This window comes from Manihot esculenta, chromosome 5, assembly GCF_001659605.2.
Source record: "Manihot esculenta cultivar AM560-2 chromosome 5, M.esculenta_v8, whole genome shotgun sequence".
Taxonomy (NCBI): Eukaryota; Viridiplantae; Streptophyta; class Magnoliopsida; order Malpighiales; family Euphorbiaceae; genus Manihot; species Manihot esculenta.
In genome coordinates, this window is record NC_035165.2 from 5,510,324 (window position 1) to 5,647,650 (window position 137,327).

The following is a 137,327-nucleotide window of genomic DNA, read 5'->3' on the forward strand; positions in this document are numbered from 1 at the left end:
TTGTGGTCCCTCTGTATTTTGATATTTTCGCTTTTTTCTCCTTTTTAAATCTAATTCTTTCTTTTCCTTTCCCATAAAAGATATCTGCGTCAATTGACCATCGATGAAAAATAAGTTGTTGTCCCTATTAATAACTCCAAAAATATTCTGACCATCACTTATGATTTCTGTATGGTGGGGATGTTTCTCACATACAATTCAATCAATTTTTAAAATATGCAGACTTTTTTAACAAATTTATGATATCTTTTAGATGGGTATTTATCATGAAATTATAGACAAAAAGATATATGTTTCAGTTTTTTAATAATGTTGATTCTCCTTTCTCTCAACAGGATTATGATACTACAGATTTTCATTCCTCTCAACAGAATGCCTCTAACCACACCCTGCGAATGTTAATTTGACAAGTAACAGTGAAGCAGCTCATCCTGTCAAAGGTTGGGATAGCCGAAATCAATGATCGTCCTGTGTTGGAACTGCCAATAATTCAGCAATCCTCAGACAGTTAATGCATTTAAGGATTTGGTTACTAGTTACTAGTTACAAGCCGGACATTTTATTTTTGATAGAAACAAAAGTTTTAGCTCTCCATCACTGTTGCTCTTTGCGACGGAATTTTTGCCTTTTAATGATTGCATTCTTATGGACTGTTTGCAAGTAATTCAGTCTCTTCAGTTTCCATATTTAGATATTTCTAAACTGGATTTGATTTTGAATGATTGTAAATATTTAGAACTGATATTTCCAAACTGGGTTCGTCGTCATGCCATTTTAACTGCTTGTACTTTGGTTAGAGAATCTATTAGGTACGATCGTCTCTCTGTTTGGTCTCTCTTTATTTTATAAAATTTTATTAATACAATCAGTAGTTTTGATTTCAAAAAAAATATTAATCTATCACTTTTTTCTAAACTATACTAATATTTAGAGTAAATTTTAAAAAATAAATAATATATAGTTAAATATTTAATTATCTAGTCTGATTTAGTTAAATGGTTAAAAAATATATAATCCATTTAAAATTATAAATTTAATTTTTATTTCTCCATCTCTTAAAAAAATATTAATAAAATAAATAATTATCAAAATATTTCTATATTTTTAGTTTTATTGTAATTTTACTCTAAACGTTTAAATTATTATCAATTTTATCTTAAAATTTATTGACGTGATATATTGATACAGTGTGACAATTCTATTAATTTTTAAATAATGGTAAGTTACAATTAAAATAATTTTAAAATAATAAATTTAATTGTAAAAGAAATATTTGATCTAATTGCAACAAAATAAAAAATATAAACTTTTTCATCATTAACTTTTTTTATTAATTTTTTAAAATTAATATTAACATAATTCAGTATAAAAAACATTAACTTTATTCTAATATATATATATAATATTTTATTCACACTCACAGATATCGCACTTACAAACATAATCTGATAGTAAGGACATTAGAGTAAATATGAGAGTTTTTATATTCTACTTCTCCAATTTCCGAACTCCATTTCAAAAACAAAAAATTCATAGACATCAATGCAGCATGTTAGTGAGAAAATATGAATTTGAAGTAAATGTTTATTTGATATATTTTTCAAATTTGAATGTATTATTTAGCTATTTTTAGAAAATGAATGATTTAAATGTGTTTTAATAGCATATTTTATATATATTTCTTAATTTTAAAAATTTTATTTGATTTATTTTAATACTCAGAAAGTTTGTTTTAATCTAAAAAATTTAAAAACTTATATAACTATTAGCCTATAGTTTAAGAGTTAAAATAGATATTTGCTGATTTATAATTAATATTATAATAAAAGAAATAGAAACTCAATTGATTTAAATATTTTGTTTAATTTAAATTACTTCTGACTGATATTAGGATTTTTATTCACATATTTTACAGATTTTGTTAGACTTTTGTTAAGTTTGTAGATTTCTTTCAATCAAATTGTCCTTTGTGGATTTTCAGAAATTCCTTTAATTCGTATTAATTTCAAAACTATTCAATTAAAAGTTATTATATTTTATAAAATTAAATTATTTAACTATTTTATTAAATTAAAAAAATGGTATATATATATTTTATAATGAAAAATGCCAAACCAACCCTTATTTTTCACATGAAATTATTTGGCTTTCATTTTTTGTTTTCTCAAATATATAGATGAAAGATAATTTAAAATTTTCATTATAAAGTAAGTAAACTTAACATTAAATTATTAGTCATCGTGCATAATATCAATTATGCGCGATTAACAGTAGTTATTTATTAATTTTAAAGACATCGAAAATCGATTTTTTCGATCACTCTTTAAAAAAAAAGATTATATATCAGTGTATTAATATTATTAGATCAAGGAAGATACATTAAATTTTAAAATTCAGATTTTTATAATTATTGTATAGGCATTTAATAATTGATTGAATGCTTGAAATTGCAATACATGTATGATTAAGTATATTTGGTGGCCCCACTGAATATAATCATGCGGTCAGGGTGGAGCCATTAAAATTCCATTAATCCAATCGTATTCATGCACCATCAAAACTTTCTTTAGTGGGAGATTGCAAGTAATTAAGAATAACAGTTAATATCTTAGTATTTTGTTTATTGATAAAATCATTCATACGTAACTAAAATAAAAATTAAGCCTTTCTTTGCGGGAAATAATTTATATTTAATAAAATAATTTATTTTTTATTATTTAAGTTTTAATAAAAATTTAAATGTAAAAAATGATTTTTTATTAAAAAAGAGAATTATTTTTTATAAAATAATTTTTTTACTAAAAAATATTTTTTATTGATAAAATTTTTAAATACTTTTAAATATTAGAAAATATGAAAAATATTTTTTATAAAACAACTAAAAGTAAAATCGAAATAAAGGCCAACATCAAATTAAGAGACCCTTCAATTCGTGATCCATACTTGAAAGAAGCACTTCTACTGTGGATAGGAAAGAGGTTTAGAGGATGAGGATATACTTTTAGCAAATGGCAGAATATGCTCACAAGTTATTCTCTATTCCATCATAGATTCTTCAGCGTTCAGATTGGCATCTTTTTTATATTCTCGTAGTTAAAATCCATTAACCATGCCACTTAAAACTCCACTCTACAACTGCCAAGGTCCATTCACAAGTTAATCTCTGAAAGCTTTTTCACCACTTGTCCCGTTTTTATCGACCTATTTAGGGGGGAAAAACCACTCTTTACAACCGTCTGGAAGGAAGATTGAGAATTTGAAAAAACTCGTTCCAACACCACCATTTTTTTTCTTCAAAAAAGATCATATTAGAAAAGCTTAAAGATGCTCGTATTTTATCCCAGGACCAGAATCCAATGATAGATTCAAACCTATAGTAATGAATTTCACAATCAACTATCGTTAAAAAAAAAAAAAATCAACGTTAGTATTTAAGTTTTCCACCAATTTATTAACCATGTCCTCACAAAATGACAATAAGCTTCATACACGGACAAAAATGTGCAGATACAGGAAGCAATCCAATTGCTTCAAGTCTAAACCACCATTCACAATTCAGCATGGCATTCCAAAAGTAGCACATGGGATGTAAATTCATGGGATCGATAACCCAGTCCAAACTATATTACGAAGACATGTTAAATTCCAAGCAGCGGCCCCATTTAAGATAACAAATCTTTGGCAACATAAGCAAAGGAAACACTGCATGGAGTTCTTGTGTCAGCATATGTTTATTACTTGTATAATTTTCTTGTACCACAAATAATCAACCACCATTCTGCTGTATATGGCATACAAATGCGTGCAGATCTTAGAACAACACTGTGATATAGTACAGAATTTCACCGTAACTTTATCTTGGTGCTCCTTCAAACTGATCTCGCAACATCTCATATTTCCTAAGCTCTGCCATGGAGAGGGAAGGAGACAGCTCAGCCAAGACCTAAGACAGGAGGTAGCGTCCAGCTGAGTTTACAATGTATTTAGAATTGACGAATCAAAATTTTATTATTATTGTTATTATTATATGCAGATTAATTTTATCAAGAGAATCTGTGTGGGTTTGCGATTAGTTAATTAAAATTTTATAGAATATTTTTATAGAATATTTTTATAAGACAATCTCCAAGTCATGGATCACTCTTTAGTCTGTAGTGTCAAACCCTCTTATACAGATTAGGTAAGATAATATTTTCATCAAATATTATTAACTTCTACCCTTGCCTACCTTTACAAAGTCATCATATTCAACGACCACCGAATCAGGTTGATGGACCTGGGAAGAAGAATCTGATTCTGAACTCAAAACCTGCAGAAAGATAATGATGAAGCATTAAACTGCAAGCAAAACTTCAGAGCACACAAGAACGAGTATAAGAATCACAAGGTGTCTAGTTAAATGAGAGATGGGGAAAAAAGATTATAACTATGATAAATATCAAGAAGATAAAGCACTTTAAATATCACGCAATTAAACTGAATGTGAACTATACTTCCATGAGCACTGATATAATAACTGGCCCACCTTGCGCTTTGCAGCATGAAACCAGGCATCTGCACATAAAGCATACATGTCTGCACCAGTGAAGTTTGGAGGGCATTTCTTTGCTATCGAGTAAAGAGAGATATCTTGGTGCAATGTGAACTTACGAGTAAGCGCCTTAAGGACCCTAGGAAGTAAAGGCACATGTGAGATTGAGAATTAAGAACATGGAATTGATAACAAATACATATAAATTGTAAGGAATGCTAACCGCTCCCTGTAAGATGCATCAGAGTTAACTCCAACATATAGCAGCTTATCAAATCGGCCTGGCCGAAGAAGTGCTGGATCAATTAGATCTGGTCTGTTGCTTGCTCCTATGATAAAGAGGTCCTAAAGAACCATAAAGAAACAGGAGGCATTTTTTTTTCTTTTTTAAATAGAAGCAACATTAAATAAAAATACGATATGGTAAAAGAGACAATTAGTAATTTACTTGTGTGGAATCATTTAGGCCATCAATCTCTGCGAGCATCTACTGAGGAACAAATTTGTCACATTAAGTAACCAAGTAATTAATAGGAAAAATCTTCATAAATGAAAGCAAAAATATCTTCACCTGAGAAACTACTCTATCCATTACACCACCAGAATCTCCTGAGGCACCACGAGCTGGTGCAAGAGAATCAAGTTCGTCAAAGAATATTACACAGGGGCGTGCTGACCTTGCCTGAAAAGAACATATATTTTGAAAATTTGTGAGTAAAAGCAAAAACTATAAGTTCTGAAAAGAAACGTCATGCACACATTAAAAGGGCATAAGTTTGAAGGAAAAAAGGATCTTTACCTTCTGGAAAATGTCACGGACATTTTTCTCCGACTCTCCTATGTACATGTTGATCAATTCAGGCCCTTTTACACTTAGAAAATTTAAGGAACATTCTGTTGCTACAGCTTTTGCCAGTAAAGTCTGATAAGTTCAAAATTAAGAAGTTATAAAGCAACTTCTTTCCTTTCTCATTAACCAGAGAGATGGTGAATTGAGAAATCTTGTAAAAATTTGCAGCAATAGGACTCACCTTTCCTGTCCCCGGAGGACCATACAGCAGAACACCAGAGCGCTTACGCAAGCCAGATGAAAATAAATCCTTATGCAGGAGAGGTAACTGCAGATGTGGAAGACGTGTAACTCAATTAGACAAGTAAGGGAACATGCTAATAGTTGGTCATCAAGCTCTCAACATTCTCCAGTATATTTGATATATTACATAACATATGAGCATTCGCCAATTAAAGAAAACCAAGAGGTGAAAAACAAATATAATGCAACCATTTTGAATTCCCCCTTTCCCTTTAACTACAACGAAGATTAGGCCACTCCCCTAGTTCCATCTATATTCCTTCATTATGGCAATTCTGAACTCCTATTCTTTAAGATTATAATCATACATTCTCTAGAAGATAAAATTATTTCTCTTGTCAAAGCTGGCATGTAACAGAATATGCAATTATGGATAGAATTTCTACTTCCCCGAGGATTGAAAAAAGTGATGGTTGCCTTAAAGATGGAGGTGGCTATTCCTCATTTTGTACACTAACCATAAACGCAATATGAGTGAGGCAATACAGGTAAAGAACAGGCCTACCTGAACAGTATCCAAAATTGATTTCTTCACCTCCTCTAGTCCACCAACATCTTCCCACTTCACATTAGGAACCTATGATGAAGAAATTCAGAGCAAAGAAAATAAGATACAAGAAAACATTCCAAAGAAAATACCAAGTTGAACGATACATCATAACTACAATTTAGAACTTCTGCCAAAAGAAAGATAAAATTCTATCATGCAAGATGCAACCAAATGGTTGACATCGACAATTATGTAACATTATGGTTTGGAAATTGAAATTACCATTTGTGAGATAACTAACCTTTGGAGTACCTAGTGCTGATGCATTCCTCTTCTTAGAGCGTTCCAAGGCTCTCGGCAAATATTCTTTCCCCATAACATTAGGAATATCATTGCATGTTTCATCGTCCTGCACTACTTTGACTCCAAGAGAACTACCCATTTCCTCGAGCTTAGCTTCATCAACTTGAGTATTGCACTTTGAGATTAAATTCGCACCAGCATCAGCAGCTAAAGCACGCAAATCGCGTGGCATGAAACCAGATGTCTGTCCCACTATGTCCTTCACTGCATCCTCCAACCCACTCTGCAAGAAGCAACTATCTGAATGCATCTAAGTCAACGATCATGATTGAAAAAAATATGATCAGCATGAAATGTAATTACCCAAGGGAAATGCTACATTGATACCCATGAGTCCTTAATGATCTCAATCAATAAAATTAAACATGATTAAGCTCATAAAGAAGTTCTGTTCAGTTACTGATAGGTTCCAGAAAATCAACCAATTACAGCCCATGTCAATCTTCTGGTCAACTAAACACAAGCACGACCATTGAGTAAAACTTAGATCATCATGAAATTGAATTACTTAAAAGAGATGTTACGTTGATAGACTGATACCCATTACACAAATCCTCAATGGCCTCAATTAATAAAATTAAAAACAATTTCAGCTCACAATGTGGTCCTATTCACTTACTGATAAGTTGTAGAAAAATCAACCAATTAAAGTCCATGACAAACTTCTGGTAACTAAATAGCCATGCCACCCAAAAGCATACCAAAAAAGAATACTTTTGAATAATATCATCACAATCCAAAAATTGTTTTTTGGATTCACAATGCCTGATTGCCTCATATGCAGAAGAAAATAAAATTCAACAAATGATTCTCGAAAGTAGAGGGGATAGTAGAGGCTCTTGGAAAAAATAATTAGAGGTCAGTTGTCACAAATGAATAAAGAGAAAAAAAGAACAAGTTTTATTCCCACTGTTGGAGATAATAATTTAGCATGAGGTAAAACAATTATTCACCAAAAACATGGATAGACCAAAGATAATTTACTCTTTGGACATACACTTGAGAGGAGCTCTGAACCACTTTGCAGTAACTGAGACAACATTTCAACCCTCTGTTCCTCAGTGGGAGGACCCATGCTTATTTCATGGCTGAAGCAACGCCTTACAGTTGGAGGTAGACCCTCAGAACTCTCAGCAGTTGCGACTAACAGTAACTGATGCCTACTTATTTTTCCAGCATCCTTGACTGGCTGCATCAGCAAGGTACAAGAGTAAGCATCCCTGACAAATCCTAACACAGTACAAGTTCTATTATCCGAGTACATAGCAAATAATAATAGTTTTTTCCTTCTGTGAGATGAAATTGCATTAACATCTTAAAGTTTTAAAACCATGAAGGTCCTTAGAAGTACTTCAGTCATGAGAGACTGCAAGACACTCTGAATCCCTCAGTTATTGGTCTTCTAAGTCAATTCAGTTCCTAAAAATGTACATTTTCATTTATTTCATGATTGTGCTCTGACTTGCTATGAATCTTTATAATTTTGCACTGGAAGGTCCCCAACCATTTCTGGAGGGTACCAAGGAAGCTGAAAATTTTGTTATTTAGTTTATGACCAGTCTTGATGAAAAGAAACCAAAAGTTACATATCTTACAGGATCACCATTTAATTTTCCATTGGAGTACTTGTCACCATCTTCAACATCTGGTTCAGTGAATTCCCTAATAACTGATGCAACTTCTGAGGTAAGACCAACTTGATCATTTGATGAACCATCTTGTGAGTTCAAATTTCGGAAGACATCAAAATGACGCAGAAGAAGAATTGTAGGTGAATATCTGTCACCAGATCATGACATGAGGAACAATAGCAATGCAACATAAACATGGAACATTCACTAAGATGAGAAAAAAATGACAGCAAATGATATAACCTCTTCCTTTCTTCATTCTTTAATAGAGGATATTAAATAAAATTCTGAGAGTTCAAAATATGCAACATGTATGTGATATTATAACGATTTATTACTGGCATCAAAAAGCAAGATTAAAGAATGACATAGCTCACAAGTCCTAAAACAACTTGCATGTGCCATGCCCAATGATCAACTGCTTCACCTTTGAGCAGTGTTGAAAGCCTGAGCTAATGCAACAGATGTATTTCTGTCAGAGGATGACATAAGATTATGACAGCTGAATTCCACAACATGAAGGCCCAAGCGACGAGAAATGTGTCTAACTACAGTTCTCTTTCCACAGCCTGCAAGTCATAGACAAATAACCTATCTTTAGTAATTAATATGCCAATAGCAAAGTCGTGCTCTGGTAATAACCAAAAATTTCATTAGGAGGGATCACTTTAAGGCATAAATTTACTTTGTGGTGATAATAAAGAATCAGAAAGCAAGAGGCACACCTGCTGGACCATATAGTAGCACAGAAATTCTGAATTTTGAAGAAAGCGCCGATGGGCACAATGGTGGTGAAAGAATGGAGGCCAAAGTTTTTACTGTGTCCCCCTGGAAAGGGGGAAAACCTTTGGTTTCACCAATCAGCAGATCTGGGGGAAGAGCAGAAGGAACAGTCCCTCCAAGAACTAGGGCTGTTTGAGTGTGGTTTACTCGAAGAATGATTTCATCAGATGGCTCCATAGCAACTACCTGAGGATATCAATTGCCTTTGAATGAAAGCCTGGCATATTATCACAACCACTTGGCCTTTGGTGCCACCAAGGAAAAGTACAGGGAAATTTACCTTGAAGTAGATAACGTTATCACTTCTATTTTGTGACCTTTGGCTGCAAGGAATGCAAATAACCGAATTGCAATTCCAATTTATGCAGATGTTGAAAATATCACCTCTTGCTAGGTATCTATCAGCTTTAAAATAGTTGTGTAATGCCAAATCAATCAATTCTTGGCGTTCTTCAGCTTCAACTGATGAACTTCCTTTCAAAGATTCCAGTGTACCACATTCTGGTATCTTGATAAAAGAAACTCTTAAGTGTGAGGCGTACCTTGGCAGTTGAGCCAAGGGTTCCAATCCTAAAGTGATTAAAGAACCATCACCAACTTCTGTAGTAGTCTCATTGTCCATTTTAGCATAAAAAAGAGATGCTAAGGTCTCATTCCCTTGGTGAACAAGTGATTTCAAACAAGATACATGCAAGTCAAGGTTAAACGCTAATAGAGGAGAGAGATATGCAATATCCTGGTCTAATAATGGAATGTCGTCTGAAGGCAGTCTAAATGAAGGAAAAACGATCATTGTGTTCGGAGGATGGGAAACTGGTCCTTTATCACCAGATGCATGTCCATGAGTTCTTGGGGGATCTAGAATTACAACCTGGGCAATCCTGTGTGCATTTGTTTCAATATTCTTGATAAGCACCTAGTTTTGAATAGAGAACGCAAATTTAATCAGCCGTTGGCTTTCGCAAGAAAATGGATAACATGGTTCACATATATATATCACATCACAAAATCTAGTCCACAACAGTTCAATTGAGGGCGTTGTGTATGATATTAAACAATTTTGTAATCAGCAAATTACAATAATTTATATGAATTTGGAAAGCAACAGTCTATTGCATGATAATGACAGCAAGAAACTGTGTTTCCTCTTCTTTATATAATCCAATCAGAAAGTTTGGGGATAAAATAACAAATCCAGAATAGAACTAACAATGAATCCTCCACAGGCACGCACACACACACACACACACACAAGTTTAATTTCCAAACGTTCATAGTGTTTTCTGTTCATATACGCCACAGTTCTCAGCATAGAAGAGTCGAATGAAATTTTCATTTTCTTAGGTCCAACTGCAGAGAAGTTTCAGCATCAAAAACTTTCTTCAGTCTTATTTTCCTACCAACCAAATAGCTTCCCTCAAGTAAGTACCTACTGGCCCTCGCAATTTAATCAGTGAAAGCTTACCAGCGAACCAGAAGTTACAGCTAATCGCTTGAGAACAGCAGTGGAGAGCCCAACCAAAGCAGAGTCGTCAAGAGAAGTTAGTTTAGAATCTGAAACGCTGGACTTGGAGAACCGGAGAATTCCCGCTCGTAACTGTAAACTCGGCGAGACATCATCTCCAGCGACTTGGTCCCCTTCGCAAAGAGTGGACAAGCTGAGTACAGAATCAACAAGTAATTTGGTTGAAGAGAGAACCAGAGGTTTTCTCCTTCTCTGGACCATTGATGCACACAATAAACCGCAGTCCGAAACCCTAATTCTCCCCGACAGACATGTATGCTAATAAAAATACTCGGGCGAAGAAAGAAAGCAGGAGCCTAGGCTTCTGCTATTGCAGTAATACAGTTGGATAGAGCTGAGTTTGAGCGCTAATCGATGAAAATTTCTTTATGTTCGCATTGGTCCTCGCAATGTTGACGCCAAAATTAACCATTTTAACGTAAGCGTAGTGCTTCGTCTGGGCTGGGCCTCGGTCTCCCATTCTTCTCTGAAAAAACATAACTGGGAGAGGACTAGTACACGAGGAAAATACATTTATAAAAAAATTAAATGAGCTTATAATAATAAAAATCAAACTTACAAGGAAAATACATTTTAAAAAATTCGATAAGGTCTAAAAAAATTCCAAAATGAAATTATTAAAAAAAAATAAAACTAATTAAATAGTAAAAATTTATAGATTTTTTGAGATTCATGATAAAAAAAATTGATAATAAACGTAAAAGAATAAATAGGAAAATATTAATAGAGTAACGTAAAAAGTGATAATAAAATAAATGTAGATGTCTAGTTATATAATATGATGGTTTTATATTATTGAGATTATTAGAGAAAAAAAAAAGAATAGGAGAGATTGAATTAATGAAAGGAATTTATTAAAATGTAGATAATCCACTATAAAGGAGTTTTTTTTTTATTAACTGGATAGATCAATAAAACACCAGTAACAATTACAGTAAGAATTGAAATATGCAACAAGGATTTAAGAGTATACTTCGTTTCCTCTCTCTACCATTCATGTAACAAGAATAATAATCTTATAGGAACCAATTGTATAACCATTTATTAATTGATGCCTCTTTCTATATTGGGTAAAATTGTAAACTTATCATTTCAGTAGTAGCTGGCAAAAGAGATTTTACTTGTCAATTATAAATAAGGAATCGATTTAATGGCATGAAATCCCACATCGGGAAACCAATCCATCGATTATCCGTACATATGAGGAGCTCAGCAGATGGCTGATAGCTGGGCTTTGTAACGCAAGCCTGTGACCCGAAGTGGGGGCATTAAAGGTGGGTCCGAATTTATTTGATAGCCTGCGGGTGGGTGTGGGTGAGTCGGTGGTGGGGCCTTGCTGGCTTGCCATTCCATGTCAGGGAATCGCATGGTCGCAGAGTGCTGGCCCAACAAATGTTGTAGCGGCTAGTACAAAGCCATCCTCTCTATATAAGAGGCCTGCCGATGTTAAGAATATTGGGGGCGTAGCTGGCTTATCAGAGCAGTAGGTGTGCGGCTCTTTCATCGAGTGGACTAAACGAGCCAGCACTCACTCCTTCCGCCATGAAGGCCCAAACAAAGACTTCCATCTTTTTGCCGCTTGATTATCTATTTTTTTGGCAGTTTCCCCTGAAGAGTGTTGCTACGTTGACGAGTATAATATTCACATTATTCAAGGGGTGTGCAAGTTTTGTTAGCAATTCATAGCATGATAGGCATCAGAAGAACATCAAAGGAAACCAGCTAATGAAGTTGAAGGTACCCATCGATTTATGTTTAAGTCCGAAACAAAGCATATGAGCAATTTTTATTTCAGTGCTCATTATCCTAAAGCAAAATCAATTCAATTGCAATCTTTAACTTTATAAAGGAAGTAACCACGGATACAAATGAAGCATTACAGAATTAAAAGCCAGTAATGCACAAGTACAGAACTATACTGAACAATTGGTGCCCTTACAAACACTGGCATTTGCAGTGATAAAAATGAACTGTGGTTGGCAGCAACAACAGGCCAAGAATTGTTTGATCTCATCAATTTCTCTGTATTAAGAATATGCTTCCTCCGGATTCACTTTCCCTTCATAAATACTCAGCAATTCAGGTACTTCTTCCTCAAATTTGGTCACAAATCTCTCTAGAAAGCACTTCTCTACTGGAAGCAGCACACTAGCTAGGCTCAAATCATCCTTTATCAATCTCTTGGACATCAAAACTCGAATAACCCTACACCTAGGGATAATTCTCTTCTCCAAACTGAAAAACAATACCACTGGTAACTGAGCAATGACCTTTGAGGGCCAACCCATGTTGTTGACGAAAAAATCCATTCCCTTCATAATTTTCTTCTCTGATAGCATCATACAATGCGGGTGCTTCCTAAATGCTGCAAGAATATCATCTTTAGACCATCCCCATCTCTTGTAAACCTCAAAACAACGTTTCCATATTGACTTGTTTCCCTTCCCGGACATGGCATGTACAGCCAACACAAATGTTGATTTATTTGGATCAAAACCCATTTCCTTAACTTCCTTCACAATTTTACCAAACTCCTCGTGCCTCTGCATTACAGCTTCAGGGAAATGTGTTAGCAACAACGAGATACAAGAATGTGGCACGCAGAGTCCTCTTAGAAGCTCAATATTTGGTAGAAGATTTTTCGAATGATCCTCTAGAAATATCCAAGTAGTGCGCTTCAAAGCAGAAACGATCCTTTCATTGGACAACAAAATGCTTTTGAGGAAGTTATAAGAGGGTATAATTTGGTTCTCCAAGCTTCTAGTCAAAAGAGTAGGGTCTGAAGAGAGTGTTCTCGCAAGGTCAGATCTTGAAACCCCTATAGAATAAAAGAAGTCAAGTTTGGGAAGAAGGGTATTCTCAGGATGGGCTAAAAGGAGAAAAGGGCGTTTCTTGACGAGGTTTGAGATCTGGGTTTTCGAGAATTCGTGGTTTCGCAAAAGGGCTAGAACCGAATCCGGTTTCTCCGGAGATTGTAAATGTAACTTCTGGGAGACAGAGATTGCAGCTTCTGGGGACAAGCCACATGAGTGTACAAGATAGTCGATTGTGAAGGAAGCTTGGTTCGTTGAAGTTGTGGAGACGATTACATTGGGAAGGGGCTCACTTTGAAGAGAGACAAATGGGGTCTTTAGCCCCCGCGAGGACCTGATTGAGAAGGGGTTTCTGGAAATAAAAAGGAAGGGCACTGGTCGATAGCCTGATCTTAGGACATGGAAATTTCGGAGATTTTGGATAACCTCCATGGTCGATAGTATATCAGCGAATGAAGATGATAAGCTCGCTTGTTATTGTGACCGATGAAAGCCTTAGCAGTCGGCAGGGTTGAGGGTCTGGGTTTTTGAACATTGGGTTTTGACTTGGGAGCCCAATAGACAGGGTGGCATTTGAGTAAGCCGTAGAAAAAAAAAAGAGGACAAACAAAAGAAAAAAGAAGAAAGGAGAGAAAAAGGGAGGGAGATTTCGATAGGGGGTTTCATTTTTTTCTTCTGTATTTTGTAGCCTTTGTTTCTGTTGATGATCTCGCTAATTTATAATATTTTTATTTTCTCTGCCTTGGGGTAGAAGGAGAGGTTGTTTAATTTATGTTTTTTGTGCCCGATTGCCCTCATCGGTGATGGATGATTTTATTATTTTCTGTTTTTGTTTTTTCACATTATTACGCAATGAGAGTTTTTTTTTTCATTGAATATATATTTGTTCTCGAGAATTTTATGTGACTGAAAGTTTATTTATTTAAAAAAAAAAAAAACGTAAATCTTTAAGATAAATTTACACATACTTAATTCTATTTGCCTTGAACACTGAAAGGAGCTTGAAGGGTGGGCAGATAAGTGTAGGCATGAGTTGTTATTTTCCAAATTTTATTCTATTAAAAGATATCTTATTAAACCTATTTTAACAATGACAAAAATTTGAACCGTACTTAATTTTAACATTTATTAAATGCTTTATAAAGTTACCTTTATTTCCATACAATATATTTGTAGATTACATGAAAATAAAAATAACTTCATACTAAATTATTCATATATTTAATAAATTTTTTAAAAAAACATATTAACAAACTAATGAATAATCTCTAAACATTGTATTAAAAAAAAAACTCTAAACATGATAATTTTCTTTTTATAATTTCCCAACATATATTTATATACTGTAATATTTTCGGCTCCGACATGCAATTCTTCAACTGGGTATGCCATCTGCACCTTACATATAGAAATCCCGAGCTAACTTGACTACAAACATATGAATGATCACTCACCAGTCCCATCCCCTAGTCCCTATATTATTATTTCCAACTCCAGAGAATGTCCATAAACATCTGGCTAAAAATTCCATCGATGCTCTGTACCAAAGGGTGGTTCATACAGCGGCAGGTTTCTTGGAAAGCAGAGCTTCAAGATATTTAGGGTCCGTGACTGGGGGACTACAGGTGAAGTTTTGACAGACCAGAGCCACCACCTTATCTGGAACGTAATTATTCTTTGCCATCAGTGCTATGTTGCTATTATTGTCTTCCCATATTTCCATTTCTTCATTTTTAGTGGGATCTATATGAATTACCTGCAATACATTGCATCACAGAAAGATATCAACCTCTGTAAAATTAACAAGGCAAAGGAGATGCGAAGTTGAGATTCAGGCTTTATGGGATTGACGTTGAAATCTGTATTACTTACTGTTCTGTTTGGATCATATAATGCATGAGCAGCAGCCAACATATTATCGAACTCTGAGGATTCCCTGTGTCCAACTAAGACAACTTGCTTACGGGAAGGCACAGAGATCAAGTCTGCTGCACAACACATCAAAGGAACTGCCATAGCCATGTCTTTTAGTCTCGTCTCGAAAACCGCCTGTATCACAGTAGAACAAAGGGTTGTGCAATCTCATAAATGCAATACTCAGAGGGCTGCATTCAGGGAGGTAACATTTACCAGAAGATGCTCTGCAGTCTGCCTGTAATAATCAGATCTACTACCAGCCACCATGGACGCCAATCTTATAAGATTAATGGCAGAAACAGAGTTTCCTGAGGGCTCTGCTCCATCATGATCCTCCTTTACTCGCAGGAGAACTGAAGGGTCTTCCCCTGGGGTATTAAAATAGCCCCCACCTTCTCTATCAAGAAATACTTCATCCTGGAAGTATGTTACCAAGAAAATATGTAATTATACACCCCTCGAATGCTATTTAACATGGAGAAAATGATAGCAGGTAGTTTTTACCTGTGTATTCTGTAATTCAGTTGCCCACACTAGCCAGTGGATTCCACCACCAAACTCATAAAGATCCAGCAGCCCAGAAATGAGAAAAGCATAATCATCCAAGAACCCAGGCGCTTTAGATGGACCATTCCTAAAGCTGTGCTGTAGCCTGCGTGTTTGTTCATTATAAAGATGTCTTCTGATAAATGTTGCTGCCTTGTCTGCAACTTCTAAGTACTCCTTGGGCTGGCATTTTGTAGAATGCAACAATAACATAAGTCAACTACGCAACATATCATCCAAAGATCTTGAAGTTCAGTTCAAATTTCACATATACAAATGGGCCTAAATGCTAGAGAATTAGCCCAGAAAAAGGCCTCAGGCTCCTAATGCCTGTAGTGTAAAAAGAGTGTAATCAACAACAAAGAATAAATTCTGCCGTGCAACAAAATGGCCTCACAAGAGGGTGATTACATGCACAGAACTTGTAGAGACAGGAGCTTGTTTAAACAAGCCTTGGGACAATGAATTCTTTACAAACTCTAAACTCTGTCCACACTAGGTTTGTGCCAACCACCATATGAAATATAATTTTCCAATTGATTTCGGTTAACGAGGAAGTAAAACTAATTCGTTCATCAATAGGTTCTCATTTTACATCTTAAACCTAGAAATAGGAAGAAAATGTTTGAATGAATCAGCAGACCAAGAGCCAGATGCCACAGCCATAGATTAAATACGCATGATCAAATCATGAGCATGATGGTACACCTTATAGGTTAAACAAACCAGATAAAGATGGTTAAAATCTTACATCACAGCCAACAATAGGAAAGTGGAATTTTGTCCCATCAGTTTCTCCCTTGAGAACCTTAGAAGCTCTTGCGAAAGATGAAATTGCCAGTCCATTCCATGACACAATTACCTGGCAAACAACTGGTCTATTAAATGCATCATACATGACGAAAAAAAGTTGAATACATCAAAGATCTCTAAACAAATAATAATTAAAAAAAAACCTTGTCATCCAAATGTGGCCTAGGTCGTTTTGATCTCACATTGAAAAGCTTTTGCTTACATTCACCCAAAATATCAAGATATTTCATAGTAGGCAATCCAAGTTTTGACGCCAATGCTGAGACATCATTTAATTCAATAAGCACATTTGTCCCCTTGAATTCATTATGAGGATCACTCATCCCAGAAAGGTCACAATTTCCCAGCTGCTTTATGTAATAATGATCCTTAAAAAGAGTTGCACGCTCTCCAAGGATGTCATCAATCTGAGAGAAACCAAGTAGAAAAATCACAATTAGCAGAAGTAAACCGAAGCTGTAGAGCGCAAGATCATCCCTCAAAATGTTCTTCCAAAAAAAAAATTTCAGAAGATTAAGGGTTAGTGGAAAATAAAGAATAGCTTAGGCATCCAATAAATTTGCAGAAAAATCCCAAAGAGAATTATTCAAACTGGGAAGTTGAAAACCTTAATCACTGGCCCAGAAAACATCAAGTTTCCTTGCTCTCGGCTTAGAAAAATACACTTCTTCCGATTTTCACCAGACAATTGATAATTACTACTATTAATCATATCAGACTGAAATAATGATAAAGTATCTGCCTAACCATCACTGACAATAAAATTCCAAGCTTTTCCGAGAACATAGAAAAGGTTAAGGCCTGAGTATTCCATGATATATTTAGACTGAGAGCGAATTACCTCACTTTGATCTTTACACAGGATGATGTAGTTATAACAGTATGTAACATGCATGCAATGAAAGAGAGGTCAGATTGAAATGATGTACTATTTTCTTAACAAAAGAGTTGTACATTTGCAACTTGGATAATAAAGGCTGCATATCACTAACCAGATGCACTCCTAAATGTTGGGTCCTAAATAGGAGTCTATTTGAGAGGCATATAATTTGACATTTGAAACATGAGCAAAACAACCAGTCAAAAAGAAATTGAGGTTGTCTCCAAAGAAAGTAAACCTCTTTACTGGTCCATATATAAAAGGCTCCTTCCTTTTTCTTTTTAGCACCTTCATGCTCAGCACTATCAGCATCCTCTGCTGAAAAGATTTCACCTTCTGGTCCTATCATGTCTCTCCTCAAATAATCAAGAATATCCCGAGATACAAGTGAATAGAAGACATCATTGGTAATGGAGAAAGCATCCAAGTAGACATTAGCAAGTTGCCCTTGGTCATACAGCATTTTCTCAAAATGAGGAACTGCAAAAAACGGGTGAAAAGTTCATCACATTAAGCATTGCAGAAGTGGGGAAAAAATTACAACACAAAGCCAATCATCTACATCATCCTATCCCTCTTCTTTCTTTAGAAATGCACAAGGGATTTTTGAGGAAATCATATCTTTCTAAGAATATACTGACCATGCCATCGTTCATCCACACTGTATCTGTGAAAGCCACCTCCAACATGATCATGAATGCCTCCCTTTGCCATGCATTGCAAGGTAAAGAGAACCATCTTCTGACCTTCCTTTGCTACATCCAGTTTTCCAGCATCCTCCATTTTCTTTGAGTGGTAAAGCATTAGTTGGATCTCAACTGGTCTGGGAAACTTTGGAGCAGATCCAAACCCGCCATACCTGGAATCATAACTTTGAGAAAGCTGCAAGAGAAATGAAGTAGAAAACTTGAGAGGCGGCAGCCAAATGTTATCATTTCTACAGATATTTAAAATGAAAAAAATTACCACTGTTACACACAAATCCTCCACACTAAAATAATTTATTAAAATAAAAATTACAAGTAAAGCAAAAAAAAAAAGATAGAAGCCTGTGAATCACAAATTTAACAATTGGCAGGAACGTGAATCTTGAGCACCAAGATAATGATGAATCAATCAAGATTTGATCCAGACTACAATATCAGTACCAGCTCAAAATTGCAATCAGCCAATCAGGTCACTTTCCAAAGTATAACAAATATTTCAAGCTTTCCTACAATGATAATAGAAAGGAAGACCACAATACACAGGGGGAGAGGGGGAGGGGGGGCAGCGGAATTCATTCCTTCTGTTTTCCAATCATATGACTAAGAAGTTCATACATAAGTATCAATTGCTTCAACATAGCACCAACTCTATAGCAATGAGATCATACTTGCTCAGCACACAATTGCAGAGCATTTTGTGAAAGCCCATCTGGCAATTTGTTTGTACTTGCACTTGCTGACAATGCTTCAGACAGCTGCTCAATGGCAAAGGCTCCACTCTTAATAAGCATCTCTCTCTTGTTGTCCCAAGCATCCTTCACCTTTCTGAAACAACAATATGCACCAGATTTTACCAAACAGAGCCCAAAGCAAGCAAGTAACAATCTTCAACAACTAATAGGAAATATAATTTAATTTAACGATGCTTTTCATTTAAATAAAAAAATTACATGTTTGAGCTTGGTCATTGAACACCCAGAACAGAAACCATGGAAAGAAGAAAGATGAGAAGCAAAATGCTATCACCTTAGTATAGTCTTAAATCCTGGTCTTCCATAATTATCATCTGGGGGGAAGTAAGTTCCACCCATCAAAGGTTTCAAATCAGGTGAAAGGAAGACGCTAAGTGGCCACCCTCCACCACCATATAATGCTTGTACAAATGTCATATAAACCTACAAAGGTGATACACCTGCTCAGCATAATTTGAGAGAAAAGGGCAGGGGGGGGGGGGGACTGCAAATAATATTGCAGAATATTGAATCACAAGTAAACTCAAAGTAATGCAGTTTATTTCACTTATTTTACATAAGGTATATAAGAAATATTTATAATAAGATTAAGATCTCTTAAATCAAACCTAATTAGGATCCCAAAGATTTGAATCCTCCTAATTAGGAACTCTATGTTGGTCAACATATTTTCTCCGCCTCCAATCACTTTGGCACTGCCCCTGAGCATCTGAAAGATAAAGAGTGTTCTAAAAGGAACCATCGTCCACTAATATAACCAGTAAAAATATTATGCATGTAGAGGTCGAGGTATATGTCAAAGCAGACTAACATTGCCACTCCCCTGAGAATCTGGATAGATTCAGGACAGCACCAGTTGGTATGAGTGATAAGGGGTGGAGAAAATGGCATAACATAAGGAAAACTGGAACTTAGTGGCTATAGGGAGACCACACCAAGGAATTTTGGGGATGCTGTGAGACCCAACATCAGCTTTACCCTTTAACAAATATTTCTCAATACGTCAGCACAAGCATTCACATAAATTGCCACCTGTAATAGTGCTTCAATTGATATTTTGTGTTGCTAAAATCATTTTCATGGCATTTCTTTTTTCATGAACGTTGTAAAATTTGAACAACACTTCAATGATCACTAGTAAAATTAGCCCAAGTAATAAGAAAGTAAATAACTCGCCAACTTTCAAGTACCATACTGTCATCATATCATTCTTGCACTCATTTAAATGCATACCATAATATTGAATCTTCTTATATACGCAAGCATATAAGACAATGATCCAACAATTTACAACACATAATCTATTAATAAACACCATAAGTAGGCAACTAACTTGTAATTGATTTCTCAAAAAAAAAAAAAAAGTTCATGAATTGTTCTATAGATGGCAAAAGTTATGCAGGCTTACCTTGTCAACATCTGGTCTTTCTTCGCGATCGACCTGCAGCAATGGCCTGTTAGATTGGTTTGCAGATAATCATTGCATTTCTTACCAGTCAGCTGTTAAGCTCCAAACTTAAATTAATATAATCAATCAAATTTGAACTGACCTTGATGCTAACAAACCAATCATTCAACAATTTTGCGACTCCTTCATCCTCAAAAGATTCCACCTCCATAACATGACACCTTATTCAAAGTTATGACACCATTACTATATATCCATTTTTATCATTCAAATTCCTAATTGGAGTCCAATCAATTTCCAAAAAATTGGGGGGGAGGAAGAACTCACCAATGGCAAGTGCTGTATCCAACTTCAAAGAGAAAGCACCAAAGAATCAATAAACAAATAACCAATAAAAATGATTCACATTAGCAATCAATTTCGCAAATTATTATAACACAAGAAACAATGGCTAAACAAGAGAGAAATATGAAATACTCGATAAAAAGATGGGCACGTCTCTTCTGCGCGCTTCAGCGAAAGCTTCTTCACCCCAGGGATACCAATCAACCTTCAACTCATTAAATTAACAAAAATTCAAACTAAAAATCTGAGAGGGAGACAGTATAAAAAGAAATTTCATTACCGGGTTATGGGCATGTTGAAGGAGATAAGGGCTGTGCTCAGCAGCAAGACGATTGGTGAACTTGTGAGACGTGGACGTGGTCTCCGCAGGACGTTCAGCCATGGCGACAACCTGGTGCGTGTGAAAACGAGCTACAGCAGAGCGAGGGGAAACGACGAAGAAAGGTAAAGGCCGACAAAATGAGACCAAAAGGGTACTTCGACAGGGGCAGTCTTTCGATATGAACGAGGAGAACTTAGCAGTGGTGGTAGCCGAACGGCGGAGAATAGTTCGGAGCATAGAAGAGTGTGGATGAAAATGGGGATGAGAAGAAGCGAGTTTGGTAGTAATAAAGAGAGTACGGTTCGGTCGAGAAGAGAAGCAAGATGTTCGAAACTTCGCCATATGTGAAAAGCCTGATGATGAGTCATACCTGACATGTGGAAGTTTTGGGAACGTTCACCGCTTGACGAGTGGCCTAACATTTGTCTTTTTCCCTTACCAGATAAAGTTGTTAATATATACTGTTTTCACAGAAAATATTTTCACAAATATACATGAAATTACAAAATTTTATTAAAATTTTTGGGCAGATCTGTTTTTTTTTCTTTTTGTAATATGGCAATTGTGCGTGCGAATCTTTTCTGCGGGAGCACCTTCAGCAAAACGAGGAGAACGTAAATGCACTATAAAGCAAGAAATGAAACGAGTGGATTTTAAAGCCAAATATGATTTTAGAAAAAACATCACATGAATTTTTTTTTTCTGCTTCGGTTGGTTTGTTTTGGTTATTTTTTGAGCAGCAGATTTATTTGATCTTTTGAATTTTTGTTTGATTAGATTGGATATACCTTATAGTTTTCTTTTATGTCCTCGTGTAAATTTTTGTTTGAATTTTTGAATTTCTTTTATGTCCTTTTGTAAATTTTTGTTTGATTAGATCTTTTCATAAGGTGCAGTAAGGACTACAACAAAAACAAATCAAGCTTATTAGTGGCCAACAAGGACAGCTAGAGGCAGACCTCGAATAGCATTTTGGCCTTAAGAGGTGCAGCAATCATTTGGTGTTAGGTCGGCAATACGAACCTCGAGAGGTCTTTCAGAATGCTGCAAAGTCGCACCCTCCCGTCGCCAAGCAAGGGAGACGCTAGAGAAAAATGCATTTGTTGATGTAAGCTTAAAAGCTTGAAAAGGTAAAAACATATGATTTTTTTTTTCTTTTTTAATTTATTGTGGTTCGATCTCCTCAACCATCTTGCTTAGCAACTGTAGTGTTTGCAAAGCAAGCGAGAGATCATCAAAATTTTTATAATAATGATTAAATTTTTAATTTTGTAATTATAGCTGATATTTTTAATTTATATAAATAAATGCTTTATATTATTACCTATTATAACCTAGTATATATATATGCAGTTACTCTCTTCTTTAAAATTAAGAAATATGGGTGGGGTTTTCAGACTTTTTCTTCCAAGGGAAAAAAGTTATTAATTCTTATTTGGATTTGAAAGCTAAAAAGTTTTTTTTTTAAAGGCATCGTTTTGAATATTGTGAAAAAAAAACATTTGAAAAAGTTATATTATTGCTTTTATAATTAAACTATTAATTTAATTTTAAATATTTTTACTGCTTTTTAATTTAATCTATTTTTAAACAAATATTTTTATGAACTGCTGTTTAGTAATACATACCTTTTATTAATTTTAATTTAATAATATTGGAGCTAACCAGGATCTTGTTAATTATTATTTATGGAAAAACTTTTTAAAATTCGGTTTGTGGTTCACACAAGACGCAAATAAATAAGTAATATTTAATTTTTATATTAGCTCCATCACTTATCTTTATAGGATCAGATAAGCATTGTCTTACATATCGTCAAAGGTTAGCTGATGGGACAAATGGGCTGTGCATTGGAAAAACACAGAATTTTTTTTTTTCTTTTCATTTTTGTCTTTAGCTATATTCTCAATTTCAGTTGCGGATGAAGCATTATTATGCAAATAAAATAGCACGTTTAAATTGCGAAAATCATGATTTATTACAGATCATATTATTGATTAAATGAAATAAATTGAGATTTTACATTGGCTTGTATAATTTATGGATTTTTGTTTCTCTCTAATTATTATATTTATTTTTTTATAATGCATCCCAAGAATCAAATAATACAAAGAAAAAAAAAAGACTTCCAATTACTCTTAACCATGAATATACAATAGTCCATAAAATGAAAAGCAACGAAATTTGTGTTCATTCAGACGTCAAAATCCCACTTCTAAATCATTACTTAACACTGTATGATTTAAGACCGCAAAGCCATTTTAGTGGAAACAATGAAATATACTGCAAAAATTCAACCATCCAAAACAAGAAAAAAGAAAAACCTATTGACTAAACTAACCCTATGCCTTCCACTGAAGCCTCCAAAAATTCAATGGCTACTTTGGTAGTTACAAGAAGCAGCGGTGTCGGTTACCCGTTCGATCCCAAACCGTAATTTAAAACATTTTCCGCGAAAATTACCATTTCCGGTGCTGTGCCTGTATGTATATGGCGGGTACGGAAACAAACACGTACAGATACAGCAGCAAAAATAAAGAAAATAAAAATAAAAATAAAATATCCAAAAGAGCGGAAGAAAAGAAAAAAGCCAAAGGAGAGAAAAATTGGCTGACCGTACACTTAGAGACAGAGAGATAGAGAGAGAGGGGTTGGAGAGAGAAAGCGTAAACTCCATTACTGTTTGAAGCATCTCCAGAATCAAATCTCTTCCTCCCTTAGTTTAGTGTATTGTCTTCACTCGATCCTTCCTTTGCCGATCCTTCTAGAACATTCCTCTAACAGTTTCTGTACAACTTCCTTGTTAGTTTCCTGTAGAGTGTACAGAATCCTCTTCCACCCCAAAATAGATACGCCGTTTTGATGGAGCTGTACGGCCGGAACCAAGCAAGGAATGGGTTGCAATCGGGTCAACAACCCGAATGGAGCCCCGTGGGAGGCGAAACCGGGCTAGAAGGTCTGTTTCTTTTGCTTTTTTGGTGTAAATTCATTCGCATTTTATCTTCTTATTGGGGTGAGTGTGTGAAGCTCTTTTTTTCAGTGTTTCTAGGGTTTTGGAAATGTCAAGTGGGGATTAGGTTTTTGTGTTGATTTTATGGTTTCGTTGAGTGTAGAATCGATGTGGCGATTGAGCTTAGCTAGCAGTGAATCTTATCCGGAGCGGCCTGGCTTGCCCGACTGTGTGTATTATATGCGAACAGGATTTTGTGGATATGGTGGCAAGTGCCGCTATAATCACCCTCGTAATCGTGCTGCGGTAACCCCATAACCACTCGTATTTTTAACTGTAATAGCATCAATAACTGATGTGCTTTTCATGTGGGTATTTGATTTCGCATATAATTTTCTATTCAATGTGCAATCATTAGTTATTGTACTATAAGAGAATGGAGAATGCGTTTATAAAGCGCGATTAATGTTTTAATTTTCTAGAGTTAGGTGTACATCTATGTTAGGAAGTTTTTCTTGTTCATATCAATCAAGTTCTTTCTTTCAGTTCATGAGGCTGAGCAGAATGTTTGGAAGTTCATGGTTTGGATTGTTTTGGTTTTCGGGAACTACAACTTTGCCCACACTAGGACATTTAGTTCGTGAAGTGAGTGTTTGTCTTATTTAACTAAGTCCTGCAAAAACTACGGTTCAGATCTTTAGTTATTGTGTTCTCATTAGCCTTATTCAGCCACTAAAACAAACAAATGTTTACCCATAACTTCTTTTATTTTCAAATGTTACTTAGGTTGAGGCAGCTGTAAGAGCTACTGGGGAGTACCCTGAACGTGTGGGGGAACCCCCTTGTCAGGTATATTATTGAATTGGGTGCATATGCACTCTAAACTATAGACTTTTATTACTTTCAATCTCTGAGAACAATTTTTGCAGTTGTATTAATTCTTACCATTCTGTGTAGTTTTATTTGAAGACTGGAACCTGTAAATTTGGAGCATCTTGCAAGTTCCATCATCCGAGGCATGGAGGTGGATCCTTGAGCCATGTTCCACTAAATACACATGGATACCCATTACGGCCGGTTTGAATTATCTTCTTTATTTTGCTTCCTCAACATGTAGACACACACTATATCTATTCATATTTGTTTTTTTTTTAAACTGTCTAAGGGAATTGTAAGACCTTTCCTTTTTCTCTTTAAAGGGTGAGAAAGAATGCTCCTACTATTTGAAAACGGGGCAGTGCAAATTTGGCGTAACTTGTAAATTCCATCATCCTCAACCAGCTGGCACATCGATGCCAGAATCTGCACCCCAGTTTTATCAGCCGGTGCAGTCACCTTCTATCACTATACCTGACCAATATGGGGGAGCATCCACTGGCTTGAGGGTGAGGCCTCAACTGTTAGCCGGTTCATATGTGCAAGGAGCTTATGGTCCTGTGCTTTTTTCCCCTGGAGTGGTCCCTATTCCTGGTTGGAGTCCTTACTCGGTAATTGTGTAGCCTTATTTGTTTGAGTTGTTGCAACAAACTTACATGCATTTCTTATGCTGCATGGGTTGTGTGGCGCAGGCACCTGTAAGTCCTGTTCTATCTCCTGGGGCACAGCCTGCAGTTGGGACAACTTCTCTGTATGGTGTAACACAATTATCTTCTTCAGCACCTGCACTTGCTGGACCTTACCCCTCGCCCTCTTCTGCTGTTGGCCTTTCAAGTGGTTCAAAGGAACAATCTTTTCCTGAGAGACCTGGCGAACCTGAGTGCCAGTACTACTTGAGGACTGGAGACTGTAAATTTGGATCATCTTGTAGATTTCATCACCCCCGAGATCGGGTTGCACCAAGAACAAATTGTGTTCTCAGCCCACTTGGACTTCCTTTACGTCCAGTACGTGAATTCATGCATTTTCTTCGTTAATATAGCTTATATCTCAAATTACCAATCCAAAGAGGACCCGATGCAAAAGTCAAATAACATGGTTCAAACCAAACAAAACCTCAAATTCTCATCCCTAGGGGGAAGCAGTGGGACCCTCTTCCTTGCATTACAAAAGGCTCTCAATATTTACTTTCTTTTCTGATGTTTGTAGGAGAATGGCAGTTTTCTAATGATGCCTGTAAGAGGGGATATCTGAAATAGTGCACAGAGAACTTCCCTTTGCTTCTTTTTAGTTCCCTGTTTACGTATTTGTGTAGTTTTTTCTCCTATACTACATGCATCGTTATTTGATTTTAATCCTTGTAATTCATATTGAATAAAAAAAGGATCAAAGGACATGAATATGTGACACTTGTTTTCAGAATTCCTCGTAAAGGAACTTAGAAGTTATTGTCATTACAAGTTATTTTATAATGTAGTAGGAATTATTAAGATAGTGTATGAATGGATCTGTGGAAAACTGATTTTGCTGTGGATGTGGAAGTTAGTTTGTGTGAATTGGGGAGGGGTGACCGCTGTTGACTGTTATGTTTTTTCCAAGTCAGCACATCTGTGCTTGCCGGTGCACTTATGACTCTTTTGTCAATTTTTCTATTTGAGTAACTTGTGCATCATCCTAAGTTATTCCTAGGTGATTTGTGGTATTATTATGCTGTGTTGATGCATGTTACTATGTTAAACTATTGTTAAAAATGATGCATGTTATTGTAAACAGGGAGTGCAACCTTGTACCTTCTATTTGCGAAATGGGAACTGCAAATTTGGGGCCACATGCAAATTTGATCATCCAATGGGAGCAATGAGATATAGTCCATCAACATCATCTCTTATTGATATGCCTGTTACTCCATATCCTGTTGGGTCTTTGCTTGCTACTTTGGGCCCTTCATCTTCTTCTTCTGATTTGCGACCTGAACTGATTGGAGTGACAAAAAAAGATCCTTATTTGAGCAGAATTCCTTCTTCTGGAAACACATCAAGCAGTTCAGTTGGGTTGATTTTCTCCCAGACTGGGTCTGTACCGCTTTCTGAGCTGCAACATTCAAGTCAGAGTTCTGTTTCTTTACCCAGTGGCAGAAGTACAAGACGAGGTGGTGACATTCATCGTTCAAGTTGATGTAAAACTCTGAAATCATCATTCACTCTCCAGTGCATATGATTCATGAGTCTCCATATGGTTTTCTGTTTACAGAGCTCAGTAAATTATAGGTTGTCCAGAAGTTTCATTACTCCATGTAAAGGTCTATCATCCAATCTGGTTTAAGCTCAATATTAGGATAGATCAAATCATTTCATCTATCTATAGTCATTGATATTATCTCAAATAAGCTTCAGTAGCAATCACTGTATGAACATCTCTGCAAGGCTTCAAAATAATTTCATTGTATCAGGCCTGCCTACACCCTTTTCTTGAACTGGGCCTTCTATATACTTTGATTCTGATCATTTTTGTAATGGAAAGAATTAGTCGACACCCTCACTTTTTTTTCAGGCCCCCACCATCTCTCTTTCTCCCTGAAAACTTGGGAGAAACTTCCAGTTTTGTAATTTCCCAGCATACTATTTGATTTCAGAGGTTTTGGAGGGTTTTCAGTTTGCCCCCTTCTTGAGGATTTCACAGAGATGGTTTTGAAGACTGCAAGTAGGTATGTGATTGAAGCAATATTTTGATACCAAGTTGTTGTCAACTGTGAATCTCTTCATGTTTAGTGGAAGGACAGAGATGTGTTTTGAATGTAAAATATCTTTAATTTTCTGCAGTATTTCACTTTATCTGAGACATTGTTGAAACTCGAGAATTGCCTTCTTTATTATGTCAAGATTGCTATGGAGTTTAAAGTTATGTACTCAGTTGACTTGGCTAATTGTTTCTGTAGCAGTCATGTATATGCTGTCTGGGACTGCTTTAATAGAACTTGTGGCCAAAAATTTGTAACTCGGGTGAAATATTTACTCAGGTAGTGTTAAGTCATTCATAACATTCATCCGAAACTTCGGCGTGACTGGCAAAGATGGTCTTGCACTACTCACACTCCTTACCAATGCCTTTGCTCATAAAACTTGACAAAATGGATTGCAGAGGTTGAGTGCTAGAATGAATGTTCGTAAAATATCTGCCAATGGACCTTTAGATAATTTGAACACATTCAGAACCAGCTATTGGTGGACAAGTGATGAGATAAAAGAGCATAATATAAATAAGTGAATTGTAGAATTAAATTGCCTAGTAATTTTAATGCTTAAGCAGGTGAATTTTTTTTCGTACAAATCCATATTAAAAATCAGTAAAAGGTAATTTATATTAGGCTAAAAAAACAAATTCATTCAATTACCGTCGCGCTCACAGGGTCTGAATCTGATAAAAGGGCCTGGCTTGGGATTGGACTATGGGTCTACTCGAACAGAGGCATAGGTCCACATGTAGCCTTCATTCTATAAATTCACCTCTTCTTGGCAACTATATATAAATCCTCTTCTCCCATTTTTCTTTCCTGAGAGGAAGGGAAAAAATAAATAAATTAAATAAATAAAGATAATGCATATGATTAGTGATTAAGGAACAATTTAGGTCTAATTATGCTGTTTTATAGGACAATAATTATCCTAATTTAACACCCCACCATTACTTATATTTTTCTTAAAAGATTATTTTTATCATTTTAGTGTTTTTATAATTAAAATATATGAATGTTTTTTAAAAAAAATTAACTAATATATTTAAAAAATATCCTTCTTAATCGTATTTTCAACGGAGAAGCAAATATACACATAAATTTTTTCTTTTTCAAATTAAAGATTAAAATGCTACTTTAAAAAATATTTTAATTATTGATTTAGAGTTACAAAGTTTTAAATTTAATTTTAATATATTTTAAAGGATTAACAATAACTTTAGCAACAATGCAATACATAAAAATAGGTGGGCTCACATATTCTCTGTACACCATAATTGTAAGTCTGTAACCACAGCCTTTTCTCACTTGCACTAATCATTCAAAACCCCCTTTCTCCTTCATATCTAAATCCCCTTTTATATTTCATGCTTGACTAATAAGGAATTAATTACAAAATAAATAAGCTTTTTATTTGATGGTCCAAGGATTTTCAACACCCTCTCCATGATTAATATAATTTTTAATATAAGCCATATATATATTCTATTAGCTTATGCTATGGTGACATAAGCTACTCAATTAATTTTCCATATACCTAATGCCACCTTTCTCATAATCAAATTCTTCAAGTGACCATTTGCTTTTCAAAACCTATCTCAGATGGCAAGATACGTATTTCAAACTTGATAAATGTTAGATTCGAGTCTAAACTTTCCATTTATTTTATTTATCGATAAAATAAATTGTTTTTTAAAATGTTATAATAACTTTTGTTTATAAATACTTTAATTTTTATGGGGTAATTTATTTTAGTTAGCTAAATAGAAATCTATCCAAGCCCAAGTGAAAACTATTTGGATAGGTGAAAAATACAGTATTCAAGCTTATGATTCATGCAAAAATAAAGTGGAACTATAAAGAAACAGCAACTTCAAGAAATAGTATGAACATCTTGTCACAAAAACAAAATGGCATGGCCAGAAAACATGGGAATTTGTTGTTTGGTCTCAATTAATTAGACAAACTTAATCCCAAATTTTAGGTGATAGTCTGCTGTTGGGTTCAACGAAAAGTGCAATTTTCAATAAAATCTTCTCATTAATTGGCTTTACTCACTATTAAGTTTTAATGCAAAATCATAGGATACTGTTATACTAAGACAAGGTGGAGTAGTTTGAAGTGTACTCTGCTCTCAGTTGCTGTAATGACAGGTGCAATCAACAATAATTAGTGTATTATATTATAAGGAAAAGTTTAAGGAAAAAGCAAAGGATCAAGTTATATCAACCACTGGATTAGGCAACTTAGGTGGGTATACGTGTATCCAGCCGCAGCAGAAAAGATAAGAACATTGATGGGATCATCATTACCACCTGATCGTGTAATCTTAAGCTATGATTAAACCAACAGTCATTTTCCAATAGCAAGCCTGCTAATTATGGCTCCTACATCATGCTTGGGTGAAGTAACATATAATTCAGCATTATCTCTCTCTCTTTTATTTTATAGAATGTCAACTAATATAAATACATTAATTAGGGCTGCTTTATTACAAAAGCTTGTAGCTTTATTACAAAAGTCCTATAGAAAAGCAGATTGAGTAGAGGTAGAGCCGTAGAGGTACAGGTAATCCAACTCATATCATAGTTTAAATATGCTTTACACATTATAAAGAAATAAATTAAGCAAATCTTTATGTGAGTAGCTTTCACTGGCCATGATTATATCTCTCAAAAGCATTACAGCCCTTCACGAATCTTGCTTTGCAAGTGCAAATTTTCTCAAAACAAAACCGTGTTAAAATGGCAAACTGTGTTAATCTCTCACCACCTTTCACCGAAAAGTGCAAGCTCACCCCACATACTCCCTTGACTTTAGATTAAGATACAATTATAAACACTCATTAAAGTGTATTTCAAAGTCATTACCCCTTCTTAATCTTGCATGGGTTCATGTGACTTTCACCTCACTCTTCTTCCTGCTTTCTTATTTCACCATAGAGAGAGAGAGACATGTGTCCTAAAACAACACTTTGTCAGCAGCCGAATGATAAAACTTGTTTTGGGTTGTAGCTGACAAAAGAGATGGTTTGTTAGAAAGAGTTTAGATTCTTTGATTGGGAGACACTTGGTAGTGGGGTTGGTGGTGGTGCAGAACTTTCAGAGAGAGATTCATCTGAGGCTGAAACTTCGGTTTTCTTTTTTCCTTTTGGAAGAAATGGGTGTTGTCACTGTTGCTGAATTGAAGACAAGCATATCAGGGAAGAGATCATTTCGTCCAAGTTCCAGTATAAGGCATGCTACTGAATGGTAATCTTCTCCTTGATTCTTGTCTAACAGCTAGCATTCACCATTTTGGTTTTACATTCATTGCATATCTACTTGCTTCAAGAATTATCATGCAGTCATGAAATTCTCCACTTATCATATCCTTTAATGGGTATGCTTTTTGTTCCTTTGTTTATCTCGAAGGTGTAAACTTTTTTTTGTTAGATTCATGGGCACTAAGAATGGAAAACCATTTCTATTACCTGATATGTAACTTGAATTGTGACTATTTGAGCGTTCATCCTTTGGTCTCTTAGTGAGTTTTAGCTGTGCAAAATAGAGTATTGTTTGCTTAATCCCATTAATTAGCGACTCAATTTCTTTCTTCTCCCCACCCTTTTTTTTCTTGCAAAATTTTGATTTTATTTTCACATGGATTAGAATTTTTGCTGCAAACATCAAAAGATATATATTTCCTTTTTTAAAATAAAATTCCTTTCACTTTATGAAGAAGTGCAGGATAATGAATTTCTCAGACCAAATAGACTGGAAACTGAATCATATTATCGTTTATTTGGCAGATTTTATATTTGATTACTCAGAAGAAGAATCATGTAGAAATCAGGCAGTTTTTACTTTTCATGTGTGGAAAAAAAATTTTTATTTTATAGGACGAATTTAATAGGGTTCCTTCAAATCCCCAACAGCCGGCCATGTTTGTAGGTCCAACATATTTTATGGGCGTCAGGTTCTGCAATCTTTAGTCATACCTGCTCTTAACTAATGCACAGAGTATGACCTTGTCATATGCATTCTTATCTTGAAATATGAACCAACATTGCGTACTGCTATAAATATTTTTACTATTTCTAGGCCCTCATTTTTGTACTAAAAAGTTTGGGGTACAGTTCATTTAAGCGTAGCATGACAAACAATCACACATACCCAATTCACTGTCCACTTGTGTCAACAATCTTTCATTTGATCCACCAGTAGATAATTGTGGTCGTGTGCACGTAATCAGTTCTGATCTAATAAATCTCAAGGGACCTGCACATCTACATAGCTCAGTGAAATTTTCAAGCTGTCACTCCTATAAAGATAACTAGTTCTAAGATAGTGGCAATAAATTATTACCTTATATGCTTTGACTAAAATGCTAAATTAATAGCAACGTTTAAAATATGTGACATTGAATATAAAATAACAATTTATTTATTTTTTAATAAGGGATAAAAATGCAATTAAAATTATACTGACTACTATATGTATATAGTAGTGTGTGTAAATCTCGGTGCAATTCTTTTTCATAGTTGGGAGCATGCTACACTGATTGGCCATTCATTGTGTAATAATTGAGTCTTGTCATTTTTCTCATCTGGGCCATCTGTGTCTGATTCAGAGAACCAAGAAGGATCACATTGTCCATAAACTTCATGTGGTCTATTTGTGGCTTATGGTAGAATCACTTGCATAGTCTTTTTAAGTTATTTGTGTGGTCTGTGGATGGGTAGGAGGAAGTACTCTGAGTGTGTCTGAAAATCAATGGTTTCAAAAATGGGAGTTCATGTCTACAGTACAACTTCTTATGTGGTCTCTAAATTTTTGGCACTTTCAAACATGTATGCATCATTTATTTCCTTTTTAGTTTGGATTTTTCTTGTCCCTTTGCACTTCCACTACAATCATTCTACCATGTTGCAGGCCGATTTCTGACGTTTCTAGTGATCTCACGGTCGAAATTGGAGCATCAAGCTTTGCACTTCACAAGGTAACGAAAATCAAGTTCATGTTTCTGTGGGATATGCTTTTAGTTTTGATATACTGTGTTGAAAATAATTATTAGAAACTTTAATTATTTTTGCAGTTTCCTCTTGTGTCTCGAAGTGGAAGAATTCGAAAACTGTTGTTGGAAGCAAAAGATTCTAAGGTTTCACGCATCAATATACCTGCTGTTCCTGGTGGAGCAGAAGCCTTTGAGCTTGCTGCAAAGTTCTGCTACGGTGTAAATGTTGAGATTACACTATCAAATGTGGCTATGCTATTGTGTGCCGCCCATTTCCTGGAAATGACAGAAGATTTTGCAGAGAAAAACCTGGAAGCTCGAGCTGAAGCTTATTTAAAGGAGATGGTGCTCCCAAACATATCGAGTTCGATATCTGTTCTTCATCGCTGTGAAGTTCTCTTGCCTATATCAGAAGAGATCAACCTAGTTAGCAGGCTTATCAATGCAATTGCAAACAATGCATGCAAAGAGCAGCTCACCTCTGGCTTGCTAAAACTTGACCACAACTTCCCACCAAAACAAGCAAATATCGAACCTGAAACACCCTCAGAATGGTGGGGCAAAGCACTCACAGTGCTCAATCTTGATTTCTTCCAACGAGTTCTTTCTGCAGTAAAATCAAAGGGTCTGAAACAGGATATGATTAGCAAGATCTTGATAAATTATGCCCATAATTCTCTTCAAGGCCTCATTGTGAGAGACCCTCATTTGGTTAAAGGAAGTCTCCTGGATTTGGAGTTGCAGAAGAAACAAAGGGTCATTGTTGAAACAATAGTTAGCTTACTACCGACCCAATCAAGGAAAAGTCCAGTCCCAATGGCCTTTCTTTCAAGTTTGTTGAAAACTGCAATAGCCGCATCAGCAACTACTTCTTGCAGATCCGATTTGGAGAGGAGGATTGGTCTTCAACTGGATCAGGCAATTCTTGAAGATATCCTAATTCCAGCAAATTCACATGGAAACAGCCACAGCACCATGTATGATACAGATTCAATCTTAAGGATCTTCTCCATGTTTCTCAACTTAGATGAGGACGATGACGAAGACAATCACCTGCAGGGTGAAAGTGAGATGGGTTATGATTTTGACAGTCCTGGGTCTCCTAAACAGAGCTCAATTCTTAAGGTATCAAAGTTACTGGACAACTATCTTGCAGAAGTTACACTAGACTCAAACTTGATGCCATCAAAATTCATAGCGCTAGCAGAAGTTCTTCCAGATCATGCTCGTATAGTCAGTGATGGATTGTACAGAGCTGTGGATATCTTCCTAAAAGTTAGCAACTTCACATCTTTTCATCGCTTCCAGCAATTCCAATTACAGAAATAATTAACTAAAACATTCTGGTTTGCTTTGTTCATCTACTGACAGGTTCATCCAAACATTAAAGATTCCGAAAGGTACAGACTCTGCAAGACAATAGACTGTCAGAAACTATCTCAGGAAGCTTGTAGCCACGCAGCGCAGAATGAAAGATTACCTGTACAAATGGCAGTCCAGGTGCTATATTTCGAGCAGATAAGGCTGAGGAATGCAATGAATGGCGGGCACAACCAGTTTTTCTTCGGAGCACTAAACGGTCAATTCCCTCAACGGTCGAGCAGCGGAGCAGGAAGTGGAGCTCTCTCTCCGAGAGACAACTATGCATCAGTAAGAAGAGAGAACCGAGAGTTGAAGCTTGAAGTTGCAAGAATGAGGATGAGACTGACAGATCTTGAAAAGGATCATGTGTCAATGAAACAAGAGCTTGTAAGGACTCATCCTGCTAATAAGCTGTTCAAATCATTCACCAGAAAATTAAGCAAGCTGAATTCGATATTCAGAATAAACGGTCTAAAGCCAATAGGGGGCAAAGCCAATTCAGAAGCAAGATTCTTGTTTCAGAAAAGAAGGCGTCATTCTGTTTCCTGACTGTAGATAAATATGCATGTACTATGAAGTGACTAAAACAAGATTGTATAGTAAGAAGTGTAGTGTGATTTTATCTAATGCCTAATGTTTAATGACGGAGATTGCTCATTGACCTTAATCATTTTTTCTTTTTGTCCTCTTTGAAGCCCGTCTTCAAGGCTGACATTGACAAAGACTCAATTATGCTTGTCCAATATTCTTGACTAATTAAGTTTTGTGAATCTAATACATATGCATATTTTGGCTTTGTGATTTTTATTTTGAGGTGTACTCAATTTAAATAAATATTTCTCAATTTTAAAATATTATGTAAATATATAACAAGTTGAAATTACATACCTAAACTGAATTTATATAAATTTATAGGGTGTGTATAATTTCATAGACCCATTATAATTTTATATTAGGACCCTGTGAACTTCTGGGACTGACTTTCCTACATAGGGATAAAATCATGGACTCTCAACAACGACTCCATGGCCCAATGGATAAGGCGCTGGTCTACGGAACCAGAGATTCTGGGTTCGATCCCCAGTGGAGTCGTCTTAACTTTTGGAACAAATTTATAATAAAACGACACCGTTTAGAATGCCGATGCGCCATAATTACGCGCTATTCAAGGGGGTAACGGTGATGCGTCGCCTGAGGTCCTGAGGAACGTCCCTTCATTGTCATCGTGAGTCTGAATAGCGACGGCGTATCTGGCAGAGGATAAAGAGATAGAGATGCGTGTATCTTTTTCTGGGCTAGGAAATGCTTTACCGTTTTCAAGAATCTTTAGGTAAAAAGTTTTACATTACATCTCTTATCCTTCTGGTTTATGCCCATTAGGATTTTCTTTTTGTTTTTCGCATGATGAGAAGATTTCATTGAGAATATTTGTGATCTTAGAATTAGAAGTTTGAGGATCACCTTCAGTTGCTTATAGGGCTCAGTTTTGGAGAGAATTCTTTTATATGCGGATTTATCAGTTATTTTACATCCCTTTGATTTTTTTTGAGATTATTTAAGTTCGAAACTCTGGCTCAGCAGGGGATTTAACCTAAGTAGCTCTAGTTTCTTGTTAACTTGTAATTGAATTCAGGTGCACTAGTAGCGGATTAGTTTTATAGTATCTTCTGATCATGCTGTGTTAAATGGCTATGAATTGTTTTCGCAGCTTCCATTTTGTTTAGTGCCTTCGTGAACTTGGAGGTGACAAAACCTCCAAAACCCTACTTTTTCAACCATTTGTGGGGGATTTGATAACTTACTTTCCATTACTTTACCTTATCTTAAAAAAATCTCCTACTTCTCCCAAACTGAGTGAAGAAGTTTTGGCTGTTTTATTTCCACAACCATCAAGTTATTGAGTTATGCTTTTGGGGTTTATCTTGTTCGTATAACTTTCATTTCTACAAGGTCCTTATTCTCACTTTTCAAGAAGTCTCTAATCAGTTTCTTTTTCATATTGAATAGGCAGCTTGAGCAAGAGATGGAAACTGTGATTAAGGTACTGCAGCCTGGACCATTGGGAATAGTGGAACACAAGTTCTCCTCGGAGGAGCTAAAGGAGGCTAATGCTACTGTTCATAAGGCAGTTGAGAATTGGCGAAGAAATGCAAATCTAGAGCACAGAAATGACATTCTAAAAGATTTTATTGAAAGTGAGTAAGTACTTGCTGCATTGATTCTCATGGATGGCAGGATGATTGACATTTTTATAGATTTCAGAAGCTCTTCTTGTTATGGTGTCAAAACACTGTCTCTCAAATGTCTAAAGAAAGAACTGATTTTTTTTTTTACTTTCTATTTTTGGTATGTATTTTCTGATATGATCATTTTTTTCTTATGAATGGAGATAAGCCACATTTTTTCCATGCCTATTGAAAGATGATACAATTTTTGCTGATCCCATATCCTGTGAGGCGTGCTGGTGGCTTTATATCCAATTCCAGTACCAGAATACAAGGCCTTGTTGTCAATTATGAGGACGTTTAAGCAATGTTAATCTGCTATTTTGTTTGTCTGTAAAATGATGATGGGGTTATGGGTTACTGCTTGCTCTAAAAAAGTTTTGTTTGTGGGTATTTCTGATTACAGTACCCCCTGTAATAAGTGCCACCTATGATGGACAAAATCTATTTGAGGTATAATGCTGTTGAGTGCTGAGGATTCCTGAACAAGTGTTTTGTGTGTTTGTCTGGAAGACTTTGGCAGACTCTTTTAGATAGGGGCATAGATATATCCTAGTTTTTGTTTAAGTTGGAGCAATTGCTACGGATAAAATGCAAGCTCAAGGCTTGTGTTCAGGTTTAGTGGGCTGCCAAATGATCTTGTGAGTCCGAACCCCCTAAGTAATTGATGGGTCTTTCCTCGCAATCCAAGCTTAAATAGGATATGTATGTGTATGTGTGTGTGTGCACTTAGAGAGAGAGAGTGAGTTTATATACACAGAGAGAGTTAGTTTTACTCAAACTGAGAGACATTTATAACCAGGCTCTCCGCATACACTTGCGGGTGCAGCTTAAGCGTAACTTCCTGGACGGGTTCCATAGTCCATGATGTTACCATCATATTTTTGTTTCCTACTTTTGTTAAACTTCCAGTTTCTTCTTCTAGTGATTCCAACTTTCTGAAGGCTTCCTGCTTTCTTTATCTTTATGCAAGACCTTCCTAGGCGTGCAAGCACCTTGGATGACATGCTATGACCAATCTTGGTACAATTCCAGTAGATTTCGTATTATCATTTCTTTTACATTTTTCTTTGTTTATATAATTCTTCAATTGTCCATGGATTCGTAACCAAAATTTGTCATAGCTTTAGTATAAAACTTAATTCCGCACTAAACAGAGCAGATTTCCATCTTCAAACATAAAGTTAGTTTGTTCATTAATGTCAACAATCATAAAATAAGTTTTGTATTTTTTTTTTAAAAAAGCCGAACTCTTTAATGGATTTGCAATTCAACTGTATATTTTAGCATGAATGATTGATTAATTGATTGGCGAAGAAGATTGAACTTGATTGATGTTTCGCTTCTAAATTCTTATGCTTTCCTGATACAATGCAGATGGATATGGAACTTGCATTATGGGTAGTTAATCCTTCTATTGGGGCATAGCAGAGCAAATTCTCCAAGTACTATAATTCATAGAATATGAATAGAAATGAATGTGACCTCACGTTGGTTAGAACTCTTAACTCCCTTGCTTTTCCCGCTACTCCAAACTCATAAATTATTCTCCAAATCTGTAATTAAGATTGACAATGATCTGATAGAGAAGGTTAAATTAAGACCGCAGAATTCCTTGAATTGATTCAACTACCTTGGTGAATGATAAGCTATATTCTCTTTTACTTCATCACGTAGTTCACAGTTTTGATGTAAGCATTCAAGGGAATCAGTGAGCAACACTTCTTTCATAGTTTTGTCAATTAATGTCGTTTCTATGCGCAAATTATATTTCCAGGCTTTATTTATTTATATATTTATTTTTCTTTTCTATTTCACGAGAATCTGGAGGAGTGAATTTTTGCTTTAGCTCAGACTCGGTTGATGAATTTGTCTTGAATTAACCTTGGTGCCTCATTATCAATTCTAAATTTCGAAATCTACTATTTGAGAGCTTTCAGTGCGTGAGACCTTTATAATTTGTAGTTGATTATTGTAAGACTGAAATTTCTCTAAAGGAACCTTCCGATAGTCTCCCTCCCATGTAGTTACCTCCTCTAAGCAGTTAAGCATTTTCTTTGGAGCCTTGTTATTCTCCAAATTTATATTTTTCTTTTCTAGATATGGCAAAGAAGTCCTGCCTAATGATAAACATATGTTATTTCGTGGTGGGACACGAAGAATGCTCATTTCCTGCATGTCCTGTGAAGGGATATTTTTGGGAGGTTAGATTAGACAACTATTACTACTTACTAGACGTGAAGACAGTGATCTCAGAAGGAAATATCAGAAAGGAAATTAGAAGTTGCAGTTGGAATGTTATGGAGTTGAAGAATTGCGAGTTCTTGATTTTGTATGTCCAGTGGAGCAGGTATAGTATAAATCATTGGGCTGCGGAGATTGTTCAAAATTTTCTCCTGTTCTAAAATGGAAAATCCTCTATTTCTTGTAGCTCTTTGATTTGATTTGGGTGAACCCTCCCTGCAATGGTGGATCACCCTATCCTCTGGGCCAAATGCACAATATTACTCTCTTTCTCTCTGCCCCACCCACACCCACACTACCGCACAACCCACGCTGTCACAATAAGAAATTGTAGGCAATAAGTAGTGTATCTTATTGGAGACATCATAGCTGGAAGTTCAAGTACAAGCTCTGTAACTGAGTTGACGGGAAAGAGTGTGATTCTGCCTGGCCCAAAAAGGCCCTAGAAAAAAAATGTGAAATAGATTTCGAGCTGGATCAAGTATCAAAAGCCACTCCTACATATTATTATTAGCAAGAGACTAAATCCATATAGGGGATCAGGTGGTTCTGGACGTGCAGGCATACCACCTGCCATTTACCTCCAATCAATTTTTGACCTACGAACACAGCAGGTACACTTCTTTGATTTTGCTGCCCATTTGGGATACGTCTACCTCGTAAACTGTTGGGCTTCAAATCCACATAAGCGACTCAATGGAGTGGCTCACGCAACAAGAACTCTTGCTTAAAATCACAACCGGCTTTTCCTTAACCAACTATGGAGGTTATTTAAGCAGGCCATTTAGTTAAGTGGACGATGAAGGTTGGCGAATATAGAAGATGGAGGACGAAAGAATAAACTGTTGCAGAGTAACAGACGTGTCATCGCTGATCAGATTCCACTCATTCATGATTACTTGATGAAGACTTTGTCAATTCGAAATTTTTGAGATATCGGGTTGTAGAGTAACTTGTATAAATTGTGTCGATCACCAGAAAATAACACATATATTACATGATGTTAAGCCTCCTTTCAAGTTAGTATACCTGTTTTTTTGAGGACATACTCCAGAAAGCGAATTTACTTTTATTTGCTAGAATTAATTTTTTCCCAAGTTAATGTTCTGCGTGTTGTTCAACAGCAGAGAAATCTTTGTTTCGATCTATTTTTGAGCATCCACCGAGGTGGGGGAAAGAATATGGTTTATCCAATTGGGTATTATTTTTCTTCCCCATAGCAAGATTCGTTAAAGCTCATCAAGAAAACCTAAAGCTCAAAGAAATGAAAGAAATAAAGCCTTTTAAAAGGCAATCTGGCCTCAATAGCAGGCAAGATCAAGCAAATCCATTACCGTAAAAGAGATGAGCAGACAAGAGATGCCTTGAACCCCACCGTATACATTTATCTATTTCTGGACACTGCTCAAGCTGCAAAAAAATATATTGCTTCTTATAAATTATTATATTATAAGTACCATTATCACAATCTCAGTTCATTAGTCTTGACAGAAAGCAGACATTTTGTATTTGAGGGCAGGCATCCAATGGTGGGTGAGTGAGTGGCTGATGTGAATTGCCCAAAAGGGCAAGATCAAGACTAGGATCTTCATTAAACCCATTTTAGGAGGCTGTCTTTACTTCTGATTTTAAGCCCATCAAACAACCTTTTCAGTCAAAACCATGTGTTTGAAAGTATGTAATTATGACATTTACTTTCAAAGTTAAAAAAGTTGGTGGCGGTGATTTTAACAATTATTTCCAGAAGAATGGAATGGTAGCCATCCTTTTTTAAACGCCAAAAGACAATTTGGTTAATTGATTATTGTTTTAATCAGTACGTCCATCAACTAGCTTCAACCATATTTTGCTTTGGCTGAAAACCACACAGTATCCGTTGTAGCCACCCTACAAAGGCAGACCAAAGATATCTAGTTGATCGAGTTTGTTTAAAGTGATGTTATTCAACCCATGTCCTCGGAACAAATCAGAAAACAAAGAGGTTCTAAAAAAAATAAAAGAAAAGAAAGAAAAGCAGTCACATGCATGCACCAACGGTGGCCGCACGAAGGAATTTTAAGGGCCCAAATGGGAATTAAATTTTTTTTTTTCCATAGAATTTTTCAAATGAAAGTTTTTTTTAAGAGAATTTTATTTCATTAAATTCAAATTGTACAAATAAACCATGAAAATTGTGATCCATCTTCTAAAAACTAAGGTGAGAAATTGACCATCATGATACTACTCAGATAATATCGCATTTATCTTATTAAAATAGAATTAAAATTTTAAATGTCAACTTATCAACATAAAACTTATCTCTTAAGTTTTGTATTTGCCTGTATAATTGTATTTTAATCAATACAAATAAAAGAGAATACATGTCTATAAACGTTTTTATGGTATCAAAGCCTTTAGAGTTTCAATAGGTTAAATTTTGAGATTTTTTTTCTGTTTCTCTTTCTTTCCATTCTGCCATTTCTTTTCGTTTTCTATTCAGAATGTCAACCACCTTTACTTTTTATGTGTCTGATACTCAAAACTCATCCAATAGAGTCTTCCATCCTTCCTTTAGTGTCTCCAACATTTATAACTATGTTAGCGAAACTTTGTCATTCACTAATTTTTTGCTTTAGTGTTCTCTCATTGTCCCTATTCTTCAAGGCTATGATGTTTATAGCCATGTTGATGGTTCCATAGATCCTCCAGTTGAGACTATAACCACAATCCGAGGAGCATCTGTTCCAAATTCTGATTTTCTTGTTTGGAAACAAGTTGATTCTCTTGTTTTGTCATGGATCCAGCCACTGTCAATTCTGATTTTCTTCGTAGTCTTATCAAACTAAATGTCTCTCTTACTGCTAAATAAGCTTAGAAAGCCATAAAAATTCTTTTCAAAGATCAAGCTCATGCTAAAGTTCTCCAACTCAAAACTGAATTTTATAGTATCACAAAAGATACCATTTCCGTTGATGAGTATCTTCAAAAACTCAAAACTATCTATGACTCTCTTTGTATCATTGATCATGAGATTAGATGATCTTGTTATGCAAATTCTAGAGGGTCTACCATCTGAGTATGAGAATGTCATTATAAACTTGAGTAGCCACAAATCCCTCCCTTCCTTTGTCGAAACTCGTACTGCCCTTTATTTACAAGAATTTCGATTGCAAAATTGTTCAAAACAGCAATCTTCTTTGTTTAATCCTAACTTTGGTTCTTGAACTGCCTTTGTTGCTTCTGAACGTCCTAATACTGGTTCCTATCATGGTCGAGTGGGTTGTGGCCAAAACAATGGTCAACACCGAAATTCCACTCCTGAGTATTATTTTCATAATAATAACTCTTCCCATCGAGGTCGTGGTCGGCGTGGACGTGGTGGTGGTGGTTATTACTAATCTCGGTAACAATACAATTCTTCATTTAATCCTAAACTTCTTGGTCCACGACCACCCATTACTTTTGCTTATCAATCTCAGCAATCCATTCAATGTCAAATCTACTTTGATTTTACTCACTCTGTTCATGAGTATCCTCTATTTTTGCATAAAAAAACATCACCCACACTAGATGCTTTCAATAGATCTTTTGCTGCACTACATCTTCAAGAACCAGGACCATCGTTTTGGCTTCCAGACACTGAAGCCTTTTCTCATATGACTAATAATCCAGGTATTCTTTCAGAAAAGTGATCCCTAATATGGTTCTAATTATGTTATGTTTGATAATGGATTGTCTCTTCCCATTTCTCATATAGGTCAGTCTAGTTTGCTTCTTTCAAATAAACGGCTTTTGTTGCGTAATGTTCTTGTTGTTCCGTCTTTAACAAATAATCTTGTTTCTGTAAAAAAATTTACTTGTGACAATTCCTGTTCTATTGAATTTGATCCTTATGATTTTTATGTGAAGGACCTTCAGACGCAGAAACCACTTCTCAGTTGCAGTAGTCCAGGAGACCTTTATGAGTTTCCTTTTGCGTTTTTATCCTCTCCATTTCGTTCTAGAAATCTTCAAGCCACTCATAGATCGCCTCTGCTATGGCATCGTCGTTTCGGTCATTCAAATTCCACTATTCTTTCACAAGTTTTTCATTCGAGTCCTGTTTCTGTTAATTTCAATAAATTTCCTTGTATTGCTTGTCCTTTAGGCAAGCATTCTCGTTTATCTTTTTCGTCTAGTCATGTACGAGCTACTACTCCTTTTAATTTAATACATTCTGATATTTGGACTTCATCTGCCACTTCCTTTAGTGGCTTCAAATACTATGTGATTTTTATGGATGACTATTCTCGCTTTGTGTGGTTGTTTCCACTTATACAAAAGAGTGAGATTTTTTTTTTTATAGTTTTGAGAGATTTTATAATTTTGTTACTGATGATCTGAGATCCAGAAAAAATAGGGTTTTACAGGGGTTTTGTGAACTTAGAAAAAGCTTAGTCCGAAAGAAGAATGACCCTAATGATCTGAGATCCAGAAAAAATAAGGTTTTACAAGGGTTTTGTGAACTTAGAAAAAGTGTAGTCCGAAAGAAGAGTGACCCTCCCCTTTTATTCTTTTTCTTCCTCTGCCAGTGGCGTGTAATGGCCTTGTTTCTATTAGGCCACTTGTCTCTGCCATGCTGATACGGTCGTACGAGAATATCAGATATCTACTGCAAGCGTAACGGCCATTTAATTCTCTCCTGGTAAGCGTGCGGACGAACCCACCTGGGGGACAGGCTGGACGGGCTGGCCACCTTCCTTCCTCCGGGCTGAGCAGGAAGAGGAGTTCGAGACTGAGCCTAAAGGAGATCTAGTCGTTGGGCTGAGAAGGCTGGGCCGGTTCACGCGGGAGGTTTAAAGGCCTTCAGGTAATGGGCTGTTGCCATGGGCCCGGCCCTAAACCGGGATGGAGAAATCCAGCGGTCATCAGTTACCAAATGGTGGTGGTGATGATGATTAGTATACAAGTAAAGATTTTCAGAATTTTGCTTTCAAGAAAAGTATTAAGTTATAGTACTCTTGTCCCTATATTCTGCAACAAAATGGAGCTGCTGAAAGATTGCACCGTACCCTTATTAATATGGTTCGCACTTTGTTGGTTCAGTCAAAGTTGCCTTATGAGTTTTGGATTAAGGCCATTCATACTTCTGTGCGTATCTATAATATTTTGCCCACTCCAACATTATCTTCAATTTGTCCTTATGAAATGTTGACAAAATAGCCTCCTTCATACTCTTACCTCTATGTTTTTTGTTGTTTCTGTTTTCTAAATTTATTTGTTCAAACCCTACACAAACTTGCTCCCGTTCAGTTTACTGCATTTTCTTAGGTTAATAAATGAATTACAAGGGTTACCATTGCTATGATCCTGTTATAAAAAAGGTTTATGTTTTAAGACATGTTGTGTTTAATGAATTTGAGTTTCCTTTTGCTTCTTTATCTATTTCGCAACACTCTTAACCCTAAGCCAAATTCGTTCACTACACTCCCTCCTTTTCCTCAACATGTTACTGACTTTCAAAATTGAAGCCCAATCCTTAATTCTTCTGTTTTTAATTCTCCTCTAAACGTTACTGCCTTATCTCCTACAACCGTATCTCCTCCAACTCTCTCTTTTATAGTCAATTCTCAGTCCAATATTTCAAACCCCATTCCTTTTCAAATCATTTCAGATCTTCAAAATGTCGATAATACTTCTTCTCATCGTATTTCTAATAACCATCCCATGCTTGCTCGTTCTAAAACAGGTCATAGTAAACCCAAATACTCTCTTTTCTTGTCTACAATTCATATCTCTACTTCTTCAATATTACCCGAACCATGTTTTTTAAGGAAGCTAAAAAACATATTGAGTGGTGCCAAGCCATGTCTTAGGAGTATGATGCACTTATGGCCAATGAAATTTGGAAATTAGTACCAAGGCCGGTTATCAAGCCAACTACAATTCGAACTGTGCCCTCTTTGGCTACTTTAAATGATTTGCACATTCATCAATTAGATGTTAAAAATGTATTTTTGCACGGTTTCTTAAAGGAAGATGCTTATATGACTCAACCAAAGGGCTTTGTTTATCCAAGTTATCCGGATTATGTTTGTAAATTGACCAAGGCACTGTATAGTTTAAAACAGGCTCCAAGGACTTGGTTCGAGAGGTTTACTGCTTTTCTAAAGGTAATGAAATTTCAGTGCAATAGAGCTTATTCATCAATATTTGTTTTGCACCAAGGTTCTAATATTGCTATCTTGTTATTGTACTTTTGGCCGCTGCTTCTATTTTGTTTCCGACAATTATGTCTCAACTGAAGTCTGAATTTGCAACGAGTGATTTGGGTTCCCTGCACTTTTTTCTTTGAATTCACGTGGTTAAGAACAAGAGTGGATTATTTTTGCATCAAACAAAATATGCTGTGAATTTACTTGTGTATGCAGGTTTGGAATTTACAAAAGCCATGCTTACTCCGGTTATTAATGAACCTTTGGCTATATCTGAGGATAGTCCATTGATTGATGATCTAAAACTTTATCAGAGTTTAGTTGGTGCTCTTCAATATTGCTTTTGCAGTAAATCAAGTTTGTTAGTTTATGCATTCTCCTCACAAGGTTCATTTTAAGGCGGTTAAGCGGATACTCCGCTATATAAAAGGTATTGTTTCTTATGAGTTATAATTATTTAAATCATCTACACCATCTCTCCTAGCTTATTCAGGTGTTGATGGGGCTGATTGCCATGACACACATCACTCAACAACTGGTTTTTGTGTGTTTTTGAGAAAGAATTTAATTTCATGGTCTGCTAAGAAACAAGATATGATTTCGCGCTTAAGTACCAAAGCGGAATACCAAGCAATTGCAAGCACTATTGCTAAGTTGTGTTGGATTTGAAATTTACTTCAAGAATTGTCTGTGCCATTGCAAGATCCTCCTTTAGTTTTATGTGATAATATTAACCCAACGTATATGACAGCAAACCCAATTCAACATGTTAGAACCAAACATATAGAATTGCATGGATATTCACTTTATTAGAGAAAAAATTATGGCAAGAGAATTTTTTTATTAGCCATGTTTCAAGTTGTAATAAAACTGCTGATATTTTTACTAAACGACTTTGTGTATCACGATTTCAGTTGTTTCGAATCAATTTCTATATTCACCCACACACAGATTGTGGGGATATTGTGATATTTCGATTTTATTATTTTCTATAATAAAAATTAAATTAAATTAAATTAATATTTTTTTTTAAATTAAAATCAATTTAACTAACAAAATATAAAATCCAAAATAAATTGATTTAATTGATTATTTGAATTTGAACTAAATACAAACTCACCCACCCCTAATCTCCCTCTGTAATCTTTCCCCAATTCAATGAATTTAAGCATCGCTCCTCGAATTTGGACTAACTATAACAACATACATTGCTTGACAGCAATAGCACATTTTCCCACTGAATCTTTTCCCTTTTTTCTTTTTGCCGACTTTTACACATCGATGATTTTAAAAAAAAAAAAAAAAAAAAATTATAGATCTTATCGAATATGAAAATAATAATTATTGGGCTAAATTTTGTTGACTCTTTAAATGAGAAAGTCCGAACATGTGAATTTACAGTGTCAAGAACAGAAGAAAAGGGGTGGAAATTAGATTATGATATTTATATGAATAGGGTTAATGGATTCAATGGGATTTTTTTAGAAATGCTAAATTAGGGATGCATGAATCATATGTAGAAATTAGATTTTGTTCTAAATTGAGAAGAATATATATAATATATGGCTGATCGAGGAGATAAGAATATATTTGTACACAGAAAGCGAAATACGTAATTTTCATGGAAGCATATCAACTTGCATGCAAAATATTCACTACTTACATGAATTGGAAATGCGAGGTCGGATCCTGGCAGGCATATCACAGTCACAGATATGGATTAGATTAAGGTTCTTGAGTATATAACATTCCAAATCAACATATTGAAAAGATTTAAAAATTCATTGAACACTTCCTCTGATTTAATTATGAGCCTAGCTAATTAAAATTAAGTTTGGAGGTTCAAAGAATGTCATTTCAAGTACGAGATAAGATACCAAGTAATTACAACATGCGACGACAGGATCACTCATCAATCATCGACGATAAAATTTGTTCTCTATATCTTTCTGTTGAGATTTCTCTGTGGATTGAACATCTTTATCACCATGATCATTGTTTCAGTGTCAAGATATTCGCCAGCCATGCATCTCTTTTTCTTCATCACGTGCATGAACGCTACGCATATTAACTAATTTGCCATTTTATCTGCTTTTCTTTTTGGAATTTATTACAATAATTCTGATAAATACCTATTTTATTTTATTTTTTTATATTTACCCAATAAGTTCTGAAGTGATGTGATAACTTTCAAAATTTATGTAGGTAAATATTATTAAATTCACAATATATATAATTTTTTTATTGAATATTATTTTTTACTATTTAACAATAATGGAATCAAAGATTCATTATACTAAAGTCACTTTTAATTTATCACTTTTGACTAGCTTTCAGTTCAGAAAGTAATTTTTTTAATATTAAGGTAGACGTGAGTTTAGCACTCACACTTTCTGACTTCAAATTAATAATTAAGAGGTTTAATTTTGGGGTTAATTCAATAGCAAAGGAAACCAATGCAACTCTTTGATTTGGTAAAATTTTACATTAATACAGTCATTATATATAATAATATTTTTATTATAATTATTAATCACGCTAGTTTTTATAAAAGTTTGATGGCGGATTTAAAAAACCCACCAACAGAGACTTTACGGCCAATCATTTAATTTTTTTTATTTTTAATTACTTTATTTACTTTAATTAAAGTTAAAATTAACTCAAGTATCGGAATATTTCTATTAAAGTTCAATGGACCAATTTTTGTTTTTCCTTTCCGTTCTTTCAAACTCTTCATATTTAAAGTAAAGTTTGATATTATTTTGATATTTGATCATATTAATTTATACGTATATGTTCATGCAGAAAATATATATATTATTATAAAGGTGACTTTTATTTATAATGGGCAACAAGGATTACACATGTAATTAATTTTAAAAGCCAAGAACCTAGCTAACATAAAAAGAGTAATTAACCCCTGCATGCCTTGGCCTAGCTAGCTGCCAAAATAAGTTCACGTATTCCAAGTTAAAGATTCTAGACTGTATTAGAGGACTAGAAGCTTTCCCTTTATGCTACTCAAAACAGGAAAAAGAAAAATAAAAGATCACAGAAGTTGAAAGACACACATGTTCGATCATAGCAGAAGCAACATTGCAGTAGAGGTTTATGGTAATTAATTAAGATATCACGAGTCGTTCCAGACCCATATGGCACCAGCCCTCTTTAGCAATGCACCTAACTGGTTCTTGAGGAGTAAACTCATGACCTGCCTATCTCCACCCACATAGTCGCCCCCTATGAACACAGCTGGTAAGTTCTGACACCCGAGCTGCTGCAATGCTCTTTCAATTTGCTGGCCATTTGGAATTTGATCGAGCTCATAAACTGTAGGATTTGCTCCGAATCCACGTACCAGTGTCTTAATGGAGTGACACATATCACAGGTGCTCTTGCTGAAGATCACCAATGGCCTCTCAGCAACCAGTCTTGTCACTGCATCCATGGATAGCTTAGCTAGCTATACGATTAAACAGGAGTAATCTGAGTTGGAAAATGTGTTAGTTTCTCAAGAGAACTAGAAGGCTCGAGTGAGGAACTTGAAACCCATGAGACCCCTTTTATACAGGTCACAAGGTGGTGGTGAGCTCTGTGTTTTTTTTTTTTTAAAGAATATTGTAAGATGAAAAAGAATATATAATATAACAAAAAAAGAAAAAAAGAATATATAAAATGATAACGTGTCTCTAATATTGATACCCAATGTACCCTTGATGATTACTTGACACAAAAATTTTCTGTGTGCGTATATGTGATGAGCATATTAACATGCAAAAGTGACCTGCGTACGAAAATTTTCAGATTCTCAAGAGACACTTGTGTCCTCATGGTGAACCATCCTCACTTGTCTCTCTTTTTCTTTATTTTTTAACACAATTTAAATAGAATTGGTCGACGGGGATTAACTAAGAAGTTGAATTTCCAGTAGGGTTAATGATGAACGTACGTATGCAGGAAAAGGAGATCAGTATAGAGCATCTGCATGCGTAGAGGTATGAAGAGAATTTAAGTTTATCCATTGATTTTTTCTTTTAACAAAGATTCGCATAAGTTGATGACAAGAAAAACGAAAACTGACAGGACGAAAAAGGAGATGAATTTGGAAAGCAAAGATGCTTCTTACAAACAAGTGATTTGCCCTTTTCCCTTCATATCATGAAGTGATTTTATTAGCCAATCAAAAACCATGTAAGGTCCGTACATGGAGAAACACACCAATCTAGAAACTGCACTTCAGTGTTCAGATATTATTCTGTGCATATAATAGATTAGTTCTTAATCACCCTTTAATTGGTCGGTTAATAAAGTTAACCATATCTTAATTAAAAGCTCTTGAATATGACTTTTTGGGTGGTTGAGCCTGTTTCAATTTGTTAGCAGCCAAGCAAGAGGTCTTTGAAGGAAGGTGATGGCGTTGGAGCCTAAAGGCGACCTTCAAAACTCTCCATGGCTACTTTGACTGCTATGGCTCTATTCTTCAATGAAAGCATTTGAGCTTTTATTATATCTTAAAAATAAAAATAAAAGCCTTAAAGCATGCAAATTATATATTTCAACGAGAACAGAAGCTCTTTTTTAATTATTTTGAATGGATGCGTCACCAAAATCGAATCACAAATACAGTTGATGCATCTGTTCTTTTCTACTTTATCAGAATTGGAACTTATGCATATGTGTGGAAGGACGCAGAAGATCGATAACACTGCCGTGTTCCTGTTGCTTAGCCCATCCCCATCCCCATGAGATGCAAGTACGTAGACGTACGTTCTGCTTCTTCCTTGTAAAATGGCTCATAACGAAGCGAAGGGCCACTCTGTTTCTACCAATATATGCTTAAATTCTTCAGTGGGATACAGAGTAGTGGAATTTCAACTTTGGTGGATAGATACGTATATATCTTAATATCTAGAGAAGCTGGATATAAAGCAGCCTGCAATTTCGATTCCTCGCATCCCCTACACATATTATCACATGCATTACATTACGCATATATATGATATGGTTATGTTTATATTCTATAGCCGCCATTCTTCCTGCCCATTCCAAAACTATTTAACTTCAAATACTTTGAAATTTTTCTTCAATCATTATGTGCCCCATTTTGAGATAGAAGAAGAAGATAACTAACTCGAGTTTATAATTTGATTTAAAATTTTAAAACTGGAATTAGTGAGAATGTGTCTGGTTGACGTGGTAGTACCATATAGAATCATTCTTTGAGTTATGGATAATTGGTAGTACCATATAATAACTAAGAAATTAATAAATTTTAATTTGATAATAATTAAAATTATTTTCAGAACAATAAATTTCTAAATTTAATTTTTAATAAAATCAAAAGAATGAAAATAAATAATGAGCCATAAAAGAAAATTTCTCTGATTGTTGTTTCAAACAAAGTCATGGAGATTTTGAGCAATCAATGAGTTGGAAGAAGCTGTGAGCAAGCATTGGGCCAACAACATTCACCCACCTCCTGGGCTTAGTTTGTTTCTCACCAAGTAATTCTCATTTCCCAGGCTTCACCCATTTGAAGATGTTAACGACTATAAAATCTTATTTAAATAAATATAAATAATACTCCTATTTAACGAGTATAATAATAAATGAATTTAAATTTGAACATAATGATCATACTTATTTCAGATCGAATTCTAAGTATTTTGTTATTTTAATCAATTTATACAAAATCTCTAATTCTAAAATTTCCCAAAATATTCTAAGACATAAGACGAGGTTTTACAAAGAAAACAGAACAGCAAAATATAAAAATATAAATTTATTTATTAAAAAATATAAATATAAATTTCAAACATAATCTTAATAACACACATTTTTTTTATTAAACTATTCATGTGTATTCGGAGAAAAATTTTGTGTAAATGCCAATACAAACTATTCAAATTCAGCTTTTGAGTTAAAGCTCCAAATTATCTGTTCTCTCACAAGTCACGACCATAGAGAAAAGTAAACCTGCATTGCAAAAGGTAACAGTTCGAAGATGATATAGTGGTGCCTACCTGATCAAGTTGGCACCACAGAATTATAATGCTCCCCAAGCCCATATGCATGTTTATGGTATGACAACAAAATACTTCCGCTGGATGAATCACTCCCACCATTAGATTTGTACTCTTTCCCCATATCCACATCCGGGAAGGACCCTGAATATATCAGGATATGTCTCCTCAGACAGTGAGTTAAAGCCCCCAGCTCGAGTTGCCCACCCCATGCCGATGTAGACTCCACGTCTTTACAGTAATTCTCAAATCTGTCTGCTAGTGAATTGTCGGACTCTCCTTCTGTAACATTTTCTGACAGGAAAAAGGGAACAAAGTCTGATGCATGTTCTCTCATATAAGAAGCCACCATTTTACGGAGGTCTTGGTATGTATAGGGAGAAGAACCGCCAGAAAGGACTGCTAGCTGATCTTCAACAGCCCTGTACAGGCAATGCCCATCTGGCTTTATTTCATTGACACTCAAGCCAAGAGGTTCAAGCTTTCCTTTCAATTTCTCATTTTCAATCATTCGATCACTTACAAGGTTGTTCTGCTCTTCTTGGATCCTTTGCTCCCTTTCTGCCTCTTGTTGAGCTCTTTTTCCCCTCCTCTTTGCACCCTTGCTAACCTTGGAATGGTCTGGTTGGTTTGTAACAGAAACACCAGCTATGGCCTTAACCAAATTGTCAAGATTGCTTTTCTCATTTCCATTACTACTGCTGCTGCTATAGCCTAATGAAGCAAGTTCTTCAGTATGTTTTTCTTTTAACTTAGTAGAAAGCTGAGAGATCTGCACTTCAACCTGCTTCTTCTTAGCTTTCTGTTCAGCCTTGCTACCTTTTGCTGCAGCCTTTTTCAGTTCAATTTCTTTGTTCTGCAGTTCTGCTATCTCCTTTCTGCATGCAGGATTTGGATGAGCCTAAATGTGAATTAGTGATTCAGAGGAACATCGTTCTTATAAAATTGATATTTTTCCATAAATTAGATGCTAAGAGTAAAAATAATCTACTATGAACCATTAAACTGGAGCATCATTTGCAAAGGCACATAAAATGCAAACTTTGCTTGCAGCGCATGCAAAGATTTTTGAAGAGGCAACTTAGAGGATTTCTAGATATCAGCATATCCATTATGGTTATGACATGATACTGTCATACTGATCCGACTACTTGTACTGTTGAACATCAGAATGCTATCCAAAATTACAGAATATATGAAAGATCTAGTTGTAAAGTAACTGCCACAAAATCCAACATGGTAGCATAATTATTAAGAAACCGGAATGTGACCATAAGTAAATAAAGAGACTAAAATTGATCTCAAAAATGAATTTGTTTACCTGTGCCTAGATAGCATTTCATCACGTGTTTCTTGCTTCTTTTGAGATGCATTAGCAGGAATGGTTTCAGATGGTTTCTCCACCATTTCCTGTGTGTCCATCTGATAACCTGAATCAAGGCAGCAATAATTCAAGGGTATGAGTAAGAACCTTGCAAAACAGCCATGGAATCAGGGATATAAGTGACAGAGAATAAGGAAAAGCAAAGAGACAAAGAAAGTAATCCTAGTAACTAAAGGAAAGAGTGCCCACAAAATTTTCTACATAGGCATTTTTTTTTCCAATTTGTACTTCCCATTAACCACAGAGCTATTGGAAACCCCCCCTTTGAGAGCCCCAAAAATGGGAAAATTCCTTCTCTTAGAACACATAGAAGATTCATAACACAAAAAGGACAGTGGTAATCCCACCATTAACTCCTTCTCGCATGAACTCTACAACTGTTTTTCCCCTAGAGTTGTCCCCGTATAAACTGTCTAAGATGCATCATGCAACTTGTGAGTTGTCATGATTCACAATATACTCATTATCACTTATAAAGCATAAAAAACACAGCCTGTCACTCTGCTACCAGAAATGAATTAATAGCAAATTTCTTCCATTTCTTACACATTTAACAAAACGCCGACAAATAAGACAATATGCCTTCCCAAATATATAAAAAATTCACAGTCAAACACCAAATAGCATAACACATGCTGTATTGCCCCTTCACTTTTAATCACGAGTTTACGCGCAAAGAAGTCAGAAACAACTAAATGAAAGAAAATGAGAGCATCGAATCTGATATATCATTTTATACCTTACAACAAACCCAATTAACTAAATTTCATACGAAATTAGCAAAACCAATTAATCAAATTAGGAGATGGATAGCATTTCAGGTCACCTAATGGTAAGTTTATAATTTAACCGTTTTACGTCTAGACAAGCAAACAAGCAAATAAAAAATCATCCCATATATCCATCCAATCCAATCAAAGTAGAAAGATGCAACTTTTCATAAAAAACATATCGATGTCAATAACAACAAAAAAGAAGTAAAATCAGAGGGTTACTCTAAATCATCGTAATTCATTCAGTGAATAACAGTGACAAAAATCAATATAGACAGCATTTCCTACAAAGAGTGAAATTCAGAAAATAATAACTGGCCTCAACTTCTATTCCAATTTTCTTACTTTTTTCACCAAAGCAAATTGGAAGAGCAAATGAGAAAGAGAGAGAGAGAACCTGAGTGAAGAGGTAGGGTTTACGCCTGGAACGCACAAAATCGGAATAGAGAAGGAATATTGGGAATATTGGGAAGGATCTATCTGTGCGCTTTTCTGAAATGGGCTACTGCTGGAGCTAGGCCTGAAGATTTTCTTTATTTCACATGAACATCATTAATAGGCCCAACTTCCCTTTTTTTTTTTTTTTTTTTTATACTAAAAACCCAATTCTACTGTTCGTTTTATTTATTTTTAGATTTATTGGACTAAAAATCCAATATTTTATATTTTTTCATAGTTATAGTGATTTTATAATTTTATAATTTTATATAATAAAATCTGATTTTTAATTTTTTTTATTATAATTAAATCACAATATTAATTTTAATCAATTTAAATTCAATACAATTAGAAATTTTACGGTCACCATATGCCACAATCAAAGAATTAACAATAAATAAATTGCACTTTATTCAATAGAATCACCAGCATCCTCAACTCCATCATTTATAATAGCACCATCTACTCTAACTCCTTCAAATGCACCATTTGCAGTAGCGTCGACTATGCCACATGCAATAATATTATTTGTAGCAATACTATTACAAGCAGTTGATCCAATTGTCAAAATAAAGTTATTAAATTTAAATAAATAAAAATTAATTTTATAATCTAGGTATAATTATAAAAAAATAAAAAATCAAGATTTATTATATAAAATTAAAAATAGGTTATAAATGTGAAACAACTTAAAATATCAAGGTTTTTTTTATTTAATAGGCGTATTTTTTATGAAACTATTTTACTTTGATGAATTTCAAATAGCTAAATATTTTCAATTTAAATTAAAAAATTACTAATAAAATTTTTTTTCTATGTTTAATAATAATTAAAAATAATAGTGACCGCATTTATTTTTATTTTTAAATGTTTAATTTGAGTTATTAAACTGCTAAAGCAATGTATAAGAATTATAATAATATAGTGGAAATAAAGCTCTACTGTGATTGTCGATCTGTAAAAAAGAAAATATGATGCGATTGATACCTACGGCAGCTATTTCAACACTTAAGTCATTAAACTGGAGAAAATGCCAAGTTAATAAATTATTTAAAACTCAAGAATAATTATGTATGAATGCGTGTATTGATCTCTATATTCATTAGTTTTTATACTATAAGAATATTGAGTTGGTTATCAAATTTCTTGAAAATCCAACTGGCACCAGTTAGTAGAACAGATATCCCGCTATTATAGAAGAGGACGAATCTTAACGAATAACCGGGTACAACGGTGTCCAGATCTTTCTTTCTACATGTGGAACTGTGTATCAATTTATCAGACGCTTACCACATAACCTTATCTTATAGTGACAGCTCATAAATTATTTTGGGCAATTGTTATATTGTATCAGAGGCCTCTCGCTGGTTTTCGATTCTTTAGATTTGAAGATTACAATTGTCTTCACGATCTTAGACATGTGGCACGTCGGATTGGCTCTTCATACTTACGTCGTTTCGCCTGTTCCTGGTTATAAAAGATTATTACCTTGTTCGTCGAGCAGCATTCAAAATTTGCCATCGAAATCATAATATAAAAACTGTTTTTCATCTCCGATTCCCACTTTTGTTCACAATTAATCTCCATATTTTAGGAAAGGCTCAACCATTTTGCTTCTCACTCCCACATTTCTTTACTCAAGATAAATCCTATTCGCTTTTTCTTCCATAAAAATGAATAACAATTCTTCTTCTTTCTCTTTTTATAGTGAAAGTTCAATCCCAAACTCCTCCTTCGATAGCCCCATTCGCGCTCCTACTCTCATCGTCCTGCTGAGAGCGGTCCATGATAACGAAAGCGTTCTGGTAAACAACATCCCTTCTGTATTAACCGAGAAGGATGTAGACCACCTTTATGGTCACTATCAAATCTCTCGAGAGACCTTCCGAGTTTATGCTTCCACCACGCGTGTTCGTGTGGATGACCGAATTACTGCTAAGGAGACAATCATCGTCTATGAAGAGCAACTGAAGGCAGATCTTCGATTCCTAATGGATCTGTTTTATGTTGAAGCCCTTCGTTTCCATAAGCTGGCATTCACTCAATTGCATCCTAACAGCTGGAGAATTTTGGTGGCTTTTTATTTCCTCTGCTTCAATAATAATATCGAGCCGAGTATTACGCTGTTCTCCTAGCTGTACCAGCTAGGAACAGAAAAGAATGAAGAATTTTGGTTCTTCAACAGGAGAAAACGTCAAACCCTTTTTGACTGGATACACTCTTCCTTCAAACGCTGGAAAAATAAATTCTTCATCCTACTTCACTGGGTATCTGGGGATTTTGGGTGGCTCCAAACTGATTGGAACGTATACATGGAGCTTTAGAAGAATGGGGTCCAGCCACGGCAGAACAAGAAGCGGTCTTCAAACTTCCTCCAGATGATGGCCTCAACATAGAGGATTGATATTATTGTGAGGGTGAGGGATGCTATTCTGTTCTGGCAAAGCCACACTTAAGCTGACTAGGCTCGGACTCCTCACTTGCCCAACCTTTCGATTATCCGAGAAAGCATGTCTCATGCTAACATGCAGACTATTTTTCTTTCTAACCCCTTTGTTTTTGAAACTGCCTTACTCACCTTTTGTTTTGTGTAGATATGGCTGGGTCAAGAAATAAGTTCACCAAGATAGTATGTGTCGTTCGTAAGAGTAAAGCGATTGCTGGAACGACTAGTCCACCTCCTAAATGGGCTCATCGTACCAAGGAGATTATCATGCTTTCTCCTCCTCCACCCTCTCCTATAATTGAAGAATCAACTCCTACTCAGCCCGAGTCTTTCACAAAGGGCACTTCTGCAGCAGCCCCTATCACTGTCAAGCCAGCACTTGAAAATGCTAGGGTCGAATCCCGTGGCCTCGGAGTATCTAACACCTGGCATTGGTGCTGACTCGGACGACCTCTCTTCTCGAGGAACCCCACCTGTCTGTCCTCATAGCTAAGAATGCTATGAGGCTTGGGGACCATTATCGCTTGAACGAGGTCGAGATGGACAACCTTTATGATAACATAATGCACTTTGCCATGGAGAGTGTCTTCTGTGCATACATAACCAAGGAGCAAAACAAGACTATGAGGTGAGAATATGGAGCCCAGGAGACAGATAAAAGTTTTTTGCAAGAGGAATACTGGAGGTTGAAGGCTCAAGTTGATGAAATAAAAGGCACAATGAAGGAGACACTAGAGTCAATGGACAAGCTCCAGGTAGACCTGGACGAGGCCAACGCCTCAAAGCTTGCCCTTGAGAATTGGGTAAAAAATGCCAAGAATCAAGTGGCTATCCTCCAACGGCAAGTCCAGAAGCTGTAATCTCATGCTAAAGAGAACTGGGTTGCCTCCACTAGGATTGCTGAGCTAGAAGCGAAACTTTAAGAAACGGTGGCCCGAGGAGGGGAGATATTCGTTAAGGGTTAAGGCTCGGTCAAAAAGGAGCTAGTGAAGTGATTTCCTTCTGAGAACTTTGCTTAGATAGATAACATATCGTCTAACAAGGGCGAGGCATCGTTCAGGCCATAGTTCTCTTTTTTCTCCTTTTAGTACCTTTGCACATATTGTATCAGCTTTAGTCGACGTTCTTCGGAGTCTCGTCCGACGACTCCTCTTCCTCCAGCTTCGCCTTCCCTTTGGACTGCATTTGGATCGCTTCTGTCCGAGTCCTCGGGATACCAATGGAGGTCTCCTCTCTTATCTTGAGATTCATAAATGAGGTCTCCTCCCGAACTTTATACTACTTGTGAATGGCCTGCAACCTTTTAATGTACTAGAGTATTTGCTCGTTATTCAAATTGTTCAGATCCGCCTCATTGACCATTGAGGGTGTGTTTTGTCCATTGGTAGGAGTGGAAAAAATGATAGCGCCTTTATTGGCAGCAGTCTTAGCAGCAGCTCGTGAATTGTCAGTCATTTAGAGAAATGAAGAAGAAAAAGATTTGAGTGAATATAAGACCAGTTTTAATCCAAATAAATAGAGAGAATTCAATGGAGTTTTCGACAATGGAACCAAATGATGTGGTTAAAATAGAGCTGTGTTGTGATTAGTCAATCTGCAAGAAAAAAAATATGAGGTGGTTGATGCCTACGACAACTATTCCGACACTCAAGTCAGTAAATTGGAGAAAAGAGCGAGTGTAATGAATTGTTTAGAATTCAAGAATAATTGTGTAAAGATGTGTACTTTGATTTCTATGTTCATTAGCTTTTATACTGTAAAAAAATGGAGTTGGTTATTAAATTTCTTGAAAATATGACTGGCACCGGCTAATTAATAAGAGATTCCGCGATTATAGGTATAATAAAAATCTACTGGATTGTGTTTTTTAACGGTAACTTTCTGTAAAACCACGTCTTACTAAGAAGAGAGTGAGCTTTGACGAAAAACCGGATGCTACAGTGATTCAGGTTTTTCTTTACACGGATGAGACGTATATCAGTTTATCAGACTCTTATCACGTGTTCTTGTCTTATAGTAACAATTCATGACTTGTTTTGGACGATTATTATGTCGCATCATATAAGTAAAATATTTTTTAAAAAAATTATAAATAATTCTTATTTTTTACAAACTTTTTATTTTTAAGTATAATTAAATATTTTAATTTAAAATTAAAAAATTTTAATTGAAAACTAAAAATTTGAAATATTTCATATGATATGAAAGAATTATATTTTTAACACTTTGGTGTATATTATAATTTTCATTAAATCAAATAGAAATAGACAACTAATCTATTTAAATACTTTTGGAATCGAGATTTAAAAATTTGAATTATAGAGTTTCGCCTTCAAGATATTGTACAAGCCTTGCGTACATCAATGACAGCTTTCAAATCTTTCAACGTTTATTCTGCATCTATATCACAAAGGCAGCTTTGTTCAACTTTTGAAATTTTATATCATTGGTAGAAAATGAGTGTGAATGGTTATTACATATTAACATTTTTTTAATAAAATGTATTTATAAATTTAATTTGATGGTAAATATATCTGAATAAATTTAAGAGATTTCAGATTCTATTCTACCAAATCCTAATTCTATTTCAAAAAATATTTTTTAATAAAATCATTTTAATTTTATTAAAGAGTATATGTCCTGTTAGTGAACTATAAGTGTGGATATATTTACCTCCTTCAATAAAAAAAAAGCAAAAAAAATAAAATTAATTAATTATTTTTTTAAAATTTAGAATTATTGGCCAGTAAATAATAAATTCTGTGTTTTGTAAAAAAATTTTAGATCATGCGATAACGGTGACCAACAGAAAAAAGATGATGGCCAAGTCTACCAAGTCCAGGCCGGCCTGGATTATCCCAAGTCACGAGATCCTTGATTGGGGTAATCTCATCTTCTTAATAACTAAGTCAATGAAGACAAGATACGATGATTGAGTCAAACCCTAGTTATCATTAAAAGTCAATGAGAATAGGTCAACGAATTTTTTTATCTGGCAAGTATCGAGTTATATTATTAACATATTTTATTATTAATTACCTGAGTGTATTAATATTTCAACTTCATAATAATAATTTACCAACCTGAAGATGGGCTACCCAGAAAGTAGCTTTTCGGCAAGTGCCAATCGCAAAGTATATACACAAAAACAAAAAAGCAAGAAAAATAATGCAAGTGGGAGTTCCAAATGATGCGAGTACACGTCCAGCATGCATAAAGGAAACACATTTTAACGTGTCATCACCACCTCTTCCCAAGTTGGCCGACATGTTCATGCACAACCCACGAATACTGCATATTCCTTGGTCTTTGATTTATAGAAAGCGATTCTTAAACATCTTCAGGTGATGCACTTATTACATAAGATTCGATTTTAATTATGATAGCTACGTCGGAGCAGGCGGTCAAGTTCAGCTGTTATTCCTCCTGTCGTCTGTTTAAATGCCATTGGTCCTTCTCTTCTTCCTAAGGGCATAACTTATCCGTTCCACAATGTTCATAGAGATAAAGCTGATCAATTTGACAGGAAAATCACAGAATATAATCTATAATTTCCTGTATTACTTTGATTGAACAAAATTCTGTTATCCATCGTCATGTGATTTGAAATAATACATAGTATACTGCAAAAATCCATGAAGGAATGTTCCTCCTCATCAGATTTGGTATTTTATGCACCGTTTGCTGGTGTTTTCGAATTTTCTGAATTTATCATCTGCTGTCAGGATGAGTATGATAAAGGGGACCAATGTAGAGGAAAGTAGCAAAGGATTGGATAAACTCTTATCTTACTCCACATCAGCTCACAGATGCTACAATGACAGTTGACCAAATACGACATGCAATCATAAAATTTATGAAAAAATAAATAAATAAAAGGACTTCATATTGATCAACTTTAGAACATACGTCATATGCAATCTCACTAACTACTAACTACTAACTGCTAACTACTTATTGTTAGATTAAGAGAAACAAAGAAAGAAAATCATCTACAGACAGCTATGTACTGTCGTTTTCATTTAGCTTATTTGTTAAATTTATTTCAAGATAAGTATATAGAATTAATTTAAACATATATCATCCATAAATATTGAAGAAATAGAGATAGATCTAGAGGAGAATTGAACCTTCCATGCATGCCTTTTGACATTTCATATAAAATATGTATAAGGGGAAAGTTTTTAAAATTCTTCATGTTGGAAGGTTATCGCTTGAGATCAAGAAAAAAGTTTGAATTATATATTCTCCAGCACCAAATCAAGAATGGTTCGCAGTTATCATTATCTTTATATTTAATCTCCAGAGATGCCAGTAACCGGGGCCGAAAGCATACAGCTTTTGATAATATATACTTAAATGTATTAATTAATAATTAAATTATTCTTCTTATACACTTAATTTGTACGGATATATTATATTATAAATTTAATGTCAAAACAAATCATGAATGGCATTTTTCTTATCCAGACAAATATCTCAAAGAACTTTCTCCTTTTTTGTATATTTTTTTATTATTTTTTTGGAATCCTCTGTTCTTTTTTTTCCTTAACGGATTAAACAATGCAATCCCACCACTCTGGCCACTGGCCAGCCATTATAAATATGGCCTGATGAATCTCAGAGTCTACCGTAGCTCAAAACACACAAACAAAAAACAAAAGCTTCCTTGCTTAGTTTTATTTTATCGCTTATCATCTCCACAAGCGTTTGCTATAGCTAGAGCTTTCTTTGTTTGTTCTAGCGATCACCAGTTAGTCTGTATAGAAAAAAAAATTGTTTCATTTGTTAGCGAAACCGAATACAAAGAGTTTTTGCAATGGATAGGGTGAGAGATTTGGCATCAACTAGGGCTGCAGTGATCTTCACCAAGAGCTCATGTTGCATGTGCCATAGCATCAAAACACTTTTTTACGAACTTGGTGCAAGCCCAGCAATTCACGAGCTCGATCGTGATGCCAATGGGAGAGAAATGGAGTGGGCTTTGAGAGGCCTGGGATGTAACCCCACAGTCCCAGCTGTGTTCATAGGTGGAAAATATGTAGGTTCAGCTAAAGATGTCTTATCCCTTCACTTGGATGGCTCATTGAAGCAAAAACTCATCGATGCTAAGGCAATCTGGTTTTAGTACCTCTGAAACAGCTACAACAATAATACTACTTCATGTTCATGTTGTAGTAACTATAAATCCAGCTCCAACATGAGTTGAAAACAAATGCTGTATTAAGGGCTTTGCTTTTTTCCTGGTTCCCTGACTACATTGTATGGAAAATGTAATACTCCATATACCAAAAATAGACTTAAAGAGTTCCTCTATGTAATAACTACTTGTTAATCTAGTGCAGCTTTTAATTATCTTGGTGGGTTGCTTCCTGCTCACATTAAGTTTTTAAAAAAGAAAAAAGAAAAAAAAAAAACTCGACATCTTACATCATCAGGAAGAATCTGGGGGAATTCTTTCTTGAGAATTAATTGCTCCTGCACAAGCAATTAAACCAGAGTGTAGAATAAAGTTCTTTCACAATAATATTGCTTCACTTGGCAGTGTTATGAAGTGAAAATTGCGACAGTTGGCAGATGAGAACTTCTTCTGCACAGCCATCAACTCACAGAAAAAGCTTATGGATGGTATGGCTTGTTCTTTTCTTTTTCTTTTTTTCTATTTTTGACCCCACTTTCTGTGTTTTAGAGTTCTAACTAATTACTAAACAAAGACAATAATGGTTGATTAGCTTTTCAATGTCCTTATTAATAATAATTAAAGCGTTCTAAGCATTTTTTTATGATGATTAAGCCATTTGCATATTTTTATTAGCTAATTTAGGACAGGTACACACACACAAAAAAAAAAGAAGTTGATTCTGGAGCTTTATGATTCCCATATATGTGTATTCTTCCTTATCCAAAATGCCAAACTTTTCCCATGTTCTTTTATGCTCAAGCTAAGAATATGACACGCATGCATATGTTTATATATTTAAATTATGCATATGACACTTGTTTATGTGGGCATCACAAATTGATTCATGCACATAAAGCAATGTATATATAGGATAATATATATATATTTAGTACATACCCCAAGATGATTAATTATATAGACCCATGCAGTCATTGTTATGGCTCGAAGCCTCTTGTGCTTCACAGGAATTACCCAGCCTGTTCAAGCAAGGACATAGCAAAACCAGCAATCTCAAATACTTTGGTCAAGAAGAGTTTGAATTTCTACACGTGTGAGGATTGAGCTTGTTCATCCACGCACGTGAGAGAGATCAGCAGTCGTTGGAGTATTGTGCACTTTGCAGTATAGTGCTATATAGAATTAATAGAGCCTCTCCCACAGATGCTTGTGTGCGTGCTAGAAAGAAAGAATCGTGCAAGTTGGTGGGCGCAACACAGAGAATCGTTGCAGCCACCGAAAGCCATCTCATTCCCAATCTTTTAGCACAAGGATTCAAAGCAGGTGATTGCGAGAATCAGGTAAAAAATTGACTAGCCATATGAGAATATTTTTTCCTCAGCTTTTGTTTCTGCTTTTTTCATAAAATCTGCACGAGTCAGACCAGATGGTCAATAGGATGTAGATGTACCACCCTGGAAGGATTTCTAATTTGAAGTTTGATCCTTTCATCTCGGAGGAAAGAAAATAATAGTATGTGGCGTTACGAGGAAATTATAAAGGATTTAGCTAGTTTAAAATAATTAAATAATATTGTTTAACTATTTTATACCAATTTAAAATTAGGTTCAAAATTTATTTGGGTTAATTTGAATCGAGATTAATTAGTTTTATAGTCATTTTGAGTTAAAAATATATATATATATACGTAGCTCGTGGGTGACAATAAATACATTATGAGACACTAACAAAATATACAATATTCAAGAGTTCAGTGCTGACTTAACAATTGTATCCTATTCAAACCAGTTTAAAACCATATAAGGGCAAAAAAAAGATTTGTTTGGTTTATGCAACTTGGTCTTTGCCCATGGTAGCACAGTAGTCACCATCTTTCAAAGTAACTTTCATCAACTTGGGCATCTAAGAAATAAAGTTCCTCCACTTTTGAATGTTCTTGTTCAAACAAAGTACTCCAACACTCCATCCTAAAAGTTATGCCTATAAATAGTCTAACATTAGGGCATAATTTCGAAAAACCTTGAGCTTCCGCTTTCCTTTCAATACCTTTTATCCAAGGAAGGTAAAGAAAAGGAAAGCTTCTCTCTCAGTGTCTCACAGCCTCTGCATTAGCCAGACATTAAGGAGACATTTTTTCAATGGAAAAGGTGATGGGACTGGCGTCAGAGAAGGGGGTGGTGATATTCAGCAAGAGCTCATGCTGCATGTGTTATGCTGTGAAAATATTATTTCAAGGAATTGGGGTGGAGCCTCTGGTTTATGAGATTGACCAAGACACTGAAGGCAGGGAGATGGAGAGAGCTCTCATGAGGTTGGGGTGTAGTGCCCCTGTACCGGCTGTTTTCATTGGTGGAAAGCATATGGGATCTACCAATGAAATCATGTCCCTCCATCTTAGTGGCACACTCATTCAAATGCTCAAGCCATACCGGGCTTTATCTTAATTGATCACTTCTTAATTTGCTACCAATAAAAATAAAAATTGGCTATTGATTTAGTAGTCTTGTATTCTCTATATAGTATTAAGTATGTGTAATTGTCTGTGTTACGTATCCATAGCTTTTCATTTGTTACTACGTAATGAGTTCCCTTTTGTTAATGAAGTTATTAGCTTTATGTACTTCTTTCCTCTAATTCCTTAAAATATGAAATTTTGTGTAGGAATGCGTATTGATATCGGCCTGTTGTATCATAAAAAATAAATTTAAAAATCAAGTTGATATCTACTAATTTATTAGAGATTCATAATTATAAACGTAATAAAAATTTAATATATAATATTTTTTAACGGTAACTTTTAATATAGAGTCTTACCCTGTAAATTGATTCAAGCGTTGGATTTTTTTTATCTCGATAGAACTGAATATACCATATAGCCTACTTTTGAGCAATTATTGTATTATAATAGAAATTAATAAAAATAATATAAAATTAATTATAATTCTAATTATATTAACTTATTTTTATAGAAAATAGAGTGTTTATATTTATTTAATTATTTTTTTTTAATTACAAGCTTTTGCAGTCACAATAATGCAGTTTTGGTTTCATCAATTAATTAGTTGGTATCTATCGTGTTCCTTTTGTAGATGAAGTTATTTATATACTCTACAATATTTCACTGTTCATTTTTAAACCTACCATATATATAAGAAGGCACAAAGGAAGAATTAATACCAGAAAAAAAATCAGCTAATTATTTTAAGGGAAATTTACAGTTTAATTTTTGAATATTATTATTATTAATAAGTCAGTTCTTACATTTTCAGAAACCTATTAAAACGTCTTTATCTTTTCTCTCTGTCAACAAAATAGTCCTTTCGTCTATTTTTGCCGTTAAAAATATAGTAAAAGACTAAATTACCCCTCCTCCTCCTCCTCCTCCTCCTCCTCCTCCTCCTCCTCCTCCTCCTTCATTGATTCTTCCTCCTCTTCTTCTTTTTCTTTGATTCTTCTTTTTCTTCTTCTTCATCTTTTGATTCTTTTTCGATTTTTCTTTTTATTCTTCTTTTTCTTCTTCTTCATCATCATCTTCTTTTTCTTTTTTCTTCTTTTTCTTCTTCTTCTCCTTCTTCATCATCATCTTCTTCTTCTTTTTTAAAGAGGAGGAGGAGGAGAAAGAGGAGAGACTATTTCATTGACAGAAAGAAATGATAAGGACTTTTTAATAGATATGAGAAAAAATAAGAACGTTTTAATAGATTTTTGAAAATATAGGGAGTGACTTGTTAATAATAGTAATATCTAAGGACTAAATAAGGGATTATATGTGATGGCAAAATTTAATTTTAAAAATTTACTCTCTCATCCTTTATTTATTTTTAAAGGAAAAGATGAGAGAAAGACTATTTCGTTGACGAAAAAAAAAGTTAATGATGTTTTAATAGGTTTCTGAAAGTATAGGGACTGACTTGTTAATAATGACAATACCCAGGGACTAAATTGTAAATCTCTCTTATTTAAAGTATTAACATGGCATCCTGTATTCAGAATTCACGGCCTAAATAAATCGAATATTTTGATTATGATGTCAGGCAATTTTAATGGTAGCTTTTCTAGATGATAAATTTGCAACATTTAGATACAAATTCTAAACGGGAGGGCCTACCAAACAAAAAGGAAAGAGAGCAATTTGTGAGGGAAGGGAATGAACTTTGAGGTCTTCAACTTTTGAATTTACTAATGCGTTCCACCCTATGCTGAAAAGTTTCAAAAGCAATATTCTTAATTTTCCTTGTTTGTTCTGCTATTGATCATTCTTCTTCTTATTTTTGTTTCTTTGTGAATCAATGGCTAACAAGCGACCTTATAATAATTTTTAAAAATAAAAGAATGGAGGAATGGGTGTCTAATCTAAACATTTCATAGATATTGAATTGGGATTCTTCTCCTTTTATATCTTAGATAAAGAATGGTATTACATTCTTTGCCTTTTGCTCCTTTTCTTCTCTCAGTATGCTGGTCTCTCAGAATCTTGAAGCAATTAACTCCTTAGTATTATTAGGGAGAAAAAACAAATAAAAAAAAAAATACTGGAGCTAGCTACTTTGCCACCATACCATCTTGGAGCATCCATTGTTGTTAAATTAGAGATGGCAAACTTACACATCATTGGATACCTTTCCATTTTCAACAACCACTTGTGTTCTGTTAACGGCGACACCCACTAAACTTTAATCCCGATCGAACAGTTGCTATACATTAATTTTGGTGCTAATAGATTTATATTCCAAAACTTCCCATCAGTTAAATCTGCTTACTTTTGCCTTTCAGGTCCGAATGGCTTCCCCAAGAGCACTGGAGAAATGTTTGTAGATGGAGAGGGCCTCAACGGTTATGTCTTTCACCGAAATAATTCCCACAAACATGGAACGCTGCAGGAGACACCTTTGCAACTGTGGTTTGGAGACTCTTTTTCATGTTTTAAGAGACTGCTCTGTAGCTTCATATGTGTGGAAAAGGATTTTATCGAGGGAGAAATGGGGCTCGGTTCATGATTGGATTGTTAGCAATCTGCAGGATACGTCCATCTGCTCTCATGGTGTGACGGTGAATTTTCTGTTTGGTCTGCTTTGCTGGCAGCTTTGGAATCGAAATCTTTTGTGTTCAAGAAGGTCGACGTGAACCTGGACATCTTCTTGAATTTGTTATTAGAGGAGGCTCGAGATTACAGCTCTATGTTGCACAGAGTGCCAGGTACAGGTACTCAATCTCCAGAAGTCTGACACTAATCAACTGGAATACCCTCCAGAAGGCTTTATCGAGCTTAATCTGGATGCATCTCTATCTCGTAGAAATCAAAATGCTTGTGGTGGTGGTCTGTTTCGAGATTCCTCAGGAAAGTGGATCGAAGGCTTCATTGCGGAGTTAAAAGCCATTCTGCATGGCGTTAGGTTGGCTAAGCACTGGGGTTACAACAAAATTGTCGTGGAATGTGACAATCTTCCTGCCATGAAATTGATATTATCAGTCTATAATAAGCATGAAGTTGACCCTCGTGCCTACAATAGATGAGTGATTATTGGATAGCTTGAAAACGACCAATTTTTCAAATCATGTAAAAATGAAAAAATAATTTTAAAATTATGCTGGATTTGAAAATATTTTTGGATTTTTTGTGTCACCGGAGCGTGTTCGGCAGTCATACTGCCGAACAAGCTTGTTCGACACCCATGATGTCAAACAAATTTTTCAAATCATGTAAAAATGAAAAAATAATTTTAAAATTATGCTGGATTCGAAAATATTTTTGGATTTTTTGTGTCATCGGAGCGTGTTCGGCAGTCATACTGCGAACAAGCTTGTTCGACACCTATGATGTCGAACAAAGTAGAGTTCGACACCACCGTGGGTGTTGAACTCTACCTTATTGAGCTTGTTCGGCGTTATGAGTGTAATATGCTCCTGTGACTGCCAGCTTGAAAGAATGAAATGCTCGTCACTTTAAGTGGCGAATACTTCTACCTGCATGGCTTATTCTGCACCCAAGGTGCCGAACACCCACAAAAAACGATGCTTCATCAGGAATCCCTAATGAAGGTTGACTAAAGAAAAGTGTTTGCCACAATAGAAAAGTGTTCATACTTTATTAAAATAATTTTAAAATAAAAAAATAGAACGTATTAAATATTTTCAAAAATTAAGATGTTATATTTTTAAATAACTATTAAATTTTATTATCTCTTAATTTATATTTATTTAAAAATATTAAATTTTATTTTTAAGAGTAAAATAAATTTTAACTTTTTATAAATAAAAATATATATAAATAATATTTTAGTAATAAATGAATTTTTCGTAAACTATTTAAATTTAGAAAATATTTTAATTTTAAAATATATAAATTTATTAGATAATTTAAATTTAAATATTATTATAATAATATTATTAAATATTATTAAAAGTTGATTTTATAATAGAAATAGAAATGAGGTATTAATCAATTTATTGTTAAAAAATATATAATTTTAAATATAAAAAATAAATTTAATATTAATATATTTTAATTAAAATCAATAAATAAATTTTAATTTATTATAATATTTTATTAATTTTTATAAATTTTTTAAATATATTTTTGTTTTATATATTTTATTTTTATTAAACATTTATACTCGCCACATGAATTTGTTTGGCACCATCACTGCCGAACAAATTCCTGTATAATCACACGCACGCATACCAGGTGCATGCAGGTACGCGTGCATGCATGTATGTAAAAAAAGAGTTTGACACTAATAGTGCCGAACTCTTTTCTTAGTCAAGGTTTCGTTAGAGATTCCTGACGAAACCTTGAAGTTTATGCGTGTTCGACACTAACACGCCAAGTTGGCGGCCACGGTAGCAGATTACACTGCTCCCATGGCACGGATCAGCTTGTTCGATATTCATAGTGCTGAACAAACTCGTGTCGAACAAGCGTGTTCGTCAGTATGACTACCGAACACACTCCGTTGACACAGGATTTGAAAATATTTTTAAATTCTACATGATTTTAAAATTATTTTTTCTTTTATGCATAATTTGAAAAATTGCTCGCTTGAAAATTACCAGCACCGAGAAGGAAAGAGGTCCCATCCCCCACCCATGTATAATTAATTTGAAAATTGAAGGGTCATAAACATCAAACATATTTCATTCTTTTGTTGATGACGATATACAAGCACAGAAAACAAATGTGGCAAAGAAGATTCTTCGTACAACGGGGCAAAGCAAAGAAAAGCAAAGGCAAAAAATCATTGAAGTGGGGCGCTGGCTTGGAAAATAATCATGAAACTCTAATGTTGTTGTACAATGATATGATCATCCGGTCAGGCAACCGTCAAGTTCAACATTTGATTGATAAAACAATTATCTAAATTGACTATTTATTTTGACTATTTATTAAATCGAACGATCATTTGAAGGACTTAATAATGATTAAGTGATTAGACAAGATGACAAAATAATCATAAAAATATAAAAAAATAAAAAAAATAATCCAGACAATTAAACAAAACGACTTGAATCAATGTATAAACTTAAATATCTCGATGATCTATCAATTTAGTGGATGACTTAACGAGGAATAGTTGGTGGGACAATTTGATAAGTAAATGAAGTTGATGAATCTATCTCATAAGTAAATAATCAAACTAATAACTAAGCCAACGACCAACTGATCAAACCACTTCATAAATAGTATGTAGTCTGATGGCCGATATAACAACTTGATCAAACGATATAATATTATTTTATACTTATATTATTTTTATAAAAGATGTTTTAATTTAATTTAAATATTTTAAAAATTTTAATCTTTTAAATTTTTTTAATTTCTACGGTATACATAGATTAAATTTATAAATAAATATAAATAAATTTACTTATAAAAAAATAAACAATATATAAAAAGTATTATTTTTTTTCTTTCTTTTTGCAGTTGTCTCATGTCTCATAGTAAACAAAGTTTACGAGGAAGAGTGATGAGAAAACTGTGGAAATGGTAAAAAGACTCGAAAGAATGAAAATGAAATACAACTGGGATTGTATTCTTGTTTCTAAATCTTTTTTTTTTCTTTTTCTTGTAGTTCTTTTTTTCAGTTTTCTTGTCTCTTCAGTTGATTAGACTTGCAAGTATTTCCTTGGAAAAGTGTGATAGAAAATTGTTTTACAGCTTCTTGGTTCTTGAAATATATAATGTTATCTTCGCATTCCAATGGCCGAAAAAAACAACAGAATCGTTTGTATTGTTGAAACGAAGTAATAAAAAATGAAGTGATAGTTACAGATTCCATATCCACTATCCCCTGCCCCATTTATAATTAATCATCCAAATCAGTTCTTGTGCTTCTTCCTTTTACTGGTAATGTATTCTGATCAATCCCCTGAGCCAAAAGCAGAGGGTAGGCTTAACTTAATAATAGGTGCATTTTTCATTTCCAAAACCTTAATAATATAACTCAGCAAGCCATTTATAAAAATTTAATAATTTTTCATCAATTTTTTTATTCAAAATGAGAAAAAAGTTAATTTTTTAACTTACAAATTTTTTTAAAAAATTACATATAATTTTATAAAAATTTATTTATATAAAAAATTCTAAGGATAATCCATTTAGATCATACTGTTTTCTTTTAATTTATTTTTCCCCCAGCTTTTTCACTTTGTCTAGTGTTCACATAACTAACAGTAACGGATTCAATGCGTGTACTTTCTATCTGGACTTCGGACCGTTAGATTATAGACTGCCTTTATCCAGCGTCTAAATCAACCACAGATCTCAGTATATAATACACTCAGTCATACATCGCCACGTTGCAACCTGACTATTCGGTAGGATTCGAGAGGGCATGTTTGTCAAATAGCAGGAATGTTATTACGTGTAAATATATGATTGGGAAACTAAAGTAAAGTCACACTGGTTTTGATAGCATTGAATCATAGCCTGTAAACATAGCTTGTTATCGGAAGACTCAGATTTTGGATGGGGAAGGAGAGAAAAAAGAAAAGGATCTCGAAGACATACCAACAATCAACGAACATTTCTCTCTCTCGATGGAAGCACCGACACTGTAACCGGTAACCCTAAAGCGATTTGTTTCAGTTTCTCTTTACTCTCACTAGTCCGGAGATCTTCCTTTCTTTAATGGATTCTTGATCTTGATCAGGTACTAATCGAATCGTTCTATCTCTCTCTCAGTTGTATTTTATCCATCTTTACTTTTTCTTTTTTCCTTTTTAACAATTTGGTTTGAATTCGTAGTTTTTGTTGGTTTATTTTGTATTCGTTTTGTGTCTCAGAAACTGCACGATGGAGAAGAAAGGTATTTTTAATTCGATCGGTGTTGTTGTAATTTCGCTCCCTGAAGGAAGTCTGTTACCCCAAATTAAGCCATTGGATCGGTTTTAAGTTTAAATCAGACGAGATTTTTGTATTTGATCCCCGAGCAACTTACATTTATTTTATTTTTTTAAAAATAAATAGAGAGAGCGAGAGAGGAGAAGGAGAAGCCCCCTTCATTTTTAAGCATTCAAAATCTAGGGTTTTAACTTCTCTGGTTCCTTTATTGGTTTGATTTTTAAAATTTTGTCAAATATTGTTGTGCATGTTAATTTTACGGACTCTGTATATTAGAGGTAGTTAGTGGATGGCTTTTTGAACCTACTGCTATGTTTATTCGAATTTCTTAAGAATCAACTGTCTACATCTGATTGCAGAAACAAGCAGCAAGAGTAGAGCTTTTATAGAGAGAATCCATAGGATCATATGAAGTGGTTACTTGATTGGACTGGTTCTCTAGCAGTTGATTCTGATGTACTGTATTTGCATGTTTTCACACCCAGAAAACTTCTTGTCCAATTTGCAGAGGTTAGTGAAAAAGATCAACAGAATTTCCACTTGTGCGAAGTTCTGCTGTTGATTTTGGCTGACAGAAAATAAACTTAAAGATACACTTTTGCATTCTTTTTAGTTGGTATATCTTATGAAAGCTAAACTTGACCGAGATTACTTGTCATATTGCCTGTAAATTGAAGCATTGATACTTGGGAACTGAGTTATATGTGAAAATTTGCAGGTGAGTAGAGTAAGATCAAATTTTTGTTTTGTTGATTGGGTACTGTGTGGGAACCATAAGCTGAGCAGAAGAGAAGAAAGGTTGTTATGGCTGATGGAGCTGAGCAAATTGAGCTTAAATTCCGCATTTATGATGGAACAGATATAGGGCATAGTACTTATGCATCATCTATGACTGTTGGAACTCTTAAGCAAAGGCTAGTTACAGAGTGGCCCCAAGGTTATTTATCTACCTATTTCTATGTTCTTTTTTATTGTTCCAACTAAACATTTTGATTGTTAAACTTTTGAATTGCTTTTGAACTGCAGAAGGTTTGAGTATGAACTGTATTATTGTTTTTATGATTTTAATCGTAATTAACGTGTAATGTGACAATGTCAGTTTTGGGCATTCTTACTTTTCCAGTCTTGCTTTCTATGTTGCTATTGATATTAGGTCAATCTGTTAGTAGTTCTTTTGTGAGAGAGAGTGGTGAATGATTTGATTGCATCTGTAGCAAATTTTAAAAATATTATGCTTCCAATTGGTTGTTGATTGATCTTGCAATATGCTTCTACTAAGAGAAAACTGCCTGCTTTATGTTGGAAGTTAAATTTTGTCTTTCATGTATTCAGTTTATAGTCAATTCCCTGTCTTGGCTCTAATGATGTCTTTGGATTTGCAGATAAAACAGTATTACCAAAGTCAGTTAATGATTTGAAACTAATACATGCTGGTAAAATATTGGAGAATAATAAGACACTTGCTGATTCCAGAATAACATATGGCGACCTTCCTATTGGGGTCATCACCATGCATGTATTAGTACAGCCTCCTGCAGCTAAGAAGAAGATGGGTACATCCCATTTCACTTCCCTTCTTATGTCTAGGTTTTTTATAACTTGTCCAATTTTGTCAAGGTTTTCTTGAGATACATTAAGTGGTACATAGTAGTTTTAAAAACTTGAACCAGTTCAACATTGAGCACGAAATCACTTTTTAAGCTAAACCTAACTGCATCAAGTCCTCATTATTCCACTATTGACTACTGCTTAGAACTTTGATCTAGATCTCTTTGCCTTCAAAGTAAAGGCGGGAGAAATAGTTGGAGCCATGTAAACCTCTATCAGAAAATCATAAGAAATATTAGATGCGAATAGCTTTATTCAAACGTCAGTTTTCAAAATTCTATTATAATAATTTATCCAACTTTACTTTCCATTGATTTTTCTGTTTGTTGCACTGCAGACAAAAACCCAGAGGAGATGAAAAAGCAGAATTCATGCTCATGTGTTATCCTTTGACATCAGAAGCATGCTTTTTGGCTACAAACGCAGACAACATTGCCCATTGCAATTTTTTTTTTTTTTTTTTTTGTTCAATTAGTGATATATTGCAGTTTCATATTTTATATGGCATTCGTATGCGTGGATTGCAATTTCAATTTCTTATTGCTTTTGTTGTTATTCTGTAATCACACTTAACAGCTATATCATACTATCAGCTCATTACCTTTACCTGGGAGTTGTATTTTACTGAGAACTGAGGTATATGTTTATTTGAGACGCACAAACAGAGAGATAGCATGGCTGTGATGAACTTTGGCATTTAGCACATTTTATTGATTAATTAATTTTGATTTTAAATCCTTTGTTAAATGAAGGACACTGTGGCTGCATGTATGCTTGAAAGTGAGAAATGGTGATAGGTGTTTAGAAGGATTTGTTCACAAGTTCTCTGGCTTGAAATCTACAATTTGTATCAGTATGCAACTCTTGTTAATGTTCCATGTGGAAATCTTTCTTAATAATTACAACTACCTCCAAAAATTGAAGTATATGTAGGGAATGCATCACTGGCCTAAAACAGAAATTGAAAACACACATCCTTATTAAGAGGGTATGAGGAAACTATGTGTATGTTAAAGGTTTGTTGATTTGTACTACAGAAAATATTTTTAAAGGAAAATATTTTTTAAGAAAATAATTTATTTTTTATTATTTGGATATAATAATAAGAAATAAAAAATATTAATAAATTTATATATAAAAAGTTTAATGTTGTTAATAAGACAATGAAAGTAATTTTTTTTAAATCACTTAAATTTTTTTAATTATAAAAATATTTTTCTTTAACTAACTTTTCAGTTAAAGATAAAATACAGAAAATATTTTTTTGTTAAACAAATAGACATAAAAGTATATTTATAAAAAATTTCACTTTTTATTAAAATAAGCTTAATAGTTATTAAATTATATATTTACTTCATAATTTACGCATTAGTTTAAATACTAAACGTTAGAGATTATAATTATTTAATTAATAGTTATTGCACTCATTTCTTTAAAGATTGAGCTTAAAAGGATGTTCCGATGTTCTAATGAAAAATGTTTATTTTCTTAAATTTTTGAAAATTTATTCAAATTTTTTCACCTATATCGGGGATATCAAATTTAATTTATAATTACTTTGTATATTTTTTAAATTAGACAAAATGTGTGAATACAAAAATATAATTTTTTTTTTTTTTATAGTTCATTCTGGAGATTGGAAGTAATATTTTTTTCGAGAGAGATTGGAACTAATGTAAACAACCTGAAATGAGTGTTTCTTAATTTCTCATAAACCCTCCACATGGCCTGGCCAGCAGACCATGAAACCTCACCAACATACCCACAGAATGACTCTGCGATTACTGTAAAGACACCACCGCTTTCCGCTATTGCAGAGTGCGATCGTGAAGTTTACTCTACTTACCAGCTCTTTTGCAAGCATGCATGCTCTCTGCTGTCTCCTACTTAAATCTTCTGCGAAACAGAGCACTCCGTTCTATGCCAAGGCTGTAACTAGGAATGACACCGTCTTTCCTGTCTTTCGTGCAGAATCGAAGGCCAATTGAGGAGATTAATGGGTCTCGTTCATTGAGCGAGTTGATCAGTGTTTTGGGCTTTGGAGATCTTGGTGAAGAGAATAATGGTTCGGTGGGGACTGGGCTTACTGAGTTGGGTTTTCGAGACATATACCCGGATTTATTGACATGGGAGAGTCCCGCTGTTGTTAGCACTGACTATGTGCTAGCTTTGAGTGATTTCGGGTCAAAATTTCAGGCCTTAAGGGTGCTTATCTGCGGCTCTGCCCAAGGCAAGTTCCATGCAGCTTCTCTTTGTGCGTTTGGGTTTTAAAATGTTTCTTTTCTTTGCCTTCTGCTATGAGCGGGAGTGTGGGACGAATTGCTTGTGTTAGGTTCAGCTTATTTTGTGATCAGTTTTAAGCTATGAAGGATCAAGCTGTGCCTCTATTTTTGTTGCTTATTTTGCCCCGGTAGTGATATAGCCAACTCAGTACAGCCGGATAGTTGTAATATCTCCCTGGTTTGGATGCATACTTCATGCTGGTTTGTTGCCAGCAACCAAAAACAAAAATGGTGTGGAGGCTATTTGGTTGCTTGCAAGTGGAAATGAGAACGAAATGCAATTCTGAAACCATCGTGCTAATTGGTAGTACACAAGTAATTCAAATATCGATTTTGTTATCAACTAGTTTTGATTTGGTTGAATGTGAAACAAAATTTTGAGAAATCATTAATCCATGCTTAATTGACTATTAAAAAAAAGAAAACAAAAAGAGATTTTTGAGTTGCATATGTTACCATTTTTATTGGGGGTGTACATTTTCCTGCTAATGCAGTGTTGAATTAGTTATGTAGATTGTGGTTACTGTTGGCCAAGAAGGCCGGCATTCTGCTCAAATCCATTCAAACCATAATGCTTTTGCTGCCACGCTGTAAGTAATTGGATATGTGCTTATGCTAATACTTTAAGTTTTTGGTATGGTCCTAAGCGCTGGATTCTGTAGTTTCCTTTAGGTTCCCTCATTTATACTTGCTTCATTTTGATGGAGGTTTTTGGTTTCTTTGTGTCACCGCTATAAGTCTATGGCTTGAAATTAGGACTGGAGTAAACTGGCAAGAGCTTGTTCCAAAATGTGCTGTCCTTATTGATCAGCTATTCTACTTCTTTTGCTGTTATATGTGTGTGTGTGTGTGTGTGTGTATGCGTATATATGCACTCTTAAATGTTCTCATCCATGGATTTATTTCTTTCTCTCTTGAAATGGTATCTATTAAGTGATAAGTACTCTTTCAAATTGTCAATAGACGACTGTGTTGCTGACTTGGTTTTGGACATGATTCTTAAATCAGAATCATAACACTGTTTGATACTCATCAGCTACTTGAACTAGCATGGTTGTTACCTGACTCAATTTGAGAAATTCAGACACTAACCCTCTAATTATGTTCCAGCCACTGTGGTGCTGGAGAAAAAATACAAAACCGTAGGATATCTATAGAGGCTGTGAGCCAGTTGCACAGCCATTTCTGATCCCTGCTTATGAGGTAAGCTTCTTTCCTATTTGTATTCTCCAAATTGAACTCTTTTTTTTCCCCATGATTGCCTATTCTATATACAATAACATATGTGAATTCAGATGTGGAATATGATTCTAACTTGAACTGTGACAACATGCTATTATTTTCTTGTTTTTCAATCTTTTGATTGAAATGTACTGGAAATAGGAATTATCTCAGGTGTTGTGGGGCTGATAAAATGAGAGTTCAATATAACAGCAAAATGGTAACTTAAGTGATGGTGCATGGGCACATCAACTTTTATTTGTCCACTTGGTGGTTAGACACTCTAGTTTACCAGGTTAAGGGCTCTGGAGTTGCAAGGGAAGAGAAACATTTTGTGAGCTAGTACATACCACCACCCCTTGATTGATAAGAACATGTACCACATCCATTCACACCTCGTCTCACTATTCTTAGCGACGACTCCTTTAAGACCATTCAACATGGCGAACTTTTGATAATTGATGCCATTGACCAAGAATATCTCTTCTCAGTAAAAGAATGAACATTGCTTGGTTTTCTGGGTTAATGAATATGTATATGTACAACTTTCACTGAGCATTTAATCAGATTTCATCCTAAGACATGTCCACACTTAATCAAGATATCTGATCTTCAGTGTACTTTTCTTTATTCCTTTCGACTTTGGAGCTTCAAATGTTCGAAATTGACTTGTTGATGGGATTGGCTAGAGTTCTTTAGTAATACATACTAGCTGATTGGTTTAATCATTAGAGTACTTCTTATATGCTTGGTTCTTTCAGTTTAATTTCTATGGTTTGTCGTGACACATTCTTTAGATGAAATATAAAATAGGTTGTCAATTTACCCTTTGCACAGCAAAATATATTTCACTAGTTTAGTGACACTGGAAATCAAGTTTCTCCTCCTTCATCGTTGAATGAGAAGCAACTAAGAGAAAATTTTTGTTACCTGACAAGCAGCCCAATATTGGTGGCATGTGAATCATGCCAATGACAGTCACGAAGGGGAAGCACAATATCCTTTTTCTACTAGCATGATATCAGTTTGTCCGCAAGCTGGATCCCATGAGTTTAACATCTAGGAGAGGGACTCTGCAATTTCATGAAGAAAATGAGGAGGTAGTTTGTACCATTTTACCTTAAGAGGATGATTTGCATCATGCCTGCTCAATGTTTACATTTCAGGACTCTCAAAAGTTAATATCTAAACTTGCTTTATTTTTATCCATTACTAGATGTACTGGCTGTTTCAACAATAGTTCAAAAAGTTTTGAAATATGACCAAGATGGTGAAAGAACATTTCATGCTTTGATTATATTGAAATGGCTGAGAATTGAGGGGTCAGAATTAATTCATTGAAGATGCAAAATATTGTATAAGAATTTTCGAATGGTTTGTTCATCTTATAGCTATTTGATAAGTTTTCCTACTAATCACTATCTTTAATTTATCAGAGTGTGCGAGTAATTGATGGAACTGATAATAATTTTTTATGTGAAATAAAGTTACAATGCCTACTAGAAAAATGCAAGAAAGATGTAGTAGAGTATTTGTATGAGTTATGAAAAAGTGATATATAGTTGATCATCATGAAATGTGATATAGAGAATTTCATTACCTTGGAACTTATAATTCTAAATGTCTTTGTAAAGCTATTGGTATTATAAGCACATAATGAATGAATCACAGAATGTCAAGAGGAGCTTGAGATAATGGTAAGCGATTATTTTTCCTGCTGCTCATTTAGTTGTCTGAGAAGAAGTTGAGAAACTGTGGTGAACATGATTTCTCTTTGCAGTAGAGAGGCGCTGTAAGCCCACCAAAGAACATGAAATGAATATCTCGCATAGTCAGCCGCTTCATTTGTTTCAATTGTGCGCTATTTGCACCAACTGGTGATAGCTCAGGACCAGTCTAGTATCTGATGAATGTGAGATCTGAGATAGTGACACGTGGGCCGGTGTTAGGATTTGCAGTGATAGGAAGTGAGCTTGGCTTAGTAAATAAGGGTATTAATGGAGTTGAGTGTATCTTTTCGGGTGGATTAAAGTTAGAGTTGAAAAGGGGAGTTAAAGAAGTTAGAGAAAATAAAATAGAATCTCATTCCTACAAGAAGAAAGGAGCATATATACTCTACACTCTATTCCGTACGAAGTACACCTGTGACCTGTCCCTTTAGAGAAGTCCCTATGCCTTTGACATACTTTTTAAGTGACAGTTAACTCATTTAATATTTAATTGATTTAGACTATGATATTATTTAAGTATTATTTTTAAAATTATTATTAAGAAAATAATGTTATTAGATATATTAAATATGAAATATTAAAAAATAATTTTTAACATGTTTAGCTTAAAAATATCAAAAATAATAAAATAATTTTTTTAGAATTTTTTTTAAAAGTATATAGATTAAATATTTAATTATTTGACTTAATTAAATAGCTAAAAAAATATATAATTTATCTAAAATTATAGATTAGAGTTTTTATTTCTCTCTTAAAAAAATTATTAATAGAATAGATAATTGGTAAAAAGAAATTATATTTTTAATTTTGTTTCAATTTTATCTTAAAATTTTTAAATTATTATTAATTTTATTTTAGAATTTATTGATTTATGCTGATATAATATTGACGTAATAATTTTTAATTTTTTATTGATGTAATAATTTCATTAATTTTTAATTATACGAATAATTAAAAAATATAATTAAAATAATTTTAAAAGATCATAATTTAATTAGTAAAATATATATATATAATATAATTATAATAAAATTAATATTACAGATTTTTTTTTGTAATTTAACGCTAATTTATTTATTATTGTTGATGACCGCTGGATTTATTCACCCCAGAACAGGGGCTTGACCACAGCCAAAGGCCCATGATACAGAGGCCCACGTACTTGATACCCCCAACAAGCCTGGCTCATTCCAGCTTCCGGGCCGGGCTCGATCAAGCTTCCTTACTCAGTCCAGCCTGATCCCTGACCAGCAGACCCCTCTCAGGCCCAGCGTCCAGCCCAACTCTCGGCCCAGCCCGGGGTCCAGAACAGTACTCACCAGACAGCCTGGCAGATCCGCTCGAACGTACGCATGAGGAGAATCAGAGGCCGTTACGCATGTAGCAGGCAGCTGATACCCTAGTACACCCGAATCTGTATGGCAGAGACGCGTGGCCCAATCCTGGAGAGACCTTTACACGTCACCAGCAAGCAAGACAATGTATAAAAGAGGAGTCCCCTCCTCAGAAAGTTTTAAGCCTTATTCTGTAATACAAAACCCTGGTAAAACCCTTTTCTATTGGATCTCAGATCATCAATTGGCGCCGTCTGTGGGAAAACGAAGGAGATCTTTTCATCACCGGAGTTTTCACTTTCAAAACCCACTGAGATCCACGATGGCAAACCACCAAGACAGTAACCTTAATATTCCAAATGACCAGAGCTCTGCCCAAGATGGGCAGCAGTTCTCCTTTTCTAGTCCTGCAATGGTGAATAACCAAACACCTATTTCTCTTAATCCCTCGCCAAACCTGGCAGGGAATACTCCCACCATGACCCTGTCTAACCAAGACATTCAAACCATGGCTCTCCAGCTACAAACCACTGCTCACTGGTTGGGCCAGATAATGCAACAAAGGGGACTTAGCACCCCAGCAAACGCACTCCCAGTAGTGGAGGAACCCAGAACCGATGAACCTCAACCTACCTCTGCCCGCCTCCGAACTAACAACCACGATACCGGAGAAGAGGAAGAACCGGAGGCCCGAATTCATGGGAGAAGGGCAAGAGAATTGATAGAAAATGAAGAAGTGGACGACTATTCTGCTGAAACAACCAGGAAAACGGGAACTGAAACAGAAGAGGAAGAATGTAGTTTGGGCAAAAGAACCAGCCCAGAAGACGAGAAAATGAACCAAAAGCTGAAAAGGTTGAAGGAGCAGCTCCTAACTGAGCTAGGTAAGAAAGATCAGAGTCAAACCTCCTTGCCTACTTCTTCTCCCTTCTCAAAGTTAATGCAGCAGGAGACCGTTCCCAAAAAGTTTATGATGCCGCCGATGGCGGCCTATAATGGGGCTGGAAACCCGAGAGAACATGTCATGAACTATAAGACCTTCATGGAGTTGCAAACTCTGTCAGATGCTCTGATGTGCAAGGTGTTCCCAACAACGCTCTCGGGACCAGCGAGGGCATGGTTCAACAGCCTGGAGGCCGGAAGCATTAAAAGTTTTGGAGACCTTGCCCTCCGCTTCATCAGCCGGTTCGTAGCCGGGGTGCCAGCAGATAGAAAGACAAGCTATCTGGAAACAGTTAGGCAAAAAGCTGGTGAATCTCTCAGAGAGTATGTCGCCCGTTTCAATACGGAGGCCCTGCAGATTCCCGAGCTCGACGAAGGAAGGGCGGTAGAGGCCATGCAAAAGGGAACAACCTCTGCCGAGTTCTTTGGTTCTTTGAGCAGGAAACCTCCGACCTCACTGGCCGAGTTGATGAAGAGGGCGGAAAAGTACATAAGGCAGGATGACGCCTTAGTAACGAGTAGATTTGCCAAAGGGGTGGCAGGAAAAGAGAAAGCCCCGGAGGAAGGAAGGCTGGAGAAACACGAGAAGAAGCGTGGGAAGAGGCCTGAGCCATATAAGCAGGCCTGGGAAAGAAGGGATCAAAGGCCCCCCCTCCTCCCAGGGCTCATGAACCACGAGTGCTCCCCCCTTGGGTTCCTGAGAAGCCTACTCCCCTCAACGCTTCCAGAGCCGAAGTGCTCATGGCAGTCCAGGATAAGGAGTTCCTCCAGTGGCCTAAACCCGTGAGGTCGGAAGCAGATCAGAGGAATCCTGACAAGTATTGTCAGTACCACCGGACACATGGCCACGATACAAATAACTATTTTCAGTTAATCGCGGAGATTGAAAGATTGATAAAAAGGGGGCATCTCAAAAATTTTGTGAAGAAACCGGAGGGGCAGAGGCCTCCGCCCAGTCCGGCAGCCCAGATGCCCAGGAGAACCGGAGCTGGACCAGTGAATGATGGGTCTAGTGGGACTATTAATATGATTGTTGGAGGAACTGGAGGACGGATGAGCCGTCGAGGAAAGAAGAGAAACCGGGAAGGAGAGATCAGCAATGGCGAGGTCATGCAGATCGTGGAACACTCACCCATGGCCATCGTTTTCTCTTCAGAAGATGCACAGGGCATTCAGATGCCCCATGATGACGCGCTTGTCATTGAAGCAGTCGTTCATAATTTTCGGGTGAAGAAGGTTCTGGTGGATGATGGGAGTAAGGTCAATTTATTGCCATATCGGGTTTTCCAGCAGATGGGAATCCCGGAGGAACAGCTGGTTCGGGACCAGTCACCCATCAAAGGGATCGGAGGAGCACCGGTATTTGTAGAAGGGAAGGTGAAGCTGGCCCTTACCTTGGGAGAAGCACCCAGAGCTCGCACCCATCATGAGGTGTTTTTGGTGGTTAAACTCCCACTGAGTTACAATGCAATTTTAGGGAGGCCGGCGTTGTTTAGCTTTGAAGCTGTCACCAGCATCAGGTATTTAGCACTCAAGTTTCCAACGGAAGAAGGAGTGGGAATGGTTCGGGGCAGCCAGGAAGAAGCAAGGGCGGTATACTTGGCCACAGTAACAGAACCGAGCTCAACTGGAGAAGCACTCGACTCGGAAGTTCTGGAGGTCAGAGATGAAACAAAAGAAGCCCGGACAGAGCCAGTCGGAGAATTGGAGACCTTCCCCTTATCAGAAGCAGATGCAAGCAAGGTTTTCAGTCTTAATGCCAACCTCACCAAAGAACAAAAAAGGTGAAGTCATGACTCTGATCCGAGGTCACGCGTCGACCTTCGCATGGAAGCCCTCAGACATGCCAGGAATTGACCCCAAAGTGATGACACACCGATTGAATGTCCTCCCTGAGGCCAGACCAGTGAAGCAAAAGAAGAGAGTAGTAGGAAGAGAAAAACAGCAAGCCACCCGGGAGGAAGTGCAGAAGTTAGAAGAAGCAGGCTTTATTAGGAAAGTAATGTACCCACAATGGTTGGCAAATCCTGTGTTAGTCAAAAAAGCCAATGGCAAATACAGGATGTGCATAGATTTTACCGACCTAAATAAAGTCTGCCCCAAAGATTGTTACCCCCTCCCCGATATTAATAAAATGGTTGATTCAACGGCCGGATTTGATTATATGTCTTCTTTGGATGCTATGTCTGGTTATCACCAAATCCCAATAGAGAAGTCGGATGAGGAGAAAACCTCATTTATAACTGAAGACGGGACTTACTGCTACAAAGCTATGCCTTTCGGATTAAGAAACGCCGGGGCAACTTACCAACGATTAATGAATAAAATCTTTAAGAACCAGATTGGCAGGAATGTAGAAGTGTATGTGGATGACATGGTGGTTAAAAGTTCAACTTTTCAACAACACATAGCAGATCTGAGGGAGATATTTGGGGTGTTAGATCAATACAGAATGAAGTTAAACCCAGCAAAATGTGCTTTTTTCATCAGGGGAGGAAAGTTCTTGGGATACATGGTGAGTGGAAGAGGCATTGAGCCCAATCCGGAGAAAGTAGAAGCCATATTGAATATGCCAGAGCCGACCTGCGTAAGGGACGTCCAGAGATTAACCGGGAGAGTGGTGGCGCTTAACCGATTTATGTCGAAGTCAGCAGAAAAGTGTTTACCATTCTTCAAAAAGTTGAGAAAGGTACCAAACTTCGAATGGACGGAAGACTGCCAAAAAGCTTTCGCGGAACTTAAGAAATATCTTAGCTCGCCTCACGTGCTCAGCAGTCCCATAAAAGGGGAAGAGCTTCTGATATATTTGGCAGCCTCAGAACAGGCAATCAGCGCGGTACTAGTAAGGGTAGAAGGAGGAGAGCAGAAACCTGTTTTCTACATCAGCAAGGTACTTAGAGACACTGAGGTCAGGTACTCGAACATTGAAAAATTGGCTTATGCCTTGTTGTTAGCAGTCCGGAAATTCAAAGTTTATCTGGAAGGCCACCAAGGAGTTGTGATGACGAACCAACCCTTAAAGAAGATCCTACGTAGGCCGGAAACTTCAGGACGGATGTTAGCATGGTCCGTGGAAATCAGCCCCTACTGTCTGGAATACCGACCTCGGACAGCAATAAAATCTCAAGCGCTGGCTGACTTCATAGCAGAATGTTCATTCAACGAGGAGAAGGAAGAATCATCCTCGGAGATGCCTAGAAAGGAAGGAGAGCGAGAGCTTTCCCAAGAATTTAGCTGGAAGCTATATGTAGACGGAGCATCAGGATCTGAGGGCAGCGGCGCAGGGATAATGCTTAAGGGGCCGGAGGGCTTCAAAGTGTGTTATGCTTTACGGTTAGAATTCAAGGCTTCTAACAATATGGCCGAGTACGAGGCCTTGGTGAATGGGATGTTGGTAGCCTCGGAAGTAGGGGTAACCGACCTCGAAGTAAATAGTGACTCTCAGCTGGTGATCAACCAGGTAACGGGGGTATATCAAGCCAGAGACCCCATCATGCAGAACTATCTTGATAAAGTAAAAGCCATAAAAGCCGAGCTCGCAGAACGGGGAGTTATTGTCAGATTTCAAAGAATACCTCGGGATGAAAATGAGGAGGCAGACCTGCTTAGTCGATTGACCAAAAAAGAATTAGAGTAGCTCCCTGACGAAGTATACATACAGCATATCCGCACACCTGCTTTCAAGAAGACAAACACGGTACTGCAGGTGGACCAGAACCCAACTTGGATGAGCCCCTATCTGAAATATTTGGAGAAGGGCGAACTCCCTGAAAACAAAGACGAAGCCAGAAAGATAGCAGCTCGAGCTGCCAACTACCAAGTAATAAGGGAAACTTTGTACAGAAAGGGGAAGTCCAGCCCATGGCTCCGATGTGTAAGTCTGGAAGAAGCTACAAAGGTAATGGAGGAAATACATAGAGGCCTATGTGGGGCTCACGAGGGAGCAGAGACATTAGCTAACAAAATATTCAGGCAAGGATACTACTGGCCCACTGTTAAGAAAGAAGCAGAAGAGTTTGTCCGAAGGTGCGACGTATGTCAGAGATTTGCTAATGCCATCAGGACCCCTGCCACTCCTCAAGCAAGCATATCCAGTCCATGGCCTTTCTCGCAATGGGGAATTGACATCCTGGGCCCTTTCCCCAAGACTACGGGGCAAAGAAAATTTGTAGTGGTAGCTGTGGAATACTTCTCGAAATGGCCAGAGGCAGAAGCAATAGCAACAATCACAGCCAGAAAGATGATAGATTTCGTATGGGGGCATATCATCTGCAGATTTGGCATACCCAGAGTGCTTATCTCAGACAACGGCAGACAATTTGACTGCAACACTTTCAAAACCTTCACGACGAACGTGGGCATATGGCATAAGTTCTCCTCCGTGGCCCATCCTCAGACCAATGGTCAAACGGAAGTCACTAACAGAGCAATCCTCCAAGGATTAAAAAAGCGGCTGGATGGTGCAAAGGAAAACTGGGCAGAAGAACTCAATAGTATCCTATGGGCACTCCGAACTACTCCCAGAGCACCCACTAAGGAAACACCGTTCGCACTCGCTTACGGTACAGAGGCCGTAGTTCCAGTTGAATTACAGATCCCCACTCATCGAGTTCAATTTCTCAGCGAGGACACTAATGGGGACAAGTTAAGAAGCAACCTGGATGCTCTTGAAGAAGTTAGGGAAGAAGCACAAGTCCGAACTGCTGCTTATCAACAACGAGCGGCAAGATATTATAATCAAAAGGTCAGAGAAAGAAGTTTAAAGGTGGGAGACCTGACTTTAAGAAACTTGGAAGCTACAGGAAAAAGAGCAGCCGCAGGCAAGCTAGCACCGACCTGGGAAGGTCCATTCAAGGTGACAAAAGTGGTTAAGCCCGGGGTATACCGAATTGAAGATATGCAAGGAAACCCCGAGCCCCACGCCTGGAACATCCAGCACTTAAAAAGGTACTTCCCTTGAAATATATAAAGAAAAATATTGTACTCTGAAAGGCACAAATAAATAAAATAACGCCATTCTTTACGCATTGATGTTATCTCCATTAAGAATGTTACTTCTCTTTGAAAAAGAAAGAACAAAACTAGAAGACCGGGATCCCCAAGATCTCCCGGACACAAGACCAGGATCCCCAAGATCTCCTGGCGAAAGAAGACCTCCTTGAGACATAGAGACCTCCTGGAGGTAGAAGACCGGGATCCCCAAGATCTCCCGGACAGAAGACCGGGATCCCCAAGATCTTCCGGATGCAAGACCAAGATCCCCAAGATCTCCTGGCGAAAGAAGACCTCCTTGAGACATAGAGACCTCCTGGAGGTAGAAGACCGGGATCCCCAAGATCTCCCGGATGCAAGACTAGGATCCCCAAGATCTCCTGGCGAAAGAAGACCTCCTTGAGACATAGAGACCTCCTGGAGGTAGAAGACCGGGATCCCCAAGATCTCCCGGACAGAAGACCGGGATCCCCAAGATCTCCCGGATGCAAGACCAGGATCCCCAAGATCTCCTGGCGAAAGAAGACCTCCTTGAGACATAGAGACCTCCTGGAGGTAGAAGACCGGGATCCCCAAGATCTCCCGGATGCAAGACCAGGATCCCCAAGATCTCCTGGCGAAAGAAGACCTCCTTGAGACATAGAGACCTCCTGGAGGTAGAAGACCGGGATCCCCAAGATCTCCCGGATGCAAGACCGGGATCCCCAAGATCTCCCGGATGCAAGACCAGGATCCCCAAGATCTCCTGGCGAAAGAAGACCTCCTTGAGACATAGAGACCTCCTGGAGGTAGAAGACCGGGATCCCCAAGATCTCCCGGATGCAAGACCAGGATCCCCAAGATCTCCTGGCGAAAGAAGACCTCCTTGAGACATAGAGACCTCCTGGAGGTAGAAGACCGGGATCCCCAAGATCTCCCGGATGCAAGACCAGGATCCCCAAGATCTCCTGGCGAAAGAAGACCTCCTTGAGACATAGAGACCTCCTGGAGGTAGAAGACCGGGATCCCCAAGATCTCCCGGACACAAGACCAGGATCCCCAAGATCTCCCGGCGAAAGAAGACCACCTTGAGCCATAGAGACCTCCTGGAGGTAGAAGACCGGGATCCCCAAGATCTCCCGGATACAAGACCAGGATCCCCAAGATCTCCTGGCACTAGAGACCTCCTGGAGGTAGAAGACCGGGATCCCCAAGATCTCCCGGATGCAAGACCAGGATCCCCAAGATCTCCTGGCACTAAGAAGACCTCCTTGAGACATAGGGACCTCCTGGAGGTAGAAGACCGGGATCCCCAAGGTCGTCCCGGAATTACAAGACCAGGATAGGTCGTCCCGGAATTACAAGACCAGGATCCCCAAGATCTCCTGGCAAAAGAAAACCTCCCTAAGACACAGAGACCTCAGTAAAGAAGAAGACCGGGATCCCGTAGAACTCCCGGAAGAACAAAATAAAGGATAGCCGGTGAGGCCCCAAGGTCACCCCGGCACAGCCAGGATCTCGTAAGACCTCCTGAAGGTAAGAATAGTTGGTGAAGGACTTCAGGGCCCCCCAAAAAAACGAAAATTTCCCATAACTTTATGCAGGAACAACTTACAAAACTATATTTCCGACCTCACAAACATAGAGAGGTCCGGCGCTGCCGAAAAAAAAAAAAAAAAAAAAAAAAAAAAAAAAAAAAAAGAGAGAGGTCGAGCTCCCAGCTCGGACCGATAAGCCCAAGACCGAGCTCCTAGCTCGGATAGATTCATTTCTTCAAAAGATCAAGATACGAAAGCCAAAAACAAAGGCCGAGCTCCCTCCATAGAAGAACTCATAAATCCTTAGGAGGATACTAAGGCTATAATCAAAAGCCTAAATCAGTTTATTTAAAATAAATATACAAAGTCACAACGAAGAAAGAAGGACTAGAAGTCAAAAACTAGCATGACAGTTGCCATCAAATGGGTACGAGATTTGATCTCTCAGACGACAGCTAAGAGCTGAACTCACAACTTCAGATTAATTTAGAGCTTCTGAATAAACATATGAAGTCTACATTACACATACGAAGAGTAAAGATAAATGTCAAAGAATATGAAAAACAAAAAGGAAACTAATATTCCATTAATAACTATTACAATTTATTTCTCCGGTGAGGAAGGAGGATGAATAGTCCTTAAAGGACTTACATCTATAAGAACACCCTCACTATTTCTATTTACAGCCACCCCTGAAGGAAGCTCGGTGTCCTTTGGACCAGAGCTCTCAATGGCAGGGGCAACATCTGACCCAGGGTGAAGGCTTTCTTTCACAGAATCAGGGTCGTCTTCCTCCGACCCTAGCTCGGATCCCTCTGAAGAAGACTCAGCTGGCCGATCTCGGTCCCTCCGGCAATCTCCTCGGGGCAAAGGGAAATCATCCTCCCCGTATAGCACTGACTCGCCATCTGAGTCCACTTCGCGCCTACGAAGCTTGGCCAAAGGAATATCAGGAGCCTGTCTAGCTTCTCTTAAACCGCGATTGTAGCCAGTTACATACATGCGGTAGGCCTTATCAAAGATAGCCTGTTTCATTTCACTAGAAGCTTTATACTCATCAAGATGTTCTTCACAAGCCTCGGCTACAAATTCCTCAAACTCAGAAGAATCTTTGTAGTCCTGAAGATGAGCTTCACAGGCCTGCTCAATTTTACCCTTTAGCTCATCAGACTCCTGATACTCCGCTATGTACTGATCGCGCTTCAGCTGAGCCTTCCCTTCGGCATACTTTACCACCTCAAGCAGGGCTAAACATTTACGTTCCAAAACTCTGACTTCATTTTTCAGCTGTTGTTGGCGAAGGTCGAACTCTTCAGCCGAGGAAGTCAAGTCTCTGATACGGTCAGAGCTTGTGCTCAACTCCTGCTCAAGGACCTGCACCCAAGCTAAAGCCGTCTCTCTCTGAGCCTTTACTTCCTCCAGATGAGTCTGAAGTCCTTCGAGATCAGCCTTTAAGGCATCAAATTGGCGCTGGACTTCAGCTTTCTGGCTAACGGCCTCATCTCTCTCCTTGAGAGCCTCTGTCATAGAGGACAGCTGCTCTAGCACTCCTCTACAGCGAACCTCCAAGGTAGCTGCCCTCTCATCAGCCTCCTGGAGAACATTGCGAGTCCGAGACAACTCATCTTCTAAGGACGAGGTATGCTTTGTTGTCTCGGCTGTTTTCTCTTCAGCCTTTCTGAGGGCCTCCAACGCAGAATGCAATTCCACCTGGAGGGACTGGATCTGCTCCCGAGCAGCTACCAAATTGCCCCTCGCATCACTGGTGGCAGATATATTCTCCTCCAGACGTGCCTCTTCAATTCGGCGATCTACAGACTCTCGGAGGGAGCGATCACGGACATCCACCTCCATAAAGAGGCCCGTCACCTAACATGAAAACGCAACCATCAAGAAAAAGAAACAAAGCAAACTGAAAGGAGGGGGAAAAATGACTTACCATTAGAAGCATCTCTCTAATGGACGATCCGAGCTCCTCACGAGAGCAAGACTGGAAGGATGCTTGCTCCTTGGTAAAGCTGGCTAAAAGGCCGGTCAGAGCAAGAAGGCGTGGATCCGAGGCCTCTGTGGCTCCACCAAACATTTGCTCCCTAAGAAGGTCGGCAACAGCACTGGCCGGAGACTCGGATGTAATACCCGACGTCTTTAGAGAATTGCCAGGAGAAGGCAATGACGGGTCAGCAGCAACACCTTTCCCTTTCCCAATGGGAGGAAGAGCTGGAGAAGATCCTGTTGCAACCCTGGACTTCTTCCGGACAGGAGAAGAGGCAGATTTTCCAAGAGAGGCTGGGCGCTTGCCTCCGATCTTTGCTGGAATGCCCTCAGAACCCTCAGGTTCAGTCCTCACAGGGGCAGGGGCACTTTCACCAGAAACCTCTGGACTTTGATCCCCTAGGAGGATGATCTCCATCCCCGTCCCAGAGGTCTCCTTGTCTTCAGCAGGGGACTTAAACTTTCCCCTTGACACCTCCTCAGTAGAATGGGCAGCACCCTGTCCCACTTGTTCAGTAGACTTTGAGCTCAACCCACCACGGCTAGATGGCTGAGCTGATTTAGTGCTGTGAGAGCTCGGCTTGGAAGCTCGAGAAGAAGCTTTACCAGAAGGCCGGCTGACCTTCTCGGAGGAAGCGACCTGAGCTAGCTCTATAGCAATCTCAGTTACAGAACGCCCATCCCCGAAGGCGTCAAAAATTGCGTGCATGTTCTCCCGAGACAGGTGAAGGTTCTTGGGGAATTTGATGCCGTCCATTTTAACCTCAGAAGCTGCAAAAAATAAGAAGTTATACAGAATCAGCATATTACCTGATATTCTTAACAACGAAGAAACAGAATAGCCGGACAAAGCACTATACCCGTGTCCTGGATATCCCTAAGGTTGGCCGCAAACATACACTTCTCGACATCATACTTCCTCTCAACGGAAGTCAGTCGAAGCAGCCCAACCTGCTCAATAAGACTCAATTCGGGCAGATCATTACAGCCCGGAAAGATCTCCCCCCAACTTAGGCCCACATCCCACGATCGGCAGGACCCTAGTTTCAGCTCCGCCACAAGGAAATTCTCTATCCACCCCTTTATAGAATCCTTGTAGCCCGTAAGAAGAGATAGCCCATTGCGGGGGGAAAAGTAATAGAAGTTTTGCTTCGCCCTAACCAGGCGGAAAAAAGTAACAAACAGACAGGCCGTAGGTGTGAAACCCCAACACAGACAGATAGACTCGAAACAGGACATGAATAAAATGGAATTTGGGGATAACATTCGAGGAGTTACCCCAAAGTATTCAAAGACCTCAACAAAGAAAGGGGAAAAAGGAAATGGTAGACCAAATTCTCTCTGCTTTAGGAAAAACACTATGCTACGACCCTCTTGGGGATCCACTAAACCAGGAGGGGGAGGGTAGGGAAGAACTATCCTCTCATTTGGACGAGGTGCTCGAATAAAATACAATGGAGTATCTAAAAGCCTCCGGGAGATGTGATCAGTTATATTGGAAGACGTAATACGTGACTCAAGGTTAACAACATCAGGAAGCTTTGAACTTGCCATTGAAGAACAAGGGAGCGTACCTGAGAACACAATAAGGTGAAAAACGCAAAAGGAGTCGCAGGAAGCCAGAGAGCAGAAGAGAGCTAATTTCTTCGGAAGACAGAAGGAATTCGAAATGAAAGGCAATGATGAGACGGAACGTTGATCTGAACAGTTTTGTCTTGGAGCGGCGCGATCATTAATTGCTCTCGAAGTTTACCCTCTCAACGGTTAAGTAATAACCGGAGAGAAGGTAAAGGGGCAAAAGGATGATCGCTGGGCTTGTCTACATCTATCAAGGGCCAGGTCCACAATGATAGCCCATCACTTAAAGGCCCAGGCAAGCCCAACTTGTTCAGACCTGATCTCCAGCCAAGACAACGTAACCCACAAGATTCATCACTTCACCACATCCATGGCAAGTATCAAGGAAATTGAAAGAAAAACTCAAAGATGCAAGCAGATGAAAGCATGATAAAGGTTAGACCTACTCATTACATAGAATATATAAGATTTGACTTGTTAAAACAAGGGTACCTCGGATCTATACTGAGCTGAGTGCTTAGAGTTCAACTTATCAGAAGCCGAGCTCATAGGTCGGAATAGTCCAGCCCGGACAACATGACCTGAGAGCCCGGCCAGCTAACCCAGAGCTCATTTCACTAAGCGAAAGACAGAGCTCTCAGGTCGGCTAATCTAGCTCGGACAACGCACCTGAGAGCCCGGATGAAGGAGACTCAAAGCTCAATTCATCTAAGTAGAGACTGAGCTCATAGATCGGTCAGACAACCCAGTTTGGAAATATGAAAGCCCAGTTGGCTAAATGGATCCGAAGTCCGGCTCACGAGTACAGTTAGTTCAGCTCGGAAAAAACAAATTTCAGTTAAAGCTACGAAGAAAAGCAGTTTCAGTACTCCATCCATGGTAGAGAAAGAACAACTCAAGTATGAACGAAAACGAGAACTTCATTAAAAGAAAAGCACATTACAGCACGTTACAAAGGCCTACACTACGGGACGAAAGACTATCCTTAAAGGATTTACATAGCCACATGCATCATCGTCAACAATTACATCGTTATCACCTATCCTACTACTTCGGCCTTCGGTTCGGAGAAACTCTCGCAGCTCGATATGTGAGTTTGGCAGAAAGAGCTGCAGAAAGCCAAGAAGTTAATCCTCATAAGCGTTTCCCATGGATCCTCTGTAGGTCGGCATTCGGTTGCCCAAGTGTGATACGCGTGACAAACTCACATGTCATATGCTGTGTGTATATCACGCATAAAAAAACACGGGCTTCAGATTACGACCTCAGGAGGATCGCCGGGCTAACGTGTGAAGGTACCAGCAGAAGCTTGACTGAGTGTAGCAGATCTCAGTCTCGCGTAATACTGGTACTTCACATCAAAGAAACTAATAATACTGGTGCTTCACATCAAAGAAAACAACAAGCCGAGCACTTGAGCCCCTTCCATTTATATCCAAAGAAGGCAGCAACGGGGGAGGTCGGCCAGAAGATCTGGGCAAAATAATTTCAGCAACTTGCCGAATGGTCCCACCCATCGACCGCCCTACCAGACGGATCCCCAAAGCAACATTCAAACCCCTTAGAGGTAACATCCACTCCTCTGAAATTTTGAATTGACTCATCTTCGTCTCAGGTACTACGAAAGAGTCCCAAAACAGAGATAAGTTAGCACAATTTTCCGTCGAGATGATAAAAGTAAGATTAAAACAAATTCCTGGGGCAACACAGCAATGTAATATCAAGCTCGCCTTCGCCCGCTTGAAGAAGGCACCAAATGGATCCTTCACAGATAAAACAAGAAAATCTCTCTGTTCCAACAAAGTGCCTGGGAATAGTAAAGAGGTGAGGTTAATATATATATCCAAAAGTTTATGTTTTGCAGGACAAGGTAGAGCCGAATTCTCAATTAATGCTGTCAGAATCCTTCAAAGATATTCATGAGAAAGGAAAGAAAAGACATGTCCAGATAACAATGACAGGAAAGCAAAAATAACCGAGAGCGCGGAGAATAAAGAAAAGTCCGAAAGAGAAAAGAGCAGATAGGATTCAGAAACTGCGCAAAGATAAAAAAATGAAAGAGTATTATAAAGACACCTGGACATGAACAGGCGCGGCCATGATGGTTCTTGATATTCACCCCCTCGGCAGTTGGAGCAATAACTCCCGAGAAGGTGAAGGGGCAATTGATGACCGCTGGATTTCTTCACCCCAGAACAGGGGCTTGACCACAGCCAAAGGCCCATGACACAGAGGCCCACGTACTTGATACCCCCCAACAAGCCTGGCTCATTCCAGCTTCCGGGCCGGGCTCGATCAAGCTTCCTTACTCAGTCCAGCCTGATCCCTGACCAGCAGACCCCTCTCAGGCCCAGCGTCCAGCCCAACTCTCGGCCCAGCCCGGGGTCCAGAACAGTACTCACCAGACAGCCTGGCAGATCCGCTCGAACGTACGCATGAGGAGAATCAGAGGCCGTTACGCATGTAGCAGGCAGCTGATACCCTAGTACACCCGAATCTGTATGGCAGAGACGCGTGGCCCAATCCTGGAGATACCTTTACACGTCACCAGCAAGCAAGACAATGTATAAAAGAGGAGTCCCCTCCTCAGAAAGTTTTAAGCCTTATTCTGTAATACAAAACCCTGGTAAAACCCTATTCTATTGGATCTCAGAAGGAAAAAGAGATGGAAAATAAAGTTTTGAAACTAAAGTTGATATCTTTAATTTTCAGAAGGAAAAAGAGATGGAAAATAGCTGTACCTTCTTTCTCTTACGGGTACAAAAAAAAAAAAAAAATTCTGAATTATGTACGCATTGCGTGATAGAGAAGGATCAAATTTGTTCACCCTTATTAATATTTTTCTCGTATGATTGAAATGTATATTTTATAAATATAAAAAAATAATAATAATAATTTAAAGTCCAGATTTCTTGAGTTATTGAGAATTCTCCAATCAACCCTGTTAGAAAACAGAGCTCATCGTAAAATGTATGGGAGTGAATTCAGGAAGTTTATTTATTTATTTTGTCAAAGGAAGTTTCATGTTGAACTCCTCTCAATTCTCTATCTCCGCCTAAATTAGGTCAAAAAGAAAAAAAGAAGAAAAAGCCGTCAAAGCCTGTTATGGCATGAAAGGCATACATGTGCAAGAGGCCAAGAGGATCCAGGAATTTGGCATCCTCAAATGGAGAGTGCACATTTAATAGAAAACTAAAATTTTATTTGGTTCAACTAGGATAGGAAAAGACTACACCAAATAAATAAATACATAATTTTCAACTTCCTACAAAGTTAAAAAATCAAATAAATAAATTTTTAATATTTCATAAAAATTTAAAATTTTTAATTAAATTACACGAATTAAATAAGGTCTACAAATATCATAAAAATTAAGAGTTTAAATAAATCAAACTATTTATAAGTTATTAGAGATTTAACGCGATAAAATTTCGATTAAGTTCAATTTAATTTCTAAATAAATTAAATTTGAGTTTAATTTTTAAATTTATTTAGTAAATAAATTAAATTTATAAATTAATTTTTTATAAATTTATAAATTAATTTTTATATGCACTTATTTAATTAAAATTATTTAGTTTTAAATTTATTAATTTTAAATTAAAATTCATTCGACAAGTAAATAAATTAAATTATTTATAAATTACTTAAAATTAAAGTCAATAAAATTTTAGTTCGTTTAAATTTATTTGTTAAATAAATTAAATTTAAATTTATTAATATTAAATTTAAATTTAAAATAAATAAAATTTTAATTCGACTCGAAAATTAAAAGTTAAGTTGGTTTAGTTCGAGAGACTTTAAACTCAAATGTATATATACTTATTTGAGTTTTATCTCGTAGAATCTCTTTTCTGTAACTTTATTTAAGAGATTTTAATAATTTATATTTGAAAAATAAAAAAAATAAAGAGTATTTTTGCTAAATTATCAGAAATTTAATTTTAAATTATTATAAATTTTTGTTAGATTTTAAATCTAATATTTCAATTAAATAAATTCATTATAATAGTACTTTAACGGTTTATATTGTGATTAAAGAATTTATTAAATATAATTTTTTTATTTAAATAATATTTTTTTTATTTGATAAAATTTTATTAATATAATAAGTGATTTTATTTTTAAAAAAATTCGTTTACACCGCTGCGGAAACCTGTAGTGGCTGCGAAATTGGATAGCTGCAACATTTCAGCCCCGCCAATTAAATTAATAATTTGGTTAGCTTTTATTAAATTATAATTAACGTACACGATATCTTCTCTCTAAATCAAGACCAAACTCCAATACATGTCCCAATCCTGGACTAAATGAACAAATGGAAAGACAACGCTAGTGGTTCTCTGCTCCTACGCCTAATATTGCAGACGCACCCTGCTCCTCAATCACTCCACAAATTAAATATTTATAAAAGTAAATGCTACAATGATTCAATGCAATGCCCAACCCCATAACTGAAATACCAAACCCCAATCTTGGAAACCCCATAAATCCTTCGTTGCTGATGTCGTCTTCGATTTCTACAATGCCACATATTCTTTTCCAGAACATGTCAATGATCAAGAAGGGGATGCTTTTAACTTGTAATGAACCTTAGAGCAGGGGATAGTTCTCTCTCCCCAATTAGATGACGGAACTGCGACTGACACGGTGTATTATGTGGCGGGATAGGAGAGGCTGTGTTGGAGGAAAGTCGTTGAAATGTAACAGCCAGTCACGTGCAATGCAACTCTTAAAACCAGACGTTTAACAGGAATTCGCCATTTGGGCTTTCATTTTTATCTTTTTTACTCTCAATCATTTGCTTCGCCTCAGCCTATGGCTCAAGCTGCTTTACACTTGGCGCCACTAGCCGACATCACTCAAAAAAATTTGTAAGACATAATGGGAAAAAGCTTTTATTGGAGATAAAACTTCAGTTGAATCTATTGATTGACACACGAATCCACTGGAAAATTTAATATATATAAATATTCTCAATTCATTTATTATTGGAAAGGAGTTTCCTTTTTTGTTTGAATTTCCCGGAAAAGGAACCATTCCCTGAAACAAAAAGGCCAACGTCTGAGCCTTTACACGGCATCACACGTCAAGTTAATGGTAAGTGGCAAGAAATCAGCAAGGTAGCAACACAAAACAAATGGGCCGAGGCCCGATTACTGAAAAGCTGAACGACATCGGCTATCCCTTTATGGAAAAGCTTCACTCTTTTATTGTTTTGAGAGATATAAAGAGAGAGAGAGATTAAAAAGAAAAGCTGACATCTAAAATTCTTTTATTGGGATAGTAAAATAATAATAATAATAATAATAATTTCCCTTCTTTATTTGCTTTTATTTCTGCTCAATTCTACATGATCAGTGAAGCTAAAGCTGTAGCAGTAAATCATGAGAAAAAAGAGCAACAAAAGGTGTTACTCTGAAGGGATTATTACAAGATTATTAAAACTCGAAAGCGCAGCATCTAGCTCACAAGATATCCGGGAACGGTTTGTCGTTTAGCTCTATAGAACATGTGCAGTATGAAGTTGCCAAGTCATCAGCTTACGCTTTATAGCCCTTTATAAGGATATGCAAATGCAACCTGATGCACACAATTCCATCATTTAACAGCTTCTTCTGGTTGCCCTCATTACCAAAAAAGCTTCACATTTTCATAATGGCAGTGCTTGATCATCGCCTTGTTCTTGTCTTTGGTCTTCTGGGTACCTTCTCCAAATCTCTAGTCATTTCATTAACCAAATTTCGTCCTAATTAATATTGCTCTAATGCTGATTTCATTTATGTTTCTTTCATGTCTTCAGGTAATGCGTTGTCCTTCCTTGTATATTTGGCCCCATTGTAAGCCAACTCGACAACTCCGTGTGTCTCTCTCTGTTGTGTTTTATTAACTGGGATACATATGACCTTGTATATTCTTTTGCATTTTCTCTGCAGGCCAACCTTCTATAAAATTTTCAAGAAAAAATCCACACAAGAATTCCAATCCTTACCATATTCAGTAGCACTATTCAGTGCCATGTTAATGCTGTATTATGCGTCTTTGAAGAACGATGCATTTATGCTAATTACCATTAACGCTGTCGGTTGCTTCATTGAAACCATTTATCTCGTCATTTACATGATTTATGCAACCAAGATCTCCAGGGTATTACTTTCTCATCCATATTTCTCCTTCTGTTACATATATATATAGACCACTTATATAATTTGAAGCTGAGAAACTTGCTGGTCCATTTGGCAGATTTACACCTTGAAGCTACTTATCTCATTCAACTTGGTAACATGTGCAATGATCATTGTATTGACGTCCCTGTTCTCTCATGGCGCTGAGAGGATGAACATTGTTGGATGGATCTGCGTCGTCTTCTCTGTTTCTGTCTACGCTGCTCCTCTTAGTATCATGGTATGCCACAATACAACGACCTAATTATTACGCTATGGCTAGAAAGTTATTCTAATTCATTTAGTTTCATCCAGAGGTTTGTTGTTAAGACAAAGAGCGTAGAATTCATGCCCTTCTCACTTTCACTTGCTTTGACGCTCTGTGCTGCTTGCTGGTTTGGATATGGCCTTGCTGTGGACGATTATTTTATTGCTGTAAGTTACCTAGTCTTTAACTTTATTTTTGCTTCGTTTAATAGGTTTCTTAATTAAAACCTTGTTTGTATATTCTTGTGTTTTCAGTCGCCAAATGTACTAGGATTCTTGCTTGGATTAGTTCAGATGATAATCTACATGATCTACAAGAACAAAAGGAATGAAATCTTGCCGCAAACCAACTCACAAGAACTAGCAAGTTGCGGGCATCAAATGAAAAATAATGGAAATCCAAATGATGCAAGCTTGAATAAACCAGAAGAAGCTGCAATGGATGGTGAAAACAAATCCAACAAAGCAGTAGAATCAAGTGAACTCCATGTGTGACTGCTTATTTAATTGTATGATGAGCATTGAGCGTGAGTTTCTATACAATGTAATCATTAACCTGATCTTCCAAGCTGCTCTATGAGGTGGAAGATCGATATTGATCTCAGTTATACATACAATTTTTATTTTTTTTACTTTGATTACTATAAATAAACACGATCTATGAAATCAATTGATGATTAGGTTTTAGTTTTGTGATTTTAATTTTAAAAACCTACAAATTAGTCCCTCTTAACAAAAATTAGTTACTAATTTGTTATATGTATTTAAACTATCAGACTAAATTATGAAAATATAAAAACTAAATAATTTATTTAAATTGCTGGTTTCTAAAAATACAAAAAGTATGGAGCAAATGATGTAGAATAACAGGTGATTTGTCTTCTACTATGTATTTTGGAAAATTTTGCCACGTATCCAAACGTATCTTCTATATATATTTGGACACAATAAATTTAATTTTGTATTTTCAGTCGCTTGTTTTGTAGTAAGAATTCTATAACTTTTTTGTGTTTTTCTGTTATTTGTAAAGCTGGGGGGAACAAGTAATTAACTTTCTATTACTAGTACACTACTTTACCAAATGAAATAAAATTAATGTAATGTAATATAAACAAAATGATGGCCGGTGCCGATGACCGGCTGACTTATTGCGCTTTCTCGTGATATTTTTTTCGATATTATTTCTGTCCAATCAATTTATTAAAATATATTAATCTGATCGGTGGTTTTAATTTAAATTTTAAATTATTCTTTTTAAATTTTGATTTTTTTTCAAAGTTATTGGGTTGGAGGATGAATATATAAAAAATATATAGTTAGGATATATATGTAATGGAGAGTGTCAAGTGAATCAAATTACTATATATGAGATGTTAACAAAACAAAAAGAAAAAAAGAAAATACAAAAACGATGTCGGATGACAAAACCCGTGAAAGACAGTCCGCCAATGTCTCCTCTTTCTAAAACGACACCGTATTGCCTGACTCGGTCTCCTATAATGTAAGCGCGTGAACATAAGGGGACTAACGATCACCGCCGTACCCATACCCAGTTTTCGTCTTCCTTAAACTAGGGTTCCCAAATCAACATCTTTCCTGTTGTTTGATCGTCAATTGCTCAAAAAGAAATAAGATAATCTCGTAGAACAATGAAGAATAAAGAAGATGAGGAAAAGAACGGGAAGATCAACCGTCCAAAATCTATCAGCATGAAAAAGAAGAACATGATGAGATTAGGAGGGGTGGGTCTTTCGCTTGAAGCTTTCGCTAATGCCAAATCCACCAGAAATAACTATAACCCTGCTCTAATAAGTACATTATTCATCTCCTCTACACTTTCTTATTTCTTTAGTTTTTGTTTGAATTTCAGGCCATCGAGTTTTTCGAATCTAGGGTTTTTTTTTATGGTTTTGCCCCTTTTTTTTTTGGAAGTCAGTGGTGCTTTTGCTGGGGAATGGAAATGCTATATTGAGCTCGAAATTTAGTAGGATTGATTGCATAGCATGAAAAAGGCTCATATAGTGGAGCCTAAGGCAGCTTAATAAAGGTCTATAAAATTAACACTTGGCTTCTGGTCTGACTCTGAATTTGACAGTGTCGGTTTGAAAAAAAAAATCGTGGATGGTTCTGTAATTGTTTTGGGTGGGCTGAAATATTTCAGTTCTTTAGAAAGTGAAGTTTTCTTGAAAGGACTGTGAACTTGATTTCTGTACTCTGTCTCCTTACATCTTGAATTATGGTGAATTATATGCCTCTGTGCAATAGGGAGAAAGGGGAAACACGTGATATCCTAGAATACTTGCACTATCTGATTTTTGCTGTTGCACATCTTCAAGCTGATGCATATGTGTAGACTTACATGGTTCAGAAATTATGCCAAATAGTTATATGAAAAGTTATAACTTGGAAAGTGAATGATCAAATAGAAGCAGAGATAGAGTTGCTTCATGGACTAATTTCTTAGTGTAGGAGGAAGATCATAGTTTACCCCCCCCCCCCCCCAATAGTGATGATGGAATATTGTATTAACCATCAGTTTTGCTAATTGAGTCTGTCAAATGATCCCCCCCCCCCTATCTTTTCCTCTTTTCCATGAGCAAGAATTTTCCAAATTTAGGAGATTACAATTTTTGTTTTTCAATTAACTTTGTAAGGTTATAACATTTCTTTTGAAAATTTTTTCAATGCTTGCCATCAGAGAAGCAAAGAGAGTTCTACAAGAACGCAAAGTATGTGAGGAAGTTTAAGAAAAAACTAAAGCAACAAAATCAGCAGGATAATCTCTCTTCAGTTGTTAGACCTATGAAGGTATGAACTATTATCTTGACCATATTATCTCCAAATATCACTTCTATTTCCATGATACTTTTAGCATCCTAAGGAATTCATTTTATTAGCATTTGAGTATGGAAACTGCATTGAAATATCATGTGGAAGGATTTGGATTTGTTTTGTAGAGGCATTAATCTCGGCTGGGATTCCAAGTTGAAACACAGTTATTTTATCCCATTCTGTTGTTGGTTTAATTTAGTCAAAGTTTGTCATGTTAATATTCTTGGTTTTAGAATTACCTTGGCTCCAAATGTTAAATTAAGTTTTAGGAGTCCAAATACATTCAAGATTTACATGGATGCAAAATCTGAGCCTTGTCATTTACTTCATCATGTGTGATTACAGGATGAGAATGAAACTGGAGAAGGTAGTAAAATGATGAAAAAGAATAAGAAGAAGAGTGGTTCATACAGTTTGAAAGAATTATATGAAAAGCAGCACGAAGAGAAAGAAAAAGCAAGAGTTGAGAGGGAGTCGGTTATTAAAGCAAAGAAGGAAGAAAGAGAGAAGGCTGAAGCTCGTAGAAAAGCTGAAAGAGAGAAGATGTACAAGAAGACCCGGCATGGTCAGCCTGTTATGAAGTATAGAATCGAGCATCTCTTGCAGACCATTCAAGGTTCAAACTAAATTTGGTTTAAACCATTCAGAACCAAGCTTGTCTGGTAGTTGTGGCTTTGGCACTTGCGTAACTTTCATAAGGCATCAAGCTGGAGTTTCTAAATATTGTGGTTTTATTGCTTGAAACTTGATGTACAAGTGGAGTTGCTTTGAACATCAGTTTTCAAGAGCTTTTGACAATCCAAAGGAAAACATTTGAATGTGGTATTGGAAATATGTTGATTACATTGTAATGATATTGATTATCGGATAAATTACGTCTCAATCAAGACTACTTCAGTGAATGTGCTCATTGCCATAAGAACTGCAATCATATAATATTTTCCCTTGTAATCAGATAGGAATCCCAAAAGCCATTGGTAGATCATTCCAGGAGAGAGAGAGGGGGAAGGAAAAGAGACTGTATGCATTATATTACGTAACAGGTTGACACACACAATTCAGGAAACTCGTCTGCTTCTATGTATGCATTAAAGTGTAGGATAGAAAGCCTTGATGGCAAAACTACTGGCACATCTAAACGCCCTAGAAATACTTTGTTGGATTAACAACAGCATGAACTGAAGTCGTCAAATTCAACGGAAAAAAAAAAAAATAAATAAAACAAATACAGCGGCACGATATGCTGCCCTACAAAACGCAAGACTATGCGACATACATGATTGGACGGATCACAAAACGGCGTCGTGAAGATGGGAAACAGGTGGCCATGATAGCCAGAGCAATGATGAATGCCATGATAAGTCCCTTCAAATTGAAACCATCGCTGCCTTCACATAATTGATGGCAAATTACTTTTCCCATCTTGTAAACCTTCTACTCGGAGCTTGCTTCTTCTTCTTCTTCGTCCTTCTGTGTTTTTTTTTTCTTTCTGAAATAGAAAGGCAAGAGTAAGGAGAAATGTAAGGTGATTTATTGTTTGGTTCAAGTCAAGTCAAAGTTAGTTTGGGAAATATGCAACGTGATCAAAGACTTACAAATGTCCAGTCAATGTTTTTGGACGACTATGAGCTTCTCCTATTAGCCTAGAGAACAAAACAATATTGATAAGAGACCACAACTCAGGGTAATTTTAAAGTCTAAGTTGGATTAATTATCTACATAGAATAATTTCAATTTATTTACTTGTAATTCTATGTTTTCCATTTTATTAACTTATAATTTCATGTTATATGCTAGCACAGTAACACCATCTTATTCTATAATTTTTCAAATGCTATCAACCTCCTCCCTTTGAAAAGGAAAAAAGAAAAAGAAAAAAAAAACAGAAGCTCCTTCACCCCCCACCCTTAACCCTTATAAATTTTAATACCGCGTCCCAAGCCAACTGCAAAAGCCACAAACAGGCCCCAAAGCGCAGTCAAGGTTGATCACAAACCCAAGAACCCATGCACTAATGAATCAAGATTTCTAATTGATTAGGTATATAAAATAACCACGTTCACAAACAAGCCTTAAAGACCACGTTCCAACTTTTATCATCATATTGGAGAGTGGAGACGGTTATTTTTAGGTTGTGAACAAGCCAGCTCACAGTTATGACTAGACCATAGGATCGAATAAGGTGCTGCCCAAATATTCTTAGCCTCTCAATCACATATAGCATGTAAAAGAGGAGTCAGCACACCCAGACAAGGCCATTCGGAGAATGATCATCCATCGCCATAACCCTTCTTGATGCATAGCCAACAAAACGAAGCCATGGCTGCAAGTTTATAGTGGTTTCGTCAATAATTGAACTTATTTCTTATAGTTAATTAGTCACCAGAAAAGACTGATGAAGATCAGTGGTTGTATATTATATGGTCCATTGGTTGCTCCAGAAAATATGATCATCACTTAATTATTTGGCTTACAAAACGCAACATGTTTCACCGATTTCTTTTTATGCGACCAAAGATCAGAAATTGAAAAACTGAATCATTGTCATGGAGTACTGTTGCAGGTTGATATGCTAGGAGAAGTTAAACTGGACAACGTCTGAATTCTATAAATACCATCGATTAATTATCAATAGCGAGAGCAATAATACAACGTCCTCAAACAAGAAGAAGAAGAAGAAGAAAGAAGTGCAGGGCTACACATGACATGAACACAGGACTTCAGATGGAACAGGGTAATTTAACAAAAAAAAAAAAAACTTAAAGAAAAACCTAAATTAAGCGAGGCGATGCATGACGTAAGTCCGGCGAGGAGGTGGATTGCAGATGACCATGAGAACGAGAGCAATAACAAGCGCCATCAAAAGTCCGGTGAGGTCCACACCTTCAACTTCGCTCACCTCAGAGCAAACCAATTTTCCCATCACTGGTAACGCCTCTATTTGTTTGCTTTTCTCCTCGATTTCCTTTTTCTTCCTTCGAAATGTTCCACATGAACATGATGGTTTTGTAATTTTATAACTTGGCTTAGTCAAGCCCACAGTTGAAATCTCATCACTTCGCTTTCTGTTTGGTCGTCTGGAAAAATCAACCCACGATTAAATACGCAATGACTTGGTGAAAGCTGATGACAATCCCCTGCGTAGAATTGAAGCTTCTTAACAGTAGGGGCTGCTGGAGACTGGACATGCACACTTAGGTTGGGCCAAGGCCTTCTCTTCTGTAGCTCAATTAAGCCTGCAAGGGGATCTGAGACTACTCTTTTAACCCCATGTAGCTGAAAACATTTTAGAGTTGAATTGATTTTTTGTTTTTTTCCTCAAAAGTTGAGGTTCATTATATGATGAAACCCATTACAACCATACAAGTTCAAGGACCACTAAAAGCAGAACTAACGAAAACATAACATGGGTCATTAAGATCAAAAATTAAATCAATCCACTGAAGTCTTAAATCTAAAGGTTCAAACCAAAACTACCAATTTCTTGACTGGGTTAAATTTTTGAAAAGGCACCGCTATTTTAATAGACCAGCCACCACCGCTTCTAATCAACTAGATAAGGGTTTAGCTCTCTTAATAATAGCTAGTAGTCTTACTATCAGATTGAAGAATAGGGAGCAAACAATCGCTATACATGCAACTAGATTGAGAAATAATGAAGAAACTTGACACTAACTAACAAGTGAAAGAAAATTTCCACAATTACATCTTGTTGCCACTGTTAGAGTTGCTAGAATTGCCTTCAAAAGATTAACACTAGTGAGAAGGGGAAAGAGATTCATTGTCGTAGCCATGCAAGCCATCTCCCCTCTCCACCACTTGAAACATGAATTGAAGGAATAAAAATCTAAAAAGCCACAAACGAGTATAGCAAAACAAATACCATCAAGGCAATGTTGAAATCATCTCCTATACAAAGAACACCAACTTGTCAAAAATTCAAAAATAATAAATAAATATATATATATATATAAAACCGTAAAAGGTTTCAATAAAGTTTTTTATGCGTTGGGATATATATTTTTTTTAATTTTTTTTTTATTGAGGTGTATTCTCCATGATGTTTTTGTCTGTTTTCTCGATTAGAGTTTTTTATAGTAAATAGTGTGTTCCAGAGTATTTCACATTAAATGCAATTTAGAAAATTGATTTGGTGTGTATTTTGAGAGAATCAGTTGTGGTCATGTCTTCTTTTTTTTATTTTAAATTTTCGCATAAACTAATTTTATTCATTAACTATGTTTGAACTCTTTTTTTACCCTTTTGAGATGGATCTATCCCATTATAGTTCTATTACTACTCTCGATAACTCATTACTAAGTCACCGAATTATTATATATATAATCTGATCCAAATAAAAAGTGTAAAATTTATTTGTGGACAAAGCGGAGAGAGCCACTCTACTGATAGGATAGAAATAAAAGTGACAACAAAAATTCACAAAAAACTAAGAAACCATCTCTCTAACTCCCTTTAAAAACCCGGCTGAATTGAATAATTAGAACAGGGGGAAAAAAAAGATGTTGATGAAGTGCAGAGTAACAGAATGATTGAGAGCATATTATTGATTTGATTCCCTTAATGAAAGGGTCACTCAGGTTGTTTTTTTTTTTAACAAGTATTATTACACCATACAAGATGTGGTCCCCATTTAGCTATTACTGTCTAAGTAAATGTAATTGTGTAATTGTATTGATTCAGTTACTGTGCCTCATCATGGCAGTAAAAAAGTTGTAAAAAAATAATTGAAAAAATCAGCTTTAGAGAATAATAATAACTGAGAAAGAGAATGATGGACAATAAATGGATCAAACGTGTGCTCATCATCAACCAATAAAAATGTTGGGAAGGATAACCTTTGAATGCCCTATTAATCTAAAATTTTCAATTCAACTAAAAATCAAAATTTTAGACTAAATTTCTTGATTTTTATTCTTTATTTTGGACTAAATTTCTTAATTTAGTTAAAAAATCATGAAGCTTAATATATTGATTTTATTGATTTTTGAGTTAAATTGAGTTTAAATTAAAACTTTGAGCTAATTTGAAAAAAAAAAAGCTAAATATAATTAAATTGAACTTTTTCAACAAGTATAAGGTTAAAATTGATATGAAGCCAATTTATTGTAACAAATTAAATTTAAGAGACACAAATGAAAATTTTATTAATTGAGAATTGGGAGTGAAAATTAGATGTGCCCATTATCTTAGTGCACACAAAATTTTTCTTTTTAGCTTTGATATCAGACAAAAATCTCTCCTTAAATTTTTAGAGGGAGGAAATTCTCTTCATTTTGCTTGTTCTTATTCCGGAAACCGCACCATAGCAGCAGCACCCTACTGAAGAGAAGCACATGACCGTTGATGATCCGACTTCTAGAGATGGATGAGGAGATCTCAAAGCATGCATGAAACATCTAAGAACAACATATCAGCAAATAGAGCTCTCTACACCTTTTTGCAAACTTTAAAGAAGGAGGGTTATCTGAGTTTGGGCGATCTGGATAAAGAACTTGGATGCTTGGTGTATGGAAATATCCTTTGCAGATCGGAGGATCCATCTAAATTAAGATTCTTTTGGGGCTTTGGGCCTTTATTATTTATGACTCGGTGGGCTATCTCTTTATTTTATTTCTGGGCCTAAGGCCTTGTATTTTCTCTGTATTTCAATGAACAACTACCCTTTCGAGGGGAAGAAAATTCTGTTCCTGATCACAACTGCTCATCCCAATTTACAAATCAACCGCATATAAGAAAGGAAGCACAACCTCGATCCTCACTCTTGGAAATTTTATTAAATCCCACTTCCCAACAGTTTAGTTAAAAAATCCAAGAGAAACACAAGAACACACTTGTACAAAAACATAACCAAGCTTCGCCTAGATAACAGATCCCCACATCCTACAAGAGAACATATTAATGTGAATGGGGTTCTGCCCATCCCAAGACATAGCTTCTTTAACGTGCAATATGTTTGCCCTTCAAAACAACAAGGAACCTGTCTCAAACTAACCTATAAACCTAGATTTCACCTGCCGGCACAGAAATTTTGATTTTCAGAAGCAAAGCATTGTCCTCTATTCATGATTAAAGACCTGGAGTCTGGCATATGCCTTATCAGATAAATAATTACGACTATGACCTTACCAAAGAGAACTGCATGATAGCATATAAAGTCATAACCTCACTTTGTAAATTCAGAGCTGAGCCAGTCTCTGTACTTTATTTTTTGAAAAGATAAAATAAATAAATACATTTTAGGGGCAGAGAATAAAATCTTCCAATGATGATAAAATAGCAGTGGTAATAATTCAAAATGCCTCAAACATTGCAAGTAATATCACTTCATATGTGCACATGAATTGAGCTTTATTCCTCTCAGAGTCTGAAAGAGTCATAATTGAGTCCAGAAATTTTTTTTTTTAATCCCAAAATCGTAAAATTAAACACATTAATTAGCATTCCAGTCTGCAGATATGCATAGCAACTATCTTGAATTAAATAAATCTGATTACATACTACAACAATACAAGCGTCCATCTCTTTATTAATCATCAACTGGTAACCAATAGCTCGGCCAAAGTTTAAAATGGGATGACAATTGAGCTCTCACGCCTCAGTATACCCCCTCCATTTCCTCATTTCCAGACCAATCAGGCTGCAATTATATCAAGCTACAAGAAAATTAAATGTGCAACAATGAGAAGCATTTGGAGCATGTACCTGTTGTATATATTCAACACAGGCAAGAAGCATGGTGAAGTGGAAGAGATTAGAGATCTGTCAAGAAAGCCTCAATGCAGAATCTTCATCCATCGTCCAAACAAAACCAGGCATGTCGAATCGAGGCCCAGCAATAGTCCTATAAATGTAAAGCTTCTCAACAGGACAACTTTCTGGCCTTGAATCTGGAGGTCCCCTCTCATCAATAACTTCAACATTAAGCCTAGGCATCTTCTGACCTAGCAGCTTACATGCTCCAAAACTCACTGAGCAAGAAGACATCCAAAGGGATCGCATTGTCTCCAGCTTTGCAGCATTGACCAAAAGAGCCTTGTCCCCAAAGGGGCAATCTCGAATCTCTAGTTTGCGAAGGTTTTCACACCCAGACAGTACATGATGGAGTCCCAGATCACTATCTCCAGCAAAAGCTACAGATAGCATCTCTAGCTTTTTGGCATGGGTTCCAATATACTCAAACACATGATCAGTGAGAAGACCTGACAAGGAAAGGCGCTGGAGGTCCTTGCAGTGTTCAACAATAGCTCCAAAACCATCATCTAACGGCTGAAGGGTTATGTAATCAGGGGTTCTTGGTTCAATAATACAAAGACGAAAGCGAGTCATGTTAGGACGGTTCTTGGCAATTGTTACCAATGCATCATTAGTCATTTGACGGCAAAAGTACAAAACAGAGTGGAGCTTAGGGCAGCCAGCAGAAACAGAGACAAGGCCCTGTTCTGTCAAGGATACATTTGGTTCCAAGGCAAATGGATCAGATGGGAATACCCTCAATTCTCGCAGGTCCTTGCAAAATGATGCAAGAGCTTCAAGTCCAACATCCTCAATGTAATCTAGAACCTGCACTCATTTCAATTATTAGATTAAAACAAGCACCCATATAAACTCAATTATTCATATCAAAATAACTATCCAAGTAAGATAAATTATTTCTACACAGCTACTGCCTATTGACAAGCAAAATGGCAAAATCTTAATCTGACATGTAACTAAACTCCATATGGAATTTATAACTTATCAGAAATTGTTTTGATTTATTCCACTAATTGTCAAGTGCAAAAAGAATGAGGCACTAAGATATAGGATCCTAGTGAAAAGTTGGAATTTAGCAAAGTAAACTTACCCATAGGCGCTGCAAACTTTGACACTGACTAACAAGCTTAATAAGATCAGGGCTTTGGACAGTGGCATAGCTCAAGTTCAATGATGTTACGCTAGAGCAGATAGGATAAATTGCTGGAAGATAACCTGGGACCGCATCCCAAAATCCAGATAAACTTCTCAGTTCCTTGCACCCAGAAAAAGCCCCGGCTAGGCTTGAGAAGACATCCGGCCGCAGCTCAGCTGAGTAAGCACCCGTGCCCAACTCAACCAGCTGGGGCGCCCTGCGAAGGATATTAGCAAGCTTGTCGAGGGGTACAGCACGATTGAGCCGTAGAGTACTCAAATTGGGGCACCGACCCACCAGGCGCTCCAGGGCTGAGAAACTCACCTCAGACCCTAAGCAGGAAATATTAAGAGACACTAGTGATGCGAAAGAGTCAGGGAAGTGGCTCAACCAATGCCCACTAGGATCATCCACCTCACTCTCCCGCAAATCCAGCTCCTTCAGATTCCTATGAACAAGTTGCTTAACTAATAAGAACGAGGTCCGCTACACAGGAATATTCTATTTTACACATGCAAAAGTTGCAGTAACTCTTGTTCTACTAAGTTTAGCTAGAGAGTGAAAGAAATAAACTAATAAAACAGAAAATTTGTGATGAAATTTGTGGTCCGTCATGTTGTAATCATTGAAAACAACTAGACTGCCTTATTAAAGTTACTTTCCTCCATGCCCATGCTTCCAAGAAAAGAACCATTCACCTTTGGCTAGTATGGTCTATTAAGTCAGCAAAAATTATCATATATCAAGGAACATATTTTCTCCAGAAGTGCATAAATAAGTTGGTTTTCTCCTAAACTTATATATAATAAAAAAATATATCAAAATTTAAATTACAACATGATTTATAACCTAAAATAGACATAGAAAAAAGGAAAGCATAAAGGATATATCCTTCTTAAACCAGTAGAATAAAGTAATGAAAAGAGTATCTAGTTGAGGAATCCAGAAGACACCCACATTGTACAAGAAGCAAGCATCCAAAATCTAGAACAACCCTCACACCACGCCCAACCACAACAAACAAATTAGCATATGAAAAAGAAACACAAGCAATCTTGACTAGATTTTCCAAATTATTAGCGATTCAAAGAACAAGCAAACCCCCAGATCTGACAAAAACAAACCCAAATTGGAAGACAACAAAAGCAAGAAACAAACATTGACATTGCAAGTTTCGAATTTCCAAATCTAAAGGCCAAAGCTAGAAACTAAATCCATGCAAAGCATACTTGTGCATTCTTTAGAAACCAATCATGGAAAAGTATCAAAATCACATTAATAGAAACGGCAACCGTTACCGAGTTCAGAATCCTCAGAGAGAGCCACAAGAGCGTGCACAAAAACATAGAGAATGAGGGCGAGTGAGAGAAAGAGAGAGAATGCATTAAATGAAAGGGGAAAAACATTAAGCCTCTCAATTTGCAACCAGGAAATTGTCCAAACAAATCTTGAATTGAAAAACCAAAAAAAAGGACAGATCTTTACCCACATCCATAGTCATCACAAAACCGGAAAACAAAGCACAAATCCATGATCGCAGTTTAAACTCGGAAAGGAAAAAAAAACAGTGTTGTGCAAAATTGCTCCTTTTATATGCAGAGTAGGTGTGGGAAAATCCACGAAATTGAATGCTGCAACTATCAACGTTTCATTATTCGGCACCAACAAAATACTAAGAGCCATTTTGACTATAGAGATGCTAAATCAACAGTGTTCAACTGAGCTTAATTGCGTTTCTAGCTCTCAAAAGAAAAAAGAATGAAAGAAAGAAAACAAAAATCTTTAACGCATGGTAAACTTGCTCTTCCCCAAGACAACAACAAAAGAAAAGAACCATTTCCCCTCTTCCCCTCCTAAACCACATTTCTTCGTCAACCACACACAACCCAACAATCATGGTTTAAGTGGAAAAGAATGCTTCAAGAGTGGAGAAGAGGAAAAAACGAAAACCTGCAATTAGCAGCAATGGCGGCAAGTCCATCAGTAGAGAAACCCTCACATGATGAAAGCACCAAGACCTTGAAATTCTTAAAGGACTTAGCAATCAGCTCCAAAGTCTCATCCGTAACCACCATTCTCTTCAACCTGATCTCCTCCAGCCAAGGGTATGCGTTAGCCATGGCCTCGATCCACGGGAAAACATAACCACCCCAACCGTCCGGGACGAGATTGAAGTCCGCGAAGTGCGGCTTCCCTTTGAGCTCAACCGATCTCAGCTCCGGAAATCTCCTAATCACCATTGGCGGACTGACGGCGTAACAGTTCCCGACGAAAATCCTCCTCCGGCACCACCTCTCTACCTCGTACCAGGACTTGCATACCAACGATATTGCGTTCCGGTCCTTATCACTGTGAATGAAGGAGAAAACGTGCTCCAGCACCTCCTCCGGGAAGGAGCTCGCCATTCTCAACATTAATGCCAATTATTATGAGTCGGAAATGACGTCGTTTCTTTTGCTATTCAGCGTTTCAAGTTCAGAGGGACAGAGAGAGAGAGGTCGGACTGTTATTGGCTTATTGCTGTTAGATCTGAGAGACCATCAACTAAAGAGCTTATAAGTGCGAGAGAGAGAGGACAAGGGGAGTTTTTATGTTGTGCGACCGGTCAGGTTACATTTTAACCAGGGTTGAACAGTGTGATTGTATTGCCTGATGTCGACACGTGGTTGCAGGTGAAACTTGACCGTTGGATGGACGGTGGGAGAGAAGAAGGGGATCTTATCTGTTGGCGACGAAGCACAGCCGCAGAAAACGGGTGTATGTGAGAGCGTGGAGCCATAGACAGACGTGGAGAGAATTTCAAAATATCGTCGGACTGATTGATTATTTCTCCTTTGAAATTATCGTGAACGAGAATTTGGAGAAGAGTTGGGAGAAATAATAAAGTGTGATGATGTGTAGAGGGGGGATGGTGGAGAAGGAATCTCATGATACTCGTTGCACGGCTGGATCTGAGGGATCGGATATAAGGGGGGACCACAGTAAGAGAGAGGGAGGGGTAACAAAAGTTAAAATAATGAGGAATGATCTGATGTGAAGTTTTTTCGCTTATGATGACATCATGACCGTCCAATGATATTTGACTCTTTCACTCCGGGTCCGGGATTCAGGCTCGCCTCAAGCAGGTACACTATAACTGACCCATTTATTCAGTTTCCGACGGGCCTGAACTAAATGTAATAGTAATATCGATCAAAGTACAAACGAGTGCACGTTGCATCTTAATCAAGACCCTCAGATGATAACACTTTTTGACAGCGTACGGATTTTGCTCGTAATAGCAAACAGTTACCTTTTTTTTTTTCGGACATTCACCCAAGAAAAAGGTTCCACCTTTTCTTTTTTACTGTGAACGGTAAAAAAAAAAAAACTGTAATTAACACAGATTCACTGGCGAATATAGCATCATAATAAAATTTAAATGAATGGACGGAAACACCCCTTATCTGTTGGCACAGTATCCTACTCTTTCCACAAAAAAGAAGGGCAGTGTTGTCAGTGCGTGAAAAGGACAGTGTATTATGGGGTGGCACTGTCCGAGCATGAAGACCTAAGAAGTGTCCTTTTTCAGCATATGGTTAAAAATCAAGGGTTGAAAATTGAAATCGGAGAAAAGGGAAGATGAGAGCCGTCGGTTGGGAGTTTGTGGTTAGCGTCTCCGTCAGCTTTGTCTCTACTGGTAGTAGTGTGTTAGTGAATGCTTGAACTAGAGATTTGATTAATTAATTAATTAATTAAAATTTTTGTTTAAGCTCAGAAATTAATGCGTTAATGAGTTGAGTATAGAGTTGAAAGGAGTAAAGAAATGAGAGAGTGAGTTGTCGAGCACGTAAAGGAGATACTAATTAAAATAAGGAGAATTGATAATTAAGCCCACGCACGGTTCTCCGGGAATCTCTCTTGCCCTCGAGTGGAATGGCTTGGAATTTGCTGTATGTGAATATGGAGGCTGTGCCTATTTGATACCACCCACCTGACCTGCTGCTTTTTTTTTTTTTTTTTTTTCTAAGTTGTTAATAATTTTAAGGAAAATCGAATTTTAGGAGGATGATATCATTTAATGAAAAGTGTTTAATTAGGTTTAGGTCCCTTTGATTTGCATTATATTAAATAATTAAGAGGGTGCACGTGAAGTGGTGCTTCCAAGGGCCATGAGAACAAATTAAATACAAGAATCGTAAATGAGGTATTTTGCATTAATGTTAATGCGTAGCTTAAGTTGGTATAAAAGTATTCATTAATGATAATTAGTGCAAGCAAATGAGTCAATTATTTGGAGAGATAATGATGTGTGAAAGCTTTAATATTTATATTAAAAAAATGTAATTTTCTATAGTTAAAATAGTACTCTGGAGCTGAATACATATATAATTATATTCAAAGGAGCTAGCTACAAAATCAAAAACAATTGAATGACTTCTCCCAACAATATGCATTTAGAGCAAAAGCAATGAAATGTCAAAAAAATTGTACTCTTTTTCAAGTCTAAGATCATCAATGATGATAAAGGTTTGAGACCCATCTCCACCTGCTCTCCCTATTTTTCTCACTTCTCATTTCATATTTGATCATGACAACAATCTCACCTCCATGACAATGACAAGCTAACTATTCACCTTAAATGCTAGCCAATTTTCTCTTTTTTTTAAATATTGATAATATTTTAAAGAGAAAATTACTTTTTAATTCCTGAAGTTTAACATAATTAATACTTCTGTCACTCTATTTTGGCGATCCAACACTTAAGTCTCTCACTTTCTTTTCTGTCCAAATTCATAGTCCTTCCGTCCAAAATAGTCGTTTGGGACACGTGAATTGACAATTAACCCTCACTAAAAATCCCGCTATTTCAAAATCACAAAACCCAAATCCAAATGTCTCTTATTCTTCTTCTTCTTCCTACCCTTTCTGCAACTTCATCTTCTTCTTCTTATTCTTCTTCTTCTTCTTCTTCTTCCTACCCTTTGTGCAACTTCTTCTTCTTCTTTTTCTTCTTTTTCTTCTTTTTCTTCTTACCCTTTCTGCAATTTCTTCTTCTTCTTCTTCCTACCTTTTCTGCAACCGGAGAAAACATGAAAGACAAAAAAAAAAGGAATTTCACATCGAGAAAATGGTATTTTTAGAAAAAATTATCACCTCTCACCTTTGACTCTTTGACCAAACGGTTTAAATGGATGGAAGGACTACGAATTTGGACGAAAGAGAAAATGAGGGACTTAAGTGTTGGATCACCAAAATAGAGGGATAAAAATGTTAATTATGTTAAATTTTATGGACTAAAAAATAATTTTTCCTATTTTAAAATTAAATATATTAAATTTTAATATATAAAAAAATTATTTATTTTTTTACTAATATGAAAAAAATTAAAATTACATTAAATGCACCTAATAAATAATCTCACTGGACACTAATTTAGAGACATTGGAAGTCTAAAATAATTATAAATCATTGTTGCAAACCATGAAGCCAAAGACTTTGTTGCACATCAAATGATTCAAATCATAAAAATTGGCTGCACGTGATGGAAAGCTAATTTAGATTATAGTAATCTTATTATATATAATTAGTGGAAGAGTTTTAAGCTTTAATCTTTAATTAATTAATTAATTGCTAATCATAGTCTTAAGCTATAATAACTTTACTAATATGTGATGCTACTTCTTACCTCCAAATATTAATACACTATCTGATGTAGACAAGAGATGATTGTGTACAAAGAGCTTTGCAGCCAGTAATTATTAGGACAACAACCCAGTAAGATGCACTCTAAAATAAATAAATATTACTCCATTTATTTTTTATTATCTATTATTTAAAATATAAAAAAATAATAAAAATTTTAAATTTTAATAATTTTCATTCTCGATTTTTTAAAATAAAATAAAGAAAATGAAATAAAGATGTTCCAGAAATAAAAGATTTGTGGCCAACTTTTGTTGACCATAGAAATGAAAGGGAATAAGGAGAAATGGGCAATGAGAGGGACGCTTGAATTAATACTGAATTAGCTTAGATGGCTCCCACTCCTTAGATTCTTTAATATATGCAATGCATCATTGATTGATTTGATTAAAATTAGGAGATAGAAGAAGGAATTAAATAAATTTTTGATGCTCTGCTTTCTTAATTGGATTTGCTAATTATTGAAAAGGGTATGAAGATTAATCAAGTAATTAGGAAAAAAAAGGTTAATGTTTATAATTCAATTATAATTAGCCATCCATTATCACTGTCTAATATGGGCGAGACCGAATTTAAGAGAAGAACGCTAACTCAAAATCCATCAAATCCCTTTAAGCTGATCGACTCAACATCTCAAGTTTTGATCCGGACACCCGGAGCAGGCGGGGTCCACCGCAAGTTCCGGTCCAATAAAAAATAGTCCAGTCCGATAATGTGATGTGAAGGAGAACAGCCTGTCCAGTTACTTTGCAGCTCTACTCGTATGTATGTCGGCGGAATTAAATGGTCGCCTAACGCGGAGAGGGGTTCTGACGCATCCGTACATACCAATTTAAGTGATAGAAACAATTGACACCGAAATAAAAAAACAATTAGACATCACTAGCAGATAAAGAAAAAATAGATAAAAAGGAGATCAACGTCTCCCTTTTCGCTCAAGTTTATACAATCACCGTAAATACTATTTTTTAAATTTCAGAACATCAGCCATCAACATTAAAAATTTTTAAAATTTTTCGTCGGTTTTTTTTTAATTATTTAAAAAATTAAAATAATTTATTTGTTAAAAAGTAAACTTCACAGTAAATTACCCATTTGAATTAAATATGGCCTCAATGCTAACAAGATCACAAATTTCTCCGGCTACTGGGTGGTATAGAGCTGTGGTTTTAGACTTTTGTAGTTTTAAAAGTTAGGTGAGTTGCTGTTAGAAAGAAAGCAATTTCCCCTATCATAGGAAGATCCTACTTTAACAGATTTGAGATCTCATTTTAGAAATTTATGCCTCAAATAGTAAAAGGTTCAATTAATTTAATCCTTGAAAACAACTTGATTTTAATTAACTAAATTTGTTGAAATTTTATCCAGATGAAAATTGATCAAATTTGAAATTAAATAATTTTATTATATTCGTGTTTTTCATTTTCTCTCAAATTTAATCAAATTTTTGTTTTATTCATTAAATTCATTTTTTAAAAAATCAACAAATAATATTTTATTCATGTTGTTCATTTTATCTCAATTTTAATCAATTTTCTGTTATAATTCATTACATTCATTCTTTAAAAATTTGACAAATAATATAATATTTTTTTAATTTTAATTAACTAATTAAAGTTACACCTTTTATAAAGAAAAAATATCAATTATCATAAATAAAATATTTAAAACATCAATTATTTACATAAATTTGAGATTGACATGAGGGAGTAGGAAGCGTGAAAATATGAGGCTGCTATTATCCTAATAAGCCAGAGATGGAAGAAGAAGAGGAAAAGTGGGGACCGCCCTAAGCCCCTCAAAAAAAAAAAAAAAAAAAAAGAACAAAAGGCTGGAGTGGGTGCACTGTCCAATCATCTGCTGTGTTTCTATCTGAATTCTGAACGGACGTTAAGATAAAAGCTAAAAGCTTTATAAAAAGCTATACAAGTCTATCACTTACCACTATGATCATCGCCTACTGCCTACTGTCGTCTCTCTTTTCTTATCTAATTTTTTAATTTAGTCCCCACTTTTTTTATAAAATTAATTTCTATTGCCCTACTTACTTCAATATTTGCATTTTTATCCACATTATCTTAAAACGACACTCGGTAAACAGAGGAAAACTGGGCGACTTTCTTCCAAGGACAAAATTTTCCGCCTTACTATTGAAGTTTTGGATCTGTTCGGCGTCGCTTTCATCGTCACATGTAATCACCGACTTACAATGGATATGTTTAATTAAACTTCAACATCGCAATTGGATTTTAATTATTTATCACGTGAGAGAAAATTTAGATTAATTAATGTGTAGATAAAAACAAAACTTCATGTTTAGCAAAAGATTAGTGGCTGGGAATAGGTCAAGCAGGCAGGGTCATAATCAAAATTAGTGTTAAATCAATCAAGAACCTAAACTGGGATTGGTTCATTTGACAAACTTTTCAAGTCTTAAAACAATCCTCCAAAAAAAAAAAAAATTAGGAATAATATCTAATCTAGAGTTTTGATTTCTCGCACAAAAAGGGGGCAAACTAATCATGCCCTGTGGCCAGTTTTTCCCAAAAAGCTTGTATTGCTGTGCAAGTTCATTCACTACATGACAAATTTAGCTCTGCATGTTTCTGTCTATTCTTTTGATTGGATTCATTACGGAGTCAAAAGTTTGCTTCAAAATTTTGTACATCCTTCATTTTCTTAATACTATAATTTTTCAACAAAAACAAAATTATAGTTCCAGAATTTTACCCATTTGAATTTTCCTTTTAAATCAATATTTTGTATTACATTACTGTAATTTAAAATCAGAGCTAAGATCCAAATGCCAATTTAATTACTATCAGTACTATAAGTGCTTTTTTTTTTAATTATATAACATAAAAACATCATATTCATATACAATATGTATTTTTTTTTATTATATAACAGAAAAATATCATATCCATATACATTTTTTCTTATATTATTTTTACCGATTATAAGATTCTGTTTTTTAATATCTATTTCTCTCCATCTCTCGATCTTTTTAAGAGTATTATTCACATTCTTCATGTAAAAGGTGCCTTTTCTCATAAGGCATCTCCAATTTGGTGCTAGCCTAACTTGAATTGACCATTTTTCTAGGAAAAGTACAGAATGTTATGGATATTATTAAAATCTCATATGCATATAAGAGAATGAACAGATAATATAGGATTATTGAGAAGCTTTTATAGGAAACAATCAATGCTCATCTCCCTCGTAGATCTGCCGATGTTATTATTAATATTGTTAATGAGTTAGCATCATTTCATTTGGTATAACAGTAACTCCCCCAATTGGGTACTGGGACCACTATTTTTGTTATTCCTCACACCAAAATTTTTTTAGCTCTTCTCTTCGACTTATCAATTCCATCTCTAGCAGGATATGAGCAGTGTGTTCATGGTCCAGATCGCCAAACTTGAGAATCCAACGGCTAGAATTTGATTGATTAAGCTGGTTTTGGACATTAATGCCAAGAGGACCACTATCCAACAAGTAAATGTGTCCAAAAAATCAGCTTGCTGAATTGCTGGGGACCAATTCTTTTGCCTTCTTTTATTGAGCCAATTATTCACGAGAAGCTGACATTGATGTCCATGGTGAAAGGCCCATCTCTATAGCCGAAGGCAGAGTGTGTATTTACATTTTTGATGAAGGAGTTCTTTCAGACGCTTGCTGGGCTGCCATTTAATGGCCACTTTTCCAGTGCACATTAGGTGTCAGGAATCACATCTTTTCTTTTTTTTTTTTTCTTGCTTATTTATTCCCTTTTGCAATTTCCTTATCATCTCATTTTCATGCAACTTGACCATTCCTCCACACCATACATATGCATCCAATCTAACAAAATTTTCTCATTAGGATTTTGGGTTTTTTCTTATAAGTGTTGATTTAGTAGTTAGTCCTAATGATTGAGTGATCGTTTGTTTGTTAATTTTGAATTTGGTCTTCATGCTATTGTCAATCTGTGGAAAAACAAAAGGGGCTTGAAAAAGACAGGTTGCGGAACTTGTTGGTTTGGACTTTAGAGACATGGACGCCCAATTCTTTGACGCCGAAGTCTATGTGTTGAGAATTGGGCCAAGCCCACTGAACCATTACACAAGAAAGGGAACCCCGTGGCTTGATGGTGGATGCAGTCACGCTGTGCAAGCGTCCCTTTGGATGCACCATAACACGAGATGGGGAACCCCAACGGTGAATTTGCCCCCACAATTTTCTTTATCATAGATTTAAAAAAAAAAAAAGCCCGAAGACATATTTTCATCTCTAAATTTTACCAAAAAATCTAATAAAATTTTAAATTTTAAAAATAGTATGACACATGCGAACTATTCACAATTATAAATAAATGCCAATATATCCTGGTGGAACAGGAGGGCCTGACAGGGTGGACCGTAGGAGACAGGGCCTGGTGTGTTTTTGGAGGACTTTGCTGATGGTTTTCGCGGCATGGTATCTTCTCAGTAAGTGAAATTCTTCTGCTTCAGTTTTGTTCATTGGATTCATTCAACCATATGAGAAGTGGAGGAAAGAAAAATAAAAGTAAATTCTTGATCAGAATTCTGTTCGCAGGATATGTCGACTCTTGTGCTGTTGTTGGTTGATGCATAGATTGATTTGGTGGAGCTGGCGCTCCATATCCAAATGTTCATCCTGCTCCTGGTGGACCACTTCCCATTGTCCTGATCCTCTGTTGATTCATTCTGTTATGGAACAACGGTTTCAGCTCTTTCATTTATTCTCCTCTTACAGTTTCTTAAACTGTCGTTTAGCCGTTGGCTTTAACTCGATCAATATTCTTCTTTAGGATCCTTGTATCCTCATCTCCACTCTAGCCAGGGCCGTGAAATGTATGGACATTTGAACCAAGCCTTCAGGCTTCAGCAACCAAATAACAATCAATTTTACAGACAGTATAAGTTGTTTGGTTTCTGGATTGCAGCCATTGCATGAAGAAGAGGGCTGAATCTCAAACGAAGGAAAAATGGCATAAGCTGACAAAACAGTTTCCTCTATCTCAACATGTCGAGTTCAGATGCTCATTAGGATACAGTTTCATAGAAAAACAAGTCCCTTCTTCCGCATCCATAAAAATTTTTCCAAGCCTATTCCTTGATATGGCAATAGACGTAATTGCCTTTTCTGCATCATATCTATAGTTGTTTTGCAATATAATTATTAACATGAATTCAACAGTACCAACAGCCATATGAACGTGTATTTAATTTTGGCAACCACACATAATTAACAAATTCTAAAATTTCAACTGTTCAACTTGGGAAGAATTTTCGAAACTACAGAATAAGTAGGAATACAACATCAAAAGCAAGTAGCAACAGTAACCTTCCACTAGGAAAACTACAAGCAAACTCATGAAACAACTCCCTGTTAACGTGTCAAGCATCTAACACTCAACGAACCAAGTGATGATGTTTGTCAGCCACAGCACAACCTACAGATTGGAGCACAGTTTGCCTCATGATACCAACAAGTTAATATATACATAGAAAATTTAAAAAAACAAAATAAAATCCTAATTCTTCATGTGCCAATTAGAAGGAAACAGATTGAACTACCCAGAAACTTTGTTGCAAGGCTCCCATGCCATACAGCACAAGACAACAAATACATGCGCAACCAACTTTTCTGGAACATTCTGAATACCTGTCAGGAAAAGTGTTGGAACTTCAATCATTTCAGAGCCAAAAAGAGCAAAGAACACTGCTAATAGACCAGGGCATAAGAATAGGGAGGGAAAGGAGGGATAGTTCAAAAAGATCAATTCAATGGAGAGGTTTAAACCAGTGTAGTCTAAAGTAATCGAAGTATGAGACCAAAAGTTACCCAAATGACTTGACAAGAAAGAAAAACTTTCAATAACCAATTGAAAGAGAATTGTTATTTTTTGATCAGGGTCGATAAGAATATAATATGTCAACACACTGCTTAAACCTTATGACCTACATCAATCTTAATTTTGGAAGTTGTTCATTTCAGTTTAAAAAAGAAAAACTACAGCAGCCATGAAGTTGAAATTAATATTTGAGAGAAATTATTACTGGAAAACGAGTTCACTGAACAAGAATGGCGTAGTTGTTCAGGACACATGACAAATGGGCAAAACAAGAAAGAAGATTTCAGAAGGTCAAGAAGAGCACAAACAGCAATCCAATATGATCAGAAAGATCTCTTCCTATGAAATTTGAAAATAGGGAGTTCTAGCAAGCCACTGGATTCACACCTGCTTGTCTGTCATTCACAGGCGATCTTAGTGTCAAAGCTACTAAGGCATATAGCGAATGCCTGGAAAGCAGAGATTGGATATTGATAATCCATGGTGAACACGTCTTTTCCCACTTTCCCAAACTGAAGAATTACATTCTCATGGTCCTGCCTGCCAACTCCATTCTCTGGAGAAGCAACCAGCTGGAAATTCTTAACTGAAGCAACTGTCACCCGTCCATTGAAGTTCAGACACCAACACTGGAGTTGTTCATGCCACCTAGGTGCCTTGTTCCTTAAGACTAGCATTCCATCGTCACAGCCTGCCAAAGGACCAGATTGGAAATTCTCTGTGCGGGTAGATTTTGATCTGAAAAATGGAAGTGAGGGAAAGGAATCCAAATTGCTATGCAAAAATTCAGTCTGTGTAGGGGCCACTCCACCAGGTTCAACAGAAGAGGCAGGGATTGCATCCATAACGCATTGCATTCTCCTTGGACCTCTAAGTATCACACAGGGTTAAACCCAGGAAATTATAAGCTCATAAAATGATAACCAACAAGATCATTTCCAACCTCCATAGAGGGGGAAGGAAGAAAGAATATTATTCACCAGAATGCTTTAAAATCTTTTTTGTTCCCTGTTGAACACAATTGTTTTTTCCCCAAAAACCAATCAAAGCATTTATGCAACACCTTCCTTACCTTGAACCTAAGACATTCAGCTCATATGAGACGTGGGCCACAGGATAGTTCCCTGCAGGGACCCTGGGGGAGACCTGTTTCATGTTAACTATCCTGGTGGAGCGACATTTAACAACTTTGGCTCCAGAATTTGGAGGCTGTGCATCATAGATGGTGAACTTGGTTCCCAGAAAATTGGATCTGTTGCAATAGAAATAAAACCAAAAAATTACACTTGCAAAAAAAAAAAAAAAGAAAGAATGAATCAGTCGCATCATCTAATAGCCGACAATACCTCAACTTTCCAATGTATGTGCTACTCCCCCTGGACACGTCATCACAATTTAAAGAGATGATGTAATCTGTGCAAGTAGGCCGTCGGCACCTCCGTGCAGCAAGAAGAAACTTACCATCATCGTTTGATGCTGCCATTATAGCATATAAAAACAATAAAACACTAACAGCAAAAACAGAAGCCCCAAATCAAAGCATATAAAAACAATAATAAACTAACAGCAAAAACAGAAGCCCCAAATCAAACAGAAACCTAGTCATCTCCAAAATTTATTAAGAGGGAAACTAACCCTCTGAAAAATCTTAATCAATTGATCACATCAGCATTAATCTCCACAAATAGGCAGTGATAAAATAACATCAATGGTTGGAGATGTATACAATTGAAGAAAACAAAGACTTAGGTATTCACCTTGATTTAAGCTGAGGTAAAGATAATATGTTTGGTGGTTACGATTCCGTTTGATGTAGCACTGGAGGAGGGAGTCCCTTGGACCAGGCTGCAAAAGAAAACACCAAGAGCACTGAAATTAGCTGTAATGTAAAAAACGCAAATGCATTAGGTCTTAGATCTTAACAGAAGTTAAATTTTACGTTTGCAATATAAACAAAAGAGAGAGATGTCTCCAAATAGTTTCTATTCATGCCATTATAGAAAACTCGAAAAAGCCAAAAATTTCACAACTACAAACAGGAACGTGATGATCTTTGAAAGAATATCAACTGACAATAACCTTATTATAGCATAACTCAACAACCCACTTCCACTGATGACAACAAGCCAAACAGAATAACAATTTCGAAGCCAAATAAAAAGCAAGTATTCCTCATATAAGTGGGAAAAAAGGTGAGACCTTCACATGTAATTGTTGAAATTTTGCAGAGTGAGTGAAGACAATGACGCAATTTCACTGCATTAAAATTACTAGTAGAGCTACAATCTGGCTGAGATTTTCATCACGGGAAGAGTCAAATAACCACAACTATTATACAGCTAAATATAACGATTTGGAACGACTAGCATTATCCAAATTGTTAGTTACGTTTCTAGATTCCACTACTCTAGCAAAACACATAAATAACAGAAAATAAAACATAGTTAAAACATGAATGAGGGCCAGTAACAAACCTGTTTCAAGGAGATTGGGAATGTCAACTTGCCCGAATCTTCCAGGGTTTTCACAATTTCTTTCATAATTTCTCTCCAATTTCTGCACACACCGGCACAAGCAACCACATTTTTCCGGGATGGCCAAGTAGTTTCAGATGCCTCGATTCTCGTTAGCACATCCCTCAAAAGCTCAGGCGGCATGTTAGCCCAGCAGCTCTGCTCAAATGCATCAACGGGCACGAAAGAGGTGTCCTGGACCACTCTGTGCGACCTCGATCGCATCCCAGAACCAAATTTCACATCGAACCCTTTTCTAGACATGCTCCCAAAGTCACCCCTCATGTCCTGAAGGATGCTCTTGAAAGACATCTTCGCCCCCTTAAATTTTCAACTCTGGAGGACCTAGAAAACACACACACTCACAAGAAAAACAATAATAATAATAATTTTTTAAAACATCTGGAAATAGCCGATCCTCTGAAAATACTTATTGCCCTCACATTTACATCCAAAAAGACCTGTTCTTAACTGTAATACAGAAGCTGATGTTCACTGATCAACAATACCCAGAAACCTCAGAAGCTAAAAGTATACACTTTCGACGGAAGCGAGTACCATATCCACTAATTCATCTCCAAAAATGTGAAGATCAATTATAAATCATATTCAAAAGGGGGTAGGGGAGTTAACACAGCCCTAATACACAGATTCAGATCTACAGTTCCATAATCGAAGAATCAGCACATTGAAATAAAATCAATCCTCCACAATCACAATCTCCAATAAGTTAATGAAGTGTGCAGATGTTGGGATAAGCAAACCTCAGAAGGGTGCAAATGGATCTGAGGGGAAGAAAAATGGGAACTTGGGATGGGGCCATGAGAGGCATTGCTGTGAAAGCTAGGGCCAGGGGTCAAGTAAGAAAGCAATGGCGGAGGTATGCGCTGTGATATGCGTCTGTACTAGGGTCAGGGGTGAGGCCAGGGAGACCAGAATTTGCTCTACATGTGTCCCACTTTCCCTTATCCAATGTTGCATTGCATCGTCTGGGAGGCCGGATCTGGGTCAGGGTTTCTAAACGGGTCACCACAAACATTTGGGGGCTAAATTTGAGCATTTTTTTTTTAAATATTTTTTTTAATTTTTAAAAATTTTTAAAATTTCAATTTAATTTTTATTAAACTCCACCTTATATAATTATAAATTTATAAATTAATGTAAATTAAAAACAATTTTTCCCTCCTACGGTTTATCTTTTATTTTTATTTTCTCTCCACCACCTTAACATCATCAATTATTATTATAAATTTATAATTTATTATCTAAAAATATTTTTGAATTTTTATTATTAAAATATTATTTCATAAAAAATAGAATAATAATTATATAAAATCTATTCCACTATAAATATGTATAAAATTATATAAATTACTATTTAAAATTTATTCATTAGCATTTAAAATAAAATGATAATTAATTAATGATTTTATTATTAAAATAATTTATACAGATTTAAAATACAAAAATATTAAATTATATTTAAAGTAAATTAATAAATAATTTACTAGGCAAACAACTTCTCTTTTTGTTTGTAATTTAATATTCAAAAGTATTTTTATATAAAATATTGTCTAAAAAATATTTATTAATATTTAAAATAAAATTATAATTAATACTTTAAATTATTAATAAAATATTTCAGTGTAAATTTAAAAATATAATATAAAAATATTAAATCAAATTATTAAAATAAAGTAATAAATGATTAAAAATTTGTGTGTGTAAATATAATTTTCCATTTGATATATTAAGACAAATGTTATTGTGACACAAATATTCTTAGACTTTAATTATCCTTAGGTCATTCAGTTTTAAAAAATTTATTAATTTATCTTTTTTGAAATGGATTAATTTATTTGTATAAAATTTAATCAAAGTCTTTTTTTATTTTTAATTAATTAATTATTCTGTTAAAATGTTTTTTTATAATTATATAAATTTCTAAAATTATTGCATCGACCCATAACCATTTAAAAAGTAAAATATTTTTAGTGAATATTTATTTTATTTTATTAAAATATTTTAATAAATTATGTTAGCAATTGAATAAATATCACAAATGTTTCTTAAATTTAATTTTTGATATTTTAAGTAAATTATTATAAATTATTGAGTAGTTTGGCTAATACAAACATTAGCATGATAGATAACTAGTTGCATTTCAAGATGATTACAATCCTTTTAATTTAATTCAATAATTATTGGGACAAACTAATAAACATTCTTCTAAAAATTTAAGCATCTAATAATAAAATTCAGTTAAGCAACGGTCCTCCTATACCCTTGTATTCATGTACATGATCACTTACTTTAAAGAATCGCACGAACTAATTCGATTTAAAATCAAACTGAATCAAATAAATTAAAATTTTTAATTTTAGTATTTATAAAAATTAAATTAAATCAAATCGATTTTAAATATAATCGAACTAAATCGAATCAACTTGATTCAATTCAATTTGATTTGATTAATTGAATTTTTTAATAGATTTTTTTTATCTTTTACATCTTATTTTTAATATTTTAAAATTTAATTAAAATATTTCAAATTTTACTATGATTTAATTTTTTTATTTTATAAAAAATAATATATTATTATTATTATTATCGGTTTGATTTTTTTAATTTTTTATTAAAATTAAACTAAATTAAAATAATTAAAATTTTTAAAATTAAAAAATATATCAATTTAAAATAAATAAAAAATAAATTAAATTTATAAATTAATTTAATTTAATCAATTTTTTCAATTTAATCGGTTATCCTAATGTAATGTATCGGGCTTCGTAGCTGAAATTCCCCTTCACAATTCAATATGGCCACCACAATAACCACGTTGTTCCCCATTATTATTGGCAGAATTTTGATGATGCCATCATGCAATCCCGTGTTCTTCCATAGAGGATATGCACCATAAAATTCTAATTAGTGCTTATATTTTTTTCTTGACTTGCAAAAACAAGCGTTTGCCTCACATGATTGCTACTTCTGGCAAAACTTTATCAGAGTAAGAAATGTTAATACGATAATTACTATTACCGTCAATTTAGTAATAATAAATTTCTCAGCTAAAATTTAACTAATATATATAATATTATTTATTATTTAATTTAAATATGTCAAAATTAATAAAAATATGGTGTGACATATCTATATTTAAAATACATGAATACATGTTTTTTTTAAAAAAAATCTAAGTCATTATATGGACATAGTTTCTATTTTCAAGAGTTATAAAATGAAATGAAAACGGGTTTATTTTTTAATCGGGTTTAGTGGTTCAACTTACTCAATAAATGTCTGAAAAGAAATTACTTAATAAATATTATTGTTATTATTTTTAGATTCCACTATTTAACTTATTTTCAACCGACTAATCTTTTCAAGTATTTCAAATATAGAAAATATAAAAAAAATATTTTAGATAAAATGACCCGATATTATCGGCACTGTAAAAAGACTGCTATTGGATGTTGGGCAACATGTTATGAGAAATTTTGGGAAATTGAAATGGGAAAGAAGGAAGGTGACGTGGCATTTCGACCGTTGCAAACAGGGAATTTTTAAGTCCCGCGAGACGCTCCCCGACCCGCTTGATTCGATTTCGATGAGCTCTGCTTCTGAGCTATGGCCATTGGATTTGGACTGATTACCTGAAGCCACATCCACCTCAACTCTCGATTCCTACACGTGCCTTTTTCCTATTGGTCCTACACACTATAAAATACCGGAAAGAAAGAGACAAGGAGATTGGGAACTCCGAGAAATTATACTATTTTAATTAGTTTAAACATCCCTCCATCACGGCACTCGTCCTGCTTCCACACAGCATAATAGCAAATTCAAGCACCGAGAAGGAGAGGTAGAGGGAGAGGGAGAGAGAGAGAGAGAGGGAGAGGGAGAGTTCCGTTATAGTATATCGGTGGAAAAAAGGAAGACCACTCAGGTATGTTCTCCAGTTTCTGTGATTTCTGCACTTTTTTTGGCTAATTAACCTTTGATTCCCTCTTATGGTGATGGAACTTGCAGCTTCAAATATGGTTTCTCTTTTTCTTCCTTAATTTGCTGCGGATTTGCCGTCTGTTGTTTTTTCTTTTGCTTTTCAATTTTGGTAAACATTCTTCATTTTGAGCAGGTGATTTGGCGTTTTCAAATTTGCACTTCCCTTTCCCTCTATGGTTTAGTGCATAAAATTACTAAACTGACCCCGATATTTTATACTGCTTCTCCTACGCTAGATGACTAAATCTGTCTTTTTATACCATTTTTGTCCCCATCAATAAGACAATAACACCAAGCGGTAACGTTCGTCGTTCTGTAGGTTCGCTGTGGATTTTGGACTCTTGTATTTTATGTGGCCACAAGTTAAAATTCGTTGATTTTGAGCTGTGTTCTTTTGATTTAGGTATAGAAGAGAGTAACCAAGGAGAGACATAGAAAATGGTGGAGATGCTGAAGAAGGATACGTCGTATTGGTGGTGGTTTGACAGTCACCAAAGCTCCAGACGCTCTCCGTGGCTACAATCTACTCTTGGCGGTGAAAGGATTTTCTAATCAATCTCTTTTTTCTTTCCTTTTATTTATATCTGATTTTCTCGTTCTCGTTTGAGTTCTTCCTTTTTTGTGCGGGTTCTGGAAAAGATGGGTCACTTTCTCTTGATTCTTGACCATTTGGTAATTAGGAGTATGTGTTTTTAAAGATCTCCAAGGTTTTGATCGTTTCCTTATACAACCTTTTTTATTAAAAAGAAAAAAAAACAAATTCCTTTCTTTTCAGTGAAATTCTAGTGAGGAATTGACTTACAAGGAATTAGCTAGTAAAGAATGGTTGTTACCTTTTGTGGGGGAGAGGGGTAGACGACTTCTAACATATATTAGATTTTAAGATGTGTACTTGTCCAGAACTGTTAGCATATTCTGCACCTTCATGGACTCTTTGAGAAACCGTAGTCGTGAAAAAAATCGGGAAAATAGTATTATTCAGAAAGTTTAGTAAGAAGAAATTCCAAGAAATAGTCGTCTTCTCTTTGTTGTGTAGGAAAGATACGCTTGTGGTGTTAGAGGAAGGTCTTGCCAAGGACGGTGTGATATTTTATCATGCCCCTTTTCGTTCTTTTCCTTGGTTCTTTTGGTTGGATATAACAAAAGAGGAATAGACCTCTATTTGCAGCGTTACCATTTGAGTGCCAGGGTAACTAACTAGCAGTAATGTTCACATCATTTCTCAAATTGTTGAGAGAAAAGAAGAGCTGATATTGGAGGGGTCCACATTGTAAACTGGTAGTATTAAATGAGAGGGATAGCAATAGCAATTGAGACCACAATTATATATATTGACATGGAGAACCTCAAGTTCATTACCCTGAGGATCATAACTTATCTCATTGCCGCTACTTCTGAGGATGATCTATGGCAAGTGATTTGGTAATTACGAATGAACTTTTAATGTGAGTGAGAATGCTGGTTTTATGCCTAGTGGTCCTTAATATAGAGATATAGAGGTCACAGGAAGCTGCGCCAGCTGTTGTTATCTTTATGTAGAAAGTTTTAGGAATGATATCTGAAGATTCATTCGTTTTTTTAAGTTCTAAAAGGCTCTCGTTATAGCCTAATAATGTGCCAAACGCATTTGTATTTAGTTAAATGTAAAGCAACCCATCTCAAGCACAAAATGTAGACTCCATAAGGACCCACATTATTCCTTTGCCAGCATGGACCCTTTTGATAAACTAAATAATGCTTCTTTTTCTTTCTTTTTTTTCCCCTTAATTTTTTTTATTCTTGCTAAATCAACCTGGGATATTGATGGTTGGATAAAACTGGATAAGAATTTTTTTTCCGCATGATACTTGAAGTAGTTATGAGTTGTAACCGTAAATAACAGGGATATTTTGGTATCAGCGACTTTGAAGGATTGAATTTGCAGTTGGTAGCACCCTTAATTGTAGACAACTATAATAATATTCTAAATTAGTTGCTCTTGCATTTTATTACAACGCAACCTTCCATGGCATCAATTGTGAACTCTTGGGATTTGATCTCTTGCAGTTCAGTTGTTCTGGGATTTACTAATTTTCTGAATTTTTGTGATCTTCTATTTCTAGCTATATGATTGATTTGGGTAGTTAACAATCTATTTTCTGCCATGTCAGAGCTGGACAGGAAGACAAAGGCAATGCTGAAATTGATAGAGGAAGATGCAGATTCATTTGCGCAGCTTGCAGAGATGTATTACAAGAAGCGGCCAGAGCTTATTAGTATGGTTGAAGATTTTTACAGGACACATCGAGCATTAGCAGAGCGATATGATCAACTTAAGTCTGACTCTGGAAACCGTCATCTAGCAATGTTGGGGTCCCAAGTTTCAACCAAATATCAACTGCAGAAGTTCATGAATGGAATGGATCAAACCTATGACAACCATTCTGAAACTTATGACTCGGAGGACGCTGCTGAATCTGAAGTTGAAGATCCTGAACCGATAGAGGAAACTGAACTTGATGAAGGAATGGGGGAGGTTGAGGAACCTGAACATGGAATGGAAAATAGTGAAGTTGAAAGTTCAGGTGCAATCTGCAATGATGAAGTGATGAAATTGAAGGAAGAAATAGAAAGACTCAAGGAAGAGAACAAGATTCAGAGGGAACAGCTTTTGCAGAAAGATGAAGAGAAGAGAGAGGTTATAAGACAGCTCAGTTTGGCAATGGAAGTACTTAAGCTAGAAAATATGCAGCTCAGAAAGTGTGTAGCTAGAGAGACGCCCAAGAAAATGAGCATTTTTGAGTTAGAGAGGTTGAAGGAAGTATTTTCAAGGAAGCTATTCAATGGGTGTTCAAAATCTCGTGGGACTATACTAGCTCTTTAGACATGGGTTGCAGCCAGCATGTTGTTTGTAGAGACAGTTCAACCAACAAGTAGTTTATAGAGACAGTTCATATCTAGAAGAGAATGTAAAATCAATTGTTGTTCTTTTCAGCTCAATATAGGAAGTAAACATACATTGTTGTTCTTTTCAGGTCAAATATAGGATACGTAAACATACAGCAGCTTTGAACTCTATTTAGGAAGCAAATGTAGGAGTAAAATTATAATAAAGCATGCCAAAATTACCAATTATTGTCATTACTCTTATGCAATCTTGATTCAATTTATTCAAAGATAACCTAATTCAGTTTTTCTTCTCCTGTGTACCCTTGTTTCATGGAAGAGAATTGTTCCAATCTTGGATAAAGTTTTCTCTGGTGAAGATGCTGGTTAATCATTTTTACTGGGGACTGAAACCAGCTTCTTACCAGAATACTATGTCAGATATTGGTATATTTATAATTTAGATGAGGATCAAGGAAACGAAAATATAAGAATGGAGAAAGCAACTTTATTTATTTAATATTTTTTAAGACAAATATCCTATCACAGAGTTACAACAATGCCACCCACACTCTCTTTCTCGCCCAACATCACAATATGGCATTACTATATACTGCAAAAAGAAATCAACAAAAAATAAGAGAGTGTTCCACTAGCAACAATAATGGAACTGCCACCAACAGTACCTCACAAAGCAGAAAGCTGCATGAAGCAAAACCCCAGAAAGCCAAGAAAGCATACAGCTAGATTTAGAGGTCCTGGTGAACTTAGAGAAGTAGCAGCAGAATCTGGTAAAGCCCCAGATGGTGACATTGCAAACACAGGCCCTGCAGCTGGCTCAATAAGATCTGGATTCGGAGGACTTGGGCTTGAAGGAATAGTGGGGAGTGATGACTCTGCTGGAGAAGGCACTCCAGCTCCAGTTGTGGGGAACACAGGCTCAATGTCTGGTGATAAACTTGGTGGGGAGGATAAGGGAGCTTCAGGCAAGAATGCGGGTGCTGCTGATATAGTTGAGAACTGTACATGTACTCGAGATGTAAAAGCTGGAGAAGAAAAATAGGCCATGAAAACCATGAAAGTTGCGAAGAATGACCAAAAGGAAGCCATTAATAATGATGATGAAATCAATTCACCTATTGTGAACTTCAATAAATGTGCAGAGAAAGAGAGGGAGAAGAGAGAGAGAAAGTTATTATGGAGGAATTTTGAGGAGGTTCCTGATTTAGGCTTAAAGGGTCTTTAGTGGGAAGTGCTGGTGGGCACTCAGTGCTAAGTGGCAAATGCTTATTGGGAATTGATTTTGTGAAGACAGCTCTGCATTTTGGCTATAGGACAAGATATATATGCAATTGTAAACAGGATCACATGATGGTTGTATGCCTTTTATCCTTTTCTGGTCCGTGAAATTCCATAATTGAGAAGAAAATTCGCAGCACATGTAGTTGAATGGATGCAAAATATTATAATAACTAGATGATTTTGTTTTGGTTGCATGCTAATCCGTGATTTACCGTGACATTTACTACGTGGGATCATTGTTCTCTTGCGAACCTGTGACCCCCAAATTATGTGAATCTAACAAATACCCTGTTAGTAATTTTTACATCTAATCATAGACTTTCTATTTTATAATACTCTGACTGAGGTTATTGAGCTTACCTAGGTGTCTGTCCATTGTTAGAAAATTGATGCTAACCAGAATACCAGAAGTGAAAGCAACAATGTGGTCATTGATTCATGTGTTAGACATCCGCTTTCAGCTAGCTAACCAATCATTAGTTCTATTTTTGTCCAGCAACTATGCAACATTAATGAAGAAAAAGAAGGTTAGAGATTAATGGGTTAATTAATTTTTATATCATTAATTACTCAATCCAATGTTCTGTCATATCAGAAATCATAAAGGCCAAAGGAATCAATAATTACTCAATCCAATTGATCATATGCCCTCCACTATTCATTTCTTGCGATTTTATGATAACTGGAGCCCAGTGGTGAGGGCAGGAGGCAACATTTACTTGTGCTCTGAGATCAATAATTTAGTAGCATTTCCAAAAATATTAAGGATTTATGGGTTATAATTTAATTTTAAAGAGATATTTTTGATTTTGACATAAATTAATTGTAGTATGGCCACCAATAGTGGTGACCAAAGTCGATGGGAGAATGATGGATGACGCCTACACCATTATGGCTTTTGGACCTCATCAAAATTTTACAAACAGCACTGACCCGTTTCACTGTGTTTTACTGTTTTCAGATTCGTTGATGGGCAAATTTGGTGCAGTGAAGGAGCCAAAAACATTTATTAATTCTTGATTTTTTAAAGATTTCACATGGACTGGACCACTTTCACTTGTTTTTTTTTTGTCACAATTGGTACCACTTTTAAAAGAGTATTGTCTGGATTTTCAATAATAATAATAATAATAAAGGTTACCATTCAATTATAATTCAAAAATCTCCCAAACTACTAACCCTTCAGGGAAAAATTAAAAGAAAAAAAAAAGAAATAGAATGAAAAGCACTGCTAGTACCAAAAAGGCAAAAGCATTCACAAAATTCATATACATTTGTTACGGACGAATATTCAGTGTGTGCACATAAATAATTTGAATGGTCAAGGATTAAGCAGTATGAGCCTTGGTTTGCTCCTGATCTGACGCTTGGTCGAACCCCATGGCCACCTTAGTAATTTTAAACTAAACCATTGATGGCTCGATTTTCAGGGCTGACTCGAGACTCCAGAGCCAGTGGTGAATTTTATTCTAGCTCTATAATCAAACAATAAAAGAAGACAAAGTGGAGAATAAAAGAGAAAAACAAAAATATTCCAATTTAAATATTGCTTGTGAGCAAATGTATGTTGCAAAAAGAAAGTGAAGAAACTGATAAATGCAAGCATATTTAGGTGAGTTGTAAACATTAGAGGCGAGAAATCACATGCAATTCCTTCAGTAACAAACGCCACTCTTACACCAATTCACAGAGTGCATGTACTGAACATTCCACGCTTGTGAGATATAGAGAGGATTGATACCTGCAGCTTTGTTCCTACTTTGAAAGTGATTGCTTCTTTGGCTATCCTCCATGTACTTTATCATTACAGTAAAGCCACCCTTTTCAATGGAGAAATAAAATGAAAAAGGGAAGCGTGGATTGCTCTGAGGTAAATAACCAGGAATAAAAGGAGAAATTGCTTTCTCATGAAAAACAGACTTTATAAGAAGCTCAGAAAGTGAAGGATATTTTGGGCTACACTCAGTAATACAATAGGTCCACCAGTTAGAAAGAATGGGTGTGAATTGTCTTCAATCTGAATCCTTTTGCCTGGAATCATTGGAATCCGAGATTAATTGTTCATGTGTCCTTGTCAAACCCTGCATGGTTAGTGGAACTACTGTTCTTCTTAACTTTCTTCTGGAAGAACAGTTGCAACTACTACTTGTTTTATGAACAATTAGGAAATTCGAAAAAAATCAATTAATAAAAATATTTCTCTAAGTAAATGAAAAATTAAATCATTTTTAAAGAGATTAATTATTCTTCCATTTTTTGAACTTTGAGAATATTTTAAAAACTACTAGATTTTTATATAAATTTTATTAACTTTTAAGTTATTAAAATTTACTTCTTTCTCTTCGTGAAGAGCGGTTTTTTATTTCCTCTGTTTTCCATTTTTCCTTAGAGCACTAGACCCTTCCTTTGCCTCACTGTTAGCTTTACCGTGCCTCTTCGAGCATGGGGAAAGCCTCCTTCTCTCTACTTGGCAATGAATCTCCCTCCCCACTCTCGGGTTGGAGTATAAATACCTTTTGATTTTGTTTTTTTGGCTGCTGGGTTTAATCTAAAAAGCTTTTATGGTTGAGTTGCTTCTTTACGTTTGTTTGCTATGATTTTCCTCCTCCTTTGATGGTTTGTTTTTGTAGGAAGCTCAAGATCTCACATCCTATGATGCTCTCTTTTGGATAGATGGAAGAGTGAAGAAAGCTATTATTGCTGGTGGTAGCTCATGGGGCGAGATCCATTTGGAAGTTGCGAATGAGATCGTCTAAGAGCATTCCACCAACACTTCTTTTTCATCGAGTTTTGATCTAGGTATCTTGGTTGCTTAGTTTCCCTTGCATGCATCTGTATTTATAAGGTTCATGGATAACTTTTAGTTTCAGCTCTAGTTTTGATGACTTGTTTGGAGATTCTCATCAAGATGTTACTCCTTTATGATTATCGACGAAGAAATCCTTTGTTGTTTTTGGTGGCAGTCTATCATGAGTTAAACTTGTCGACAGAGAACTAATCAAATCAAATGCTTCTATTTCTCAAAGATAATAAGTGGTCGGTACCCTATATTGTTTTCTTGTGTCTACTGGTGGAAAAATTGGGGAGGGTTACATCTTTTCCTTGTGTTAATAAGACTGGATTAGTTAATTATCATGGCTGATTGCAGTCTCCTGTACACAAATATGCTCTTCCTAACCCAAAAGATAGAAATGGAAATTGGTTAAACATCTAATTAGGAAAAACTTATCCCAGCCAAAGAGAAGGGGAAAAAAAGTAAAAGTGGGAATTGCCTTACTGGGCTCTGATGAAATGAGCAAGAAGCTCTGGCATATCTGAAATGCAAATATAATGCACTCCCCTTGGTCAATGAATACAGGACTACCACTGTTACCTAAAATCTAGTGGGTATAACTATAAGCAGTGGCTATCACAAAAATATGACATTATACCTCAATAACAAGAGAACGAGAAAGAGAGAGAGAACTGTCATTATGAGGAATCCAAATATAAGCAATATCCATAAACTACAATCGTTTTAACACGGAGTAGAAAATTGAAAATAGAACATGTACTAACCAGAATTTATTGCAGCATGAATTTCAATGCTCAACAAGTAAGATGATCCATGAGCATACAATGCAACCTGAAGCTGCAAACAACACGGTATAGTGAATTTATTCAAATATGCTGCTCAAAGAAAATTACAAGTATATCAAATAATCACATGTGATACGTTTCTAATAAGTCATGGGCTTCAAAGTGGAACAGCAGAGTATGGGTGCAGTAAACATAGACAAGTAAAAGAATCGAGATCTTTACTTTAGCAAAGCGCAACTCATCCAAAAGAAACAGAATGGAGTCTTCTAACTTCTGAAGAAAAAAAACTCATGCATACATCTCACCTTATACACGCACATTAACGTCAGTCTAGGTGGGAATTTCTCCGGTACTTAGCTAAGAACACTTTCTTTCGTTCATCCTCAGCGCAGAGCTAAACTTTGGATGAAACACTAATGACGAAAGATTCACCAAAGACGGAAAATTAATTTTAACCGGATAATCACATTCAGCTAGCCATTCACCTATCTAAATTTGGTAAAACAGCATAAACCAGATAAGAAGAAGAAAACCTTCAAAAATACCTAACCAAAGGCTAAAATTTTAAAAATTATCTGCATCCAAGAGTACATGACTTGTGCAAAGAAGACACGAGACAGGCAGGCATCCAAACCAGTGAAAACACCAAAGCCGAACGCTGGCAAGCAGACATGAAAAAAGCCCCAAGAAAGGGATGATTTGGGCAGCTCCTCTTATCAATTAGAGAACTGAACTCAAATTTATTTACTAATTTCACCTTGACAACCTCATTTAGAAAAGCCGACTCTTAACATAAACAAAAACTCATTATGAAAGTACAGTTATTAGTTGCTAATTAATCAAGCAAAACAACTGCACTGAAAATAATGCAATCAGTCAGGATCACACCTTATGCTCCTTCAAATCTAAGTGAAACTCCTTGTGTTTTTTTTTTTTTTTCCTTGGCGTTGGAGACGACTTATAAGCCATTGACTGAGCTTTCCTCGTCTCTCCTCCATTGCCAACTGAACAGTACCTATGATCATTGATTTCCCTGGTGTCTTCTCCCATGCACCTTTTCTCTAAATGTACCAAATGAACAACATAATCGGATAACAGGAGGAAATTGAACTAAAAACGAAAAAAGAGAGGGATTAGAGTAGAAATGTCCTTATCAGTGGACAAAGAGACTTATCGACGGGCACCGTTCGTGGTTTGAACAAAAAAGTGTTTCTGGAGAATAATTAAGAATTAATAGATAATTAAAATGGAAGATTATTCTTATTGCTTGATTACTACTATTTATACACAAGTGAGTTAACTGCCGCTCAGCTCAACCAACCAACCAGTTTCTTTTGATTATAACAATTTACTAATGATCTAACTAATTCTTCCGGACTAATATTCTTTTCGTAGCTAAAATAAATAGTCTTTTAACTTCTACGGCTCCCCTCAAGATGGAATTGGGATAAATCAACCAACCCCATCTTGAATAATAGGAATGAGAAAACGTGTTGAGATAGGGGCTTGGTAAACAGATTCGCTAACTAGGGTTTAGAGGAAATATGTGAGGTTGAGATAAAGCCAGTATTAAGTTTGTTTCTAACAATATGACAATCTATATCTATGTTTTTTATAAGTTCGTGAAAGAATGGATTGGCTACTATGTGTAAAGCAGCTTGATTGTCGCATTTGAGGGGAATAGGTAGTAATATTTTTAATTGAAAATCTTGAAGTATATAAGAGAACCATTGTAATTCACACACAGTACTCACCATGCTCCTATACTCGGCTTCTGCTCAGGATCGACTCATAGTTGGTTGCTTCTTTGACTTTCAAGAAGTGAGGAGCCAGAAAGATGCAGTAACCTATCAATGATTTTCTTGTGATTGGACATGCGGCCCAATCTGTATCACTGTATATGTTGTAAGCTGTATTGAATTTTTGGCTGGAAAAAAAAGTCCTTTGGAAGGGCAACCTTTAAAGTATTTGAGAACATGAAGTGCTGCATCTAGATGTGCTTGGGATGGAGCTTGCATATGTTGACTTAGCTGCTAAACTGAATAAGTGATGTCTAACTTAGTTAAGCTTAGGTACAATAGTCTACCCACTAGTCTTCTAAATCCTTAAGGATTATGTAACTTATCTCCCATATCTAGAGAAAGTTTGCAGCCTTTTATCATAGGTGAGGAGGCTGTTTTAGCTTTTGTTAATCCAACATTTTATATTATGTCCAGAATAGTTTCACTTGCAAGATTAGCTCCTCTGATGCACTTGTTAGTGACACATCATCAACACACACAAGTAGTGCAAAGAAGCTTTCATTTGACCCTTTGGTGAACAAGCAATGATCATGTGACGATTGGCTAAATCCAAACCTTTTGAGTTTGTCAGAACTCTTTATTCCATTGCCTTCTAGCTTGCTTTAATCCATAATGTGACTTTTGTAATTTATAGACTTGGCCAAGGGATCCCTTTGTGTAGCCTTCAGGGAGTTTCATGTACAATTCCTCATCTATGTGATCATGGAGGTATACATTATTTATGTCCAACTGATGTAATGATAATTCTTTTGCTACTGTAATGACTAATAAACTCCTCACTGTTACTAGCTTAGCCATGGGTGAAAAGCTTTCTATATAATCCAACCCCAAAAGTTGGTTATATCATTTGGCCACTAACCTGGCTTTTTATTTGTCTATTGAGCTGTCTGGTAAATATTTAACTCTGTATATCCATTTGTAGTTAATTGCCTTCTTTCCATAGGATAGGTTGGTGATATGCCAGGTCTAGTTAGCTTCTAATGCATTTAATTCATTTTGCATAGCAGTTATCCAATTTTTTTCAAGTATAGCATGCTTGTAAGTGTCAGGTTCTAATATTTTGGATATATTGGCCACAAAGGATAAGTAAGAAGAGCTGAATGTGAAAGAAAAATTGGATGAAGTACTTAGAAATGATGCAACAATAATATAGTTAAGCTGTTGAGTGTGGGAAAACATTTCTTCATGCTTTGTAATTGCTACAAAATCTTTTAATCAAGCTAGTTTGGTGGTGCTTCTCGTACTCCTTCTTAACAGGTGAATTATTTCTAAGAGGAGATACATCATTGTTGCTTATTTATAGATTTTGGTTATCTCTATTTGAATGGATGTTGTCATCATCATTGGAATCACATGTGTATAAAGGATCTCTATTATTTACTTGGCTCATAATTTCAAGTTCTAGTGAGTTAGGAAGATCTGCCAGGTCTAGAAGTAACGGTAATGATACTGAAAGTTCTGGGGATCTGAATTTCGGTTTTTCTAGGTAAGGGAACACTGTTTCATGAAAGACAAGATCCTTGAAATTGAAAATTGTCTTAGTGAGTAGGTTATATGATTTGTAGACTTTATGTTGGGGGCATATCCCAATAGAATACATTGGGTGGCTCTTTGGCCAAATTTGATTTTGGTAAGGACAAGATTTGTTGCATAGCATAGATAACCTATTATTTTAAAATAAGAGTAGTTAGGTTCTTTCTGAAATAGCATAATATAGGATGTTTTCCAGCTCAATACTTCGATGGGTAGTTTGTTAATAATATGAGTTGCTGTGAGGAGTGCTTTTAACTAAAATTATTTAGGAAGGTTTATTAGAAACATGATTGATCTTGCAACTTGTAAGAGATGTATGTGCTTTCTTTTTACAATATCGTTCTGTTGGGGGCTGTATACATATGATTTTTTATGGATGATTCCTTTTTCTAAGAATAATTCATAGCATTTTCTATTAAGGAACTCAATTCCATTGTCTGCCCTTATCTTCTTGATGGCCTTCTGGAATTGAGTTTTAATCATAGTAAAGAAATATAATAGCACAGATGAAACTTGTATCTTGCTTGCTATCATGTAGGTCCAGGTGTACCTGCTATGGTCATCATCAATAGTTATCATAAATATAGCACCAGTGACTGAAGGTATTTTATATGGCCCCCATACATCGACATGAATGAGATAAAAAAAACCTCTTCTGAATTTGAAGTGCTAATTGGAAAAGGAACTCTGTGTTGCTTTGATAAAGGACAAACAGTACATTTATAGTCTATTATTTTATTGTAACCCAGTACAGGTAAGTACTTTATATAAGAGTTAGAGACATGGCCTAATCTATAATGCCATATTACATTATTCTCTGATTTTGACATGTTGCAGTAGGTAACATTCTGATCTCCAGGTTGTCTTGAAGTAGGTACACTTCTAATTCAAGGTAGTATAGTCCAACCTTTGTCTTCCCTATATCTATGACTTTATTACTCTGCATATCCTGTATTACACACTTATCATGGAAGAATGTCACTTTTGTATGAGTCTATTTGATTAGGGTATTGACAGATAGCAGGTTACATTTGAAATTGGGAATATAAAATACATTTTTGAGTTTTATTTTGTTGAATAGTGTAACATGACCTTTGTGAATAACAAATTGACAAGTTCCATCAGGGAGATATACTGGTTTCTTTTTTTCAAGGGGCGTGATTTTATCAAATAGGTATGGGTTTGAACACATATGATTTGTGACCTCTGTATCCATAATCCAAGATCTATCTTTATCTAACATACTAACAACACAAAGAGAGGATGACTGACCTGCAAAATATGTTGTGTTTGCATTAGACGTCTCTATTATAAGTGTCTTTCCCTTCATTAGCTTCATGACTTCCTGCTGAACCAAATTAGGTAGATTGCTTGTCCAATCATCATAGGCATTAAACTTACAACATTTGCCTATTGTTTGCCTTTTTTTTTTTGTTTAAACTCTTTGTACTAACCAGGATACCCAACCAGCTTGAAGCATGATTCTCTGACATGTCTTCCTATATTGCAGCATGTGCAAAATCTTTCTTCCTTCTTGAAATCTTTTTTCTTGAACCCAAACTTGAACTTATTGGTTCCATTGTCTCTCTTGAAGTTTTAAGATTTGGCAAGCATTACGACAGTTGTTTCACTTGATTCGACCAGATTTTCCTTTGTTTTTCTACTCTTAATGCCATTGAGTAGGTTTTGTTACTATTTGGAAATAGATCCATTAATAGAATTTGATCTTTGACATGTTCATATCCCTCATTCAGTCTTAGAAAGAACTGTATTAATTTTTCATTATTCAGCTA

General features: G+C 36.0%; 18 protein-coding genes, 2 long non-coding RNA genes and 1 other non-coding gene across 42 annotated transcripts; 11 read left to right on the forward strand and 10 right to left on the reverse strand.

Moving 5' to 3' along the window:
* Nucleotides 1-3,460: 3,460 nt before the first annotated feature.
* On the reverse strand, nt 3,461-10,820 carry LOC110615311 (peroxisome biogenesis protein 6). Of its 3 annotated transcripts, XM_043956908.1 has the most exons (17): nt 10,357-10,820; nt 9,172-9,807; nt 8,834-9,077; nt 8,536-8,677; nt 8,073-8,256; nt 7,475-7,666; nt 6,416-6,700; nt 6,130-6,201; nt 5,563-5,649; nt 5,331-5,453; nt 5,103-5,213; nt 4,980-5,018; nt 4,755-4,876; nt 4,651-4,670; nt 4,526-4,575; nt 4,229-4,309; nt 3,461-3,943 (listed from the first exon to the last, which is right to left on the reverse strand). In XM_043956908.1, exons 1-17 carry the CDS (start codon nt 10,615-10,617, stop codon nt 3,854-3,856), a joined length of 2,739 nt encoding a protein of 912 aa, XP_043812843.1. In that variant the 5' UTR covers nt 10,618-10,820; the 3' UTR covers nt 3,461-3,853. The 3 variants fall into 3 exon arrangements, with proteins under 3 accessions (XP_043812843.1, XP_021612821.1, XP_043812844.1); XM_021757129.2 differs by having other exon boundaries at nt 4,526-4,670; nt 10,357-10,817; XM_043956909.1 differs by lacking the exons at nt 3,461-3,943; nt 4,229-4,309; nt 4,526-4,575; nt 4,651-4,670 and having other exon boundaries at nt 4,781-4,876; nt 4,980-5,021.
* Nucleotides 10,821-12,237: 1,417 nt separating this feature from the next.
* On the reverse strand, nt 12,238-13,941 carry LOC110614588 (transcription termination factor MTERF8, chloroplastic). Its single transcript, XM_021756155.2, has one exon. It carries the CDS (start codon nt 13,659-13,661, stop codon nt 12,444-12,446), a length of 1,218 nt encoding a protein of 405 aa, XP_021611847.1. The 5' UTR covers nt 13,662-13,941; the 3' UTR covers nt 12,238-12,443.
* Nucleotides 13,942-14,417: 476 nt separating this feature from the next.
* On the reverse strand, nt 14,418-21,269 carry LOC110615327 (spermatogenesis-associated protein 20). 4 transcript variants are annotated; one of them, XM_043956726.1, is made up of 15 exons: nt 20,878-21,269; nt 20,730-20,802; nt 20,580-20,601; nt 20,395-20,473; nt 20,253-20,285; nt 19,119-19,267; nt 18,761-18,917; nt 18,027-18,267; nt 17,498-17,865; nt 16,649-16,912; nt 16,444-16,554; nt 15,651-15,875; nt 15,360-15,563; nt 15,102-15,278; nt 14,418-14,985 (listed from the first exon to the last, which is right to left on the reverse strand). In XM_043956726.1, the coding sequence occupies exons 1-15, from the start codon at nt 21,259-21,261 to the stop codon at nt 14,785-14,787; spliced, it is 2,688 nt and encodes an 895-aa protein (XP_043812661.1). In that variant the 5' UTR covers nt 21,262-21,269; the 3' UTR covers nt 14,418-14,784. The 4 variants fall into 4 exon arrangements, with proteins under 4 accessions (XP_043812661.1, XP_021612857.2, XP_043812662.1 ...); XM_021757165.2 differs by having other exon boundaries at nt 17,624-17,865; nt 20,878-21,268; XM_043956727.1 differs by lacking the exon at nt 20,878-21,269 and having other exon boundaries at nt 20,253-20,298.
* Nucleotides 21,270-23,463: 2,194 nt separating this feature from the next.
* LOC110615524 (zinc finger CCCH domain-containing protein 32) lies at nt 23,464-27,654 on the forward strand. 2 transcript variants are annotated; one of them, XM_043956945.1, is made up of 8 exons: nt 23,464-23,875; nt 24,033-24,175; nt 24,416-24,514; nt 24,656-24,718; nt 24,827-24,946; nt 25,069-25,356; nt 25,438-25,752; nt 26,519-27,654. In XM_043956945.1, exons 1-8 carry the CDS (start codon nt 23,782-23,784, stop codon nt 26,918-26,920), a joined length of 1,524 nt encoding a protein of 507 aa, XP_043812880.1. In that variant the 5' UTR covers nt 23,464-23,781; the 3' UTR covers nt 26,921-27,654. The 2 variants fall into 2 exon arrangements, with proteins under 2 accessions (XP_043812880.1, XP_021613101.1); XM_021757409.2 differs by lacking the exon at nt 24,416-24,514 and having other exon boundaries at nt 23,467-23,875.
* A 2,594-nt stretch (nt 27,655-30,248) lies between these two features.
* Nucleotides 30,249-34,638, forward strand: LOC110614914 (BTB/POZ domain-containing protein At1g03010). 3 transcript variants are annotated; one of them, XM_043956397.1, is made up of 4 exons: nt 30,249-30,727; nt 32,360-32,456; nt 32,553-33,746; nt 33,843-34,638. In XM_043956397.1, the coding sequence occupies exons 1-4, from the start codon at nt 30,636-30,638 to the stop codon at nt 34,380-34,382; spliced, it is 1,923 nt and encodes a 640-aa protein (XP_043812332.1). In that variant the 5' UTR covers nt 30,249-30,635; the 3' UTR covers nt 34,383-34,638. The 3 variants fall into 3 exon arrangements, with proteins under 3 accessions (XP_043812332.1, XP_021612295.1, XP_021612296.1); XM_021756603.2 differs by having other exon boundaries at nt 30,251-30,727; nt 32,390-32,456; XM_021756604.2 differs by lacking the exon at nt 30,249-30,727 and adding an exon at nt 31,981-32,307 and having other exon boundaries at nt 32,390-32,456.
* A 214-nt stretch (nt 34,639-34,852) lies between these two features.
* TRNAR-ACG lies at nt 34,853-34,925 on the forward strand. Its single transcript has one exon. It is a non-coding gene; the product is annotated as a tRNA-Arg (tRNA).
* A 54-nt stretch (nt 34,926-34,979) lies between these two features.
* Nucleotides 34,980-37,837, forward strand: LOC110614693. Of its 6 annotated transcripts, none has more exons than XM_021756310.2 (3): nt 34,980-35,163; nt 35,841-36,028; nt 36,228-36,539. In XM_021756310.2, the coding sequence occupies exons 1-3, from the start codon at nt 35,108-35,110 to the stop codon at nt 36,350-36,352; spliced, it is 369 nt and encodes a 122-aa protein (XP_021612002.1). In that variant the 5' UTR covers nt 34,980-35,107; the 3' UTR covers nt 36,353-36,539. The 6 variants fall into 6 exon arrangements, with proteins under 6 accessions (XP_021612002.1, XP_021612004.1, XP_021612006.1 ...); XM_021756312.2 differs by having other exon boundaries at nt 34,984-35,163; nt 35,841-36,032; XM_021756314.2 differs by lacking the exon at nt 36,228-36,539 and adding an exon at nt 37,436-37,837 and having other exon boundaries at nt 34,985-35,163; nt 35,841-36,032.
* A 9,453-nt stretch (nt 37,838-47,290) lies between these two features.
* On the reverse strand, nt 47,291-48,004 carry LOC110615985 (monothiol glutaredoxin-S6). Its single transcript, XM_021758265.2, has one exon. The coding sequence runs from the start codon at nt 47,921-47,923 to the stop codon at nt 47,606-47,608; it is 318 nt and encodes a 105-aa protein (XP_021613957.1). The 5' UTR covers nt 47,924-48,004; the 3' UTR covers nt 47,291-47,605.
* A 2,238-nt stretch (nt 48,005-50,242) lies between these two features.
* On the reverse strand, nt 50,243-53,171 carry LOC110616245 (OVARIAN TUMOR DOMAIN-containing deubiquitinating enzyme 5). Of its 2 annotated transcripts, none has more exons than XM_021758605.2 (3): nt 53,053-53,171; nt 51,820-51,928; nt 50,243-51,376 (listed from the first exon to the last, which is right to left on the reverse strand). In XM_021758605.2, the coding sequence occupies exons 2-3, from the start codon at nt 51,918-51,920 to the stop codon at nt 50,503-50,505; spliced, it is 975 nt and encodes a 324-aa protein (XP_021614297.1). In that variant the 5' UTR covers nt 51,921-51,928; nt 53,053-53,171; the 3' UTR covers nt 50,243-50,502. The 2 variants fall into 2 exon arrangements, with proteins under 2 accessions (XP_021614297.1, XP_021614298.1); XM_021758606.2 differs by having other exon boundaries at nt 53,001-53,106.
* Nucleotides 53,172-60,110: 6,939 nt separating this feature from the next.
* On the forward strand, nt 60,111-60,894 carry LOC122723640 (glutaredoxin-C11-like). Its single transcript, XM_043956453.1, has one exon. It carries the CDS (start codon nt 60,359-60,361, stop codon nt 60,665-60,667), a length of 309 nt encoding a protein of 102 aa, XP_043812388.1. The 5' UTR covers nt 60,111-60,358; the 3' UTR covers nt 60,668-60,894.
* Nucleotides 60,895-62,680: 1,786 nt separating this feature from the next.
* On the forward strand, nt 62,681-63,299 carry LOC122723641 (monothiol glutaredoxin-S9-like). The gene has a single exon (XM_043956454.1). The coding sequence runs from the start codon at nt 62,818-62,820 to the stop codon at nt 63,121-63,123; it is 306 nt and encodes a 101-aa protein (XP_043812389.1). The 5' UTR covers nt 62,681-62,817; the 3' UTR covers nt 63,124-63,299.
* A 6,258-nt stretch (nt 63,300-69,557) lies between these two features.
* On the forward strand, nt 69,558-72,233 carry LOC110614514 (membrane-anchored ubiquitin-fold protein 3). 3 transcript variants are annotated; one of them, XM_021756064.2, is made up of 6 exons: nt 69,637-69,828; nt 69,962-69,984; nt 70,379-70,529; nt 70,738-70,956; nt 71,402-71,572; nt 71,965-72,233. In XM_021756064.2, exons 4-6 carry the CDS (start codon nt 70,824-70,826, stop codon nt 72,018-72,020), a joined length of 360 nt encoding a protein of 119 aa, XP_021611756.1. In that variant the 5' UTR covers nt 69,637-69,828; nt 69,962-69,984; nt 70,379-70,529; nt 70,738-70,823; the 3' UTR covers nt 72,021-72,233. The 3 variants fall into 3 exon arrangements, with proteins under 3 accessions (XP_021611757.1, XP_021611758.1, XP_021611756.1); XM_021756065.2 differs by lacking the exon at nt 69,962-69,984 and having other exon boundaries at nt 69,558-69,828; XM_021756066.2 differs by lacking the exons at nt 69,962-69,984; nt 70,379-70,529 and having other exon boundaries at nt 69,636-69,828.
* Nucleotides 72,234-86,126: 13,893 nt separating this feature from the next.
* LOC122723656 lies at nt 86,127-90,732 on the reverse strand. Its single transcript, XM_043956546.1, has 7 exons — nt 90,630-90,732; nt 88,401-88,408; nt 87,944-88,277; nt 87,585-87,841; nt 86,986-87,514; nt 86,297-86,391; nt 86,127-86,159 (listed from the first exon to the last, which is right to left on the reverse strand). Exons 1-7 carry the CDS (start codon nt 90,730-90,732, stop codon nt 86,127-86,129), a joined length of 1,359 nt encoding a protein of 452 aa, XP_043812481.1.
* Nucleotides 90,733-94,677: 3,945 nt separating this feature from the next.
* On the forward strand, nt 94,678-96,353 carry LOC110614249 (bidirectional sugar transporter N3). Its single transcript, XM_043957139.1, has 6 exons — nt 94,678-94,919; nt 95,019-95,055; nt 95,152-95,362; nt 95,459-95,620; nt 95,695-95,814; nt 95,902-96,353. Exons 1-6 carry the CDS (start codon nt 94,802-94,804, stop codon nt 96,139-96,141), a joined length of 888 nt encoding a protein of 295 aa, XP_043813074.1. The 5' UTR covers nt 94,678-94,801; the 3' UTR covers nt 96,142-96,353.
* Nucleotides 96,354-97,159: 806 nt separating this feature from the next.
* On the forward strand, nt 97,160-99,380 carry LOC110616035 (rRNA-processing protein FYV7). The gene is made up of 3 exons (XM_021758339.2): nt 97,160-97,458; nt 98,345-98,454; nt 98,824-99,380. Exons 1-3 carry the CDS (start codon nt 97,296-97,298, stop codon nt 99,103-99,105), a joined length of 555 nt encoding a protein of 184 aa, XP_021614031.1. The 5' UTR covers nt 97,160-97,295; the 3' UTR covers nt 99,106-99,380.
* A 101-nt stretch (nt 99,381-99,481) lies between these two features.
* Nucleotides 99,482-100,192, reverse strand: LOC110616036. The gene is made up of 2 exons (XR_002488133.2): nt 100,074-100,192; nt 99,482-99,967 (listed from the first exon to the last, which is right to left on the reverse strand). It is a non-coding gene; the product is annotated as an uncharacterized LOC110616036 (long non-coding RNA).
* An 874-nt stretch (nt 100,193-101,066) lies between these two features.
* Nucleotides 101,067-108,973, reverse strand: LOC110615487 (protein TRANSPORT INHIBITOR RESPONSE 1). The gene is made up of 3 exons (XM_021757341.2): nt 108,338-108,973; nt 106,343-106,835; nt 101,067-106,059 (listed from the first exon to the last, which is right to left on the reverse strand). Exons 1-3 carry the CDS (start codon nt 108,799-108,801, stop codon nt 105,262-105,264), a joined length of 1,755 nt encoding a protein of 584 aa, XP_021613033.1. The 5' UTR covers nt 108,802-108,973; the 3' UTR covers nt 101,067-105,261.
* An 8,349-nt stretch (nt 108,974-117,322) lies between these two features.
* LOC110615628 (tubby-like F-box protein 3) lies at nt 117,323-121,407 on the reverse strand. Of its 2 annotated transcripts, XR_002488032.2 has the most exons (7): nt 120,410-121,407; nt 119,693-119,780; nt 119,282-119,411; nt 119,008-119,187; nt 118,323-118,805; nt 117,658-117,745; nt 117,323-117,533 (listed from the first exon to the last, which is right to left on the reverse strand). XR_002488032.2 is itself a non-coding variant. In XM_021757612.2 (6 exons), the coding sequence occupies exons 1-5, from the start codon at nt 120,758-120,760 to the stop codon at nt 118,334-118,336; spliced, it is 1,221 nt and encodes a 406-aa protein (XP_021613304.1). In that variant the 5' UTR covers nt 120,761-121,407; the 3' UTR covers nt 117,323-117,745; nt 118,323-118,333. The 2 variants fall into 2 exon arrangements, 1 of the variants encoding a protein (XP_021613304.1); XM_021757612.2 differs by having other exon boundaries at nt 117,323-117,745.
* A 2,787-nt stretch (nt 121,408-124,194) lies between these two features.
* Nucleotides 124,195-127,573, forward strand: LOC110615618 (protein NETWORKED 3C). Of its 5 annotated transcripts, none has more exons than XM_043956751.1 (3): nt 124,197-124,397; nt 124,587-124,988; nt 126,604-127,573. In XM_043956751.1, exons 2-3 carry the CDS (start codon nt 124,892-124,894, stop codon nt 127,314-127,316), a joined length of 810 nt encoding a protein of 269 aa, XP_043812686.1. In that variant the 5' UTR covers nt 124,197-124,397; nt 124,587-124,891; the 3' UTR covers nt 127,317-127,573. The 5 variants fall into 5 exon arrangements, with proteins under 5 accessions (XP_043812687.1, XP_043812686.1, XP_021613285.1 ...); XM_021757593.2 differs by having other exon boundaries at nt 124,857-124,988; XM_021757596.2 differs by lacking the exon at nt 124,197-124,397 and having other exon boundaries at nt 124,411-124,772; nt 124,857-124,988.
* Nucleotides 127,574-127,804: 231 nt separating this feature from the next.
* Nucleotides 127,805-128,663, reverse strand: LOC110615619 (classical arabinogalactan protein 26). The gene has a single exon (XM_021757597.1). The coding sequence runs from the start codon at nt 128,426-128,428 to the stop codon at nt 128,006-128,008; it is 423 nt and encodes a 140-aa protein (XP_021613289.1). The 5' UTR covers nt 128,429-128,663; the 3' UTR covers nt 127,805-128,005.
* Nucleotides 128,664-130,062: 1,399 nt separating this feature from the next.
* LOC110614940 lies at nt 130,063-131,582 on the forward strand. The gene is made up of 2 exons (XR_002487867.2): nt 130,063-130,708; nt 131,251-131,582. It is a non-coding gene; the product is annotated as an uncharacterized LOC110614940 (long non-coding RNA).
* Nucleotides 131,583-137,327: the final 5,745 nt, after the last annotated feature.

What these genes read in the sequence shown, in the direction of transcription:
- LOC122723656 (XM_043956546.1), bottom strand. Translation starts at nt 90,732, where the DNA reads ATGGGTGGGACCATTCGGCAAGTTGCTGAAATTATTTTGCCCAGATCT. An exon ending in TTAGAGAGATGCTTCTAATG is followed by an intron (nt 87,515 to 87,584) that starts GTAAGTCATTTT and finishes TTTTCATGTTAG; the next exon opens with GTGACGGGCCTCTTTATGGA. An exon ending in GTTGAGCACAAGCTCTGACC is followed by an intron (nt 86,392 to 86,985) that starts GTATCAGAGACT and finishes ACCCTGGGTCAG; the next exon opens with ATGTTGCCCCTGCCATTGAG.
- LOC110615618 (XM_043956751.1), top strand. Translation starts at nt 124,892, where the DNA reads ATGGTGGAGATGCTGAAGAAGGATACGTCGTATTGGTGGTGGTTTGAC. An exon ending in GCTACAATCTACTCTTGGCG is followed by an intron (nt 124,989 to 126,603) that starts GTGAAAGGATTT and finishes CTGCCATGTCAG; the next exon opens with AGCTGGACAGGAAGACAAAG.
- LOC110616245 (XM_021758605.2), bottom strand. Translation starts at nt 51,920, where the DNA reads ATGGACACACAGGAAATGGTGGAGAAACCATCTGAAACCATTCCTGCT. An exon ending in GAAATGCTATCTAGGCACAG is followed by an intron (nt 51,377 to 51,819) that starts GTAAACAAATTC and finishes TCCTGCATGCAG; the next exon opens with AAAGGAGATAGCAGAACTGC.
- LOC110615311 (XM_021757129.2), bottom strand. Translation starts at nt 10,617, where the DNA reads ATGGTCCAGAGAAGGAGAAAACCTCTGGTTCTCTCTTCAACCAAATTA. An exon ending in GTCCTCCGGGGACAGGAAAG is followed by an intron (nt 5,454 to 5,562) that starts GTGAGTCCTATT and finishes TGAACTTATCAG; the next exon opens with ACTTTACTGGCAAAAGCTGT. An exon ending in TTCATGCTGCAAAGCGCAAG is followed by an intron (nt 4,310 to 4,525) that starts GTGGGCCAGTTA and finishes ATCTTTCTGCAG; the next exon opens with GTTTTGAGTTCAGAATCAGA.
- LOC122723640 (XM_043956453.1), top strand. Translation starts at nt 60,359, where the DNA reads ATGGATAGGGTGAGAGATTTGGCATCAACTAGGGCTGCAGTGATCTTC.
- LOC110615985 (XM_021758265.2), bottom strand. Translation starts at nt 47,923, where the DNA reads ATGGATGCAGTGACAAGACTGGTTGCTGAGAGGCCATTGGTGATCTTC.
- LOC110615628 (XM_021757612.2), bottom strand. Translation starts at nt 120,760, where the DNA reads ATGTCTTTCAAGAGCATCCTTCAGGACATGAGGGGTGACTTTGGGAGC. An exon ending in TCCCAATCTCCTTGAAACAG is followed by an intron (nt 119,781 to 120,409) that starts GTTTGTTACTGG and finishes TTTCTTTTGCAG; the next exon opens with CCTGGTCCAAGGGACTCCCT. An exon ending in TTACCTCAGCTTAAATCAAG is followed by an intron (nt 119,412 to 119,692) that starts GTGAATACCTAA and finishes CTATAATGGCAG; the next exon opens with CATCAAACGATGATGGTAAG.
- LOC110614914 (XM_043956397.1), top strand. Translation starts at nt 30,636, where the DNA reads ATGGGTGTTGTCACTGTTGCTGAATTGAAGACAAGCATATCAGGGAAG. An exon ending in ATAAGGCATGCTACTGAATG is followed by an intron (nt 30,728 to 32,359) that starts GTAATCTTCTCC and finishes GTCCCTTTGCAC; the next exon opens with TTCCACTACAATCATTCTAC. An exon ending in CTGTGGATATCTTCCTAAAA is followed by an intron (nt 33,747 to 33,842) that starts GTTAGCAACTTC and finishes ATCTACTGACAG; the next exon opens with GTTCATCCAAACATTAAAGA.
- LOC110614693 (XM_021756310.2), top strand. Translation starts at nt 35,108, where the DNA reads ATGCGTGTATCTTTTTCTGGGCTAGGAAATGCTTTACCGTTTTCAAGA. An exon ending in CCGTTTTCAAGAATCTTTAG is followed by an intron (nt 35,164 to 35,840) that starts GTAAAAAGTTTT and finishes CATATTGAATAG; the next exon opens with GCAGCTTGAGCAAGAGATGG. An exon ending in TCTAAAAGATTTTATTGAAA is followed by an intron (nt 36,029 to 36,227) that starts GTGAGTAAGTAC and finishes AATGGAGATAAG; the next exon opens with CCACATTTTTTCCATGCCTA.
- LOC110615619 (XM_021757597.1), bottom strand. Translation starts at nt 128,428, where the DNA reads ATGGCTTCCTTTTGGTCATTCTTCGCAACTTTCATGGTTTTCATGGCC.
- LOC110614514 (XM_021756065.2), top strand. Translation starts at nt 70,824, where the DNA reads ATGGCTGATGGAGCTGAGCAAATTGAGCTTAAATTCCGCATTTATGAT. An exon ending in AGTTACAGAGTGGCCCCAAG is followed by an intron (nt 70,957 to 71,401) that starts GTTATTTATCTA and finishes TTGGATTTGCAG; the next exon opens with ATAAAACAGTATTACCAAAG. An exon ending in TGCAGCTAAGAAGAAGATGG is followed by an intron (nt 71,573 to 71,964) that starts GTACATCCCATT and finishes GTTGCACTGCAG; the next exon opens with ACAAAAACCCAGAGGAGATG.
- LOC110615524 (XM_043956945.1), top strand. Translation starts at nt 23,782, where the DNA reads ATGGAGCTGTACGGCCGGAACCAAGCAAGGAATGGGTTGCAATCGGGT. An exon ending in AGGCGAAACCGGGCTAGAAG is followed by an intron (nt 23,876 to 24,032) that starts GTCTGTTTCTTT and finishes CGTTGAGTGTAG; the next exon opens with AATCGATGTGGCGATTGAGC. An exon ending in TTGGACTTCCTTTACGTCCA is followed by an intron (nt 25,753 to 26,518) that starts GTACGTGAATTC and finishes TATTGTAAACAG; the next exon opens with GGAGTGCAACCTTGTACCTT.
- LOC110616035 (XM_021758339.2), top strand. Translation starts at nt 97,296, where the DNA reads ATGAAGAATAAAGAAGATGAGGAAAAGAACGGGAAGATCAACCGTCCA. An exon ending in CTATAACCCTGCTCTAATAA is followed by an intron (nt 97,459 to 98,344) that starts GTACATTATTCA and finishes GCTTGCCATCAG; the next exon opens with AGAAGCAAAGAGAGTTCTAC. An exon ending in CAGTTGTTAGACCTATGAAG is followed by an intron (nt 98,455 to 98,823) that starts GTATGAACTATT and finishes GTGTGATTACAG; the next exon opens with GATGAGAATGAAACTGGAGA.
- LOC110614588 (XM_021756155.2), bottom strand. Translation starts at nt 13,661, where the DNA reads ATGGAGGTTATCCAAAATCTCCGAAATTTCCATGTCCTAAGATCAGGC.
- LOC110615487 (XM_021757341.2), bottom strand. Translation starts at nt 108,801, where the DNA reads ATGTTGAGAATGGCGAGCTCCTTCCCGGAGGAGGTGCTGGAGCACGTT. An exon ending in GCCATTGCTGCTAATTGCAG is followed by an intron (nt 106,836 to 108,337) that starts GTTTTCGTTTTT and finishes ACTTGTTCATAG; the next exon opens with GAATCTGAAGGAGCTGGATT. An exon ending in AAAGTTTGCAGCGCCTATGG is followed by an intron (nt 106,060 to 106,342) that starts GTAAGTTTACTT and finishes AAATGAGTGCAG; the next exon opens with GTTCTAGATTACATTGAGGA.
- LOC110615327 (XM_043956726.1), bottom strand. Translation starts at nt 21,261, where the DNA reads ATGGCGAAGTTTCGAACATCTTGCTTCTCTTCTCGACCGAACCGTACT. An exon ending in AAAGACCAGATGTTGACAAG is followed by an intron (nt 19,268 to 20,252) that starts GTAAGCCTGCAT and finishes TCACCTTTGTAG; the next exon opens with GTTTATATGACATTTGTACA. An exon ending in TGTGGATGAACGATGGCATG is followed by an intron (nt 17,866 to 18,026) that starts GTCAGTATATTC and finishes CGTTTTTTGCAG; the next exon opens with TTCCTCATTTTGAGAAAATG.
- LOC122723641 (XM_043956454.1), top strand. Translation starts at nt 62,818, where the DNA reads ATGGAAAAGGTGATGGGACTGGCGTCAGAGAAGGGGGTGGTGATATTC.
- LOC110614249 (XM_043957139.1), top strand. Translation starts at nt 94,802, where the DNA reads ATGCACACAATTCCATCATTTAACAGCTTCTTCTGGTTGCCCTCATTA. An exon ending in TCTTGTCTTTGGTCTTCTGG is followed by an intron (nt 94,920 to 95,018) that starts GTACCTTCTCCA and finishes TCATGTCTTCAG; the next exon opens with GTAATGCGTTGTCCTTCCTT. An exon ending in TGGACGATTATTTTATTGCT is followed by an intron (nt 95,815 to 95,901) that starts GTAAGTTACCTA and finishes TTGTGTTTTCAG; the next exon opens with TCGCCAAATGTACTAGGATT.